We start from the raw sequence: 131,726 nt of genomic DNA on the forward strand, positions 1-131,726 counted from the left end.
TTGTGTTATGTCTGTAGATGGCCTTCCAAGTTTATTCATAGGCTGTTATCGCCACTCTGGCCTAAAATAATAAACATGATTTGTATTCAACGACTCACTTTAGATATCCTGAGTTCTATGCAGGTCAAGGGTTGTGTTGTGGCATTAAATGAGATGTTTGCATGCAGGTGCACGGTGGCCTTCACTAACAGACAGAAACATGCGGATGTGAACACACACACACACACACACACACACACACACACACACACACATATACACACACCATGACACAACTGTCAACTGCACAACTGACCCACTTTATGGAATCAGAAAAATGGAATAAGCATTTTAAATTTAGAAATAAGAAACCTTAGAGGCTAGGGACTGTGTGCAAAACAAAGTCCTTTCAAAATCAAGACCTTCTGCCTTCTGGCAGCTCACAGCATGAACTGTGTTTGTTGTTGGCCTTCTGCATCTGAATAACAAGAGAGAAAAAAAATCCTTCAAAATATTTTTGTGCATTAGTAGAATAAAAACAGTCCTTGAGGCCTGGACAACACCCAACTGTTGGCTCTGAAATGCTTCTTATCCACAGTGCTCTCTCCCTTCATCTCCAGACGCCAACCAGCACCCGACCGTCAGAGTTATCCATTATCCCTCTCAGTGATAACTCTTTGCAAACAGATTAATTATCACCTATGCACCATCTACACAAAGGACATCATAGTAAAAGGGTGATGTGAATGAAATATAGGGTATGCCAATGAAACCCAGCTTTTAAACAACAAACATCACACTATGTAACCACCTTGCCAGCCAATTTCAATGCAGCAATACACCCATAAGTTTGTGTGTCACAAGCCTCTAGCTCACGCTTGGCAATCTTGGCAGGTTTACTCCACTGGCCTCTCAAAACTCCTACTCCACTCAATTAAATTGTTCACTGCATGGGTTGGGTGGGTTAGGTGTTATGGCCGTGCTTGCCCCGGTGGATGTGGCTGGCCACCGCGCTCCAGACTGTCCATCTGTTCCTGCCCCAGATTCCTCTATAGGTTTAGTTTCCAAGCTTAGGTCTGTGAAAACTACAGTACTGACTCTTATTTACAGATTTCTTTGAAATACTTTGAGGGTCACTAGAAGTAACAGAAATATTATCCTGCTCATTGAACCCTTTCAGAGGGTAGCCATATATGACTTTTGCACCCCTGTGAGAGGTATAGCAGTGTGTCACTTAAACTGCGTCATCTCTAAACGAGTAACTGTGACTTTGAAACCAATAGGTGCTGCAAAGTAACAGGACTTGTTTACATCCTGGAGAGCACCTTCAGTGGGGGTCTCAGCAGGGGTGTCTATCTTGACGCGACCCTGCCCCCATATGGTCCAGGGGGACGACCTTTTTTTTTCAGTCATGCTGCAGCTGTGTTGTTAATGGCTGTCATATGAGCCCTATATACAGTGTGTACCAAGAGCGTAGTATATCAAGTTCACTATACTCTCAAAAACAGACATTGGGTCAGTTTAGATGATATGTTAGCAAAGATCATAGGTAGCAAAGATCATAGGTAGTCAGTTTAGATGATATGTTAGCAAAGATCATAGGTAGAAGACTAGAGTAATTTGCAGATGCAGTCACTTGCTTGGTGTTGGACGAGAAGCAAGAATTTTGTTGCTGTGTGATAGTGTCGGGGGTCCCCTGTATGAATAGCGGGTTGCTGAAAATGATTTGTTGACACCCTCATGACACCCTCTGAATTGTTGAAGTGTGAGTATGGGGGTAGAGGTGCAATTGAAAGCATGTGCCATGTTTACCATGGTGTCTCCTTCCCTCTACTTATATACACTGCATGTTGAGTATGTGGTGCTCTCTGCCAAATCTTTGTTTGTGGGCGAGACATCATCTCATACTCAAGTGCCTTGTGTATTTTTATACTTATATACACTGCATGTTGAGTATGTGGTGCTCTCTGCCAAATCTTTGTGTGTGGGCGAGACATCATCTCATACTCAAGTGCCTTGTATATTTTTATACTTATATACACTGCATGTTGAGTATGTGGTGCTCTCTGCCAAATCTTTGTTTGTGGGCGAGACATCATCTCATACTCAAGTGCCTTGTGTATTGTCGCTGGATTGTTATGTTAAAATTGATTTTATTTTTTGCTTAATTGATAGAATTTGGATAGGTATTGTCATTCAACTTCGTCGTGAAATTTCTACCTTCCTTTTCACAATTTCGTGATGTCATAACACTCAAAGGGCCTATTCCATGTTTAAAGTCAAGAAATAACAATAATTTTGATCAATTGTGATCACTTAAAAGTTTCCTAGATACTTGCTATACATCATATTGCAATGGCAATGTGCACAGCATGGGGGCGCTGTGGAGCTGATGACGCCTTTATTGAATTGTACATCAAATAAACAGTTGTCTAAAGACACAAGTTTTCAACCAACCAAAGTCCCTCAAAACACTGCATGGAAATCTCATTTAATCCAACACATTACAGCCAGACACAAGTGAACTTTGTCTGGTATGATTAGACCTTTATATCATACCAAATCTTGTGCAAATCTGAACAGATTATTCCAAACATTGCCTGCGTTCAGGTGTACTTTTTGACCACGTCCAAGTTCATGCACTAACATGATACATGTGTGAAATGTCTGAAGACATGCATGTGTCAAATGCCTTTAGTTTTAAGCACCACAAGAGCCTAAAAATGAAGTGAATGCGCTACAAAATATAACAAGGGGTCACAAGGTAATGTAGGACCCTTCCACTACTGTGCAAATCACAGGAGGGCAAACTCTGTAGTGGGGAATTGGGAAGCATGGCATCGTTAGTTTCAAGGGAAAGTGTAATGGGGGCTAGAGTGACACCGGGCCATGGTGAAACAGGAGCTGATGCTCTTCTCTCACTTCATTCTCTCTGTGAATGAAAACAAATCCCATGCTCAGGGTCTGTTGTTTACACATCAAACGTTTGTTTGCAAAAGCAGACATCTTTAATTTTACTTAATATTCAAAATAATATTGTATTATGCAATTTAGGTCATATCAATCAAACTAATCAAACTAATCAAACCTGGCTATAATCAAGAGAATCCAACTAGTTTTTCTGGTAAAATTAAATGTTGATATTATTGATATTACAATTAAGTTTCTTAAGTTAATTAAATTAATTTCCCCTTGGGGATCATTACAGTATCTATCTAAAAATTATAAAATCAATAAATAATACATTCACAATTAAACGATTTGTCAACACTTAATCCCTTTATTATTTATTAATACTACTACTACTACTACTACTACTACTACTACTACTACTAATAATAATAATAATAATAATTTCTATATTATATTCCCAACAATTAACACCAGGGTATTGCATAATGTGTTTGTTGTAAGGATTGGCAAGATAAGGCATGTTTATTTATATATTGCTTTTCTAGGACAGCATAGATCAGTGTTGTTGTCATAGCAGAACATAGCCAGTAACTTATTCTGTTCTGAAACATCCATTGACAATAAAAGTTTGAAGACAAATTTTTTTTTGACATTTTACATCTGTACTATCAAAATCTGCCAAATATATCAAAATTAATATTAAACTCCTGCAAAATCCAATTCTGGAACATAGTGCGCTAGACTATTACTTGACCCTCATCAAACAGGCTGGTCACATCTCAACTAGTGGTGGATATTACATGTAATCTGTATAAGCCTGCAGTGTGTAGCATTCTCACAATATCACCGGACATAGGACATAGCTATTAACCTTTTAGGACATAAGTGACACAGGCAATAGGCTACAATAGGTATTATGTATAACCTAGACTCAATACACAACTATAAGAAGGATGAATTAATGTGTATTAATATAGCTTACAGTTTTGCATTTGTACTCTAAACAACCCTTTCACGTTTAACCTTCAACAAATTCAAATTATTGGTGGGAAACAAGGGACACTAACTTTTGCCAATCTACACCTGTAGCTGTAGTGATAGTCTGATTCTTATTGCAGTGGCGCCCTCTGCTGTTCATATAAATAACTGCTCCTATAAACTCCACGGTAGCTTTGCTTGCAATGATGGGCATGGAGAAAATTAATTTTGGATTCATGTAAAAAATAAATAAATTAGAGACATTGTTGTACTGAGTAACAGTGTTGCTGTAGGCTATTATCAACATCTGACAACAAGGACATACTCTTTAAATAAAGAACCAACACGACTAAAACAAAGGCAGTCTTCGACTAGACTACTTTGTTTTCCAAACAAAGCTTGTAAAAGCCTCTTATAACCAACGTGTGCCCACGAGTTGCACTTGGCATAATTATAAAACGTTTTAAAGATATAGGCCTCCCGTTACACATTTTATCCAGGAAAAATGCCTGCATGGAAAATTGGGAAAATGTGTTGCAATCTTGTTCTAGTTAGTAAGGAATGTTTTATTCCTCAAATGTGTCATTTTTGCCATTCGTTTGTCACATGGCTAATGGCGTTTGAAGAGTTCATACCAATTTTGTGAATACAAAAATAGCCTATGGCAGAGTCACATTAATCGTGTGTTTTAATTAAGTAATTAGGCTAGCCTACTTAATTCACGCAATTTATTGAAGTTAATATGAACCAGCCATGCGACATTACAGAAACATAAGATTATTATACAGGTTTGGTTAACGAAGTGTAGGCCCTGCCACTGTTTACTAACTTGGCATGACACCTTCGTTATCAGTCCGAGAGTGACTAATCCTACTTTAAATGGGCGGACCGTCTCCTCGAGCTCTCGATATTTATTGGTTACAGAGTATGCTTGTTGATTGGATAATCCAAATGTCTGTTATACCATATACGTTTGATGAATGAGAAAGCGCCAGAGTTGGTGTTTTCTTCCACTCTCTTATCTTTTGCCTCTAAAGAAGTTTTTTTTTGTTTGTAAGAAGTTTTCTGGCGTCCAGAAGTTCAGCATCAGTCCAGCAAAGGTAGGTCAGATCACCGTTCTCCGCAACTCTACATTAGGTTATAAGAAAACGTTAACAGATTAACCAGGTCTGTCTGTAGCGACTGAAACTTAGCCTGCATTTACGATTTAAAAGACTTTGATCTGATTGGAACTTAATTTACCATTCTAAGAGTAGTGCATTGAATGTAACTGTCACCACTGACGCTAAACTTGTAACGCGACAGTATCACTTAGCCAGTTACATATAGCCTATCCATCTTGCGCTTTCTGAAATCAGTCTCAGACATATTGCCAGGGGGGCTTCACTTCGATTTTAGCTATCTGTCGTTACTACCGGACTATCATGCTTAATCACAATGAGAAAATGCTACAGAGTTAGAGTTACTATTTATTATTTTAGTCATTCAAGTAATAGTCCACTGTAAATCTGGTTATTACTTTGTCACGTAAGAAGGCGTGCCTGCTGAAAACTACTCGAAAAATGCGGGGTGACACTAATTTCATTTTATTTCAACCCCTAAAAAATACTTAAAATCACATCGAAAATGAGGAAAGAAATGTATGGGCTGACATCAATTGTTACTTTGATTGATCTTGGCCTATCTTGTTGTGTTTTGGAGAAGGATTAGCTGACTTTTCTACCGGGCAAGCTTCCAGAATACCGCCCTAAGGACATAAAATATGTTTTCAGTTTTTAAATCCTTTCATGACCGCTTTTTGCTGTTAATTTTTTTTTGGTTTTGCGAAGTAATCCACATGTGTTTATTGGAATTCTAGTCAGACTATCTTGGACACATTTCTGTTTGTCATTTTGAGATTTACTATGATGTGATAGCCTACATCCACGTAGCGCACATATTGCATCCTGCTAGAAAGTGAACACGGATTAGTCAATGTTCTGCTGGGAATAGTGTCTCTCCTATTTAAGACTCTATGTTATTTCCCTTACGCAAAATGCGCAATCTTTTGTCAAACGGTGATTTCATCATGAATAATGTAATTCAACGTGAAAACAAAAAGAGCTTCTGAGGCGACATCCACGCAAAAATAACAATAGTCTACCTGGTCAAGTATCACCTTCTCTAAGCCCCTCCCCCATTCCACGAGGAAGAATTGCCTTCAACCCTGATTATGATCAAGAGCAAAACTTTCTCAAAGAAATTATCATTTTACAGTAACAGTCAACTTCATTTGCAATAGGCAATGTGCAGTAGCGTTGTTCAATCAGGATTGCCTGACAGAATTACTGAAATTTGATTTGCCTTCAGGCTAATTCTATTATTCCTTTATGCACTCTCTTTCCCTTTTTTGTGATTTCCTGTGCTGAAATCATATCTTCAGAAAGTCCCCTTCACAAGAAACCACAAACAAACAAACAAACAAACGCCTCAAACGAACTTGGACTGGGGTGTTAAAAGCTCTCCCAGATTGACTGGCCTGCCCTGTTGTTTACACGTCTGGGCATAAGCATCTGGGCATCACCTTCACTCCCTCTCCAAACATTCACATGCTTCTTGTCTTGTGATTCTATTTATGGTCCATTAGCTCTTGAGCTTCTCCTCATTATCCACGACTCTTTGGCTTGTGTATCTCTGAAAACTGAGGGAAAAAAGAGTGCTCAACAAAGAATAGGTTTTTCACCACAGTGCCACACAAACAACAATGGGGGCATGTTAACATAATGAAATTTCCCCTAAACCAGAGGGTGGAATTTATGGGAATTTCTGTTGTTTATTGGAGTGTAGGGTAATTGTTGGGGCTCACAGATTATCACTGAGAGCTGCATTTTGAGACAACAGCTGAAGTGAGCCGAAGATGAGCGGACAGGATAGAGGTTATAATGCAGTTGGGCTCTTATATTGCTGAATGTAGTGTGCAGCGATTAGGATATGGAACATTAATACAACCTGTTGGCTAGAACAAAGAGCACATTACATTTGCCCACTATTAAGGCACAGCATGACACTGTTTAGTTAGGTCTCTGCAGCGGGTTGGAAGTTTACTGTAGATGCTGTTGTTTTTTTGTTGTTGCAGGGGGTGGATAATGGAAATCGTGTGATAGCATTCCTTGGTACTGGTCAAGTAACTGTGCATATGCATTTGCCCAGAAACAAAATTAAGTTAAGAAATGCAAATAAAAACAGGACTATAATTATTTGGCTTTGTCTTAACAGCTGTCTTGTGTGCCACTGTGCATTTAAGTATAGTAAGTATATATACTTTTTTGATCCCGTGAGGGAAATTTGGTCTCTGCATTTATCCCAATCCGTGAATTAGTGAAACACACTCGGCACACAGTGAGGTGAAGCACACACTAATCCCTGCGCAGTGAGCTGCCTGCAACAGCGGCGCTCGGGGAGCAGTTAGGGGTTAGGTGCCTTGTTCAAGGGCACTTCAGCCGTGCCTACTGTTCGGGGTTCGAACCGGCAACCCTCCGGTCCGAAGCACTAACCAGTAGGCCACGGCTGCCCATTTATGACTGCTTGTTGAGGATTAAAAAAAAATATTACGATGAGATGAAATCGTCACTGCATTACTATCTCTGCTGTCTGATTCTTACTTGGCACTTCTGGGGATTGCATCATCACACTTGAACTCTTGCCTCTCCATCTGGTTGTGGCCATGACCCCGGCCTCCAGCTCACAGCAGATCAGCATCAATGAGAGGTCAAAGACAAAAGAGTTGCCCCAAAGAAAAGTAAAAAAGCTTTGGGCCTAAAGAAGTCACAGAGATTACGCAACAAATGGACAGAATTCACCAGGAGGATGGGGTCAGCCACTGCAACTTTAGACATTGGTATGGCTACCCGTGTTGGGTAAATTCAAAAATAGATCTAACATATATTTAGAGAGAGAGAGAGACACACACACACACACACACACACACACACACACACACACACAAAAAAAACACATCAGGAAATAGGGGGCACAGGGGGAATAGGGGGCACGAAGACCAGACGCAGGTACCTTGCAGAGCCGTTGTCAACCCACTCAAAGTGGATCAGATGCGCTGGTATCAGCTCTCTCCCTATGCAAAGCGCAGATGTGGAGGTAACGGTTTTACAGTCCTCTCAGCTAGATAAGTCCTTGTGTTGGGTGATAAAACAATCTGCCTGTTTGACAAGTATATTTTTATAAGAGAGTGGTTGTAAAGGCTGTATATGTGGTGGTGGTGGGTGGGGGGAGAGGGGGAGATCTTTAGTGGCAGGATGCGTTTGATATAGAAACAGTCTCTGTCACTCTCTAATTTTACTCCATGGAATGACTGCTGTGTATATGAAACAGGAGGAGATAAATGCCTATGCTCAATGAGAGATGATAAACCCAAAAATACCCACACACCACTATGCCCAGCCAAACACATCTCACAAAGGAGTAGCTACTAATTGAATCCTCGCCTCGGGATGCTGTTTATGTACCCTTAAAGTGTAATCAGCTGGTTCTCACAGGAAGAAACAATCTTGTCGGGCTACTTTTAGAAACGCTCACTGCACTTTAATACTATCTCCCCCGAATTCCTTGGTATAAGCATGGAGCTCAGATGCTTTAGCTTCTCGGTAACCTTCAGTATTATTTTTTTAGCCATATTTGCCATTCAGTGTGCTGCTGTGTAACTGTTTGGATAGACTCTGACGGTATTTTTACCAGTTTGTCACTGTTTTTGTAAACCATATAAAGCTCTGCTGGTTGGCTTTTTAAAATAGCTCTTTTCTCCTTTTTGGTCTGCATATAAAAAACTGGATCAGGCGTAGAGTGCAGCTGACGGTCGAGAGGAAGAAAAAAAAAAAAGTCCCCAAGAATATTTCTATAATTCCAGAATTCATTGTTGGCATTTCTATTCTTTGTCTCGTCTCCCTTTGTGGACGGATCATGAATCAGAGTACTGTCTGACAGGAACGTTGTTCTGACTTAAAATTTTAGGAATTGGACAAAATGTTGGGAATTGGAGGTAAAGATGGCGGGCCACACAGCTGACACCTGGTTTCCTGACTGAGGGGCGGGCTAATCAAACATGAGCTGATCCTTGAGTTGATGTGTAACGTTTTAGTACACACACAGGACACAGGCGCTTGTTGTGTATATTTCATCTGGTATGCAGTTTGTTCCGCATTTGCTTGCTTGTCTTGATGGAGGCCTTTGTCACGAAAATGTGCAGTGCCTGCCCTGCTGCTTTTTGAAGTACATATCCAGATGTAAGGGGATCACTGGTTACTTTCAACAGAGGTATGCCAGCCATGTGGGCCATCCATGTGTTTAAATGGCTTAAACATCTGTTGGGTCCACCATCAGGTTGTTACGTTTCTTCATGTAACACACAAGGATGCATTCTGTACCTGGGTCTGTAATTTTTCTCATCACAGTTGACAGAGTTGTGACAAGTTAGGGCCCCATCATCATGAGAATTGGATGCCAATCAGAAGTCTGCTGGCTCGGTTACCATTCCATGTTGTCCTCAGGAAGCAGATTTGCTCTTGTTTTTTTTGTTTGTTTGGCTGGCCTCTGTAATGTTTAAACAAAAACAGCCCTGGTCCATGGTGATACCAATGAATAAATAAATACATTCTATTTTGTCATGTAGTAGCCTTTTGAGATTGTTCTCTCAAGTTCTTGACTTAACTAAAAGGACTTGACAAAGTAGTTCTCTTCATTTGGATGTTCTCGCCTGAGACAGAGTGGGAGGGCATTCATTCATCAGGCTCATTTCCATGTTCGTGCCCAGCGAGGGCTGCTGGGATTCCAGTCACTGCCTCTAGCTGCCTGGTAAGTCATATCAAAGAGCGTTTTGTAACCGTGTGCCTCTGACACCACTGAAGCATATGGCCCCCACCCCCCACTCCTCCTTTCATTCACTCTAAAGTGTCGCATGTTGAACTGGGGACAGAGGACGGGAGTGGGGAGGGAGTGGGGTGGGGGTGGGGGGTGGCAGGCCGAAACAAGGAGGCTCCAGAGGACTTGTGGACGGCGTAACCATAGATGTGGCATAAAGGCTCATTATAGGGCTCTCAATGTGTTTCATTGTTGTGACGAGACCCAGGGGAATTGCACAGACGCATGTGATCGTGACTGTCTTAAGTTGTCCTTAAAGTTGTTTTCAAGGATGTTTCTGGCGCATTCTTTTATTTGGTTGTTGGGCTTTTTTGCGTTTAGGAACAGATACTTCTTCAGTGGTGGCTGAGCAAATGTCCATAAAGTTGTTTGTATGAGTTTATGCTCTTACTTAGTGACACTTATTTAATGTCATGTTTTAAATAACTGTGTGTGTGTGCGTGTGTGTGTTGTGTGCATTTGTGGATGTTCTTGTGGCAGTAAGGTCATCAATAAATCTAGATGGCCTGCGTTTTTCCGGTGGTTTCTTCTCACCCACTTGGTGCCTTTGTGCTTGTGCATGAGTGTGTGTTGATGGGAGTGTTTATACGTGCGGGGGGTGGCGAGTGTGTTTGCTCAGCTCTTCGGCCGCTTGTGTTGCTTTTCCTGCGGGCCGCAGGAAGCAGCTTTGGCGGGGTGATGGCTTCTTCCTTCTGGAGTGGCCTGGGGCTTCCTAATGCAAGACAATGGGAGGTCTCCCTGGGGGAGCAGGGCTGTGCAAAGCCAGTTTCCCCTCAGGAAACAACAGATTTGTCCTTCCAGCTGATAGAATGTGCGTTGGTGGGGGGGGGGGGGGATCACACACACACACACACACACACACACACACACACACACACACATAAGCTGAACTCCTGAGTCCTAACATGTTCAAACTGGCTGTGTGTCTTCTGTTGGCTTAGGTGAAGGCATCTTTGCTTTCGTCCCCAAGTTTTTTTTTGCTGGTTTGCTAGTGGAGGACTTGTACAAACAACATGGCTCACGCCATGACTGCTTTTACAGCCATGCAAGGCAGGGGGAGGGGGGTGTTTGGGGAGATTTGCAATGGGTTGCAATTGCAGTGCAACTCTGTGCAGATTGACCCTCAGTAACCTGTGAGTGGGGTGTCGTCTGCGTTGTGAATCATGGACCCCCCCCCCATGTTTCCCTTGAAGGGAAATGGGAGGTGGAGGATGGAGGTCGTATTTCCAAAACATGGCTATCGCTCCAAGCCAGTGGCTGGACAGAACTGCCTCCTGACGACGGACAGAGCCGCTCGGCCAACCAAGTCCTCAGACTCCAGGCTTTTATTAAACAGGAGACTGCCGTGATCAGTCAATGAAAGAAAAAAGACGTTTAGTAGACTAATTGAATTTTGGGAAATAAATTGTCTTGTTAACAGAAATAAAGAAGCCCCCCCCCCCGTCCACTAGCCTCCTGGGACAACAAGAGCTTGTGATGCCGTGGCTGGACGACAGAGAGCTGTCTGTTTGTTTTTTTTCTGTGCTCCTCGCATCCCTGTGGCTCTGTTAAGTACAAGTAGAAGGGGCACAGAGGAATGTGCCCCCCCCCCCCCACCCCCACCCCCACACACACACACACTCCCACCCCACACACATCTCTCACTCCCTGCCTCCCTGTAATTTGGTGCTTGTCATCAGGTTCTGGAAAAAACATTGAGCCTATGTTTTCATTCTCTCCCCCAAAACCCCCACTCCTCTCCCCTCACACATCCCCACCTTCCTCTAGTCCGCGCCTCTGTGGTGTTAAAGAGGGAGAGGAGAGGGGATGTGTGACTTGCTGTTGCTGCTGCTGCTGCTGCTCTCCTCCTTCTCCTCTAATCAAAGGTGTGAGCTGTAAAAGGGGTGTTGGGAAACCGGAGGCTGGTTGAAGGGTATGCTGGGCCGGGTCCCAAAAACTTGTTGGCCCATGTGGTGAGCGACGTTTATCACCCGGAGCTGTGGCTGCGATCTAGGACCTCTTTTTATATTTAGCTCCCAAGGGGGTTAGCGACGGGAAGTGAGGCCTGCTGTTCACTCTTTGACAGGCCCTGACGCTTGCCAGGACCGCCACCCCCCCCCCCCCCCCCCCCCGATCACTCTGCCCGAGAACTCTGCATATCTGACCGCCAACGCAGGTCAGTGGTTTGCATCTGTCTGTGACAGGGGGAATGATGGTGAGCAATGCAGCCTGGACGCCTGGAGCAGTTGGGGTGGGAAGGTGGATGGGTTTATGCAACTGGGGAACTGGGGGGGGGGGAGAGAGTTGGGGTGGGAAGGTGGATGGGTTTATGCAACTGGGGAACTGGGGGGGGGGGAGAGAGTTGGGGAGGGAAGGTGGATGGGTTTATGATGGACATCTTCCTTTGGCAATGACAATCTGATCTGAGATCTGTCCAAATTCCTTCCAGTGTTTGTTTTTTCTTTCTCTTTTCCTTGACAGTCTGTGTATTCAACATATTGAGTACAGGACTGGCTGACAGGAGTTAGACATTGCTTTGTTAGACACTTCCACTGAATCATAAGCAAGTCCTTGCCTGGTCATGCTAGTAGGATATTTACGAGAGGAGAAAGATGGAATGTGCCCAAGGCTCTGTGAAAACAGATCTTCATAACTCCATATGTGTCTATTAATCTCTCTCTTTCATACTCTCTCTGTCTCTCTGTTTGCCCCTTTCATGGAATGTTTTCAGAAAAAAAAAATATAGGGTATGAACTGGCCTGATGACACAGAAACGGATATCTGTTTGGGACGGCTTTAGGATGGGGTCCATGTTATAGAGCGTTCTTGTTTTGATGCCTCATTTCCTTGTCTTGTTTTCCGTGGGGCTGCGGCTGCTCTTTATCCTCTGTGGAGCGTTCAAACACACACATGACACGTATGTGATGTCATGGTTAATCCCCTTGAATCCCATCCAAAAACAAGACGACCACCAAGGAAATGGATGCGCTCACTCGCACTCTGTCATCGGATCACTCCTCACATAAGGGCACAAAAATATACGTGTTGCTTACACATATAATCACAAATGTTGCAGCTTATTGCAGGCTTTGTGTTCTCGCTGAGCTCTGGGAATGTTGAAGGGAAAGTCCCATCTCACAAGTGCACGTTGTCTTGGACTTCTCTCCCCGTGTGCAGGTGGTGAGTTGACTCCTGAGGCTGCAGTGGAGGACATTGTCCGGCCAAGATGACTCAGTCTGTGCAGGTCAACTCAAAGCTGCCTGGTGAGTGTAACTAACTATCTTATAATAACTATGTCTTGTACATGTCAGGATTTCATTTAGTACAGTAAAGTCAAATTAATAATATGTTATCAAATTAATAATATGTGTAAATGTTGTAAAAGACAATCACTAGCACAATACTCATATGTGTTATGAAAAATGTCTGATTAAATATTTAGATTAAGCTCTGTTCTGATTCTAGTTCTGTTAATACATCCAGTTGGTGTGTCATAGCAGTTTCATACAGAGTTCCAGAGAGAACAGATTTTTCCACTCTCACTACATCTGGAAGCACAGAGAGCAGAGCTGGACTGAATTTGGCCCTGCTAGGTGGCCTTGGGGAGTGGGGTTAAGGCCCACTGTTATAGCTCTTTTTTTCATATTGGACCAAAGGGGATATTACTGGCATGTTGCTTATGAGTTCTGATGACCCCAACTCTTCTCCCCTGTAGATCTGGGTGCACCTTTTCTGTATGGGTCCCAGGAGGAGAGCGACCAGGCTGGCTCCTACTCCGTCCAGACGCCATATGGCTTCCAGCTGGACTTGGACTTCCTCAAGTATGTGGAGGAGATCGAGAGTGGCCACAGCTTTAGGCGTACACCCGTGAGTGGCCGCCGTGGAGGGACGCGCACTGGGAAGCTCTCCCAGCGCAGCCCCGGGGTCGGAGGCCGTGCCAGCGGCTGGACATCCACCGAGTCGCTGTCTTCCTCGGCCAGCGATGACTGCAGCGGGCGTGTGCCACCGCCTCCTCCGCCACGCAATCGCATCGGCTCGGCGCCCGGCGAGTCATCGCACATCCTCTCGCCCGTGTCGGTCCTCAGCCCGCCGCTGTCGGCTGGCGCCAAGGTGCCCCCGCCTCCCCCGACCCGCAACCCTCGCGTGGAGCGCACCCTCCTGGAGACCAGCCTGCGGCTCCAGCAGGAGCAGAGCCAGCTCCAGAACGGCACCAGGGTCCTCCAGCTCGCTGACCCTCCGAAAGGGGCCCTGAGAGAGGCGGGGTGGACAGGCTCCTCCAGCTCCCTGGGCTCCCAGACAGCAACACCAGCCTTACCACCGGCATCCTCATCAGCCCCATCATCGGACGGTGGTGTCCAGCAGAACCCCTTCTCCTCGGCCTCGCCGAGCCCCTGCCCTAGTGGCTGGCCGCGCGCCAGCCCTCACACCTCCGGCAGGAGCACCCCGGCCTCCGCAGCGGCCTCGGGCCCGGTGCCCCCTCTCCAGCTGCAGACGGTGCGGGAGCAGATGGCGGCGGCTCTGCGGCAGCTCAAGGAGATGGAGGAGCGCGTCAAGGGTGTCCCCGCGCTGGAGAGGGAGGTGGCCAAGCTGCGCGCCGAGAAGGACCAGCTGCTCCAGGCGCTCAAGAAGAAGAACGAGGCGCCGGCCGTCACAGCGGCCGACGCGCAGACGGCTCCCGCCGAGCCCGGTGCCGGGACGGACCAAGGACTCCCGCCGCTCTCGCCGACTCACGGGCGGCCCTCCAAGGTGTCCGAGCTCCGCAAAGCCATTGAGAAGGCAAGCAAGGAGGAGATGAGCCGGCAGCCGACGCCGGAGAAAGCGGCGCCTGTTCCCGTACAGATGGTGTCTGTCGCCGTGGGCAGTGATCTGCCCCTGAGTGAGGGGGTGTTTTATTACAGACAGGCCATGAAAGATGCAGCAGTGGACGCAAGGTGCGAGGTCACCGAGAAGGGTGTCGGGACGGCGCCACAGAGTACCACGCGCGACGAAGGTGTCCAGGCAGCACCATCCACTGAGGAGGCGTCCGTCTGGGTGATGGAGTCCCTACTGGGGCTGACCAGCGAGGCGGAGCGGGAGATCGACACCCTGCAGGACACCGTCAAACTCCAGCAGGAGTCGGTGCGTGTGCTGGAGGAGCGGCTGGGCCAGGCTGACCAGGACCTGGAGGTGCTGCGCGCCCGCGAAAACGAGCGCCTCTCGCGGGTCACGCTGGATCGAGGCGTCCAGGCGCAGGCGCAGACTGCCCACGCCGGCACTGACGCCCCACCCGCCGAGCCCCCGAAGACGCTGCTCAGTGTCGGGGTGAGCTGCCGTCCCGAGGTGGCCGAGGCAGGCGTGGGCAGGGAGGGAGCACCCGCACCGATTCACCAGAGCGTTCAGACTGAGGAGGTTAAGGTGGAGGTGGTGGAGGTCAAGGAGGTGAAAGAGGAGGTGGCTAAGGTGGAGATGGTGAGCACTGGGTGCCAGTGGGAGAGCCCAGAGGAGGAGAAGCGTAAGGAGGAACCCCAAAAGAGAAGACAGGTGGCCATCGCTGAGGGCCTGGGCGTCAGTGAGGCAGAGAGGAGAGTGGCAGAGGAAGTGGACGCTGCGCCGGCTACTCCCAGCCCTGTGGGTGAGTTTCTCTAGAGTGGAGTCACTTTGTCATGTGTACATCGAGAAAACTTAGCATGTCAGTCTTCCAGGATTCATCATAAAAGGTGACCACATAATGTGTGGAGTTCTCATCTGTGTCAAAATGGCACATACACTATTTGCGTGCAATTGAAGAATTAGCCATCTGTAGTTTGAATGCTTTTATCTGAGCAACCAAATATTACTCATTCATGGGTGGGTCCACACCCATGCTTTTACAACCTAGTCATTCTTTTCTTATATTCTAATTCAAGCTATTTAATTATCTGAGGTGTGTCTGCTCACATGTCGGGCTTAGAACTCAAATGCCATTCAAAGATTCTTATTTTGCATGAACAGCTGCACAAGTCTCTGCATCTTTATGGGATTGGTCATTAAAGTGTGTGTGTGTGTGTGTGTGTGTGTGAGTGTGACCTAATGTTACATTTTCCTTTTGTCATTGGTGGTCCCAGGCACTCTGAAATCTATCATGAAGAGGAAGGATGGGAGTAGCTCGAGTGAGACCCGCAGCACAGGCAAGAAGAGCCTGCAGTTTGTGGGCATTCTGAACGGAGGGTGAGAACCAGAATGGGCGCACACCACTCAGGATATGATGCCCTGAGCTGACTTTAGCGCACCTCAGCAGCGCTGTCAGTGGAGATTACTCTCAGTTAATAATAGACTAGACTGATGCACACAATCAAAACAGAGGTCTAGGCTAGCGCTGCTACAGCAATCTTAGAATTATATAACCGCTTTTCACTTGGCTTCCATTTTATTCCAATGTGACTGACAAATAATGTGATTCGTTTGACACCTCAACTGCTCTAAGACTGAACAGTACCGGTAGGTTGTAGGAACTGATAGTGTTTGGGGTCAAAATGGTCAAAACCGATGTCAAAACTTTCACTAGGTTGTTGTTTTCTTCACTAAGATAGTCAATAGAGTGACTCCAGAGATGAGATAACAGAATGTGACTACTACAAGTAGGAGAGGAGTGTTGTGGTGAGGGCTGTCTGCAGCTGTCAGTGGGGGAGAGAAAACCACAAAGTGAGAGTACAATGAGAGCAGCCGGAGCCAAGAGCAGCAGGAGTGGAGATCTTCACCGTAGGGCTGAAGGAATCTTTCATCATCTTTTTTGATGTGGCCAGCGAGATCAAACCTTCCCATCAAACACACAAGAATGGAGGATGAACAGCTGGCTTCGGCTGACAAACGCTTTCTGACACGCCACAGCTGTGAAAACTTTCAATGTAAACAAGTGTTACTTTTACACACCATTAGCAGCACACGAGTCTCATCTTGACTTCTGTGCAGTATCATCTTGACATGCTACGGATCATAGTTCATATTTTACCCTGTTGAATGGTTCATCAACTTTTGAGCAGGCTGAAGACAGTGTTCTCATCCTACTCTTCATGGACCATGTTATCACAGTGCTATTACTGAGTTTTAGACCAACAGCTATAAAAGTGTCTTGGCTACGAGGCTGTTTGAAATATTTGTGCTGATTAATTTAGCCAGCTTCAGACTCTTTGAGTCTTGAATGAATGAATCTTTTCATTATGCAATTCATGGCCTGAGAAGGGGAAAAATGCTTAGGTTAGCCAAACATAGGCTACTGTTCTCATCTAGCTTGATGAGACTTACCTCTCTGTTTTAACTGACATTGTGGGGGAAATAAGTCTGACATCATTGTTTCATGTGGATTAGATTTAATTAAATTAAGCATCAGAATGTTAAAAAAAGTAAATGTGCTCCCTTCAAAGATATGAGTCAACGTCAAGTGAGGAGGAGGATGAAGATGAGGATGATGAGGAAGGGAGCTCATCTGACGGGAGTGGAGAGGAGGATTGCTCCAGCAGCGGGGAAGAGGAGGCCGCGCTTCAGGAGACCTCGGACGAGGAGAGGAACATCAACCTGGATGAGAGCGACAGTGATGAGGAACCGACCGGGTCGGGGGGACAGCAGGAGACGGTCAAGGAGAAGTAAGGCTGACCGACGGGGCTGCTGATTCCACATGCTGACACAAGCCGAATGTCACTGCAGCCGTCACATTCTTATCCTCATGTGTCTGTCTGTTTGTTTATAGCAACGCTGTTTGTAATATGATGATCGTAATGTTTTTCTGTCAGGTTTGAACTGAGTATGAAGATGCGTGAAGCTTGTCTTATTCTGAAAAATCACCTCAATGATGATGCCAAAGCCATGAAAAGCAAAGAAGTGGTGAGAAGCTATACTTCATCCGACTTTACAACTGTGAACTATTCATCAGATATAGGCCTGCCAAGGAGCCACAGCAGGTCGACATGTTTATGGTTGACTGCACAGACTTTATAAAGTGAAGAACAAGATTCTTAGATGCCAGATTATTTTTCCTCTGTGTTCTATGCATTTTTCTCACATGTTCTTTATTTTAACAATCTTATTAACATCTTGCTCTTTTCGTCTCTGTTGCTCTCTATGCTTGTGTCCTGCAGCTGTCCAGCACTCACACAGTGCAGCTGGAGTGGTTCAGAGTGTCCAGTGCGAAGACGGCTCAGCCCACACGGGTCTCCAACTACCTCATGGCCTTCTCTGAGGTGTCTCCTGTCCTGCTGGAGCATGTGGTCAACATGACTGATGGCAACGGCAACACAGCCCTACACTACAGTGTCTCACACTCCAACTTCAGTGTGGTGGGCCTGTTGCTGGACACAGGTCAGTGTGGAGGGGTGACTTCCATTCCACATGGTGTACTCTTAAGTGTCTGAATAGAACATGTTATACATATGTAATAGTTACATCATGCATTTATTGTAATGATTCCATATTATCCTTGATAACACTTGACCTTGATTGGATTACGTACAGGATACCTCTTATTACCTGCAGTGTTAAACATTGCATGATTAGGCATATATTACAGTTATGGGAATATCTGGAGTGATTTGTTGAAACTATGTGTGCTCCTGATATTGTAATCATCTCCTATTACTGACAATGAAATTGGATTGTGTGTGCAGGTGTTTGCTGTGTAGATCAGCAGAACAAAGCGGGCTACACTGCCATCATGTTGGCCGCGCTGTCTGCTGTAAAGGAGGAGGATGACATGGAGGTGGTGAAGAAGCTCTTCAGCCAGGGCAACGTGAATGCCAAAGCCAGCCAGGTGAGGTGCCGTTCTAGCCTGACGAGCCAGACCCACATCTAGATGTAGGGTCTGGGAACTCACCATTGGCAGTGCTCAATCCGAGAATTCCTTCTGCACGCAATAGGATGGCGCTTCCACTCATGAGCCCCATGCGTTTTCCCACCAGCGGAGCTAGTTGGCTAGTTGATCAAACTTCTGCCAACTTAAGAAAAGCTTAAATTGAGTCGCGCTGTTCGCCAGCAGCAGCATCCATCTTCTTTGTTTTCAAGTAGCAGGGAATTCATGCAGAACCGTCGCAACTCTGTCGTCATTACGTTAAGCCCGCCCACTAACTCTATACAGGATGCGATTGGCCTGATCGAAGTTTGATTTTTCCAGCTCACAAGCCAACGGAGAGTTGCTAGACTACCCTGGCTGCAAATTACATTTGCTGCCGCTAGGATGCATCTAGATTTCTAGGCTAGTGCCGCTCCGCATTTCTCCAGATAAACCTTGTTGTGCAGCCATTTAAGAAATGGTGATTTTATAAGTACAAAACACGGTCAGTCAAAGGCATTTTTGGCCTGATGGAAGTGGCCATTGTGAAGCTCTAGTTGTCTTGGAAACACACACTGACTGGGTTTTATATTGAAATGACACAATTAACATAATAACAGTGAAAAAGATTGGATCCCAGATTGAATTTTATTTTAATGGTAAAAAAGGTAAAATGGGGACCATATTTGGGAAAGGAATGGGCTATTGTAACAAAATGCTCTGGGAAACCTTGATCAAGTCATTATTATCATTATAAAAGGCCTTGGACAATGAGTTTGTTGGATCAAATCATCTGCTGATTCACATCACATGCTTGTGTGTTGGATGTCATACAGAGATTTTAGGACAGATTACCTTTTCTGTCTTCATCCTCTTTGAACCAAAATGACCTTTTGTAAAAGAGGCTCTATTGAGTATTTTTTTTTATTCATCATGTGATTGTCAACAGGTTTTCCTGTAAAAGGGTCTTTATTCATCCCTTACCTTGTTAAGAATTACAGTTGAGTTTTTTTTCCCGGAGAGCACATTAGAGTTTGAAGGCCACAAGTTCACAAGCTAAATTGCAGTATGTAAAACACATTCACACATATCAACTCAAACAAAGAAGTGCGTTCATGCTAACTAGAGTCAGTTGTGTTTGTCAATGATAAATGAACATATGATTTTGATCAGAAACATGAGTACAAAACTGCCTAAATGGCTTATAGGTGACACATATGCTAATTAGTTCATGTGACTGCATCATGGGATCTCTTTCTGTAATCACTGTGGGTAATTTCAATGTACTCTTCTTGCTTTGGGGTGTATTTAGGCTGGTCAGACAGCGCTGATGCTGGCGGTCAGCCACGGGCGGCAGGAGATGGTGCGCGCCCTGCTCGAGTGTGGCGCGAGTGTGAACGTGCAGGACGACGAGGGATCCACTGCCCTCATGTGCGCCAGTGAACACGGCCGGGCCGAGATCGTCGCTCTGCTTCTGGACCAGGCAGACTGTGACATTTCTGTGGTGGATAACGTGAGTGCTGGTCCTCCACTCACACCATCTGCCCGTAAATAGCACAGAGCATGAAGCGTTTATATACATACCCCTATGTGCTAATTTTAGTTGAGCTAATTTAGTGGCGAGACTTCAAATGACATTAGAAACTAAGAACAAGCATAACGGGAACACAAGTTTTTTTACTGTGTCGTAAGAGTGGGAAGAGTATGGAAAAGGGCCACTTTTGGAGTGACCACCTACATTATGGAGGTGGCGTGGGTGGGGAATATATTTTCTAGAGTTTCTTACAAAAAAATCAGGAAAAAAATCTCAGAAAATCCCTCCCGCTGAGTATTTACTTTAATCCCAGAATTTATATCAGAATTTTTATTCTCAGAAACTTTGAAAAAAAAAAACATATTTTAAGTGACCCGAATGCTCTTCCATAGATTGCATGTTCAAGGGCCAGCTCTGCCACTGTAGATATTTTTTCAGATGAAATCCTATACGCAAGTAAAGAATCGGTGCAGTTTCCATTATATCACAGAACTTTGCACTGCACTACAGAATGAGTCCCTGGTTATTCCCCTCCCTACACTATAAATTACAAATGCTCTGATGTGTCACATGCTTGAATTTTTAGGGTCTGCAATAAAAATAAAAAACTGATTTTTATGCTGTGGCAGATTCTGGTAAGATTGTTGCAGCCGCTGCAGTAGAGTATAGTAAGAAAATAACTGAAACCACAGGATTTCTCATTACAGTGATTTGAAAAAGCATTAGTAGTCTAGGTCACTTTCTGCTGGACAGCCTTAACGTCTTCACTGTAGTGCATTGCTATGAGACTGGGATGGAACAGTGGCACTCCTTTTCCATCAACATTAATTTGCCAGGAGTCTGACTAACAATGACATCATCTTTGCACACCATGGTAAATATTTTCTGTTGGTGGTATTGCCTGCAACGGAAGTTCTGTATCAGGTTTGCTCCACTGTCTGTTTGGACTGTGGATAGAATAACAGCCACACTAAAATAAAATAAACAGAAAGATCTCATTTTGTATTTTTCCCCAGTGACATGATGGGGATTTACCGTCTGAAACTCACGCAAGATTCACCAAAGCCATTCAGAGTGGTTTTTATAGCAAACTCGGATTACAAACAGTATATGAAAAACGGATGTTCCTCTATACAACAAACCACTAAATGAACCAGCCACAGGGAAAGCCACTGAGCCACAATAGGTACTCTACTTTATGTTGAGTGAAGTTATGAAGGGCAAAGATCACAATCAGTCATATTTATTTTCATGACCGCCAAAGCCGCTCTCATGCTCACGTCTTCGACAACCACTCTTCTGCCATTTCACAGGGATTTGGCTTGACAGCACACAGCTGGTTCGAGCTGGTGTGCATGGGAAACTATGTGGGGAGACTCCCTCCCGACCTTCCCCCTTTCTGCCAGTACCAGTTGGTTACACCAGTCTCTGAAATCACTCTTTGCCGCCTGAATCTCCTGGTGATCCTAGTGGATGTGTGTTGTCGTGCAATGCCCATAATGGATATCTTCTCCTTTCATACTGTAATGTCTTTTTCCCCTCACTGTTTTCTTCTAACTTAATGAACCGATCCTCCCTTTTCTCACTCCCCCTCTGCAGGATGGCAGCAACGCGCTCTCCATCGCCCTGGAGGCATCCCATAATGACATAGCAGTGCTGCTCTACGCCCACATGAACTACTCCAAGACCCAAGCAGCTGTAAGTGATCTGGAGGCGGAAGCAACTGCTCGGATACGGCACTCGCCGGCTGCCAAAGTTGTGCGTCACTGATAGCGGCGTCCCATACAGCTTTCAGAACAGCCAATTTCCTGATCAGGAGAGTGTGTGCACTCAAATCCCCCCCACCAACCCCCAATGCTAGTGTTTGAAAGCTAGGGTGTGGTGCTTCTTTGCAGATGTTTGTCCAGAGCTCCTAGTGGACTCTCCACTTTGGACATAGTGACCTCTAGTGCACAGATGACTTATTGGGAGAAAATGATGAACTATGCTATTCACTCCATTTTAGGGAGGCAGAACAGTGTGAATGGTTACGAAGCTATTATGTTACATGTTTTATTGGGATGTAGTGTTTATGAACATTTATGAATACACTACAAGAACAAAGATAAAGGAATTATAAATACAAGTTTCTATTCTGTCCTCAGAATCATATTAGGGAATGTGTTGAGCTTATTTTTTTTATCTGACATGTATCTTCTCCTCAGGGGGTGAACAAAGCCAACAGAAGCCCAACTAGTCCACAGAAACCCTGGCCTGCAGAATAATGGCCTGTGATGCTGAAGACTGAAGATAACTGGACTCTGGCTTGTTTAGTACAGGCCTGCTCGACTGGAAAACTGTCACTGTCTATAAAATACATATAAATATATATTTATACTATGATGTGTATCTATGCACTACAACCTGAAAAGAATATCAGCTATTAACTGTTGTAAGAGTATTCACTACTAACCATAACTGTGTGCTGATACTAAAGTCATTCTCTTGTCCGATGTGGTCAATCTGATCAAGCTCGGATTTGCGTTTTGTTCTTGTTGTTACACTCCTGAATTTTTCATACCAAAAACAAAAGTAATGCAACTGCACTAACTTCTTATGCAATATATGGCATTGTCTTTATTTTATGTAAAAATAAACATTTATTTACGTATGAAAATTGTAATATGCATCAAAATACACTGCCATTCAAAAGGCTGGGGTGACTTCCATTCCTCTCCATTATAGACACAGTACCAGCTGACTGCCTCCTCCTCACATTCACTATCCAACTTTTGAGGGGACTCGAAAAGGGGACTTGGCCTGATCTGCATAGTCTTCGACATATCCCAAACACTTTCAATGGGGTTTATGTCAGAACTCTGTGGTGCCAAATTCCTCTCTTCCTTCCTGAACTACTCTTTCACAACTTGAGGCAAATGAATCCTGCCATCAGAGAAGGAAAGATGGAAGCAGCCACCCCAGATCATAACACTGGCTCCAGCTCACACAATGGGTACTATGCATGATGAGTGGGTTACAACACACTTACATTCACAATGTGCCCAGACCTTTTAGTATTGGAACTTTACAGCTGTTTAATTTACACATATTAATCAGGCTAATTAGAAAGGGTACAATTAGCTAAGGAACATAAAGATTAGACTTTGGAGTGATGGGGAAAGGTCATGTGGTCTGTCAACTCTAGATTTACTATTCCAGAGTGATGGGTATGTCAGGGTTTGGAAGGATGTGTACTCATGTATAGTAACTACTGTACAAGCCTCTTGATGTAGTTTCATAATAGAGGTTTTCCTGAGACCAGATGCCTTTCCATCTGCTACCCAACTGACAGTTTTTCGTCTGATGTCTGAGACATCCCTGTGTAATTCCGTAAACTTGACAGAGGTTGAGACCTGATGCATTTTCATCTGATGTCTGACACCTGATCTGTGCATGTCCTAATATGTACACCGTACAGGACGGCAATTTCAAGTCTCGTTTGCCTCAAATTATGAAAAAGATTGAGGGGGCATGAAGAATCATTTTCACACATAAATCACATTGAACCCATGGAAAGTGTTGAAAGTCTTGACTTTGAACCCATGGAAAGTGTTTTGAATTGTGCTGGAGAAGCCTTCGCACAGTAGTTTGACTTTCTTATTGTCATACAAAATATTAGCCAGAAATGAATGAAACTCAGTATGGAAATAAATGTGATAATGCATAAGGTTGTAAGAACATGGCAAAGCAAATGGGATATGTATGCATGTCAAGATAATGTATCCCCTGGAAATATTAATGCATGCCTTTTCTGGCCAGGCAGTGTAATTCTTGCAGTTTGGCATTGCTATGAGTCACTGTCCTTTCAGGAGGAAATTGGCTCCAATCAATTGCCACTCGAGGGTATGACATGCGTTTACATGCACTTCAGTATCCCGGTTGTGATCGGGATTTTGAAGTATCCCAGTTTTCTATTTGTGCACGCTAACACCATATCAAACCGGGATACTGTTCCATGTATACACCTTATCCTGGTTTCTAATGCAAACGCACAATGGTGCAGCCGTGGGCTACTGGTTAGCGCTTCGGAGGGTTGCCGGTTCGAATCCCGACCAGTAGGCACGGCTGAAGTGCCCTTGAACAAGGCACCTAACCCCTCATTGCTCCCCGAGCGCCACTTTTGTTGCAGGCAGCTCACTGCGCCGGGATTAGTGTGTGCTTCACCTTACTGTGTGCTGAGTGTGTTTCACTAATTCACAGATTGAGAAATGCAGACTAAATTTCCCTCACGGGATCAAAAGAGAACTGGAATACTAGTATTAATCATGTATACAAGGATATTAATATGATCCTGCATATGATCAATACCGGGATAAACCTAATAACTGGGATACTAGGGTGTGACATCACATAATTTTACGTAACTTCTTGTTTTTCGGTCATCTTACTACTCGTAACAGCCCTTTAGATAACTGGATCGCAGCATTAATCTGGGTAGATTTCCCAATTCACCACCATCAATGCATCCACAGGCCATAACATGGCCTCCACCATGCTTGACAGTTTGTCTATGCACAAGATATTGTTTCGGAATTAGGTAAGTATCTGAAACTATAGGATTCTAAACAACCTGTCTCTCCCATCATTGTCTGGTCACCAGTCTTGCTTTTGGATTAGTATTCCCATCACTAAATTAAGATTATTACATATGCATGCCTCACATATATCTCGAGTGTACACATACACATTTTGACCTGAACATTTTATATTTACTCAGTGGCTAAACAGAAAATGAACAGGTATAGTCAGAATTTCTTTTCAACAATTTATTCCCAAACTGTGCAGATCAGATGGTTTGTTGACATGGGAAGTCTTGTCGTTTCCACTGCAAGATCGCCTCCATACCAACAGGAGCTGAACAAAACAAATAAAAACTTGTTAATACTAAAAACCTCTGAACATCTAAATGGAATGACCTAATTTAAAGGTAAAGAGGCTTCTCTTACACTTCATAAAGTGGTTTAAGCTAATTTAGTCAACAATCAATCTTGCTGTCCAGAATTTGTAAATGTAATGTACAAGTGACTTTTTGGCCAAGCTTTTACCTTCTATCGTAGTCTCCTTGCTTCTCTCTCAGACTCAAGGAGGGTCAGCACATCACCCTCTCTGACTGGGCCCTTGACGTTACGGATGATTGATCGGTTGCTGTCATCCATGAACTCGACCCGCACCTACATAATCAATAGAAATGTATGTATTCTTTGGTGGTAGTAAAAACATTCCATACATTTTAACACACTTTCCAAGTCACCACAAACATTCTTATTAATCTGATCACAACTCTTACCTGGGTACACTGTCCCTGGGAACCAGTTCTTCCCAGAACCTTGGTTACCTAGGGAAATTGTAAACATGTCAATCAGGACATAAAATTTGCTCTGATTTAGTTTAAGTCCATGCTTCAACTTGAGGGCCTATTTCTTGGACTCTGCATGTTTTCCATCTTTCCTGAAGTTGCATGTTATTACATTACTTTAATCTGTTCACAATAAGCAGACCATACTCGATTCAGCCATTACAGAATTCATAGAAATAGAATACAATACATTGTGACATTTGAGCCCCAGGATCCGTAAGAAACCTTGCCCTGCGTCTACAGTGAGTATCGGTCCGTATAACTGAGGCCAAATAGAGATAAGCTTAGCTGGTCAACTAGCCTGTAGTAATGCTAACGTTACAGTTCTGTTTCAGAGAACTACCTTAAATAACCAGAGTTACATTACTTAAATGTGAAGACACTGAATACTAACATGCACGCCAGAACAGTCCTGTTATATTTCCTTCTTGAAAATGTTATAACATTACATTGAAATTTGTCGGACCCACGGCACAACGTGTTTTCTTGTCATACTGCATGGTTAACGTTAGCCCAGCTAAAGGCAACAGCCATTTCAAGAAAGTCTAAAAATATTCTTAGATTATCGTAGAAAGGTTACTTGGGAGTTCAATATTAGTCCACACTACGATATTACGCCGAAAATAAATCAAATTTACAATAAATACTTACTCTTGCGAGTTTTATCGGTTGCACGCGACTGGCATCCATGTTGGCGTAGTGAGAGAGAAAGAGGGTCACGTGATACGTCGCAAGGCTTATATAGCCTTAGTAAACCTGTGTTATAATTCTGTTTTAACAATTTTTTAATTAATAAAAATTTTATAAAACTGGTTTCCTTTGTATGTTTTCTTGATTTATTCTGTTGTTTTGATTTATATAGAATTTAAAATAATTTCCCATCATTCCAAAGGTCTATTTCCCTTTCCGTAAAAACACGCCTGCGCAGTTGTTTGCTCTTCCACAAGGAGGTTGACTGTTTACTGTCTGCGGTCTGTTCTGGGATCAGTCTTTGTGGTTGTCAATGTGCTCTTCAATCTATGATTGAAGCTTCATCCTGATCTTAGACCAGACCGTCGAATAATACTCGGTCCACTATACGCTGTCCTTCACAACAGCAATGGCGCAGGCCACTAAAATAATTCAGAGACTTAGGAACTGGTTGTCGGGGGTAAGTTGTCCTTACTGAATTTCTCACTACAGAAATGTCGTTGTGGGTTAGATGAATATATTTTCATAATTTAGTAGCAGCTAAGGTGTTCCCTAGCTTGCTATGATGGAAGCAAATTCACAGGAATGGCTACGTTACAGTGCTAATCAGCCAATGTGTTTCTCGTGTAGCAGCGATCTGTCACGGTTCTGGACTGTGCAACATAACTTATAGTACTTTTATTGCAACTATCTTTTATTGCAACTTAAAGAGATGACATTAGACGTTAAGTGTATCCTATCCTTTCAACAGCATGATCTCCAATCAAAGCTCCAGCTGCGTTACGGTGAAATTGCAAAGAGGTAGGTTCCTAAAGCGTCCTTGTGCAAAGACACAACAGTGAAAGACGAATTAAGTAATCAGTGTGCCTACCACTGACACACTGATTACTTAATTCGTCTTTCACTGTTAATCCATAACCTTAGATGAGTAGTAACGTTAGTGAAATATGTGTGTGTGAAGAAAGTCTTATTTGCCTACCACTGACACACTGATTACTTAATTCGTAATCATGAAGTATTAGTTGTGCAGGTTGCAAGCAACCAAGAGCTGACAGGCTCTGTAGACTGATGAGTTTATTCCATATGATGGAATCCAAAATTACAAATAAATACCATATTTTGCAGGACTCAACCACCACCCAAACTGCCAGTAGGCCCCAGCCATAAGTTTGCATTCAACTACTATTGTACCAGAGATGGACGCAGGGAGGCACTTCCTCCTACTATTGTGATGTCCCCACATAAAGCTCTGGCAGCTGGCACGTAAGTGTGTAACTATGCTAGCCTTTTGGCAAACGGTAATATACTGTGTGATGTCTGTAGTTCTCAGTGATTTGCATCAGCAGGTTGTTCCACTATGTGATTCAAATGAAAACCCAGTACCAAATGAATTTACATTGCCTCATGTCTTCTATACTCCCTGTATACTTCTTAGTTTTTAGTTTTAGTTAGTAATTAAGAGATTAACCTATAGCATCACAATAGTTGAAATATCTACATCCCTTGTTGAGAATGTTGAAAGTAGTGGTAAAAATGGTTGTTTTTCATACATTTACTTGGAGCATTCTATCAACTTTTTATAGATCTCAACTAGGAACATACTGGGGCTGTATTTTGGGTCACCAGCGCATGGCGTAAAGTTCGTTATTCACCCGCGCAAAGTTGAATTCGGTATTTTGCACGTTTATTTTTTAAGCATTGCGCCCAGGGGTGTGGCAATTAACAACCTAGGGAGGGGACTAGCGCATTGTCTAGAAATCGCTATCATACACCACCTAAACCTGGTCAGAAGTCAATGGCGAGTTGTTCATATGCTATTTGAAGAGCGCATGTCAACAGTCATATTGGTAGGTGCACACACCATCCTTCTATCATTGATGAATGCACACCAGCGCACGTCCATGCAAAGCATTACAAATTGCACGATTACAATGGGAAACATAATTAGAACAAAGATATTACGAAATACTGTACATCTCATGATGAGTAGTTATTCACCATCATTTGCAAATTGGTAATGACGGTTAAAAGTGATTAGGGGAGAGGCGAGAGACAGGTATGGAGCACAGCTGAAGACGCACTGTCACGAGATATAAGCAACTCCTCTGCAGGATAAATGTTGTTTTATTCAGTCATTTGAGCAATATTAGGGTAAGTGTTGCTTTTTCCAGCCTATGTTTTCGGTGGTAACCCATTGTCAGTCAATAGTGAAAGTGACTGCATATAACTGTCTTGTCGTTGACTGACTCCTTGGTGAAGTTAGTTTCACTTTGCCAATGAGTTCAAATAGACGAGTGCAAATGCGTGAAGGCTATGCTAGGTTTTAGTAAAGCATGGTTTAAGAATTACTATTCTATACGGTCTCGCAAGCAGCCTCCTTCAAATGCGCCTTTGAATGCCAAAATACCGATGCATTTATTTGACATATCGCGCGTTGCGCCGTTGAAGGGAATGACTGCAGCCATTGGGCAGCCATGGGCAGCAATGGCCAGCCATGGGCAGCAATGGCCCACTGGTTAGCACTCTGGACTTGTAACCGGAGGGTTGCCGGTTCGAGCCCCGACCAGTGGGCCGCGACTGAACTTCACCTCACTGTTTGTTCACTGTGTGCTGAGTGTGTTTCACTAATTCACGGATTGGGATAAATGCAGAGACCAAATTTCCCTCACGGGATCAAAAGAGAATATACTTATAATATACTTATACTTTGTAGGCTATACTCTGCTTGTCACACACATGTTTAGTAAAGCAAGCTTTAGTGGAATTTTGGTATCAGTCTTGGTATCCTTTTGAAGAGATGCACTCACTCATCCTCAAAATACCAACACGCTGTTTAATGTTGCGCTTCTTGCTCTTAAAGAGAATGACAGATATCATACCAAAACACACCCATGACTAATTAAGAAACATAAGAACAACCCTTTTGAACAATGCACATGGCACATAGACAGTTTTTACCATTGTCAAGATAGCATCGTTCGATTCAGATATACTGGAGTTACACAAATAGATGTGTTGGTATCGAGAGAATTAACAGACTTTTTTTTCCTAGAGGAGGTAAATACCACAGTATTCCAGCTAAAATTACCCCAGCTGGCTCCTCTTTCATAAATTGGCCTCAGTACAACTTGGTACCTCATTGTCAGTACTTCTTATTTTTAAAAAAGTGTCAAGTAGGGATGTGCCATATCGTATCGATATTGAAATATCAGTAGTTATTTCCCATGATGAGAACTTATTAACGTGATCTTTATGACCTAGTTTTACGTATGTGCTATAAGGTGGGCAGCTCACATGTAAGAACAAGAAAAAACATGTCTGACTGCGGAGTTCAAACTGTAGGTGGGGAAGAAGATTCATGGTCAAGATCTTTTTTATTTGTTTTATCTGTTGTGTGTTATGTGTCAGCACGGCCTACAACTGTAATCTGATGTGACTTGTGTCAGTATAAATATTGTCATTTATATCGTTCTCACCAAAAAATACCATGAAATATCGTAATATCGTTTGAAGTCTATCATCAGTCACTGCTCTTAAAGTAAATTAAGGAAACTTGAATTGTCCTTAAGTATTTTATTATCATGTTGAACTTATGTGACGGCTCTTATTTTCCTCTTTTTGCATTTTTGCAGGGAGGCCACTGCTGTGGCTACAAAGCAACCAGTAACACCTGGACCTCCACTGAAAGATTTGGAATTGTCAAAAGATCAGCCATATCTGTAATGGCCTGACCCTGCAGTTGTTTGTGTTCCTGTAAAGTTATCCTATTCCACTGTAAGATACCAATAAAGTCTATAAATGTGTTCAGTTATATTTTCCCATTCATTGCCAACCTTTTTGAATGTGATATAACACCAATTTAATATCACTACAAACAGTTGGAATCACCATTTTTTAACCCCCGGGAATGCGATGAATTACCTGGTGACAATTCTGCCAGGGGATTTGCCTCATCTCAGCAGAGATGAAACCAATGGTGAGGCACAAAGGAGTGTATTACATAAAAAAAATATTTAGTCAAATCAACAGCCATGTTATAGTCATCTGCAGCAAGCCACAGCAGGAGCATGAATGCATCCACTCCCAGTCAGATGGCAGCATTCACAACCCACTTCAAGTGGCCCTGGTCCCAATGACATAGGGTCATTCCACGTCAATTCAACCAGGGCCCACGCACTTAGGTCTCAAAAAATTCTGAAAAAATACCAGGTGTACATATGTTACCCAGGCGACACTGTAAAATGACTCTAATGTAAGATCAATACTTTTCAAGATACAGCCAGTTTTACAGGGGGAGGGGGGTGTCGATTTTGTTCGGCCTCTTTTTTTTGTCAAAGTTCACAAGCCCACAGCGCAAGAAAGATTACATAAGAGTAATTTTAGAGTAAGAGTAATTTTTGAGAGTAATTTTACAGTGTATCTCCTGGATAACATAGGTACACCTGGTAATTTTTTCAGAATTTTTTGAGACCTAAGTGCGTGGGCCCTGGTGGAATGACCCCATAGTTCATTCACCTGAACAATTTTCATCATGACTCAGCGAGTTAACCAAAGTTCACTGTTTAGTAGACCATCTACTGACTGGATCAGGCCAAAGAGCATCTATGCATTCACTCAAATTCAACGTTACGTCACATACACGCGCCGTCGCGAGTGCCAAACTTGTACAGTGAGTGAAGCATGGGACACCTTGGTGCTACAATCATCCTGATTCATATTTTATTTTGGACTGTTTGCAGTGGTAAGGAATCTACTACAGGGAAAGAGCTGCGCGTGTGTTTTACACTGTTTCCGCATGGGAAGGGAATATTTCGTTTCATAATTATTAATTCATCACGACCGCATAACAGTTAGTAGTAGTAGCCTGTTCTGCTCGAGCGTTAAAACTCACTGACCGCCTGAAAGAAACCGTTTGCATGTATAAAAACCTACTGCCCTGGTTGGTTTAATATTATGGTAAAATCAAGATAGTTAGTATCAGGTAGGGATGCACACTTAATGTAAACATTTAGCTGATAGCTAGCTCAATAGCATGTCCTTGAATGACGTGCTACCTCACACCCTGCTTGCATCTTACTTATTTAACGTTAATGGCGTGGCTTTTATTTAGTACATGGCAAATTCCGTCCTTTCCCTTTCCGTTGTTTTCCTTATATGTTTTATATTGCCTGTAATTTATCGCATCGACCTCCGAAATTACCGACGGGCGGCGATAAGTTGACAGTTGAATTCATACAGGTGCTGGCAGCCAAATGACTAGAGAACAAATTCTGTAAAATGATGCACGCCGTGCACGTGGTTGAAAAGCAAGACGCTTTTAATTAATATTTTCCTCTATTCCCGAGGTTCTGCTAAGTGCAAACTTTTGTGTGCAGTCGTAACTAACACGTGAACTGCTCACCGGTAGAGGGAGATAAAGCAAAACAATGGCTCAAAGTTAACGATTTAACATTTTCTATTTCACCTGATTGACGTTGAAAAATCAACCCTTTATGTATAATACAAGTTTTACGGTTTCTTGACGCATATTAATGACGTGTATTAATGTGTGGGTAGAAGAACTGAAGATGTAAACCCATAGGACAGATTGTCTTTGTGTTCACCATCATGTGTGTGCAAAAGACACTTAAACAGTGTGTGTTTTTCTTGAGCCTATGTGTCAAAGGGGTAAGGTACAGACACAGACATTTTCACTTGTTGTGGCAGACCATGCACAGGGTGTATTATAGGGCCTGCACCCTAAAGCACTGATGCCCTGAAGAACAATTATTGCAGAGTTTAGGGGCAGCCGTGGCCTACTGGTTAGCGCTTCGGACTTGTACCCGGAGGGTTGCCGGTTCGAACCCTGACCAGTAGGAATGGTTTAACTGCCCTTGAGCAAGGCACCTAACCCCGCACTGCTCCCCGAGCACCGCTGTTGTAGCAGGCAGCTCACTGCGCCAGGATTAGTGTGTGCTTCACCTCACTGTTAGCTGAGTGTGTTTCACTAATTCACAGATTGGGATAAAGACCAGAATTTCCCTCACGGGATCAAAAGAGTACTTCATTTAACCATGAATGTCATTACCTGAGTTGAAGAGTAGGAGTGTAATTGTAGTAGATAGGTGAAACTGATTATCAATGCATAATTTAATTTGCAATTATGGATAAAGACCTTCACAAATGATCGGTGTTGACACTACCCCCTTGAAAGAATTGCACTCACTTCCTTGAACTGCACAGGTTTGCCGAAGTGCAAGCGGGACGAGTATGCCTGCGCCAACCGGCGCTGTGTATCCTCTGTCTTCCTCTGTGACAAGGTGGATGATTGTGGCGATGGGAGCGACGAGGTCTCCTGTAAGCAAGACCGGCCGTACTTAATGGTCCCTAGAGCCCCCACTCCTTCTCCTCAAGCCCCCTGTGGCCCCTCGGAGTTCAGCTGTGGGGATGGAGAGTGCATCCCGCATGCCTTCCGCTGCGACCACTCGGAAGACTGTGCAGATAGGAGTGACGAGCAAGACTGTGGTAGGACATGAGCTTTACCTGTCTGTCCATGTCTATGTGCCTGCTTTACTTAACTACAAAGTCGGTCTTAAAGAGTTGTTTCTGATGGACGTGAGTAATTATAGTTAAAGGTGCGATATGTAAGAAGGACACGTAGTGTTTAAAACTGGCATTGCAGTCCAAAAATCAAAACATTTGAGAGCATTATAAGTAATTAATCTGGCAATGCAAAGGTCGAAATGCTACTAGCTGTGTGAAATTGGCGGAGAGTGGCGCAGCAGGCCAAAACACAAACTCAAAACATAAACAGTATTTGCAGGCTGCAAATTAAAGTCTGAATTGTGAATATCCTGGCTGTACCATTGTTGTCAGTGAAGCCAGTATTTGAAAATAATATGTTGCTTTAATCTCTGATGGTCATTTTATGATTTATTACAATAAATGTTTTACATATCGCACCTTTAACTGCTGATGTATGACTCTAAAGACAACCGAACCCCCCCCCAAAAAAACCCCCCCAAAAAAACCAGTTAAAACAGTCTTATACTAGTGATGACGTAATGACATCAAGTTGTAGGCCTTTGATTTTAATGATTGAAGAATTGACTGCTATTATGGTAATGTGACTGAAGACTGAGTACCGGTACTTGATTAGAAAGTCACTTGAAATGCTAACGCTCAGTGATCTGCATGAAATGCACCTCTCTGTCTGTCCTTCAGATAAGAATGAGTGTGAGGAAAACAACGGGGGCTGCTCTCACCTGTGCCTGGACCAGCCCATGGGTGTCTTGTGTGACTGCCCCCCAGGCATGATGCTAGTGGGGGATACCCAGTGTGAGGGTGAGGCCCCCTCTCCGCCACTTTTGTTCTCTTCGAGTAGAGAAACGGGCATGCTGTATTAGGAGTAAACATGTTCTAGTGTTAAACTCGTATGTATTTTAAGTGGAAGAGAATTATATGTGTGTCCAGGAGGTGGTAGCATTGCCCATTTGTATACAGTGTACACATAGGTCTCACTGAAGGAAGTAATCAACAAATCATGGGGAAACATCTACTACCATAGACTTTTTCAGTCTGTAGAATGGTATTCAAAGTAGTCTCTCTGGATAATTTTAGTGTACATAGATACTTGTCAGAGGAAAATGAAAGAATGACAATTAAGGTCTCTGCATTGTACTATTTATTACCTAAGATCTTGTCTAAATTGTAGCTTGAATATCATTTTGTAAGTCGCTTTGGATAAATATGTCTCCTTTAATAAATGTAAATTTAATGCAAATCCCTTTCCCCAGAAATTGATGAGTGCCTTAGCAACGATGTCTGCAGTCAGATTTGTATCCATGTGAATGGCACCTTGAGCTGCGATTGTCATAAAGGTTACATAATGGGTCCCCACACTGGAGAATGCACAGTCATAGGTAAGAGCTGCCATAAGGGAGGTGACTGATAAGTGACTGTTTGCATCTACTCAATGCAATTGGAAACAAATATTGGCAAAAACATATTTCCTTGTCTGTAGTTCCTGATCTACCAGGATTTAGGGAGTTTGACATGTTTAGGACTCCTCTCAGAATTGTTTGATTGTCTGTGTGTTTGCACAGGAGATAAGGCTGTCATTGCATTTAGCAGTTTGACCGGCCTGTGTTCCGTGGACACATTGGGTCAGGAGTACCGTCAGGTCACAGCATCCTCCACCGCTCCAGGCCCAGTGGCCATGCTTGTTGCAAACCGGACCATCTACTGGGCCAGTTCCGAGCAAGGCACCATTTACAGGTATGACATTGAGAAAGCTAAGAACTCTCAGAACCCATCCCCTCCTGCCCCTCCCACCCCATCTTCTTGTGTTGTCGTGCGTAAGAGTGGGCCCAACCTTGTAGGCTATGTTTGTACATCCGTGTACACACCATATCTTTTCCTTTGTTCTAATGAGTCTCTGTGCAGCGCCTTTGTATATGTATGTACTGCAAAAAAATTAAATCTAACCAAGTGTTATTAATCTTATATTAAGATCAAACAATCTATTTGGGATTGTTTTTAGTATGAAGAGACTTACCTAGCACTCTCTCGAAAAATCATTTTGACTTAATTTAGTAAGACTTATTTTAAGGAGCATTATCAAGACAAATTTATCTTATGCACTGGCAGACAAATTTGCTTGTTTTCAGGATGAGACGTCTTCAAAGGAGTCAAACTCCTCTTAAAATAAATCAAATTATTTTACGAGAAAGCGCTAGATAAGTCTCTTTATACTGAAAACAATATTAATTCGATTTTTAGATCTTGATATAAGATTAATAACACTTGGTTAGATTTTATTAGATAAGCACTTTTTGCACTGTGGGTAGGGGCGAAAGCCTGATCACCCACTCACACGTGGAGGCCAGGCCCTCTGTGGCTAATTAAAAATGGTGCACCCACGCATTACCCCTGGACTTGTATGTTTTGATTCCGTGCCTTGAGCTGAGGCGTAGGGATCTCCCGCTTTCTTTGCCCGTCTGGAAAAGCTCTTTTGGAAATATGCGTGATCCTGTGACATCTTTTTCAGCGATACTGTTCTGTGCGAATTTCCCAACCTCAAATTTTGTGGGTTAAATTTGGGCTGCCTTCCAGGCTATCTCATTTCCTCATCTGCATCCTTCTCTGGCTTCCATTTGGACCTATAAGTCCTAGAAGTTGGGCAGCCGTGGCCCACTGGTTAGCACTCTGGACTTGTAACCGGAGGGTTGCCGGTTCGAGCCCCGACCAGTGCCCTTGAGCAAGGCACCTAACCCCTCACTGCTCCCCGAGCGCCGCCGTTGTAGCAGCTCACTGCGCCGGGATTAGTGTGTTCTTCACCTCACTGTGTGTTCACTGTGTGCTGTTTGTGTTTCACTAATTCACCGATTGGGTTAAATGCAAAGACCAAATTTCCCTCACAGGATCAAAAAAGTGTATATATACTTATACTTATACTTATACTTATAAATATCCAGATATAGCAACAGTGAGCTACCTCTGTCAAAATGAATTTGTGGAAGTTTGTTTTAGCTTGTTGTCCTGGACCAAGTTTGTTGTAGTCTATGTTTGCGACCGCACTCAGCCTTTTTTTTCCAACCCCATTTTCTCTGTCGTATGCAAACCGGTACCACAGGTCAAATGTGAACAGAATTAGAAGCCAGATTGTCTCCTGAACATCATGCAGCACTGCTGTTTGTGTTTGCTAGGCTGCTGATCTGGGCCTTTTCTAGCGCCATTGTTCTGTGCGTATGACTTTGTTGGCCTTGGCCACTGTTTGTTGTTTATGGAGACCTCCTCAGGACCAGAATGCAAACAAAGCCCTCAGCACACCCGTGCTGGTCCGAGCTAATTCAAGCCAGCCGTTCAGAGGGAGGGAAGCATTCTCATCATTTACAATGCAAAACATCTACTTGAGAGATCCGTAGACAAATATGTTGAGATAGATATGTGACTTCAGCAGTGATGGGAATAACGGTGTTACTTTTTTTTTAGTAACGAGTAATCTAATTTATTACTCTTCCCATTTTAATAACGCTGTTACCGTTACTGGCAAAAAATCCGGCGTGTTACTATAATTAAAGCTGTTTTTATAATTGAAGCTGTTTTTTTCATCAGACCAACTAGATCTCTGAGCCGAGAGGCAAAGAGTTTTTCCTTAGTGGGCAATGCACGAGACACGTGCATAAATGCTGACGATTGGCTGAGGTTGAGTAAAATCTCATGGTAAGCCAATCAGAGGTGGAGTTGGGCGGGTGTTCAAAAGCACGCATAGTCGGACACAACGAACAACACAAGCATGGACGGATTATGAACTTTCGGGCCCCTGGGCCCAGATGTATTAAGGGCCCCCCACTAATTGTCGCATGTGTGTGTGTGTGTGTGTGTGTGTGTGTGGGGGGGGGGGGGGGTATTGGGGCTTCTAGCAACTGCCGCACAACCACAGACCCAGACCCCACTTTGTACACGCGCCTGTCCTAGTTGCTCTGTAGGCTAATATAGAGGGACAGCAGTAGGGAAAGGAGTCCAAAACGAGTGCGTGTGTCTGCGTCAACGAGTGCATCAGAGCAAATATAGCTAAGAAACTATAGGAAATGTTTCAACATTGTATTCACCACGCGCATCACACACAAGGGCCCCGAGGGACAGAGGGGGGTACCAAAATGTAGCCAGTATATAGCTTTACAGGATGTTCATGCACCAGCATCTAACTTGAAAGTTACTTGCTCTAATTAATGGGGAACGCATCTTGAGTGCGCACCAGAGAGAGAGAGAGAGAAAGATAGACTGGCAGGTTCCTGGTATCATTGTTGATATCCCCTTTTAATATATGAAACTTATAACTACTTGTAACAACTTAATATTATGCATAGTATTATTAATCAGTATTTCCCACATAATTGAATTCTATTTGTGGTGGTAGGTGACGGGGGGAGTTCACAGTTTTGAACAAATATGCGCAATGTTGTTATGATGCTAATGTACTGTATTTAATCACGATTTAGCCAGTCGTCTTCTACGCCAACAACAATCCTTGCAGGATTTTTAATGTTTTCTTTAAACGTGCATGCAGGTTTGTTGAGGGACAGAGACACAAGGAGAGGCTGTGCAAAGGTGCACATAGCTCTACAATGAAAGGATTTCATCCCATTTAAGTAGTACAACATAGAAAATCATTGTGTGGTGGTCAGTGTTGATATTGTGGTGGGCCGCCACAAATAAGTCAATGTATGGGAAACACTGTTAATATTGTGTTATGTATGTGGCGCAAACAAACAAGGCTAGAGTTTATGGATTAGCCTTATATCTTACAAGAGCTGGTGAAAGGGTTTTATGAGAAAGCTTAGACTCAGCGAACTGGTCAAACTGGTGGCCAGGTATGTAGTGGAGGATATGCTGCCATTTATCTACGGTCGAGTTAGACTCATTCTGGGCACTAGTTGCCAAAATACCGGTCAGAGGGAGAGGGTCAGAGGAGGGGTAGCCCTACCGTGTAGACGTTATCGAACTATATAGATGCCTAATATAGCCTACTTGAGGGGGAATAAATATCAAAAGTTCCAAAACATCTATTGTGTTATTTGTATCGATCCACTATATAGGGCCTAAACATAATATCTACATACATGGCATTTGATTGGAGGCTAGTCTCACTTTGTCCCATAGCAACATTAAAATAGTTTAGATTTGTGTACATTGTTTCTGTTAATAATATATTGTATTAAGTGTCCATTATATTATAATATTCAGATTTATCCTATTGAACATGCACATGTATTTTATGGTCTGTTAAAGAGGGGTGGAGGCGGGGTCACATTTGAGCATTTAAAAATGTACTTGAAAGTAACGCAATAGTTACTTTCTGAAGTAACTAGTTACTTTTATATTTTGTAACTGAGTAAATAATTTAGTTACTTTTTGGAAGAAGTAATTAGTAACTGTAACTAATTACTTTTTACTGGTCTTCAGTCCTCTTCAAATTGTAATTTGTACATTACATATTTTACCTGCTGCCTTGGGGTTAAATCACACAACTAAATAATGCAGTAGGTACAGTTTTTGCTTTGTGTGTGTGTAGTTTGTCAGTTTTCATTTAAAGGAACCGTATGTAGGATTTTGGCCAAAACTGGTACTACAATCACTTTCAAAATACTGTAGAGTGGTGTACACCGCAGATGTGGTAACTAGAGCAGAGCTGGCAACCCAGATGCCGAAACACTACTGACTTTGTGATTACTAGATAGGTGGAGGGTGGCGGATCAGGCTAAAACACAAATATGTAAACATCAACATCAGTTGAGGGCTGACGACGATATCCTGGCCGGACTACTGTTGTGAGTGATATAAGTATTTGAAATTAGCATGATTTCCTAATGTCTAGTGACATCAAGGCCATTTTATGATTAATTGAATTACATTTCTTACATACGGTTCCTTAAATGTTGTTTTGTTGTCGTCAATTGTCATACTTTAAAATTAAAATGCGGGTGCCGGGTGTGGTCTCTTCTAGGACGTCACTGGAGGGAAATACTCATGAGTCTGTGTTGCTGTTGCGGAGCCAGGGCACCATTCTGGGTTTGGCTGTGGACTGGATCCACCATCTGCTCTACTGGACCAACACTAACACACATTCTGTGAATGTGGCCACTCTGGATGGGTCCCAGCGGCGTCTTTTGGTGGAAGGCCTGTCCAAACCGACTGGGGTAGCAGTGGAGCCACTGGAGGGGTAGGTATGAGGCTGCCAGAGTGCTGTATAGATTGAAGTTTATATAGAGTTTGGGATTGTGTCGTAAAGCCGCTGAGAATTATGGGAATAGCGATATCGGCGGCTACTGTACATATAGAAATCCAATGGGGTAGGCAAGACTTACTTCAAATAGACCTCTTTTTTTCACTACTGACAGGCTCAACACGTAATCACAACTGCTGGCCAACATGGAAAGGATCTCTATGCTTATATAACTATGTCTGTTTTACCCAGTGGATCTAAAACAACTTAATACGACTGTTTGCACGGGCAGTAGTAAGTTGCAGCGTTCCGCTAAAATGGCCGTTGCTACACAAACGTGATATAGTCGCCCAAACCTTATATGAATAGAAGAGAGCAAGATTAGATGTCATTAGAACACTGCTATAAACCTCAGAAAGACTCCTTGTGATTTTGTGGTGAGGTTTCCCTGTTGTTTTGTCCCATTCTGAAATTATTGGCTTTTGATATCTCCTACTGAAGGGGTTGCTTTTCTTTGTGTTTTCCTCTCTGAATTCCACTCATTTCTAGCCTGACGTAGCCATACTAAAAATTCTTTTCAGAATTTGAGTCTGGAATCAGAGCATTGGGACGTGATTATGGAGCGTGTTTTAACCAATACAGGGGAAAAATGCCTCTGCACCCAATTGAAAAGACCTAACCAATGTCTAGTGACAAGCTTTTTGCTGTAAAGAAAATCATGCGAAGTGCACTCAGGTCACATGAATGAATAGGCACCGTTGCTCATCTCCATTGTATAAAGCCTGCCCGGACAATTGGATTGGTCCGCACAATTCTCAAGTTTTCATAGAGTCTTCTCAATAGAGCGAGTCCAGACCAGAATTTCACGACCTCAAATTTTGTGGGCGGGGTTACATTCGGACTGGCTTCCAGGCTAACTCATTTCCTGATCTCTGTCCTTCTCTGGCTTCCATTTGGACCTATAAGTCCTATAAATATCCAGATATAGCAACAGTGAGCTATTACCTCTGTCCAAATGAATTGGTGAAAGTTTGTTTTAGCTAGTCCATCCTGGACCAAGTTTGTTGTAGTCTATGTTTGCGACCGCACTCAGCCTTTTTTCTCCCACCCAATTTTCTCTGTCGTATGCAAACAGGTACCACAGGTCAAATGTAAACAGAATTAGAAGCCAGATTGTCTCCTGAACATCATGTCACTTTTGTCCTATCAATCTCTTGGTTATCTATCTCTGTATAGTTATACACTGTTGTTTGTGTTTGCTAGGCTGCTGTTCTGGGCCGATGCCGGTACCACTCCCAGGATTGAGCGTGCATCGCTAGATGGACGCGGGAGGACAACCCTGGTCACCTCTGTGTTACAAAGCCCAGTAGCCATTGCTTTAGGTCAGTGAAAACAATGTCTTCTTTCTGTGTGTTACTGCACATAATCATACATAGCAAAAACTGACATCTAGCCAAGTGTAAGTAAAATATAGATACTTAGTATAAGCAAAATAAAGATACTTATTTTAAGACAAATAATTTTATGAGAAAGCTCAAAGTAAGTCAAAATCTTCTTAAATTAAGAATGATCTGTCCATGGGATAAGTAAATTTATCTTAAATTAAGATACATTTATCTTAAATTAAGATAAATTTACTTATCCCATGGACAGATAAATTTACGTGTTTTATGTCTTAATTTAAGATTCTGACTTATTTTAAAGAGAAACTATGCAGTATTGGCAATTTCTTCGCTGTTTTCTCAGTTTTTGCTTCTTTTTTGCTGGCTCTGTCATGACGAATGTCTGAGAAACTCTATCGCTACCTTGTTCTAGCCGGTGCCTGGAGTGTATGTGTATTTAAATGCAGTAAAGCAATTTGTGACCGCCGCCGGCCCAAAGTTGTAAGGGTGGTTTTTCCACTCACAGGCGCTATGATTTTATTTTATTTTATTTGGATCCCCATTAGCTGATGCAGAAAACATCAGCTACTCTTCCTGGGGTTCACACACAACATATAACAAACAAGAAACCAACATACAAGACAACAGATATGAAAACAAACAAAAGAAAGACAGGAAAAGAATGAATAACTAAACCATCAACACACAAAAACAGACAACAACAACAACAAAAGATAAGATGACAAAAAGGGAAAAGAATAAATGAGTAAACAAAAGTAAAATTCAGTAGTACATACTAGGATTCAGTGCAATCAGCCATGAGGTGTCGCTTTACTTGTTTTTTGAACCTAGCTTTATTCAGAATTTTTGATATCTGATCTGGAAGGGAGTTCCATTCAACCATAGCTCTACATAGTACTGTGTGTTGCTTTGAGTTTGTTTTGATTGTTGGAATTATGTAGTTACCACTAGTGGCATGTCTGGTAGGATATGTGTGCACATTAGCGCTAAGTGTAAGCTGCCTAAACAAACAGTGGGGTTTGTTTAATGTATTAATGTTTTTTTATGAAAGAAAGAAGGGATGCTTTCAACCTTACATCAACTGTTAGCCAGGAGAGTTGGTCATGCATGTTATTGATGTTGGCTCTCTGAGTGCATTTAAGGTAGTGATGGGCAAATGAAGCTTTGGTGAACCACTGAACCACAGCAGTGTGAACCTGGCGACACTAGCTGAAAAGCAAAAAGATGGCCGCCACACATACATTTTTCAACATAAAAGTCCTTAGCAAACCAATATTTTTGGTTACATATACTGGTTTGGGTAAGGACTTTTATGTTGAAAAATCTACATGTGGCAGCCATATTGGATTTTTTCATTAGTGTTGCTAGCTTCACACTGCTGTGGTTTAGTGGTTCACCAAAGCTTCATTTGCCCATCACTAATTTAAGGGCAAGCCTAGCTGCTCTATTTTGTACCCATTGAAGCTTCCCTAGATTCATTTTTGTGGTACCTGACCAGACCACCGAGCAGTAGTCTAGGTGTGACAGTACAAGGGTCTGCAGGACCTGTATGGTCAGATGAGGTGTTAAAAGAAGAGCATCTTTTAACTACAGATATATTCCTCCACATCTTTTGCGCCAGTAAATCTAGTCTTGACCATGATAATTTACAGTCTAAAGTTACCCCCAGCAGCTTTGTTTCTTGTACTTGCTCAACAGCAACATTGTTCAGTACCAAATTCAGCTGGGGTTTAGAGCTTAATGAGTGTTTTGTTCCAAATGCAATGCTTTTGGTTTTCGATATGTTCAGGACAAGTTTGTTATCAGAGATCCATGTGAAAACCTCAACCCGAAAAAGTCATATAACCATTCCAATGACTCCGAAGCTGTAATGTTAAGGTAAATTAAGCTAAAAACATGCATATTAAGCTAAAAAACCAGCATAGTTCACCTTAAAGTCAAATAACTGTATGAGAAAGCTCAAAGGAAGTATCTTTACTCTAAAAACAATACCAACTAGATCTTTCTATCTTTTAATATAAGATTATAACACTTGGTTAGATATCAGTTTTTGCACAGGTTTGTAAGTTAATAACGTCACTCATCAGGATTGGCTAAGAATGTTGACTGTACTTTTACATGTTTGTTTTGCAATTATATTGTTGAATGCAGTTATTGTAATGTATAATTGACTGGTAAAACTGGTCAATAAAACTGGTCAATAATGGACATATTTGAAAAGTGTGTGTGTGTGTGTGTGTGTGTGTGTGTGTGTGTGTGTGTGTGTGTGTGTGTGTGTGTGTGTGTGTGTGTGTGTGTGTGTGTGTGTGTGTGTGTGTGTGTGTGTGTGTGTGTGTGTGTGTGTGTGTGTGTGTGTGTGTGTAGATCTCCCGCGCAAGCTCCTGTACTGGGCCGATGCTGGGAGACACTCATTATCACGGGTCAACTTCGACGGCAGGCAGCGTAAGACCGTGCTGGAGTCCAACGGGTACCTGGACCGACCGTTTGGACTGGCTGTGTTCGAGGTACTCGATGTCTCCACCCCCCCGCTGTACATGATGTAATCGTTAATATCATTGTAAATTCCTGTCTTCTGTCACTTGCTCTGTGGTAAGAGAATCACCCCTGGGTCATTCCACGTCAGTTCAACCAGGGCCCACGCACGTAGGTCTCAAAAAATTCTGAAAAAATTACCAGGTGTACCTATGTTACCCAGGAGACACACTGTAAAATTACTCTTATGTAAGATCAATACTTTCCAAGATACAGCCAGTTTTACAGGGGGAGGGGGGTGTCGATTTTGTTCGGCCTCTTTTTTTTGTCAAAGTTCACAAGCCCACAGCGCAAGAACTAAACCATGTAGGAGTCTCAAATTTTGCATGCTGGTACATAAATAGGAATAGTATGTAGCAAAATAGTCACGTTTGGTTTGGATAATCCTGCATGGTCATAGCTGTCCCTCAAAGTTGATACAAATTTTATTGGAGTTTTTGGCTGGGCTCTGTTTAAGCCTTCAGAAGACATATTTTTACTCAACATAGGCTCTTGATTTATTTTCCTTACTGAGATAAGTAGAAACACTCTCACAAAAAGCAATGAACAGAAAATAAATCCCTTCAGGGTCTGAACAGCAGACCTCACAAGTCTGAAAAATCATTTTGGTTATCATTTTCAGAGCACCCAAACACCTTGTGGGAATATACAAAAAATGTTTAAATATGTTTTTCTTTATTCTCCATGATCCTGTTGATCCACCTTCTTTTTGAAAACACCAATTTGACTTGTCTTATGCAAATCTTTCTTTTTTATTTTCCACCCTGAACATGGGCAAAATGCCCCATTGACATCAATATGTTTTATATATAGTCACCACACTGCCACCTGTGGTTGTATAGAGCATTGGTTCCCAAAGACTGGGTCGCGACCCACAGGTGGGTCGCAGGAGATTTTATTTGGGTCGCCAGCATAGTCACAATTTATGTTGTGTAGGCTAATAGCTTATAGCCTACCATTCATCCAGGGAAGCTAGCACCTTTCTTTTAGGATCTAGTTCGTTTACTACCACAGTCTAGTGGTGTCATGTTTTTTGTCATTCTTTTTTCACTAAAATGTGTCATTTAAAATCTCAAAGACCGCGCTGTCAACAACGAAGCAAACATCCATAGACCGGATTATGCTATTGATAGTTTTGATTGTAGATGCACTCTTTAGCAGCGTCCTCACATTCCTTCTTAGTTCTGATTTAAAATGCACAACAGTGCATCAGATTAGGGTACCTTTTAAATGGACATTTTAAACGCTGTTTTCCTGATGTTTTCCGTCTCACGAACTCCACTACAGTAAGGCGCATTATCGTTGATCTGTCTGTATTCTTCACCTATTGCGCAAAAGCCTCTTGTTCTGATATTGATTCATTTCACAGTCTTACAACATAGCCTATCACAACACCAATACAGCCTTAGCACAAACAATCACAATTTTAAAAATGCGGATTTAAATTCCAAATAAAGAAACGAGTTATTGCATATGTTTACATCGGAATCGACGTCCACGGTGTTATGGATCCAAATGTCTGCAACACAACGTAGACTAACATCTCTGTTTAGAAATTGAGGAACAACTTATTATGCTGAGAGTGACTCATGCGAGAATATCCCCAAACTCTCAGATGCGCATTAAAACTGATCTTTTCTGATCTTTACTGATCCATTGTAGAATGGTTTGAAGGGGCCCAACATAGAAAAGTTTGAGAAGCCAGCGCCTAAAACATCAACAATTTGGGCTGTATTGGGTGGTTGCATGTTAGATCTGAAGTGAATTGGGTCGCGATGGTCTGTCGTTTTTAAAAAGTGGGTCCCTAGAAAAAAAGTTTGGGAAACACTGGTATAGAGTAACCTGTGATGCTGTAACTTGATGTCAATGGTGTATTTTGCCCATGTTCAGGGTTCAGGACCTAAGGGCCCTGGTTGAATTGACGTGGAATGACCCCCCTGCAGTACTATAGCCTGGCACAACAGGCACAACAGGGCAAACAGGGCTTTCATTGTTTTTCTTGTCGCAAGCTAAATGTCAAGAACAGACGTCATCGTGCTAAAACTGACTGATCAACTAAAGGCCCTTGCACATATACATTAGTGTGCACACACTGCTTTCGGTGAGTACATTCTTTTCAATACAACCCTGCACACCCTTTCGCCACTGCTGTTATAGATTAAAGTCATATTTTTGGGAGTGACGCTCCATGAAATCCATTGTTTAGTGAGTGCTTATAAGTTAAATATATCAGCACTTGTGTGCCTGTGCAGGTGATAGTAAGTGTCAGCGCACTCATGTCGGCACCTAGGTGCGGTGCGCATAATGAAGGAGACCCTCACCCTTAGGTGCATGTACCTGAATGAATGTGCCTTTATAGCAGGGGTGGCAAACCTGCGGCTCTTTGCCGCCTCTTGTGCAGCTCGCAGCTGTTCAACTGATGTTCTCACTTCTCCTTGGATTTAGAGTTTTTTTTTTTTTTAAATAGCCTATATTTCTGGTAAATGAAAATGCTTTTCATAAGTTGATAGTACTGCCAATAGTTAGGGTGCAATGTTTAAATTAAAATAATTTTACCGTCATGGATAGGAATCTAGCCCAAAAAGAAGCACTTTGTTTCTTTAGCCAGGTGTAATAATACTGTTGCAATCAGGAAAACCCTGACGCTAAGGCATAAAAAAAAAAATGTCTTGGGTTCCGGTTTCCGACCGACCCTCTCAATTTATGTGCGACCCAAATTTATTTTATGAGCTTGGGGAAGAAATAACACTAAATGTATTAAATAAATCCACAAATAAAAGGCGAACTATTAATTACCCCTTGCGTTATGTATAGGGATGAGCATATTCTCTCTTTTACAAAGTAGCCTATGCACAGCTGTTCACGAAGACGATTGTTTTCGTCACTTACCAAGGCACTCGCAATTTTGTCCAAACACCGCAACTTTTTCGCAAATTTGACCATTCATCGTAGTTTCACCGTGAAATTTCACCTACCACAACAGTCCCTCGCGCAGAATATTGAGCCAGATGGCACACTTACTTCTGCACCTTTTGCATATGACACCAAAGACTGCCCTAACGTGTTCGTTCCTCTACAGTTTTGATGACAATAAATAGAAGGCTAACGTTAATGATCTGCTTACTTGCATCTCTCAACCTGGTGTTGCTAACCTACCTAGGCTATGAAAGTAAGTTAATTAAGGCCTACTTGGTTTACTGATTTTTGAGTAGGCTATGCAACCCATTGGCAAACGTTTACCTGGATATGTCCTTTTAGCTTATGTCATGTTTGCTAGCTTGTGGGCTTAGTTTGAGTAGTGCTACCAAAATCATAGAAATTAATAAAATTGCAAGACATTTACCTCTTCTATGATCCAATAATGATTTCATTCGAGTTGTTTTTTTTAACATTTATTTTAACTAATGACATAGAAGACATTCCCAATTGCATCCACATATCGTAATGCACTATGCAAAAAGTGATTTACACTAGTCTTGTAGCCGAACACGGTGAGATGCAAGCCTTCCAATTAGGGATGGGCATCGTTAAGAAATTATCGATATCGATGCCATTGTCGAGTCTGCTTATCGATGCGATTCCTTATCGATTCCCTTATCGATTCCTGTACCATTTTCTGAACACTTATAGGATGGCTTTGAGAATTGTTGGCTTTGAATGTCTAATTTAAAGTGGTTTTAGAGAATCAATACTAAGTGTGCAATAGCAATACAGAAGTTGAATGCTTTCTAAAAAAAACAAAAAACAACTAAATGTGATTACAATACAAAGCAACAAACAAACATTCAGGCTCTTAAAAACGGTCAACTTTTATTGTGTTCCCACAATGTTCATTTTACAGTTAAAAAGTACAATTGTATTCATCAAAAACTCATCAAACAATTCATGGAATTCAACAAACAATTAATAATCACTTCATCAATTAATCACAAAACTAATAAACATTTAAAAGTGTATTTGTATTACTTTAAAATTGTGAATACAGAAGCTAACATTTCTAGCAGTTCTTGTGCAGAAAAATAAGCATGTCTGCTTTTTCTGGGTGGATCCTGGATCTCTCCAGGCTGATGGTGTCTCCAGCTGTGGAGAACACCCGCTCTGAAGGAGTGGAAGATGCCTGAACACACAGATACTTCTCTGCTAAAGCAGACAGTAGGGGCAGATTGCCACTCTTTTCCCACCACCAGCGTACAGGGTCACCTGACATAGCCAAGCATGGCTGGAAGGCTGCTGTAGATTTGAACTTCCAAATCTACTTGCTCCCTGATGGTTCGGCGGGCCTGCTTCGGGACAGTCGAAAGCGACATTCGGTCCTCCTCTTCAAACAGCTCCTCCAATGCTGTCTTGCGGCGCTTTGCAGGTGGGGACTAAAATAAAAAAAATTACAAACCTGCTTTTAGAGAGGACGGTTAGTAGTACACTCTTTGTAATGAACTAACAGAGAACAGAGCTTACATAGTCTTCCTCTTCTACCTCTTCCTGGTCTTCTTCTTCCTCCAGTGTTTGAGCTTCTTGCTCCTGCTTAAAAACAAATTGTGAGTCCCATATATGAAATTGGTGTAAAATGATAACAATAGCAGACAGACAGTCAAATACCTCTTCCGTGATGGCCATAACCACTGCTGCTGTTCTTAGCCTTTCCCAGATGGCATCACTCTCAATTTTCGTTTTGAACCTTGGGTCCATTACTGTTGCCTCTTCCAAGAAGATCTGCACCTCTTCATCCTTGAATTTAGAAAAGAAAGATTCATGTTCAGTTCAACATAGACAAATGTGAAATTCCCGTCCATATCAGCATATCATTTTTCTTGAGCAGTCAATATTTGTCCTCCATGAATATGTCAGTCACAGAGTACCTGGTAGCGTGCAGAGAGGTCAGTCCAAATCTTCTCCTTTATATTCCTTGTGAAGGCGGAGTCCTGTGCTTGGATGGCATAGTGTTTCTCCAGCTTTTTTAAAATTGGCAGAATTTGACCACATGTTGGACTTCTTTCACTGGAGATGCAGAGGGTGGATGTGTATAGCACACCCATCAGATAAAGGAACTCCTCTGCCCTCCTCATGTCTGCAGTCTGTAAATTCTCCACCAATCTATAAAAGATAATGATTATTGTTCATAACAGGGAAATCAGTAATTTCCCCATACTGCCCTTCCGTTTTCAAGATGAACTGTAAAAATTCAAAATGTCAATTTACCCTACCATTGCATTTTACCCTTACATCTCGTAAAATACTCAATTATCAAGATATATAATCAGCCATAATTTAATAGGTCATAAAAGCTTACTTTTCCTTATCTGCTTGTTTCCTCAATCTGGGGTCCATAACTGCGGCCTGTATTGCGGGGAATTGTTCATAGAACCTTTTAATCATTAGATATGAAGAATTCCACCTTGTCTTCACATCCAAAATCATCATGTGCTGAGGCAGGTCTGTTAGAAAGGAACATATATTGTTAGCACATCACCTAATCCACATTATAGAACCATCAATTTGTTTGTTGCATATATTTATTAGTTATATATCTCACCAAAATGTTCTATTAGCATGCAATGGAAATATCAAAATTCTTACTCAGGAGTTTCTGCTTCTCTTTGAGGACGACCTTTGCCATGTTCACGCTCTTCATCCACACGATGACACTCCTCACTCTTGCTGCCCAGTTGGAGATGTTTTGGCATTTTATAATCTTCTGAGCAGCTAAATTCAGAGTATGGGCGAAGCAGCCAATTCTCACAATAGCGAGGGTCCTCAGAGCGACAGCCATGTTGGCAGCATTGTCAACCGTTGCTGCCACCACTTTCTCCCTAACCCTGTATTCTTGAAGAACTTCTTCAATCTCCTCAGCTACATGTATTCCTGTCTGTGCCTGATAAACTGCTTTTGTACAAAGCACTTTGCCTTCAATTTTCCCCTGCCATACGTAGTGCAAAGTGACTGTCAGGTAGTGGTCCTGACAGACACTTGTCCACCCATCTGCCGTAATGGCCATCTTGCTGATGCCAGTTAACATTGAAATTAAGTTTGCCTTTTCCACTTCATACCAGGTAGGTATGAGGTGGTTGGACAAGCTATCCCTTGAAGTTCCAATCCACTCAGAAATGTACTTAGGCTACTCTCACGTCCTTAAAGGGGCAGGCAGTCAATTAGACGTACACCACCAATGTAATGACATTAAACAGAAGTGTAGTCAAATAGTTTAAATCAATATGAAATTACTAGATACTTACTTGGCTATTAGTAATTATGCAGGCCACAGACTATGAATTATTAAAAAGATATGAACTTAATATGAATTACAAAATATATGAATGTATTGAAACATATGACATGATGCCATCTCTTTAGGTGACTGTCTTTTTTGGACAGTTCTACTATAATGCTTTGTGAATGACCTCAGTCAAAGCATTTTCACAAATAAAGTAGGCCTACTTTGATTTTCTGTAATCCTTACTGTTTACCTTTGATTATCCTTTTTAATAAGCATCAAGATTATCAGTGTGATTTTGGTCTTACTAACCTTAATTGCCCTAAATTTAAACTATTTTTGCAATTTTCACTTCCTCCCGCAATTTCTCCACAAGAAACAGCTAAAATCACCGCAACTTCCATCCAGGCATTTTAGGTCGCAACAGTCTCAAAAAACCTCGCGAAATCCTGGTGGGATTGATTTTCTACCTATCCCTTACTGCCACTGGGGAAAAAAAAAAAAAAAAAAAAATTCCCTACCGACCCATGGCCTCAACTGACAACCAACAGGAACCAAACCTTTTTTTTTTTTATGCCTAAGCGTAAATAGAAAGAGGAACACATACCGTAAAACTCCAAATAATAGCCCAGGCTTTTATTTTCCCAAATCGCCAAACTGCACGGGCTAGTATTAGAGACAGGCGTCTATATGAGACAGGCCTTTAATTCCCTTTACACAAAACTTTTCCTCTGCAAAGATGGAAAATATTATCGAATTAATTATTTCAAACACACTGAATGTCTACCTATATGACTAGGCTATCTGATGACAATTACGGATCATCATTCATTTAGTGTTGAGATGTTGTTCATTGAGTGAGATACAGTAAGATCCGCAGGGATAGCCAGATAAAACAGATGCAGAAAACAGAACAGATAAAACACGTTTTAATTACGTAATTTAAAAAGAGATCGTATCACACTGAAAGCTCATATTTTGTCACTCAAATAGCATATCGGTCCTTTGTCAAATACAGTTGCATTATCAGCCCTGACCAAAACCGTTCAGGAATTATTTATGCAAAAGTGGAACGTGCTTAATGTTTAATTCTCCCTCCTTTTCGGCACGAATGAAACAGCATGAGAGAGCATGAACCATATTGTTTCTCCCGTTTTGTATTTGCCAAATTTGACAACAGTCTACATTCAAATCAGAGCCTACTTCCAGGCACGTGGGAACATATTTTTGACCAGGGGTGCTGAATAACAAAATAATCATGGATGTCCGACGATTTCTCCCCCAGCATATGATTCGAATTTAGACAGCTAAATACACCATTTCACCGCCGTGTATGAGTAGGTCTAAGAGTGAGAAGTTTTATAATGCCGGGCAGCCACATTCCACTGCAACTACGCGCAGCACTTGCCACTCCGACTCATCAATAAAAACTGTGCGTGCACACTCCAGTCCCATAGAAGCGCACTTGACTTACATCATTAACCTATTTCAGTATATAGCCAGAGAATGTCCGTAGACGGGCTCTGATATAGCCTAGTCTAAGGTAAATTCCTTTTCTGACTTTTCTCTGTATCGCCATGGCATTTAGAATAAAGAATAACGTTCGCGAACCGTTCTGGTTTTGTTGCCAGCATGAAAACACGCTTACAATCGGCCTATCCGCAAATTTTAAACACAAGGGATGAATTGAACGATGACAAAGTCGGACATATAGGCATAGTTCATATTGAAAAAAAAGCTATACAATTTGGAACTCTAGCTTTTCACCGCAGTCTTTTAATGCCATAATCATAACGTGCGCAGTCTGCGCCATACTTAAGCCCAAATCACAACCAAGATTCGCGACGAGATGAGCAGCAACTTGATGCAACATTCTAAAACCTTGCAACTGTGACCAGACAAGGTGAATGCTTTGCGACGGCTTGCAACGACGTGCAACATCTAATTCACACTGCTGTAACTGCTGTATCCTCCACACTGTAGCCTCCTTTCGTGTCATTGCGAATCTTTAAACAGACGATCTGACGGGTTTTAGAAGATTAAATACAACCCGATACTAAAAAACAGACCAGGCCTCTACTGGAGACCGGCCTTTAACCCAAACCTGTAGCCACGCCAGACGTTTAAAAGAGACAGGCGTCTCTTAGGGACTCGGCGATTATTTGAAGTTTTACGGTACATTCAAAAGGAGGATTCATCTTTTTTGTAGGCTAGCATAGCCTTTCTGGTTGATATGTCAACGTAACCAAAATAACACTGTTAAAAAACGTGTTCTACAGGATCTGGGATATTCAGTAGCCATAGATGTAGGCTTACAACTCACAGTGTTTCCGTAATGTTTCAGAAGTGGATGCTTTGTTTATGCAAATCTTAACCGGCGCTTAACCTGAGCTTACCAGTGACAGAACAAAGGCAGAGTGCCAGTTATACATTCAATGAGTGCTAGTTATCTATTGAAAAATAATACATCACATTGTTAAAGGCTGCCATTGACAGTTACCTTTGGTGTTGACATAGCCTAGCTGCCTCTGTCACCAATGTCTATCTCGCAACATTTTCCAAAGTGAAACAAATGTTTGACGGTTAGAGTGAAGGGGGTCGTGAGACTTGGCCAATGTTTTTTGGGGGGTTGCCAGACATAATGTTTAAAAACCACTGATGTAGACAACATGTAAAGCCTCTGAGTCGAGTTCTGCTGCTGATGATGGAGACGTTTAAAAGAGACAGGCGTCTCTTAGGGACTCGGCGATTATTTGAAGTTTTACGGTACATTCAAAAGGAGGATTCATCTTTTTTGTAGGCTAGCATAGCCTTTCTGGTTGATATGTCAACGTAACCAAAATAACACTGTTAAAAAACGTGTTCTACAGGATCTGGGATATTCAGTAGCCATAGATGTAGGCTTACAACTCACAGTGTTTCCGTAATGTTTCAGAAGTGGATGCTTTGTTTATGCAAATCTTAACCGGCGCTTAACCTGAGCTTACCAGTGACAGAACAAAGGCAGAGTGCCAGTTATACATTCAATGAGTGCTAGTTATCTATTGAAAAATAATACATCACATTGTTAAAGGCTGCCATTGACAGTTACCTTTGGTGTTGACATAGCCTAGCTGCCTCTGTCACCAATGTCTATCTCGCAACATTTTCCAAAGTGAAACAAATGTTTGACGGTTAGAGTGAAGGGGGTCGTGAGACTTGGCCAATGTTTTTTGGGGGGTTGCCAGACATAAAGTTTAAAAACCACTGATGTAGACAACATGTAAAGCCTCTGAGTCGAGTTCTGCTGCTGATGATGGAGGTGCTGTTCTGTTCTGTCACAGGGGCATGTGTTCTGGTCTGACCAGGCCAGCGGCACCGTGAACCGTGCCAGCAAGCAAGATGGCAGCTCCACTCTGGTGCTCCTAGGCCAGACGTCCTCACCGGGGGGGTTAGCCGTGGTACACCCCGTCCTGCAGCCACATGGTGGGTGTTTTAGTCCTGTCCTTTGGCTGCTCTGTGTCTGTCTGTCTCGTGTGTGTGTGTGTGTGTGTGTGTGTGTGTGTGTGTGTGTGCGCGCGTGTGTGTGTGCGTGTGTGTGATATTGATTCTTTAAGCCAACGATTTGATTCTTTTCGATACTTAAAAATTTGCAGCGATTCGATTCAATACTGGGGTTTGTTGTTGATAGGAAATTATAGATTTTGGTTCATTTTCATGTATTACAAAATGACAAATATTATAGGCTAAATTATAGTTCAAATACTGAACATTGACTCTGGAATGAGGTAGGCTACAGTTTGTTCTTTTCCCCCTAAAACTTCCTGTCACTAGCTAGATGCATTCGAATTTAAGTAAGGGAAAATGTATAGAACGCTGGTCATTATCTAAAAAGTCCCGTCAGGGCGAACAGGACCAAGATGCGCCATTTTCAGATAATGACAGGTGTTCTATACATTATCCCGCTTATTATACGGCTACTTGCCAAAACGAAAAAATAAACTCGACGATATCTCTCTTTACATTTATTGTTACCGTTTCGTTGTGGCTGAGAAACAAATAAACACACGCTGATCTTAAATCAAACATTTTTTTAGAACACAGTTCTAAAAACACAACTGTCTGCTTTCACTTTTGAATGAAGTTCCAATGCAAGAAGTGACCAGACTATTTGCGGAGTGATATGAAAGACTTAAATCAGAAGCACAAAACCCGTTGCCATTGACAGCGGTAATTATATGTTTGCAGCGGTAATTACGTAAGGGATAATGTATTGTCCGCCGGTAATTATCAGAAAATAAGTCCCGACAGGGAGAACAGAACCCCGAAGCGCAGCGCAGGGGTTTTGCTTCGACCTGAAGGGACTTATTTTCTGATAATTACCGGCGGACAATACATTATCCCACTTATTACACGGCTACTTGCCAAAACGAGAAAAGAAACCTAACACAATGAATCTTTAAAAATGATTTTGCTACCGTTTCGTGTCTTCCGCTGACAAAATAAATAGTTCGCCACACAGATAGAACTTGACAGTTTCAGATGTTGCGTGGCAACGTCTTACTAGCTTACTTTCCCTTTCAATGAAATTCCATTGCAATAAGCGAATGGAATTCTTGCGGAGGGATATGAAAGACATTAATCAACCCGTTGCCATTGACAGCGGTGATTATATACTATGCCGGTGATTTATATAGATTTAACATAGGCCCGAACGTTGGGAAGGCCCATTCATGTGAATGGAACTTTCTGCAGCACTCTGATGAGCCGTGTAATAAATGAAAATAACTTACAACAAGCCTGCATACCGGCATCTACAGTTTAGGATGGCAAGAGAGAAAATTCATGTGGAGAAATGTTGGTGCGAAAATAAACATGCATCAATGCTTAATGAGTCGCATTGATGCAACTGCATCGTTTGCTATTAAGTCAATGCATCGATATGTGATAGGAGTTTAGAAATGCATCTATACCTATCTCTTTCTGTGTATGTGTTGTACTGCAGGTGTGTTGCGTGTGTGTTTGATCAGCAGTTTCCATCCATGTTTGTTGACTCGCGTTCATCCCTTTTTTCCCTTTTGATGATGGAATTCACATTTGTTTTGTCTGCCAGATTTACGTTGTGTGTGGTTCTGTGTTCTGCTTTGATAAACTTATAGGTGAGGCAGCGTGTGGCTTCCTAGGGAAGGTGTGTCCATCTGGGTGTGTGCTGGAATTCTTCTCTGAGAAGGCAATGCCCGGTTACACCTGTTTGTCTCCTACAGATCCTCCAAGTAAAAAGCATTCCTTCTCTTTTCTTTCTTTTATCTCTTGGAATGTGTGTACATATCTGTCCAACGCTGATATTTTTACCAGGAACCAGTTCTTAACAATTGACAAAAAGGCGAAAAACATGGGAGGGATAGGGAGAGAATAACAATCTAATTAAAAATAATATGGACATTACCAGCAACAACCACACCAACCTGTACATATTACAATGAATAATAGTTCTTCTGGATAGAGCTGCAGTAATATTTTTTGAACAACTAGAGATGTATTCAACTTAATGTTTTACACTTTACTCATGGGGAACATGTTTAATGTTGTAGAATAATATATGACAATCAGCAAGTGTCTGAATCAAGCTTTGTTCACAGGGTTGGAGTCAGTCCTCCAGTATGTTATCTAGAGAGCACTGTAATGCACTGCCATCCAGATCAGTGAGAGGCTGCTTTTGACTGTGTTACAGAGATTTCATCATACCAGCCTCGGCTGAAGTCGGACCTTTCTGAGGCCAGCTTCGCATGGATAGTGTCACTTATCGGTAAGTTTTACATACAGCCTGACTTCCAGCAGTTTGTTATGCTCCCCAGGTCAGGACCTTTCCTTATCTCCACCTCTCTCATGCATGTAGGGCCGTCAACATTATAGTCACTAACAGTAGGGACAGTGTGTACAGTGGGGAGGAGCATTGGTCATTGCAATAACTCTATATAAACAGGGTCTATCTCTTACCGTGAGTCTTCGTATCAGAATGCATCACAATGAAAGCACATGAGTGTGCTTATTGTGTTGGTATGATTATGAGAGTTTATGCTTCTTGTTATCTAAGCATAAACTAAGGTAAACATACTTGTAACCTATACAATCATAGGATGTACTGTTTCTAAAAGCCAACATGTTTGGCTTTAACTTATAGTGACCAGAAAACAATGTCACCAAGAGTAAAACTTTAGGTACACACCAAATCCGGATGTAATATTTGCACGAAATTACGCAGGCTATTTAACACATGTATTCTAATTAGTCATGCACATAGCTGTACATACTGTACATATCTATCTATATGGTTCATACTAAATATCCATATTTATTTTGTTTTTCTTATTATATATTCTGTTATTACCTGGCTCTTTACAATGCAAGTAGAACGCTCCATTGACTTGAATGGGATTTCCCAAAGTTCTAGCGGTCATTATATTCGACCTCTGAAAAAAAATAATGACCGCTGTCAAGTGCTAACTACCCTTTAAGTTTGCAGTGGCCAGATTGGACTTGACCCTTTGGGACTCCTGCATGTCTTCTTAGGAATAACAATCAGCTTTTTTCCCTGAACCTCCACCCTTCTCTCCTGTCACGTAGTGCTGCTCAGCCTGCTGCTGGTGTGGCTGCTGTGGTGGTGGAGCAGCTCCACCCAAAGAAGCCCCAGCCTCCATGCTGACGACTTCCTCGGAGAGTCCCGTGACCCCCTGATGCCTGCTGCCCCCCTTAATGGCCATCTCCTCAACGTGAGTCCCCCCCCTCCACCCCCGCGCGCACACACACACACACACACATACCACTACTGCATTTGCATCCTAGCAGGCAGGCCAGCGCATGGTCCTCTACCTGCCTTGACCTGCCTTGTCACCTCACCTGAGTTGACACCACAGTCTCTTAATCAGCCGGCTTAATAGGCAACTGAGATGGCTGCCGTGTGACCCCCCCCCCCCCCCCCCCCTCAGGAGACTGCTTAGGCCTGCGGAGGTGATGGGACGGAAGGTGCTTGCTTGAAGACGAGGGGTCGGGTGATTTGAGAAGAGTCAGCGTCATCCAGTCATCCTCTCCTGCCATGTCCTCTCCTGTCTTAACTATTAAAGGCTACCAAGTCCCTGTGCTGCTGCGGGACCAGTGAGCAGCACTGGGTGATGGTGCTGGTGCCAGCCCCTTGCACAATCTGTAATTCGTGAGAGATGAGTTCTGGCGGGAGGGGAGGGAAGGGAAGGTGGGAGGGTAAGGGTGAAGTGAAAGATTAAATGGGGATTTAGAACAGGTTATTTAACTCAATGTCACAGAGTTTTATCAGCAGATTATTTGGACTAAGGATTTATGTTTGTTTAATTGCCTTTCTCTGTGTGTGTGTGTGAGAGGTTTAACTTCCTTCTTCCTTTTCTGAAAACTTTCCAGGAAGAAATTCCAATGTTGGGCCACCATTTGGTACAAATAGTTGGCCTAATCATTCGTGAATAATTACTTGACAAAGAATCTGTGTTGAGTCACCCTATACTGTAAGCACATGCTTGAGTGACTTCCTGATTTAAGGATTAATCAAACTTGAACCAAGCTGCCCATTACTGTAACATGGCCATGAAGTTAAGTTATTATGCTTTAACCTAATTAGTTGGCGAAGTGGTTCTCTGTTTTTCCAGTATTTGCAACACACTTTTTTCTGGCCTTAACTACTCTAATTTGTTTATCTCTGGCACTGTTAAGTTGATGGCTATACAAGTTTTCCTATTCAGATATCCTGAATGGCTGGAATTAGCTGGTTTATTGAAAGTAAAGGAAAAGGTTATGAGCAATGATTGTACATTGAGTAGAGCTATAATTTTTTTGCACTTTCTTTTTTTCTGTTGGTGATTTCTACTTTTCTTGTTTGGCTGGTTATTAATACTCAAATACAAAAAAATCTGTTGTATTGTAATTCTCAGTTGTACAATCGGGAATGATTGTTTTAAGGCTACAACAAATGGAATAGAATGGAAATTGTGAGATGTCAGATTGTTTCCCTTCAGACTGGAGAGGATTGCAGCATGTGATTGTTTCATTTGAAAACAAAGTGTTATATTTATTGTTATAGTATTATTTAATGGTTTTGATCAAAGATTTTGTAGTATATGAGTATTTTTCAGGATGTGAGATAAAGCAATTGTGCTGTAGTTGTTGAATGAAATAAACTGCTGAAAAATTCCCATTGTTGATGTATTAACAAAGCTGCAAACAGATTTCAACGAAAGGCTTCGTTTATTTTTTTTCTTCTTTTTTCTCTTTTCTTAAAATCGTGCAAATATTTACAGTGGCAAACATGCATGAAAAATATGCAAAACAAAACTGTACCAAAACGAAAATAAATAGGCATAAGTAGCCAGGCTAAGTCCTCAGACCCTGAACCACTATCAACCGCAATCAATTGACAGACATGTTCCCTTCACCACCATCACTGACATACTGAGGCTCTGGGGCCTAATACAGAGCATTGCTATCCGTAGCCCTGCCCCCTGGATAACCCCACTGTCAAAAATAATCAATTAACTAAATAACAACACTAACTAGAAAATGTAATTTCGAGGAAATTACCAGTGCATGAAAATATAAACATACTGTATATTAACATAAAATGCCAAACAAACTTTTATTTGGAAACAGTTGGCAGGAGTCATAGTTGATAACAACTGACAGTTGAAATGGCTGAACAGTTAAATAGTTGAGTAGTTTAAATAGTTAAATTATTTAATAGTGAATTATTGTAGTGAGGACATTTATTTTGAAACAGTTGTGGGCAGAGGAAATAGTAGTCTTAAGAGAGCCAGATTGTATGCTTAAAGCCTGAGACAGAGTATATAGTTTTAAAGTTGAATGTAGATAGTGTAATGGATGTTGATAGACAGAAAGTTGAATGGATGTTGATAGGCAGATTGTTTAATGGATGTTGATGGATAGTTTAATGGGTGGATGAGTGAATGGTTTGAAGAGGATGAATGGATAGAAAGTTGGATGGAATGTGCCTTATATCCTTGTAGAATAGAGTCCCGAAGTGTGACGTAGAGTTTCCATGACGGCAGAATCACTGGATCTAAACAAACTTTCGAAGTGCCATAAATAGCATTGAATGTAGACATGTGGCATCATTTCTAGCTAATAAAAATAAATATATCCATTTAAACGTGTTTTACCTGCTAGGCAGCAGCTTAGCCACATAACACGGATTCCCTGGCAGGTGTAATAGAAAGAAACAAAATTCCAGTGGATATTTCACGTCTTCTCTAAGACTGGTGGCTGTTAAGAGCGACGTTTTTTGCCAAAAAAATAAAGCCAAAACACGTCCTTGAATTTAAGGATTTTAACCATGCTGTGAAGTTACATGCAGGTCTCCCATGATATTCTGGGGATAGGCTACAACATAGCCAATGTACGACTTTAGCCTTTTAATATATTTGCTGCATTGGATCAGTCTTCCTAGAACAGGCAAGGGCTTTCTAGCCTCACGTCAGCAGCGCTGCATCACCCATATAGCCTACATTAAAACAACCAGCGGATGGTGGGCAGGTGCAGTTTTGAAAATTGGTCAACAAACTTTGGTGCTGATGGATGGCTGATGGATGATAAGTTTTGCTATGCAGTTATGGTTGAAATAATAGCCCATCAGCGCATCTCTAGTGTGTGTGCCTCTCTCGCTCAGAGGGGAGGGAGAGGCTGAGGGTCGATCCAGCATGGATTCTAAACTCTGTGGTGGATAGGATCTACAATTAGGTGTTAATAATATTACCACGCTAGGTCGAAGTACTCCCAAGTGCTATTGCGCCACACATTGTAGTTCTCATGTTTATTCGCTTGGAAAATCGTCACGTTTCATGTTGTGTGCCCTAACATTTTTCATCAACTACTCGTGCAACTGTATTTAAGTAGGTAAAACGTGGAGGTGTTTGAATACTGCTATGTGCCTCTCTCTACGGCCACGGCAGAGCCCGCTAGCATAGCAACATGCTAACACATTCGCGCCGCGCGACAGAGCGTTTGAGTGCACCTACCGACGCGGGAGAGGTACGACTCAACTCGTGAAAGTTACGGTAAGAACATATATCACTACTGATTTTGGGTGGCGTGTTCCTTTAAAAATGCTGATGTGGTACATGAAAATTTAGCTAAAAATGTGGAGAATGCAATGCAATCAAGCATTTTGGACGATATATTGTCACAAGCTGCATGGCAGAATAGGCAACAGGCCGATGTGCGTTTTTATTTGGAGACTGTTTTGCGCGACAGAGACTGAGTTTGCTGCTGATATTCTGGGGATAGGCCTAGCCAATGTACGACTTCAGCCTTTTAATATATTTGCTGCATAGATCAGTCTTTCTAGAACAGGTAAGGGCTTTCTAGCCTCACGTCAGCAGCGCTCCATCACCCATATAGCCTACATTAAAACAACCAACGGATGGTGGGCGGGTGCAGTTTTGAAAATTGGTCAACAAACTTTGGGGCTGATGGATGATAAGTTTTGCTATGCAGTTATGGTTGAAATAATAGCCCATCAGCGCATCTCTAGTGTGTGTGCCTCTCTCTCGCTCAGAGGGGAGGGAGAGGCTGAGGGTCGATCCAGCATGGATTCTAAACTCTGTGGTGGATAGGATCTACAATTAGGTGTTAATAATATTACCACGCTAGGTCGAAGTACTCCCAAGTGCTATTGCGCCACACATTGTAGTTCTCCTGTTTATTCGCTTGGAAAATCGCCACGTTTCATGTTGTGTGACGTACACATTTTTATCAACTACTCGTGCAACTGTATTTAAGTAGGGAAAAAATGGAGGTGTTTGATTACTGCTATGTTCCTCTCTCTACGGCCACGGCAGCGCCCGCTAGCATAGCAACATGCTAACACATTCGCGCCGCGCGACAGAGCGTTTGAGTGCACCTACCGGCGCGGGAGAGGTATGACTCAACTCGTGAAAGTTAAGGTAAGAACATGTATTACTACTGATTTTGGGTGGCGTGTTCCTTTAAGCCCCCTAAGCCACCCCCTAGCTCCGCCACTGAAAGCACCATGGAAGCAAAATCCAGCAGTTAAACTCCTAAAAAGAGAGTGTAGGAAGACTGAAAGAAAAAACAGCTGTTGTAAAGCCACTTCTCAAGAAAAATAACCTGGACACCTTCATGCTAAACAATTACAGGCCATATCAAATATACCTTTTTTTGGCAAAATTATTGAAAAAGTAGTCTTTAATGAACTAACCACCTTCCTAACATCAAATGGGTATTTTGATTACTTTCAGTCGGGTTTTCGGGCAAATCACAGCACTGAAACAGGTTTTCAATTACATACGCATACAGATTAAGGTAAGACATCAGTCCTAGTGCTACAGGACCTTAGTGCAGCATTTGACACTGTTGATCACAATATTTGATTACACAGACGAGAACACTGGGTTGGACTTAAAGGCATAGTTATCAACTGGCTGAAATCATATCCACAAGAAAGGTGTTTCTTTGTTGCCATTGGAAACTGTATCTCAACACCAACATCCTTGACCTGTGGTGTTCCCCAGGGGTCGATCTTGGGGCCACTATTATTCAACCTCTATATGCTCCCACTTGGACAAATCATCCAAAATAATTTGATTTCATATCATAGCTATGGAGATGACCCACAAATTTACTTAGCTCTGTCACCATACGACTGGTCCCCATGAATCTCTGTGTCAGTGTATAGAACAAGTCAACACTTGGATGTCAGCTGAACAAAGACAAAACTGAAGTAATTATATTTAGTAAAAAGGAGGACAGACTTAGGGTTGCCACTGTCCTTGACACAAAAGGGTTGAAAGCAAAGGATACTGTTAAAAGTATTGGTGTATTAATTTACAGTGATCTTAATTTCAGCTAAATCAGCTTTTTACCACCTCAAAAATATTGCCAAACTTAGAGGGCTGATGTCAAAAGATGATTTAGAAAAACTCATTCATGCATTTATCTCCAGCAGGGTTGATTACTGCAATGGACCTTTCACAGGCCTTCCTAAAAAGACTATCAAACAGCTTCAGGTGATACAAAATGCAGCAGCTAGGGTTCTCACAAAAAACTAAAGGAACTGACCACATTGCTCCAATTATTAAGTCCCTGCACTGGCTTTCCAGTAAGTCACAAAATTGACTTTAAAGCACTACTGCTAGTTTATAAATCACTAAATGGAGCAGGACCTAAATACCTCTTAAACATGCTTCAGCAGTACACACCCTCCAGACCTCTCAGGTCTCAGGAAAAAAAGCTGTTAGTACAACCTGCCGTTAGAACTAAACATGGTGACTTGACTTGACTTGTCTAAACATTGGGTACTAAACATGTTTTTCATTTACCTTTGTAAATAAAAAAAAACATGTTTTAGAAGGACTGAAATGTTATTGCATATTATTTCAATGTAATAAATTACAAAAAAAAAACAGACAAACAAAAAAAAACAATTCAAAATACAAGCCCAAAAATTAAACAGTAGCCTATTCTCTAAACAATGCAAGCATCTTGAATAAAACTAATGTATAAGAAGAAAATAAAACTAAATAAACTAGAAATGCAATTCCAAGGAATTTACAAATTGTAAAGATTTATTTTTTTTATTTCAGCAGGGACAGTGCACAAAAATACATTTACCTTGTACAAAACTAGGAGAGATCCATGGTGCCACGCTGTAGCAAATATTGCTCATTGCCAAGTAGGTGGAACAATAAAATACTGACAAAGACTGGTGAGAAAATAAAGGGTACAGGTGCACCAAGTCATAACATTTTACAAGCATTAACATTCCCATATCCCACCCCATCTAAAACTATAAACTGGATTGCCCCACTCCTGGCTATTACAGATTGTGCAAATATCGTATGATGTACTGGTATTGTAGGCACATGAAATTCTGAATAAACATTATATTTGTTTGAGGGTTAACCCGGCACATCATGGCGCCAAGTGTGATGCATGTCTTGTTCCTATCTTACACCATCATTTTACTGCCAAGGGTTCAAGTAAGTTTACAAGTTGTCAAATGAACAATGCGCTCGCACAGGCGTGTCAATGAAAAAATAGGTATGTTATTATTTTATTTTAAGGTCACTCAAAATGATAACGCCACTGACCAAAAAAAACCTGGTCTAAAGTAAAGGCTCATGTAATACAGCTATCATTAAGGGCACACTGTCACGAAATGTAACAATGACTGCAATGAGTCCCAGGCTACACGACTGGTCTGCGTGGATGTGCTTAGGATTTGTATTTGGATTTGTCAGTCATTCAAATATTATTGGGGTAAGGATTGCTACCCCTTGTAACCCCTTGTCAATAATGAAAGTAAATAATAAGAGTAATGCATTTTGTCTGTTTTGTTGTTGCCTATGAGTTTAAGGTTCAATTACAGACAAGTACATTGGATGTTACACCCAAAATACACCCATAACTAATTAAGAAACATAAGACCAACAGTAAACAGTTTTTACCATTCTCAAGATAGCATATTTTGACAAACCTTAAATGAACATGCACATCAGATCTGAATTCCACCTACTTAAGATTCTGATGTCCAGGATGTTGCTAGGGGACTGTGTCCAGGATCAGTGTTGGGCAAGTTACTTTTAAAAAGTAATTAGTTACAGTTACTTGTTACTTCTTCCAAAAAGTAACTAAATTAGTTGCTCAGTTACAAATTATAAAAGTAACTACTTACTTCAGAAAGTAACTTTCAAGTACTGTAAATTTTTAAATGTTCAAATGTGACCCCATGCACCTCCACCCCTCTTTAAATACATGTGCATGTTATGATAAATCTGAATATTATAATGAAATGGACACGTACAATACATTATTAACAGAAACAATGTGCACAAATCTAAACTATTGTTGTTAACAAGTTAGTCTACTAAACAAAGTGAGACTAGCCTCCAATCAAATGCCATGTATGTAGATATTATGTTTAGGCCCTATATAGTGGATTGATACAAATAACACAATATATGTTTTGATATTTATTGCCCCTCAAGTATATTGGCTGTCTATATACCTCGAAAACATTAGGGCTACCCCTCCTCTGACCCTCTCCCTCTGAACGGTATTTTGGCAATTTATAGTGCCCTGAATGAGTCCAACTCACCGTAGATAAAAACAAGCAAAATTTTCTGCCAGTGCGTTGAGTAAATTTGTCTTGATAAGACTCCTTAAAATAAGTCAAAGTCTTCTTAAATTAAGTCAAAATGATTTTTCGAGAGAGCGCTAAGTCTCTTCATACTAAAAACAATACCAAATAGATTTTAATATAAGATTAATAACACTTGGTTAGATTTAATTTTTTGCAGCGTACCCTGTTTGTGTATTGTGTGTGTGGTGACCGCTACCCTTGTGTGTGCTTTGTAATGGTATCAAATGATGGTCTGTGTTCCCCACTTCTGCTAAGCTAATAAAACCTTTGATTGGACAAAGGGTCTCATCAATCTTTACAATATTATTAAACTCTTTGCATGATGAGCTACTGAGGAAAACGTGAGCAAATTTGTTTTGTTTTTTCAGTAGACTGCAATAGAATGCACTGAGTCAAGTAACAGTCCCTGTATGAGCATTTGTATGAGAACTGGATTAGGGCAGAACAGTCTTGGTCCAGTATATGATTAGCATGTAATTAATATTTTTTATATATATCATTTGTATTTCTTTGTACATGTAAGCTGAATGAACTAGGCTTACGATAATGCAGTTGGTAGGATAAGCTTAAAAACAACATCAAAGGTGAGTTAGCTAGAGTGGAGACAATATAAAGAAATGTTTTGTTTGCCTTCTTAGTAAATAATGTTGGCTGGGATGGGCTGAGATGGTAGTTTGCTGCCCTGACACTGAGGCAGTAACCAGTGTCACTGCTGGCCATTTGGGTGCCCTAAGCAGAACTGCGTCGTGGTCAGGGTTGGGTCACTTTGAAATGTAATCCATTACTGACTACAAATTACATGGCAATTTTTGTAATCAGTAACGTAATCAGTTGGATTATCAGTTGGAACGTAATCTGGTTACCTTAGGATTACTTTTAGATTACTTCAATAAATATGTCCCTTAAGTAAAAGACACCACCAATGAATTGATGAAAGAATTCTCATTCTATTTTTCTCTTTATTATTTCATTATATCTAAGAAATCTCTTTGCTCTGAGTAAAACATTCCTGTGTGAATCAACTGATCCTGTTAATTCCCTTGTTACATTACAGGGGACCTGGTGACTTTCTCAAAGTAAACGGTAACACTAAAACAAGAGGCTACATTAAGATTAGGAGGAAAAGATCAGGCAGTGTGCCGAGAGACCTGCCCCAATAGTAAATAAGTTAGTAGGTAAGTATAGATACTCTTTTGATCCTGTGAGGGAAATTTGGTCTCCCAATCCGTGAATTAGTGAGATGAAGCACACAATGAGCACACAGTGAGGTGAAGCACACACTAACCCGGAGCAGTGAGCTGTCTGCTACAGCGGCGCTCGGGGATCAGTGAGGGGTTAGGTGCCTTACTCAAGGGCACTTCAGCTGTGGATGTGGGCATGGGAGAGCCCACATTTTTTCTACTGGTCGGGGATCGAACCGGCAAGCCCGAAGCTTGTCAAATAAAAAGATAGCTAGTTGCATTGTTTGCATGATAAAATGTAATCAGGTAATCCCCAACAATGTAACTGTAATCTGATTACACATTTTTTTTATTGTAATCTGGGCTGATTATAGTTACTTGATTTTTGCAATTACGTAATAGATTACATGTAATCCGTTACTACCCAACCCTGGTCGTGGTGCACTGGCACTTTAAGGGCATTGAGTCTACATAATGACCTTTTTGCCAGCTCCATTCAAATATAGACTATGGCTGATTTAAACAAACTCTAGTATTGTTTGTGCCACATTTATAGCACAATATTAACAATGATATGCATAATATTAAGTTGGTTTAAACAGCCTTCATTGCTTTGGAAATGGAAGCATGTCATGACATGACATCTAGACATTTTCTGTTTGCAATTAAAAGTGAATTATGAGCCTGGTATCCACCTAGCGGCTGTGTCGTGGAAAAATCCACCTCCGAATCCTGTTAGCCAATTAGCACTCTGGAACCAAGCATCCGAAGGACAATGCAGTCCGACAATGCAGACAAAAGATTCCGAAGACTGTTGATCTTGTGTAATTCCAGTAGCCTACTATTCCAATCCGATGTGGAATTTTATCCCCAGTCTCATTCTGACCATTTCGCAAGAGATGGTCTCCACCTGCTCATTCCAGCAATTCCCGTACCGGCTAGTGTCATACCATTTCGCAAGAGATGCTCTAGCAGGTGTTTGAAAAAGTGATGCCCACAGCTATTTAGTTCAATGTACTCTGTTTATCTGAGTGATGCTTCAGACCGGTGGTTTTGTGCCTAATCAGAGGTCAGCATCTCCACCGTGGGTTATGGCGACGTGGTGCCCATGTCAGTACTGGGCCGGCTGGTGGCATTCGCCGGCATCATCCGCCGGCACTATGCCAAGCTGAAGACGCAAGAGTACACAGGGGCGAATGTGCAGCGCGGCCTGCAGCTGAAAGCTCGGTTGCGCTGTCGGCTCGACATATGCTTCCACCCCGAGCCAGACATGAGCGGTGGCACCAGCTGAGTTTGGATTGGCTTCTTTTCTGTCCACTGTGTGTTTTTTCCTTTGTCACAATACCATTCTTTTACCCTTCTTTCCTATCTGTTTCTTTCTCTCCTCTCCTGCCGTGTCTTAATCTTTACCTTCTATTTTTTTTCCTGTCAACCTTCGTTCTGTCTCTGTTCTTTCACTGTGGCACAAGCCTTGAAGCAGGGTATCTAATAATAACAGACAGTTCAAAGCAAAGATCTTCTATATGACTGAAAAGGAGAACACAAACAGGAAACCCTTAGTAAACTTTAATAGTATTCTCCTCTCTGAACAGTAGAATGACACGCCCACTCCGGTTCACAGAAAAAACAACTTTTTTCTGGTCCAAGCTCCAAACCAAAGTGCCACGCTTTTTTTAGCTCGAAATGTTCTGAACGGATTAAACCGGTTCTCGGTGGAAAAAGGCTACCACAAGAGAACCAAAAGAATTGAAAAGATATACCCTAGCACACTGGCCTACTTTTAATATTATTCATCATGACTTTCATCATCAAACTTCACAAGAATATTCACCTGTGTCCAACCAACCTCATCTTAATAAAGATGTAATGATACAAGAAGCTCTGAATAAAAACCAGAACGCTTAGCCCATCCAGAAGACCTGAAAACCTGTTAGTTTGAATGAGGCATATTCTCCCAAAGTATGCTATAATGTCACATGATATTTTGCTTCCCTAATAAGTGTCTTTATACTGTATCTGTGCATTTACACAATACCTAAATGTACAGTAGGTACAGTACATTGTCAGCTTTACACAGCATTACAAAGTAACAGTTGTCTTAATATCCTTGCAATATTGTTCATATATTTTAATCCTTATCCCTTTTAATATCAGTAAGATGTATAGTTTATCCTGATATTTACAAATGTAATTACACTTATACATAGCCTTATTCTACTGCTCTTCATACTCATAACAGATTCATTAATACAATTAATAACTCATTAATACACTGCATATATCTATATTATTCTTACCACTATTATATTGTTACTGCTACTACATTGCACATATCTGGAACACTGGAACATGAACGAAAAAATAATGTGTTTGCTCAGAACGAACTGAAATGAAAATCATTAGGGCCCGAGCACCGAGCAACCACCTTTTTTGAGGTGGTTCCCATGGTCGAAAACTCATGAAATTTGGTACACACGTCAGTCGTAGCGCTCGCTACTCAGGGACAAAGGTTTGGCCCCTGGCATGACCCAGGGACTCATTAGCGCCCCCTTATGTGATTCAGAAAGAGAGAAAGCCATCATGACAATGACGAGTGACATTGGAATGAGTTGACGGCCATATTTAAAAGTAAGAGACCACTGCAAATTTGAATATGACCGTCATTGCAGCACCATGCCAATACCAGTACTAACACTTGTGTTTAATTTGTGGTAAGGTGGGTAAAACAGGTTTTGTTCCTTTCCTTTCATTCTTCATTGTTCTTTGTTCTCTTCCTGATCTCACTGAACCATAATAATCAGCCCACACATAGGCCTACCGAAAAGGGCACAATTACAAGAAAGCACAGCAAGTAAGCAAATTAAATACTAAAAAATACAACTTGCTAAACTTTGGCTCCAAAATCTGACTTATTTTTCATGTGATAGGAAGATAATATTTTTTTGTTCATATCATTATAGTTATAGTCAGTTATTATTCATCCCTAATCAATGCCATCAGATAGAATAACACAAAAAAGGAAGAACAGGGCTATGTATTAGACAATATTTCAGAAAAGAAAACATATATAAACACATCACTACATTTGTTCATTAATTTGTATGGGACATTTGGTCTTTGTGTTCTCATGCCCAGCTTCTCTCAAAATAATCTATACCTCTTCCATCATTAGCCATTTTCAGTTCTTTCTCTTTTTTAAGAATGCTAAGAACTATTACCTGTGACATGACTGGAATTTTCATCTCACTGCTATAAAATTCACACAGTTCTCCATACCAATATTAAATCAAACCAAGAGAAGCTAGCAAGCCAGCAAGAAACCTTAACAACCAAATAGAGGGATAACACAATTAGATTAATCTGAATGACTTACAATGATCAACTAAATATTGTAGTAATAACTTACTGATACTTTACTTATACCATTGAAGTTACAATATTAAATAGAAATAAAAATAGATTAAAATGGGCAGGATGCCACTATAGTGTTCATCATCTTTTGCATTTGAGCTCTGACCCATTAGATATCATAGTACTTGCACTATCATTATGTTGTATATCTAGACACATCATATTCTGTCTGGCCAAGAGATAAGAAAGACAGAAACTGGAGCTGGCAGGGAAGTGTCGTCAGATGTGGGGATGGGGATAATGGCACAAAATCATTTATCCATCCAAACAAGGTGCTTAGTGAAAGTCTGGTGAAAACATCTTGCTGTACATCCTATTCAGGATTAAATTGTTGACTGTATGTCTGTCTACAGAATCTTGAGTCTTTCTGGTAGAACATTTATTTTCGTTGCTTTGAGGTTTTAAGGCTCCTAATAAAAACCACAGTAAAGACACCCAACCCTGAATGATTTCCTTTTCATTTGCATGGGCCACCTGATTCATGTCTTGCATGACTTGTGTGGCTTGCTCTGCCAGTTAGCATGAGCTGATTTTGCTATTGGAACTAGCAACTCGAACCAGGTAAAACCGGAAATGTTTTTTTTTTTCGTACCAACAGTATTCAGTGACAGATTTCTTCTTTAAGTACTGTACTTAAGTATTTCTACTTAGTTACTTCACATCTCTGTGAATGAATGAATGCATACTGTTTTCTAAATACCTGAAGTGCTCTGCATACATGGAAGGGGATTCACCTTCCCCTACACCAGCATGTACCTTACCAAATTATGCAATGGCAGATATTTTCTCAAACTGTTGTCAGCCACATTGCTGGTGTGGTGAGAGACTAAAGGATAGAGAAAGAGATCTGTTAATGGATGATCCACACTGAGCATGGCATTTAGGTCTTGGATATTTCAAGCATCAATTTCACTGGGTAGACTAGGTTGACCCTGGTCGGGGTTAATGGCCTAGCCCCTCCTCCATGGCATACAAAGACATAAATTAGGCTGAGTTCAGTGTGGGTATGAGACTGTAGACTATAGGTCTTTGCACAATTGCATGTGCTTTTAGATTTTGTGAATAAGTAATTGTGAGCTTGTGTGTGTTAAGTCTCCTCTGATAAATGTATGCTATACTGTGTAAACTCATAACTGTTTCAAACTTTCAATTAATACATGCATATTAAAGATGGGGATATGAATATAGGGTATATATGGGTATATTAATTCAGGGTATTTATCTGTCAATGGATTAAGTAAAATTACCTTAAATTCCTTAATCTTGTCTTAAATTAAGATAAAATTACTTAATCCATTGGCAGATAAATTTACTTGTTTTTATGTCTTTTTATGTCTTAAGACGATTTTTTATTATTTTAAAGAAGCCCTATGCAGGTCTGGTTATTCCTTCGCTGTTTCTGGGTTTTCGCTAGCCTGACGAGCCAGACCCACATTAAAATGTAGGGTCTGGGCACTCACCGTTCGCAGTGCTCAGTCCGAGGGGCGGGATAATTGGTTGTCTTTCAAATTCCCTCTGCATGCAATTGGACAGCGCTGAGTCCTATGCGTTTTCCCACCAGTGGAGCTAGTTGGCTAGTTCAATCTTTTGCCATCTTAAAACAAGCTTAACTCGTGTCACACTGTTTGCCAACAGCAACATCCATCTTCTTTGTTTTCAAGTAGCAGGGAATTCAAGCCAAACCTTTGCAACACTGCCATCAATCATTATGTTAAGCCCGCCTAACCAGACCTCTCAGAGACACACGCATTTCAATGACTTCACACGCCACACATGGCATTTGAGAAATTATTAACTTGCTCGCACAGAAATTTCTAAGGACTATATTTTACAAACGTGTCACACAACGTTGCTGTCTGCGCTCTCATCAGCTCAGAGAGCTGCTGTTCAGTTACTAACCTATCGCCAATCAGAAAATAGGATTTCTCAACCAATCAGGAAAGAGTCGTGGAGTGAAATTAGGCCCGGTGCCTGGTCTGATAATTTGCTGCGCAGTTGACCAAGATACTACGGTGGCGCATTGCATTCACATCACAAAAAAAAATAAAAAATCAGTTTATCTCGTAATTATGAGATAATCATGATTTATGACACATTTCCAATTCTGCCCCCACTTGTGAGGCAATGACATGGGTTGAGTTGCGCCGGGTGTAGGCCTAATATAGCCTTCAGGGCATCACGATGGTTGCTTCCAGGTATCGATCAACCATCATCGTCCATTGCCCCAATCCTATTTTCAGCCCTGAGTTTTGTTGTCTTCACACTACACAACATTAAGAGAACGTTAGCCGAACGTTAACCTTCAGTGAATCTTCCCTTAATGTTGCATGTTTGTTGAGGCAGTCTGGTGTTAACCAGGCTAAATTAGAACTTGTTTGGCCTAGCCTACAACATCGCCTCTGTGATAAACTAAATAGCCTACTATACACTGTGTAAATACTTATGCGGCATCGTCTGCAATTCAGGGAAAGTGGAAGTGTTCAGAATGTCACCCGAGCTTGTTACTCACGAGGCACATAGACATAGCACGCAATGGCTCCCGCCCCTGAGCGTGTTAGGAGTTTGTGCGCCTGTAGGCGTTGCACTGCGTAACAACGCGCACTTGGGGATTGGGGTTGGCGACCACGAACATGACAACTTCGTTGGCAACGGGGATTAGGCTACAGGGATGGTACTAAAGATTATGGTTGGACGCGGGTAGCCTATATGAAGAATCAAACCAAGTCATTTTTTAAAACACAGATTTAATGGACAACGGATTATTTTAAACAGGGAATTATTTCTGGCGGAACTGCTTGGAGGTGGTCTCACCATCGACAAAACAGGTAGGCTAGTCAGTCATGACATGTCGGAAATCAATCAGACATTAAGATAGTTGTCGTCTGTTTTTAACGAATGAATTGATATTTTTACTTAAGTCATATTCGGTTAACTGTTTATCAGTCAGTGGCAGTGCACATAGATTAGTCACATCAATGCATTATGTAAACAGTTTCCATAAAAAAATCCGTCGGAGAAAAAACCCCCAGAAAAGTAGGCTACTGGATAGGATAAGATATACTATTGTTGTGTGTTAATCTTAATCGTTAGTGAAGTGCAAGCGAAGAGGCATAGACTATTTCTAAGAGGTTTCCAGTGCCTGTTGGCTTTCCTTAGATAATCGGACCTGTGAATGACCTCTATTGTTGGCCTGCATGATTTAAATGAAGATGTTTCTGACGATTTCAAGTAGATTCACTAAATGAAAGCGCAAACAAAATATCCAAGTCATATAAAAGTAATTTCTGAAAAAAATAGTTTCTGAATTAGTTGACAGGAAAATAACCTAAGCCGTAGCCTAATCGTAACTGCTGTAGAGTTGTAAAGACAATACATGTAATAAAGAAATAAGGAATATAAGGAAATGTAATGAGGAAATAGAGCACATACGAGGACCCCTAACATTTCCTGTGCCTTGATGAGTCACCGACACGCTTGGGGATGTATAGGCTAGACTTCGGCCAATTTAATGAATTGCTTGGTCGTTTGCCGGTTAAAGGTTTAGACATATGCCTAAATTCACTCCTTTTCTTTAAAGTTTGATGTTGGGCAGCGCACAGCTGTATTCGTGTGCCCTCCAGCTGCAGCCAGACATTACTCCATCTGGTATAAGGCTAGAGAAATGGAATAACTTTCCATTCGTCACATTTCTGATCCAATCCAGCGCCTCTACTGTCTCAAACTAATGTTATACTAAAGCGTGTGTTGAACACAATCATAGGCTACATATATAGACATTTATCACCACACCTTCACCCTCCTGTTGTGTTCGCGGTCAAAACCGATTGACAATTCTATTCTCTCAAAAATATTGTTAACTTATTCTGACTACCACGAGGCTCAGTGACTTTGTTAGAACAGGGCATCTGAATACACAAAACAAATGTTGATCATTTTTATAACAATTTGAGTGTTTTATTTGGCAAATGGAAGTTTAAAAACTGGTTATATCCAAAAGAACATAAGTTGATACAAAGGTCTATAACACCATTAGATGATAATATATGTGTTAGGCCTACTACTGATTTATAACCAGCTATAATGCAGCGGTCATTTCTTATACACAACAAAAATATATTTGAAATATCACACAATATATATACAGTAGGCCTATGTTACCTCTTTAGCCCTTTTTACTGACTTCTCTGTGGCATGTTGCCGTACCAGTTTGCCCACACTACTTGGCATCCTGTTACTAGGCTACAGGAAGTAGATGTAGTGGTAGACCTAGACATACAGAAAAAAAATATTGAAATATATTTTTAAGTGTCAAAAAATATTTAAAAAATATATTGTGAAAATATATTTCAAATATATGTTTGTTGTGTATGGGCCCATACACAAAAAATATTTGAAATATATGTTTTATATGAATACATAGCCTTATGGCTAATGCTATTTTAGGGTACACAAGAAATAATAAATTGAGTTGTTGCACCCAATGTGTCATAGTCTCTCTCTCTTTCTCTCTCTAGTATGTCATGTTCTAGAATGTAGATGATGAAATTTTAAGTTAGTAGGCTGTAGATGATTATGCCAAGAACTTCCTTTACAGATTTAAGTGTAAGTGCTTTGTTGACATCTTTGTTTGCCTTGGTTTGAGCTGCTGTTTGGTGTAACCTTGCTTATGATTTGTACTTTTTTATTATATGATTTTTTCGTATAGGCCTAGTTATGATCTTGTTTGTGCGCTAGAATGGCACTGACGCTTTGGCCCTTGTGATTTTTGTTAAAGCCATTTGGATCTACCCTGATACATTAGCAATAGTGATTTAGCAGTGATGTAAAGGCCAAGTTATCTTTAATAATGCCCAAATGTGGGAATGCACTCCATTCTCAGAGCAGTGAGCCATTACGAGCATGGGCATGGTTTCTGTCTTGAGAGTCAGAGAGTTGTCTCACTTTTTAAACATCAAAACTTATTTATATATGTAAAGCCTGCTGCTTGGCCCCTTTTTTATAAGGGCCATTCATCATTCTCTGAATTGTTTGTACCAGTAACAAATAATCTTAAGTGGAAATACATTGGAACCCTAGAGTTTACCATTAAAGACTGATAGTATAACCTGCAGACCTTTTGAGTATATGCTCGCCATGCATGTAACTCACAGTAGTCTGATGAGGTGTAACTGTACCCTTGGGCTGGATGTCTGGATGATAGTCTGGACTCATTGCTCATACCAGTTCTGATCATTGTTTCAGGCTAAAATTGTTATGTCATTGTGTGCAATATATGTGATTGCTACTTGAGCATTAATTTGCCAATTAAAGACTCCTTGGGTCTGATTCTTATTAATCTAAGATTGACTTTGCAGCCTTACTTTACTGCCAATATGAGGGAGTGCAGCATGTAGAAACATTAATTTATTATCTAAGCTGTGTTACCTAGAGAAGCCCCCCTTTCACTTACTTAAAGAGAGAGAGAGAGAGACAGACAGACTTGGCATAACAAGTGTTTGACTTAACTTGTTTATTTTCTTTTTTACAGAGCAATGAGGATATCTTTGCGCAACTTTGTTGCTGCGACTTTAGTGGTTACCACCCTTTGCCTGGTCGTAATTTTGAACAGGGACAACTCCTCCTATGACCTCAGTACAGGCATCTCCCAGAGACAGCTCCCTAGTGTACTCAAGGCAGACATGAGTCATTCCCCTGATGATGACGCCCAGAACCCTGCCCCGACTGAGGTCCCACCGCAGCCATACTGCGAGCGTAATCACTCCATGGTCAATGTTTCGGACTTTGACACGCTGCCGCAACACATTCAGGACTTCCTGTTCTACCGCCACTGCCGCCACTTTCCCATGTTGCTGGACGCCCCGGACAAGTGCGGTGGGCCGGAGGCCTCGTCCGACGTGTTCCTGCTGCTGGTCATCAAGAGTTCGCCGCCCAACTACGACCGGCGGGAGGTACTGCGCAAGACATGGGCACAGGAGCGGCAGCACCACGGCAAATGGATCCGCCGCGTCTTCATCTCGGGTGTGTCAGACACAGGTTTCGAGCAGCAGCGGCTCAATCAAATGCTGCGGCTGGAGAGCCGCGAGTACGGTGATGTGATCCAGTGGGACTTCGCCGACACCTTCTTCAACCTGACACTCAAGCAGATGCTCTTCCTGGAGTGGATGGAGCACCGCTGCCCCAGCGTCCGCTTCTTGCTCAACGGTGACGACGACATCTTCGCCAACACCGACAACATGGTGGACTATCTGAGTGGCCTGCCAGATGGCAACGACGGCAGCAAGCACCTGTACGTGGGCCACCTGATCCACTGGGTGGGCCCCATCCGCGAGAAGTGGAGCAAGTACTATGTGCCTGTGCAGGTGCAGGAGTCCGAGTCCTACCCGCCGTACTGCGGAGGGGGGGGCTTCCTTCTCTCCGGCTCTACGGGGCGCATTATATACAAGATGTCTCACTCCATCACCCTGCTCCCCATCGACGACGTCTACATGGGCATGTGTCTGGAGAAGGCCGGACTGGAGCCTGTGTCTCATTTTGGGGTCAGAACGGCAGGGCTCCCTGTGCCCTCGTCCAAGGTGGACTCCTACCACCCCTGCTACTACCGGGAGATTCTTCTGGTCCATAGATTCCTGCCCTACCAAATATACCTCATGTGGAACAGGATAAATGAACCCAATTTGAAATGTGACGGTTCGCAGGTCTCCAAACTTTAGCAAAAACCCAAATTTAATTTATTTTATCTCTGTTTCTATCTCTTTGGGAGCACAATGATGTTTGTTTTGTGTTTGTTATGTTAAAAGGAAGCTCAGGTTAACAATTAGTCATCCATTTTCTCTCTGCTATTCTCTTGGCAATTGAGGGATCAGATATTTAGTGTCTGGCGCAGGTAGTGTGGTGGATATGCAAACTTGATGAGGCCTCTTCTTTCATGTCCTTCATGTAAGGGATAACGGTCGCCGAGGTGTCCTGTTATACGGAATTAATGGATGAGGGGTAAAGAAATCCCCTACGTGCCTCCGCCCGAGTCCATTAATGGACTGGACACACCTCAAAGGCCGTAATCCCACTTACAGTATCACCCGGTTGCCACTGTAAAGCCATGCCTTTATAACACGCAAAGGAAACTCAACCGTCATCCTACTATGGTTGTTATAATTACCATTCATAAGCATTGATATGGAACGGCGATTAAACTTTTTTTTACCAGATCTACTTCATAGGTGTCCCGTTATTTAGAATTAAAAGCCACCCCGCCAGCCAATCAGAAAAGAGTATTTCTTCTCTCCGGGTGATAAATCAAAATAATGTATTGACAATATATCATATTATAAATGACAGGGTGGTAAGACTGGAAGGGTGTTTTTTGAAGATTTGTTTTGTTTTTTCTATTCCAAAATTAAAATTATATTTATCTAAAATTAAATGTATATACGAAATAATGGGTTCTTGCCTCTCGTTTCTTAAGTTACCAGAGGTATACATTGACGATTGAATGTTGAAACTGCAGTGATACAATGCACTATCCTCTCCCATCCTTGGTGGGATGCTGTTTTCCTTTGAACATTTAACTGCAGAGGTTATACTAGTTGTAGATGCTTTTTTTTGTTAAAGCCATCTTACGCAAGTTTTTTACCTAAATAACACAACTTCAAAGTTATTTTGATGTAAACTATCTTATAGGGAGAATGGCACGCCTTCCTAACCCTAGCCTATCCATCTACAGAGAACCAGCCTTACAACTTCGCTCTCCCTTGTCCCAAAGAATCATGAATTACTTAACAGCAATACTACAATAGCCTACTATTTTTATGAAAATGTGAAATATTATAATAATTTAATATCAGTAGACATGGGTCTTTGGAGAGTATCTTTGACATGTTCTGTGTCCAGGGGTAAGGGTGCAAATGAATGATGAGTGGTATTTAGACAGTTGTGTAAAATAAAATATAACTATAGGGGGAGTAGCAAAAAAAGAAACAGAAACTTCATTGGATAGCTTTAATGCTCTATACAGCGGAGATATCCATAATCATCATGATAAATAGCCATACTCTTATAGCTATTTATTATGATGAATAAATAAATAAATAAATAACATTCATTTGATCATATCATTTGAAATTAATCAGTCTTGTCTGGACTTTTCTGTGCTTGGAAATGTCCCTCCTTTAAATAAAATGTTTTTTCCCTCCAAAGCTTTTACGTGTAGACTCTTCTTTTGTTGTCAGACAGGTGGGATAGGCAGGCAGGTGACAATTGTTGGATTTACAGGGACCTGTGCACTCACATCTAGGTGATAAGGTTATCAGATGTGGTGACAGGCTTTAAACCAACTCCATTGTATTGCATTTTATGGCAGCAAAAGCTGTTTTCGCTAGTTTTGAAGAGGTTAGGTCACATGTTTGCTGTTGCTCCATTGTAGGCCTAAAGATGTGCACACTTGAGTGTAACACATGCAATGTGTTTCTGCTTTTCACAATTTCACATAGGAAACCTCACAGATCTCACAGTGTCCTCCTTACTGGTTCTTTGTATGGGTAGGCCAATGTTTATTATTCCCATTCATTTTCAGGTTTTAATATAAAATATCACTGTATGTGAAGAACTCAGATATGATACTACTTCTCATTCAGGCTAACTATAATTCTCAGCAAATCTTAGATATAAACTAGAAAATGAAATTCCAGGGAATTACAAGTGCATGAAAATGCAAAAATGGCTGCTGAATGAAATATTGTTGAATATTGTCTAAAATATAATCTAAGTAAAAAGATGGAGGTCAGATAGAGAAAAAAGCTGGCGGGGAGCCATAATTGATGACAGCTGACAGCTGGAATGGCTGAACAGAGTAGAGTAGTTTAAATAGTTAAATTATTTAATAGGGAATTATTGTAGTGAGTACTTTTATTTTGAAACAGTTGTGGGCAGAGGAAACAGTTGGCGGGAGTCATAGTTGATGACAACTGACAGTTTGAAAGGCTGAACAGTTAAATAGTTGGATAGTTAAAATGGTTAAATAATTTAAAATGGAATTATTGTAGTGAGGAGTTTTATTTTTAAACAGTTGTGGGCAGAGGAAACAGTTGACGGGAGTCAAAGTTGATGACAACTGACTGTTGCTAGAGTAGTTATGGTGGTTGCTATGCTGGTTGCTAGGTTAATGATGTTGGTTGCTAGGTTTTAACTGTGAATATGGTTGCTAGGCTGTTGCTAGGGTACTTGAAGTAGTTGCTAGGTTGTTGCTAGGGTGTCCATGGTGGCTACTATCAGAAATAAAGGAGTTACTACAGTGGTTTGCTAGTATAATCGTGTTGGTTGCTATGGAAACTAACATAGATGCTTAATTTTAATGGTTGCTAAATTGGTTGCTAGGTAGGTGGTGGTTTAATATAGTAGGCTAGAGGCATAGTTGATGATAACTGACAGTTGGAATAGTTGAAAAGTTAAATAGTTGGATAGTTTAAATGGTTAAATTATTTAATAGGGAATTATTGTAGTGGAGACTTTTATTTTGAAACAGTTGTGGGCAGAGGAAGCAGTTGAACAGGATCTGTAATGTAGGTGGTGGTTTAATATAGTAGGCTAGAGGCATAGTTGATGATAACTGACAGTTGGAATAGTTGAAAAGTTAAATAGTTGGACAGTGAAAATGGTTAGGTTATTTAATAGGATATTATTGTACTGAGTACTTTTATTTTGAAACAGTTGTAGGGAGAGGAAACAGTTGGCAGGAGTCATAGTTGATGGCAACTGACAGTTTGAAAGGCTGAACAGTTAAATAGTTGGATAGTTAAAATGGTTAAATTATTTAAAATGGAATTATTGTAGTGAGGAGTTTTATTTTGAAACAGTTGTGGGCAGAGGAAGCAGTTGAATAGGATCTGTAGTCTTAATAGAGCCAGATTGTATGCTTAAAGCCTGAGACAGACAGTTGCTGGAGGTGGCCGGAACACTTGGCATAGGATTCTAAGTGCCGTACTGTGATGTCATAATCGCCAATGTTAAGTCTATGGGGAAATTTTTAGTAGTTTTTAATTAATAGTTCAAAAAGTATAAAAGTTACAAAGTTGAAAAATACATAGCTGAAGTCACCTAAGTAAGACCTAAGCAATGCAGTTTGAACGAAGTTTCTACGTCAAACGGTTGAAGCTGAATTAAATGCACAAATACGTAGAAGAAAAATAAGAATAAATCGGATAACAGTTGAGTGCATTTTCATGCCCTCTAATTATATATTTTTAATGAGTACAGAAGACATGGGAGGAAGCCCCAAAGCCAGACAGATAGACTAGCATCCGACCACGTCTGTGCAGTGTGGGAGGGACAGTCACTTCCGCACTGGCCTGTCAAGCCACACTCCACGCTGCAGCACAATCCCCATCCAGAGTGCAACTTCATAGTCTATCGAGACTGATGGATGACTACAGGCATTTTACACAGGAATTGATTTTTTAGTAACTATGAATGGCAGAGATTGCTATTAATTATATTGTTTTCTAATGTGTATGTTTTTATGTCTGTTTTGTGTTTGTTTTATGTTTTTATGTCTGTTCATTCTTTCACTGGTTGATCAAGAACAGTGTTTTTTTGGTAGGGCCACTGGCCACACAATCAATGTGGAAAATGTTTGCTGTGACTAATAACATATTTTTGACAACTGCAGTCAGATGAGGTTGAGCATCTAGAATTACTGAGCATCTAGAATTACTCATTCTAATCAACGATAGTGATTCATTCAAGGTTGCTTGTAATACACTTGTGGGAGGAGAGTACATACATTAAATCATAGCACCCGCAAAGCCTGAGGATTTGTCTTCCTTTGTTTGTGGATTCGGCTATGCTTTTTAGCTTGTATGTTCTAAGGTTGAATTTGTCCTTCCAGTCTATTATGTGTTTGCCCAGTACAAATAAAGCATTCTTATCTCCCCATGGGACTTATCAACCAGCATGGTCTAGCGTAATGTATACCAATGTGAGTGTGTGTTACACGGTTGCTGTGGAAATCTTAACACATAATGTGGACACAGTGTCATCATCAATAAAATTAGGACTATCGTGGGTTTGTATGTCTCTGTTGATTTTGTCTTCGTCCTTATGGATTTATGTATACTACATAAATGTGTCTGTATTCTAAGTAACATCTTGTGTTGCTGAAGATACTGAGAAGCATTGGGAGTAACTTCAGAATTAATTCACTGAGGTTTTCTGCTAATAAATCATGTAGGAGTAACACACACACACACACACACAACACAGTTCACATTCCACACTTTATTGCAAATGCTTTTCTCTTTTACAATTCCACCCATGTAAAAATCAGTGATATATTCTACAGAAGACCAGCTGATGTGTATGCGTGACGTGGCAGTCCGCCATGTGTAAATGCACTAGCACTGTTCAGTCAGTTTCGGACAATGCAGATACAGAGGCAAGTTCTGTAAAGGTCTGAACACTTTTTCATGTCAATACTCTATAACATCTCTGCATTTGGAAGGCAGGTATTAAAAGATTTGCTAAAAGTCAGTCAGTTGGACAGAAAAATACAAAAATGTATATTCTATGTGATTCTTGTGCGTAAAGATTTTTTTCTGTCACAGAATTTTAAACTTGAAAACGACATCCATTTGACTGCATTAGCATGAATGTACAGGTGATGGAATTTACCACCAACACTAAAGGCAATGGCACTCCAAAGGACTATTAACCTTTGAGGCCTTCTCTGTCCTCCTGCAGGGTGACCTCGACCAGCTCCGCTAGACTGGAGAATGCTGGCCTCTCCTCTGACTCCCAAGCCCAGCATTTCATCATTATGCTGTAAACCTGGGGGGGAAATAGCTTATTAAAATGCAATGGATTCAGCATGGCTTGACTTCAGCCATTAAACCATCCAATATTCTTACTTTCCCAATGCAATAGAAACTCATTAAACTAAAATGGGAAACTTTGGCCGATGGTTAAACATTAGAGCACTACATCTTGTTGTTAATAATTGACCGAATTTGGAAAGTGGATTACATGCAGTGTTGCTGTGATAAAATGATGGATTACTGATAATAATTAACCTAAATAAAAAGTGAGTGTCCCCTTCAATCTTCAAGTATCACCTTCCTACATTTGGCAGACATGAATACCATTTAAGAACACATTCAACTGGTGCAATACATTTACTCTAAACTATGATACAGATGAAGTGCTTGTCATGTAGTTGGTCGTGTCATGCAGACACACATGTGTGTGAGAGTATTTACTCACTTTTGGTGGGCAAAATGGTGGAGCTGGCAGCCTCCAGTTGTCTTTGAGTATGTTGAAAAGATGCATCGAGGTGCAATGCCCTTGTATGTCACTGCCAATTCCCTGCATGCAAAGCTTTACAACACATGAGAAATGACTAGTAAGTCTCTGCGCCAATCTATGCCGCATCATTCTTTAGGGACTTGGCCATTGAGGAAACAATTGTATTAAAGATAAAAATGAGTTTAGAGACCTTGCAGTACCTTTTTGGGATTCAAACTGAGCTCGCAGTAGGAGAACAGCTCATGTAGAACGATCCCAAAGCTCCACACGTCTGATTTGTGTGAAAACTTGGACTCGCTAATGGATTCAGGTGCATACCTGCATTTTTGCAGAGGATAGGTGATATGCCCCATGAAACTATCTCCAGTGTCATGTCATTTCAGTACTACTATCTATTACCTGCAAAGTACTGTACTTCAAACCCTCAGGTCTTAGTCAGCTCTTTCACTGACATTTTGCAACCCTTTAGTTTTTCATGATAACGAAGTTTTTAAAATATTTCACTGGAAGCACTGTATTTGAAACTATAGTCTACCAGCTAGAACTAGTGAAACAGATACATGATATGGCATTTAATGGTATGGCATTTAATTATTGAAAGATATTTACCAGAAAATAGGACTCTCGCCAGGTTGGGACACTTTGTAGTACTCCTTGTCATAAGGTATGATCTTGGTCAGGCCAAAATCAGCGATTTTTACAAGCATGTCGCTGGCCACCAGGACATTCCTAGCAGCCAAATCCCGGTGTATCAGACGCATACTCTGAAGGTACTCCATTCCCTGTGAAACCAGAGATAGTGTAATTTAATTGTTTTCAAAGGCATCAGTTTTTAAACAACTAAAGCTTACAAGATTGTGAGGATGTGTATGGATGTATGAGGTACTTTGCAGATCTGTGATGCAAATAGTAGGAGTCTCCTGTGGTTGACATGCGAGGGTCTCTTCTCAAGATAACCTATCAGACTTCCATGAGGCAGATACTCCATCACCAGACTCACGCTGCAACGCCCTGAGAGGATCAAGCAGATGTAGGGATATATGTTATATTATATGATATATGCATGCATTTCCATTATTTGCAAATGTTAATTTTCGAAGAATGGTTGTATTGTCTTCTTAGGTGAAGAATTATGAATTAATGTGTAGATCCGAAGTTGAAACGGTAGGCCTAGCTGTGACGTGCAGTCACCTGACATCACCATCAAATATGGATAGAGGATATTTCAGAACTATTGACGTGGACAGCTCCCCTTAAGAGCGTCTTAAGAGCAGTGCACGCACGTTCACGATGTCGAGCATGTTCGGGAAACGGTTGGAATAACCAAACGAACGATTGTAAGATGAATCGTAGAAAACCCTCGTGAGTGCGTGTCTCCATCGTTATCGGGAAATGGGGCCCAGGGCTGGTTTTAGCCTAGGCTACATTTGGGTGGGCTGGTAGTTTTGGGTGGGCATTCTGGGCAACATAGCAAAGCGGTCAAATTGGATCAAAATTGACATAACAAAACACAAAAAATTGTGCTTCCTAGGTCGAGTCAGTGGGCAGCCAGTATTTCTGATTCAAAATAATTATTTCAAATACAAAATAGTATTTTGTCATTTGTATTTTATTTTTGTTGAAGAAAATGGCTTTGTATTTTGTGTCAAAATACTTTAAAGGTGTATATTTTTGTAGTTTAAAAATACTGCCAAATATTTTTGGTAAAACCAATAGCAGAGGTGAACGAAGTAGCCCGCAATTCCTTTACTTAAGTGAAAGTACAGATACACCTTGTGAAATATTACTCCAATTGAAGTGAAAGATGAAGGTGAAACAAAATGCTAATTGAGTTGAAGTAGAGAACTATTTGCTTTTTAAACATAAGTATTCAAAAATACTTATGTTTAAACTTATATTTCCTTTTTAATGTAATATTTTTCATACACAAAAATAATATGTAAATCCTTTGGTTAGTCACTAGCACTGTGTATTTATTCACATGCGTGCATTCACACTGATAATTATGACAACAAAGTGCGCTGCAAGTACACGGATGGTGCACTCATAATGGTAAAAAAGTTTGCCCTCAATGATCGCCATGACCATGATGAAAGAACACTAACCGATTTTGTTTAATTACAGTTATTATATTGGTATAACATATGACTGGACATTTTTATATATTGTAAAAGGGGGAGGGGGGGGGGGGGCGGCATTTACGTTCAGTTGTGAAGACCAATACCCTATTTTGAATGACAAAACAGTTTTGGGGTGTGTAACAGCTTAGAATGGTTTACAATGCAGTGTAACCATCAACATATTTGGGCACTATGGCTCCAGGCATCCCAAATTGCTTGGAGGAGAATGCACTGAAGTTCTTGAATTGTCAAGGACCTGTTGGGGCAGTTTCATGTCTCTGTTGCTCAGATAGTTTCGATCGTCAAATGGTCAGAATTGCCAATAATCTTGTAGGGGCTGTTATTAAAGAGTAGAGATTGTCTGTGCTGTGGGGGGTGAGACAAGGTACTCGTGTTTTGCATGATATATCAGCACCCAAAGTTGTTATAAATCCATAGTAGCACATATATTATCACCTAATGTTGTGATAGACATTTGTATGAACGTGTGTTCTATAGATATAACCTATTGAACTTCCATTTGCTATTTATGGCCTGTAGGCCTCATTGACCTGAGCTCATGCAAGTCAGAAAGGGGAAGATTCTATTGGGGAAAGGTTCCAGTGGGGGCTGGCATAGAAGCAAAGAGGGGGAGTGAGGGTGTTTTAGTGTACCGAAGCACACATATAGTCCATCTAATCAATAAGTATGTGTCTGGATTCAATTTTATACACTGACCATTTTCTCAACCATTAATTTCTAATGGCCGGTGTGTTAAATAAAACACTCAAATTGTCATGAAAATTATCAAAAATTCTTTTGTGTATTCAGATGCCCTGTATTAAGTCATGGCGCCTCATGGTAGTCAGAATAAGGTAACAATATTTTTGAGAGAAAATGCCTGAGCTGAAAATGCCTGAGCTGAAAATGGATCACAATTTGCATAAGCTCAAATGCCAAACAGCTGAAAACACTTTTAAAGAAGTTTGTAGGCAGAGCGTCAAGACAGCAGGTACTGTAGATGAACTAAGTAGCAGCACAGTTTTTTCAAGGGTTTGGCCATCATAGCAGTAAATTCAGATAAGGAGGCTACATTTTGTCTAGGCCTGTGGTGAACTCTAATATTTTCAATTTTGTGATGAAAAAAAGAACCAAAGTTTTGTTGACTTGAAATCTTGAGGTAGCTCTGTTGGGGAATTTGTTAACGTATCAACAATGGCAAAAAGAGCACGGGAGTTATTAATGTATTAATAATGTTACAATTATTGAAGAATGCCTGGCCCTATACATAACTCAGAGTTATAAATGTGGAGTCTCTTTTTGAAGATGTCATATAGTTAATCTGAAGCTTAGTGTTTCTCCATTTACGTTCAGCTTTCCTACATTCTCTCTTCTGATTTGCTACTGTTGTGATATTCCTCCATGGTGTTTTAGGTTTACTGAAGTCTTTGTAACCTTGGCAGGTGCTATTATACTATATAGAGTCAAGGACCCTGAGAATATTAGAGCTAAATTGAGTAAGATGGTCTTCCTGCACACATAGTGTCATAGCTACATAGCTAAGGCTTCCATAAAAAGAGTGCTGCTATTCTCATTAATTTATTTGTGGTAGGCTAAGTTGACTATGATAGTTCATAGTAACACTGTCAACTTATGGATCTTTTACAGTTCAACCATGAAGTATTTATTAACAGTTCTACCATGACCGCTTTTGATGTGTTCATGATAAGTGATAATGGATGACACTGTGTTCTTTAATCAAAAGTTTGTTTTTCTGTCCTGTTGTTAAACTTTAGTCGATACAAGTAGCCTAACATGTGAGTAAACTAGATGTACCGCAGAACGGTACAAAATATGACCGCCGCCCAGTCCAGCACATTTTTTCCACAAAAAGAAATCACGCTGAAAGGCCTATATGATTCTAACTGTCTCACTAAATTGCATTATCCACACTCAATTCTCATTAGTATCTGCTAGACAACAAGTACCAAAACATGATTAGTTCATAGATTTCACATGTAAAATTCATTTTATACAACCCCACCTCCATCTTGCCTGTTCATAATTCTGAGAAATTCTTGATTGTTTGTGTTATGTTTATGTTATGTGTGTGGGTGTGTGTGTGTGTGAGTGTGTGTGTGTGTGTGTGTGTGCGTGCTTGTGTGTGTGCCTGCCTATGTGCCTGTGCATGCAAGCGTACATATGTATACTGTGTGAGTATGTGTCATACGTATGATTACTGTGAATGTATGTGTGTGTGTGTGTATCTGTTTGTGCACATGTGTGAACATGAAATGGGTTAACATGACCCCTGGAGGCAAACATACGGAAAAAAATGGTCATCCTAGGCCCTACAGTTCTAAGATATTCACAGAGATCTGTGTCTGCCCTACCCTCCTTTCGGGGGGTCCAGTCCAGCGGGGGGGGCTACAGATCAAAACGAAAAATGATGGTTCCATGCTATCCATGTGGGGGTACATGCCCACCAAGTTTTGTGTACCCCGGTCTTTCAGTGTCCCGGGAATCCTTGTTGGTGTACGTCACTAAATGTACACATAAATTATTTTATTGTAAGGCCCCCCATGAACGAAAGTACACAAAACTTGGCATGCATTCGGAGGGTGTCATAATGATCCTACACGTTTAATTTCGTGCAGTTTTGACCTTGTCAGCCAGAGATATTGTGATGAAAACACCTAATTTTTTGCTTTTTAATTTTTAACTAGGTGGCGCTATACATGAAATAAGTGGTAATGGGATGGGTTGACATGCCCCCTCAAGACCAACATACAAAAAAAAGGTGGACCTAGGCCCTACGGTTCTCGAGATATTCACAGAAAACTGTCTCCGGCCACCTACAGGCCAGTTGGTGTATAGTAACATAAATTAATTTATTGTGTGGCCCCCTATGAAAGGAATTCCACGAAACTTGGCGTGCATTCAGAGGGTGTCATAATGATCCTACACTTCCAATTTCGTGCAGTTTTGACTATGTTAGGTCACAGATACCTGTGATTTCAACACCTCATTTTTACTTTTTTGTGTTTAACTAGGTGGCGCTATACATGAAATGAGTGGTTATGGAATGGGTTGACATGGCCCCTTGAGATCAACATACAAAAAAAAAATAGTCCTCCTAAACCTTACGGTTCTCGAGATATTCACAGAAAACTGTGTCTGCCCTACCCTCCTTTCGGGGGGTGCAGTCCAGCGGGGGGGCTACAGATCAAAACGAAAAACGATGGTTCCATGCTATCCATGTGGGGTTACATGCCCACCAAGTTTCGTGTACCCCGGTCTTTCAGTGTCCCGGGAATCTTTGACGGAAATTTGGGCATGCGAAAAAGAAAAAAAAAAAAAATTCTGACTAAACCTATATGACCGCCGCTTCGCTGCGCGGCGGTCATAATAAACATAGCCTATTTGATGACCACATGGTTCCAGTTTGTCGCTTTGTCAAAGTAAATCGCTGTCCTTTTTTATACCCTTTCTTTACACTTAAAAAGGGTAAATATTGTTCAGTTGGCAGATACCTCCTCCATTATAGCATAGATGCATAAGCATTTTTGAGCTTAGTTAATGGCTTAAAAGAGTGATTTACTTTGACATAGTGAAGCTGCCCCCAAAGGCTATGCTATATGCTATTTATCTGAAAATGCTTATTTTGGTCTTACTCTTACACTGCACTGATTAACGTTGTTTTAGTCCCCAATGAAAGTTTACACTTGTTATCATCCAAAAATAGACAAAAAAGGAAAAATAGAGTTGTCCTGTTGTTTAATCACATAAAGATAAAGATAAAGCTTATTTTTCTACTCAAATACACAAATGTGCATATATTTTTTTAAATTAGAAATCAAAACACTACATAAAGTCAGGTTCCATCAAATGTGGGTGAAACTCACTAAAGGAGTCTGATCAGATTTAGAATCATAGGATTTGGCCCGTGGAGGCCATGGCGGGCATTTTAAAAAATGGCCGACAAATATGGGTTTTGTTAGGTGAAAAGATATTGAAATCAACTAACAACTTATACATATTTTACCATAAATCTATGTCATTCTTCACACATACACATAAACATAGGTCTCAAACGACACATGGCACTGGGTTGGACAGCACCTGACCATAGATAATAGTGTGCAACTATGGTGACGTGTAGACGTAGGCATTTCTTTTAACTAATGTTGAGACCACATCATTTTGCTTTTACAGGTTTATGTAACTATTTTACTAGGGCTGTCAAAATAACTGATTAATTTCGATTAATTAATTTGAGAAAAAATAACTGATTAAAAAAATTAGTGCAGATTAATCGATTCCGTATGACCTTTGACCCCGAGCCATTCTAGCCAGTAAAAATTAGACTGTAAAATGAAGGAGAGAGAAGAAAACATGCTGCCTGGATCATTGATTGGAACATTTACTTTTAAAAAATGGCCTGATGGTGTTGATAAAAATAAAGTGTTGAAAATAAAGTCCTCTGCAATGTCTGCAGCAAGGAATTTGCATATCACCGGAGTTCATCAACTCTATAGTCGCACATCAATGCAAAGAAATAAGTGTTGACATTGAGGGGAGTGTTAATTTATTTTCATTGTGTCCCCTAGGTTATATCTGTGGCCTGAAATGCCTTGTATGTGAAAAAAAAACTTCCCGAAGCACTGTTGAATTTATTTCCTCAGCATATTAGGTCATATCATAGATTATTATGGCCATTATTTGAACAGTGAAAATAATAATAAAAGAGTTTTTGAACTTTAATGTCACTAATGCTGATTATTCAATGATTCATTTGAATTTAAATATTTAAAATACTTTCACAGCAAAAATTATATATGCGATTAATTTAGATTAATTAATCACAGAGTATGTAATTAATTAGATTAATTTTTTTAATCGATTGACAGCCCTATATTTTACATTATTAAATTTGTATTGATAAGCACATCTGTTATTCTCACGTTATCCATTGAGAGTGTGAGAGTTACTGAATGCTAGTCTGGGTTTAGGCACACAAACTTTTTCTGTTGTTTGTGTGTATCTGTAGCCAGGGAGAACCCAGACAGACTTTTAGCCAATTTAAATTTGCAAGGTCCGTCTAGCAGAGGCCATTCTCCCATTTCCGATGTTCCTAAAACCCGGGCACCAATCACAACCGTTGAGGCCAGTTTTTGAAAAAAGCTTGTTTGTTGAGAATTTTTTTTCCATTGCTCTGCATATGTCATCGCCTTCATTACTCTGATTGGTTTTAGGTCTATCCAATTGCATCCAGAGACATTTGATTGCCATCCGTTGGTGACGGCCCTCGGAAGTGGGAGATAAATGAACCTTGTCCAGACCTAATCTCAATTTAGATAGGGATAAGATAAAGTCTGGTGCTAATTAGGCTACCACATCTGAGTCTATCCTAATAAAATATGTGTGTGCGTGAGAAGTTGAGTATAAGTTACTGAGAAACGTCCCACCAGTTCCTAACAAGTCTTTAGAGAATCAAGTTTCGTTTCTTCAATACATGGGTGTGAACAACTGAAAGGGAGGCTGAGACCCTTGTACTGTTCACTGACGGGAAATATTATTAATTATAGCTCTGGTGCACAGTCCTTGCCTTTCACACACTGACAATGAGTTTTTTTTTGGTCAAAGCAGAATGTACTACATATACTGCATGGTGGTGAGTAATATGACCACCACATCAAATGTGAGACTGAATAAGAAACAAGTATAATAATGAGATTTTTATCCAATGGTAAATTCTTTGTTCTACAGGTGGGTGACTTCCCATAACAGTCAATGTACGATACCAAACGACCTGCTGTAAGTTATAACAAAACAGGGAGTGCTATCATGATGCCATACAAAGGCACAGTTGTACCGTCCGGACCACCACAGTGATAAAGATTTTTATAAACCACAAATCCTGTTTAGTGTCATGAGTTCTGTACAGCCCACATCAAAGTACCATACAAATAGACATGCCAACCAATCCAACGAATGCCATACTGCATTGTACACCAACGGCTCCTTCTGTGTTCACAAAATTTGACATGTGTCCTAAAGCTACATACAAATAACAATAATACAAAGTTAAATTTAACAGTAAACTATTTAAAAAGTTGGTAAGACTACATTAAGGAGAATAGTAATAAGGGTTCTCCCCCTGAACATTTTTGAAATTCTGGCTGTTACAGTTTTTTCCAATTGCTAACACACTAAAATGACACGCATAGCACAATTATTTAAACTGACACACAGAGAGCAAAACCTCTTCTCAAGTCTCCAAAAGTCTAAACACATTTTCTGCTTTAGCATACACACATTTTGCAATTCAAAATAGCACTTGTATTGCCCTGAACAGGGTTCTCTGCATAAGACACAACAATCTGACATAAAGTCACGTTTGCCATTTCAAAACACTGCCATTCAAAATGACACTACATGAGTTAATTGGCCTATGTGTGCCACCAGGCCAAACACCTCAATGATTAATTGTTACCACTTCAGGGCCTGTCCACACGGAGACGCTTTTTAGGTTAAGCAGAGGTTTTGCTTCGTCTTGGCCGAGCGTCCAAAACGAATAAACGCACTGCCCGAAACCGCACTTTTTTGAAACCTGGTCCCAGAGTGGAAAAATCTGAAACCGTAGCCCGTTTGAATTCGTTTAGACAGCGAAACCGCACATCCTGCTTGCGTACCACACCTCAGCTGCCCTGGACTTGCACTTATATTGCCTAACAATACTAGTTTTCATACATGACATTACCTACGATTACACTCCGTAAGATAAATATCACAACTGGTGCTGCGCAGCGCCGATAGCTTATGACTTGGTGGACTGAACACTGTTTTTCCCTGTGTTTTTTTATGCATTCTAGCTACTGTCAGTGACGCGAGAGAACTTAAGTTATTAGGAAAGTGCGGTGTAAGTTTAGGCTACATTAATTTGTGCGTAGTGCCAGTGTCATTCATTTATTTTACATGTACAACATATACATGCATTCACAGTCGAGTGAAATCAGATATAAGCATACTTAAAGGAACCATATGTAAGAAATGTATTTCAATTAATCATAAAATGGCCCCGATATGTCACTAGACATTAAGAAATCATGTTCATTTCAAATACTTATATCACTGACAACAGTAGTCCGGCCAGGATATTGTCATTTAAAAAGTGAAGTTGCAGCCCTCAACTGATGTTGATGTTGTGTTTTGTCATGTCATGTTGTGTTTTGGCCTGATGCACCACCCTCCACCTATCTACTAATCACAAAGTCAGTAGTGTTTCGGCATCCGGGTTGGTAACCTCAAGTCAGAGGGGAGGGGGAGGGGATACACCGTTCTACAGTAATTTGAAAGTGATTGCAGTACCAGTTTTGGCCACAATCTTACATATGGTTCCTTTAAAGACGCTTAGAACTCACGTTAAGCCGATGGTAGCACACTGAATGCAAATGCGCGAAAGTGCAGGCAAAAGTGCAGGCAAAAGTATTGACTGTTACTAACGAAGGTTTTATAGCAATATTATAAATGTGGCGACAGAATAGCCTAGAACTTGGGTAAGCCTTGCGTTTAGTAGCCTAATTGCGGTGATAGCCAAAACTAATGTGAATCACGGACTATCCTACAACCAAAGAAAGTAAAGGTGATTAGTAGGCCTACCTGCGTTAGCCAAATAGAGGACAGGACTGCACCCTTCACAAACCGTAAAATAAAGTTTATTAGTTTTACAGTTGACTACAGTTGACAGTTCACCATCAGTCACTATGAAAAGACCACAGGTTAGCACCTTTAGCAACAACAATGGAAGACGTTGCAGAGAGAGGAAGAGGGAGGGTGAGAACAAGAGGGGGAGAAAGTGAGAGCTGGTAGAGGTGTTCATGGCCAAAGAAGACAACAACATTTTTCTGCAATTTTATTTTTCAGTTAACTGTTTTTTGTGAGCATATTTTTGTTCACTCCAATGTAAATATATCTGCTGTGCATATGCTGCACTGATTTGTTTGGTGAAAAATAAAACAAATAAATGTTTTAACAGCATGTGTGTGTATATGCAAATATTTCTGTGCATGTGAACAATCTGAATCATTTTCTACAATTTTAACTTTTTTAGTATTATGGCAAAACATACTAAAGATGAGAGTGCTTTTTATTATGCTCAACAGTGTGTAGTTGGTTAGACAAAAATCTGGAAATATGAATGAAGTGTGTGCCATGTGGTGCAAAAGTTTGATTCTGACCATGCTATATGTAGTTTTGGTTGCAGTGGTTCATTTTGCAGGACATATGAGGTATTTTACAGTTTGGGTGTGTGGTTTTGTGAATTGTGTGTGAATTTTGATAAAACATGAAATGCCATGAATAAAGTTGACATATCATGTCGACTTTAATCTCGACATATCATCTTGACATAGCCATCAAAACAGAAAGGGCGGCCGCTCCAAAGTAGATATGTCAACTATTCTCGAAATTTCGAGTGTAATGTCGACATGGCGAGTTTATGGCAAAAATATTTCTTTTCTTCATGTGTGGCCCTAATACTCCGTCGTAAAACGCTATGCTGTTTTTTATGGATAGTTACAGGAATCCACTTCATTCGTTGTTTTAAATAGGTCGTAAATAGGTCACTTCTAGCCTACCCACAAGTGGTTTAGTTTCACTTGCACAGACGTGCACATTGAATGGACACTCATACCACTAGGCCACCGCCTAAATATGCCTCTATATCTTATATCCATGGACCAGCAATCTATTAGTGGAGGAGGATCACAGTTTGAGAAACGGTGCAGATGATAGACAGAGAAAGCCTATGCTCTGGGAACTGAAAGCAGTTGCGTATCCAGTTATTTAGCCTATAGCGAGGGGGGAGTGGCCACCACCACCAAGTTTCATGTCCCCTAGTGTTTCAGTAACCTGGAAGTCATTGACCAAAATTGATGACGGTAAAAGAAAAAATAAATAAAAAAATATTTTTTACATTTTAAATTACTTGTAGTCCTGATTCTTCCTGTGCATCTTAGTGGGCACTGAGGATGCAATAATTTCATATCAAAATGTACTACTTAAGTATATGTTTTATGTAGTTTGTGGAGGACTGGTTCAGACACGTCACATCCATAACGTGAAAACGCCACATCCATAATGCCCAGGCAATTTTTTCCTACATAATGCATTACAAAAATGAGGCATAGTTTCAAAAACACGCTTTTTGTGTTCATTCAAGTCTCCTTCATGCTGCGTATATCATGGTTTCGTCAGTTTCCTTCAAAAGTCACAGTTTGTAGAAAACCCGTAATCGCTCATAAAAGTGTGTCTATTTCATGTCACATCCATAACACTTACAAAATGCCTGTTAGGATGTAAATGGTTATATGAAATTTGAGGATTTGTCAGTATTTAGAGGACAGAGTTTATATTAAAAGTTATGCAAATTAATTCACTGATACTAATTTTGTCCATGCATTTTGTTTACCAATATGAGTCCAACTGTCACATCTATAACTTCATTGTTTCTGTAATCTCGGCTTCATTGAAAATGAGGGCTTCCCTCAATGACCCTCCAAGAATAAATAGGTTGAATGAATGAATGAATAACGCTGGAACTGCCCTATCATATCTTTGAGAGGGGAAGCTTCAACTCCAGTCAACTCCACACCCTGCCTCTGGAGCATCTGTGTTCTGTGAAACCCCCGGACCTTGCTCTGTGTTTGAGGCTTACCTCAGCTTCTGCCAGATTATGAATAACAAATCCAATAGCGACCACGTCTTTATTTTCAAGTGTACAGGTTTCAAAAAAATATGAACCCATCACCAGCAGTGCTGAAGTAAGTGAATGGGGAGGTGTCTCCTTACCCATGCCGTAGCAGACTCCCCGGTACTTGACGATGAAGTCGCAGTGCAGGGAACTGATGGTCTCGATCTCTCTGCGGAAGTCTGCCAGGTTGCCCTGCTTGTTGGGCTGCAGCCTCTTGATCGCGATGAGCTCTCCAGTGTTGTCTCCCAGTGGATCGTAGCGGCACAACTCCACGCTACCGAAATTTCCCTGTAGGAACGCAGGTCACTTAGCCTGGGAATACCCATATGAAAATTTGGCAAATTGAGATTTGCTCTGCAGGTCAGTTTGGCGAAAAGGATAGAGTCTACTAGTCCTTATTGACTATTAGGCCTACCTGTTTCACTAGTATCACTTTGTACTCATTCTTCTATGTTGTTTTTTATGTCTTTTAATTATTACTTTTTAAACTATTGCCCTTAATTGAGGTACTATTACCTTGTGTGTGTTTTTTTTGTAAACTATTCTTTGACTATTGCCCTTCTATGCTTTTGTTAGCTATTACTGTTTGCTTTTGTTTATGTAAAGCACATTGAATTACCTCTCTGTATGAAATGTGTTATATAAATAAACTTGACTTGCCTACATAGAACTATCTTCCCACAAGATAAGTATAAATACTCTTTTGATCCCGTGAGGGAAACTTGGTCTCTGCATTTATCCCAATCCGTGAACCACACAGTGAACAGAAGCACACACTAATCCCAGCGGTGCTCGGGGAGCAGTGAGGGTCTGGTTAAGTGCCTTGCTCAAGGGCACTGCAGTCGTTCCTACTGGTCGGGGTCGAACCGGCAACCCTCCGGTTACAGGTCCAGAGTGCTAACCAGTGGGCCACGGCTTCCCCTGAGATAGTTCCCAGTCAAAATTACTTGACTCCATAGATATGTCATTTTTGTCTCCCTTTCTATATCTTTGATACATTAATGTCCTATTGTGTGCATCCTTGTTCTCCCAAATAATATCTCCTCCCATGTGTTATTCCAACCCATCTTCCCCTCTCGCTCATTGTAGGCTACTCTTACAACTGGTCATGGGAGGCAACAAGTGTTGCTGGACAAACAGAAGCATAGTACCATCTGCTGGTGAGGACCTGTAGTTGTCTCACTGTCTTCAGTGTGTTTATTTAAAAGCACAGGTGCTTCCTCTTAGGAGCACAGTTCCCTTCCATATTTTCCTCCTGTTTCCTGTTTCCTCCATTCTTTTCTTCTTTAAAGCAACACCAAAGAGTTTTTTGTACCTTAAAATGGTGTTTCCAAAAATGTTTCAGTGGTTTATCAACTCTTAACAGGGTGAACGGCACTTCTGCATTCGCTTCGCAGCCCTCCATCATCGGCTATAACCGCACTATGTGGGTTAAGTTTGTCAGATTGTGTAGCGGATCTGTAGTTCGAAGGAATGAGAGATAAGAAACTACAAATTGACTTGCTTCTGATGTCGCAATACATCATACTTTCATAAAATCATGCAAAATAGTCTAGATCTACCTTGTCTGTGTAAATCGTTTTTCCAAAGCCGGTGCTGGATAAACAAATAGTGTGCGTGCGACAGAGGAAAAGTGCTTTGGTGTTGCTTTAAAGAACATCGAATGGCTTTTGTGTATGAAATAAATAAACCTTGCATTCATGGTATCGTATTTGTATCCTTCTCTGTTATTTTGCTTTCATCTTCTTTGGACTGGCCAGTCTGACCAATTTATCTGTAGATTTTGACTGGTAGAGATACCATCCTCTAGCCCAGTGTTTTTCAACCTTTTTTGTGCCACGGCACACTTTTGACACTTAAAAAGTCCCACGGCACACTAACAGCCTGTGTGAAGAAAAAATAAACATACCATAGCCTAAAATTTCAAATAATACACAGATATGGCCTTATTATGGCTTCTATGCAAGACCTGCTCAATAAAACAAGCGCCCTCTGTTTCACTTGTAGGTGACTATATCTAATTTAATTGTTGTTATGAACTGGATATGTGATGATTCTGTGAATACTGGATATGGGCCCCCCGTTGTACAATGCCTGCATACCACAAATAGTGCAATCATACAATCAATGAGAGCATGTGGTTATAAATTCTTTGATGCAACAGTTGCTTTTCTGGACCAGTGAGTGACATTTGGGTAATTTTCTGCGGCACACCTGATGATCTCTCACGGCAGACTAATGGTTGAAAAACGGCACAGTGGTTGAAAAACACTGCTCTAGCCTACACTGTAGGCTACTTTGTTCTGAATAAAATAGAGTTCTACATAAAAGACTGTTTAATTAATGATTAATACCTTAATAGCCTGCTCTCATATAATCTCATCTCATAGCCCCTCCAGCCTCTCAGCCCTCTCCCTCCCCTCCTTCCCTTACCTTTCCCAGGGCAGAGATGTAGCGCAGGTGCCTCTCCTCATACACCGTCTGCTCCGGGTGGTACGACTGCAGGCTCAGATCTCTCCAGAAGGTGTCGCTGTTGTTGGTTGTGCCAGCTGCATGCAGAATCTCATAATCTACAGAGGAAATTGAGCAGTGGAGGACCTAGTCAGACATGAAACTTCACACAGGAGGTGTTATGTTTCTTCCTGATTTTAAAACATCTTCTTGTTACTGATGGTGTCTTCCTTTAGCATGTCACAAGTCTGGTTGTCTGGGATACCTGACGTTATGAGACTGTTGAGGTGGCGGATGATGCTTCGACTGGATGGTCGTAGAGTGGGCTGGTAGTTCATGCAGTGGGTGATAAGGTCAGCTAGCTCTGTCCACTCCGGGGATGGTAGCCGGTGGTTGTTCTCATAGAAGTGCAGTTTCTGGAAATCACATTAAACTCCAGATTTAGTAATATAATTTAGTGAACTGGTAATGCAGGACCCAAAATGAAATTCTACATAGGGAAGTTGCTGTGTATCCGTGATTGATTTCTACTGCTCTACCTGGTGGGGGTCAAAGCCTTGTAGGGGCACCTTTCCTCCGTTGAAGACTTCCCAGAGAGTCGTCCCAAAGCTCCACTTGTCACTCTCCAGCTCTAGTGACTCCAACTCAGCAAGCAGCTCAGGTGCCACCCAAGGGATTCTGTCCAGTTTTACTGAGTTTTACACACACACACACACACACACACACACACACACACATAAATACACATATTCTCTCTCTCTCTTACACACAAACAAACACACGTGCACGCACACACACATGCATGCATGCACGCACACACACACACACACACCGCTGTTTTCAACCCCCTCACCATCTGTCCCCAGCGTTGTCACACTGATCCCTGGGTCACTCAGTTTAATGAATGGGGTGGGCTCTCCCCTGGCCAGCAGTACATTTTTGGCGCAGATATTCCCATGGACAAGGTTTTTCTCCTCCTACATACAGGGCAGGACATGACAGGAGACGCATCAAAACACTCACGGCATGAACATGGCATACACCTTGCACCCTTTCACATGATTGAACACCACTCTATTTACACCACTCACTACTTCCAGCACCTTTAGGCACAATTTACCTTTCACTTTACACAGAACAATATCAAAGTGCACAAACTTCGCTGTGCAGATGTCTCACCAGAAAATTTAGGGCACAGGCGAGTTGCTTGGCCACCTCTAGTTTCCAGCTCACGGACACAGACGGAGTTCTCCTCAGGTACAGGTCAAGGGCACCACACTTCACAAACTCCTGTACCATGATATCTGCAGGGTGACGTGAGGACAGACACAGACACTTAGAGGCCTTGAGATAACAAGCCACGAGGCATTCAGTCGAGTCAGCAGCACTTACAGCTGAAGGTTAGCTTGAAAACACATTTGCGCTCAGGGAGGTTGTCAGCTGGCTCGGCTGCGGTTCATCTGTAGTGTGTTTACCTTAGTGGTGCTCAGCTGAGAGTTATCATGTGTTGCTTGGTCAGGTTGCATTGCATGCATGACAAGATGCAGGGGTGCATGCATATGTCTGTTTGTCTGTACATTGCTGTGGGTGTGTGCGTGCGTGAGAGTGTGTGTCTGTTTGTGTGTGTGTGTGTGTGTGTGTGTGTGTGTGTGTGTCTGTCTGTGTGTGTATGTGTGTGCATCATTTGCGTCAAACCGCCAACTCCCTGAGGTGTAGCGGTCACTCACTGCTGCTCTGGTACACGCTGATGCCGTACACATGGAGGAGGTGCTTATGGGAGACCTGGCTCATCATGCTGGCGGCTTCAAAGAAAGACTGCAGCCGGGATAAGAGAAGACACAAAGCATGCAGTGAGAATGACCACCACCAGCCTTCCAGTTGCCTTGAGTTTGTGGGTGTATTCATTGTGATTTATTATTTATATTTAGGATTTTTTCAGTGTTTGTGTGTCGTATGTGGGTGTGTGTGTCTCGGCACCTTGACCACCTGAATTTCCCTTCTTGGGATAATAAAGTTGACTTTGACTTTGAATAGTGGGGAAATGTGGCTTACCTCCCAGCAGGTTTTGGGGTTGGCATCAAGGATTTTAAGTAAAATATCTGTGACGTATTTCTCCCCATCCCGGGTGCCTGTCTTGCGGCCCTTATGAATCCTTGTGAAAGAGCCTCGACCTAAACTTTCACCCTGCCAGTGACACAAAAACAAACAAGTTGAGTAGGTAAAGCCTTTGAAATGATATCTCTGTATTAGGGGTGGGCGATATGGACAAAAAATTATATCTCAATATTTTTTGTGATTTTGACGATAACGATAATTAGTCGATATCCTTTAAAAATTTTAAAAAGTCTGAGTTACTTTACAGCTCATTATGAATAGCATCAATACAATAATAACCAATAACCTAACCTGTGACTTTTTAACCAAATCAACCAATGCACTGTCACTCTATGACACATTTCCAATTTTGCCCCCCACTTGTGTGTGTGGCAATGACATGGTCTAGCCAGCTACATTAGAGAAGATGACTAGGCCTAACAGTTTCCCAAGAGAAAGTCAAAAACCTTTACTTAGGATTCACTGTAAAACTAAGCAGACCAACAGAGTACATCTCAGTTATTTCCTTCAATGTTTTGTTTAAGAGAAATCATGTAGGCTAGCATTCCTAGTTACAGAATAGAAACTAATGTGTTAGCTTATGGCTAATGTATATGAGAAATCCCATAGAGATGCTAACGGTTAGCATAATCGATACACATAGATGTTTAGAGCGAACTTCAGTCCATTTACAAAAGGGTTACATGAGAAGAGTTCTTTGTTTACAATTACAAGTTTCAATGCGTGATTTCGAGAGTTTTTTTCCCCATAAGTAATTTAAATACTCGATAATGTAAATTTGCACATCATTAAAACAACAATCACGATATTATCGCAGACGATATATCGCCCACCCCTACTCTGCATTATACACTATTGTAACAATGATTAAGAGGCCGTTTATACGAGAACGATTGCGATGGAAGACGACAAAATATTTTATCATATCTTTCGTTTACACGGCGACCCCGCCATCGGGGCTTGAAGACGCAAAAATCTGAAGACTCCTTCCAGAGTGTAGAGTTTTGAAGACGACCCGGGTTGTATGGAGGACCACAGGTGTCACTTAAATGGCAAATGAAGTTGGTTAATTTACCATTATAAACAGTATTAAAAAATATAATTTACAAAAAGTATTTTGTAAATCAATTATTAAATTATCAATAAATGCTCTAATTTTAAAAAGGGATTTGCAAATATAATTGCAAAATCTTTTTGCTTTTCCATTTGCCAAATCATTTGCCAAATCCATTTGGCAAATCATTTGGAAAAGAATGCCTTAAAAGAACTTTAATGAAACATTGTAACCAGAGCCCTGATGTTAATGTTCCATTGTTTTCCAACAATGGAGGCTCATTCCCGGAAGTTACAATCTGCAGAGTGGTAAAGTAATAATAGCCTAATTATAATAATAAACTATTTATGTACCGACTATGACAGCTTTGCAGCTCTGCTGCTCAGTTATTTTTTATCAGTTCCTTATCAAATCAATTAAAAGAGGCTTAAAGCCCAAAAAATGTGCCACACATAGTAATCAAGGATCTTTGCCATAATAGCCTAATATAAGATAAACCTTGCGCTATCCCCATTTTGCATTCAATTAGGCAGCACTAGCTACACCACGAACGCTGTCATTACGTTTTTGCGTTTGTACAACTTATGACATGAAGTTTCTTGGCCATTAGCTTTAAGCTACTATCAAATGTCAACATAGCTGTATGCACAATGCTCATAGGCTGTGGCTTTTAGTGTTGTTTCACTTCGGGTAGCAGTCTGCTTCCTCAAAACAATTCCTCCATAAGTGTGGATTAATCGTTTGTTATGTGGATAACTTTCAGCGGACTAAACAAATAAAAGGTATGTGTTACTTCAAAGCTAGCTGGTTCGTTGAATGGCGAAGCAGGCTATAACCTACATCCAAGTTTGTAGGCTACTTGCAGCAGTGAAGCTTACTTCGTGTTAACATTGTTTGTTGTTAACGTAAACGTTTCTTCAGTTAGAGCAGGGGCCTGTACTACGAAGCGGGGTTTCTGGCTTATCTGGGTAACTTCGAGAGTAACTTGATCACGTGTGGCGTAACTTCCCGATTAACCCGTACTACGAAAGGTGGATAGGTTTTAACCGAGGTATGCTGCCATGGCAATTTACGCTGCATCTCAAACCTGCTCCGACCAGGTTATGTTCTTGGTTAACCCGAGGTTTCCGTTAACCACACCCTTTATAAGTACCACCCCTCCACTAACAATTTCTCCCGAGACATGTCGGCGTACCTGGATGATCCATACGACATTGGAGCGCAAATCGTGAGGGACTCTCTTCGCAGGGCGAGGGGTTTTAGAGACCGCCAGAAAATATATATAGCCTACCCGGACGATATTCTCTATGAAGATATAGATTGTCAGCCGAGGGAATTCGTTATCTTTGTCAGATGATCTAGGAAGACGTCTCATAGCAATGCCCGTACGTGGACATTCATGTATTCAATCGGTGATGCAAGAATACTGTATGTCCTAAAATAAATCGGACATAGGCCTACAGTATGCTGAACATCTGAGCAAGAATAGCCTAAAATAAATCGGACATAGCCTACAGTAGGCCTAATAAATAAAAATCACCATTTTAACAAACTTGTTGAATTGAATGTCATATTACTGTACCCTGCACATAAAGGCTACACATTTCCACAGCACCAGAATCCGACCGAATGCCTCCCTCAACCCCCTCCATAATCGGCCTTCCACTATTATTTGCGATGGCCAACTCCTCTGCTACTGTAAAACACTCTGGTGCCTTATAGTGTTCAAAGACACCTTTTTCTTGTTAGCTGTAAAACAGAGGCCAAGTGAAGGCTATAAGCATAGGCCTACATGTTTTCATAATTAAGAAATATTAATGCAAGCTATGACTATATAAACCACTATTCTGAATAATGTGTTTGTGTTTCATTTTCACCTGCTGCCATGTGCGTTTGGCAATGGTGTTGCATCTGAAATGTTCACAGGATTAGGCATAGCCTACACTAAATCAGTCAATGGGGCTACTTAAATATTCAATTATCCTTATTACTGTAATCTATATGCCCACTTCTAAATTGTGTTGCATCTGTAGGCATTTCTATGAACTCAAAATAAGTAATTTAATTATTTCAACTCATTAAATACATTCCGCAAGCTATTAATCCTCCGTATTTGAAGAACATGTGGAAATAAAACTTTACTTTTAGGCATTTAGGATCTGCAATACGTTGCCAACAGCCTTGCCAGCTTGCTTTGTTCACTGCCGACGTATTTGATTTTTGTCGTAGAGTGGGTTTTAATTCCTCATAACTTGTCATAAATAATTGTGCATTCCTCATCCGTAAAATTAGGTGAACGCGTCATCACTGAAAGTGGTGATTTGCGCTGCAACCCGCCCCTTTTATGTGAACGCGCACAAACTCCAATGAGGTTTACCCCGGCTCAACAAATCAACTTCATAATCAGCGTCGTAGTACCGATTAACACCACTAAAGATAACCAGGTTTTGTCAACCCCGGTTTAACAAAGTAACCCTGGGTTACATCTTGGTAGGTTAAGCTCCCTTCGTAGTACAGGCCCCAGGACTTCTTATGTTGTATTCATTTGCATTTGCTAAACCTAGCCTAATATGCATGAGAACCCTATAGATTTGAGGGAGCTGCAGCTGATAGCATCAGCACGGTCATAACACAGTAGGGCACACTACTAGCCCAGTGATGAAGGATCGTCTAAAATCCCCATCCCCAGAAAGTCTCAGACCAAGCTTGCGCTGATGCATGATCACTAAAATTGCTATATTCTGACACGATGAACACAACCATTCCCAGGTGCTATCTGTCTGAATCTCATGAGCTCTTTAGCCTCATCGTTGCCGTATTCACAGAACGGTAAATTACGACGATGACAAAATGCTGTTCATGTTTATGAGTTCATAAACCTAGTTATTTATTGAAGGACTTAGGCTACATGTCACGTTTTATATTTTCTCGTGATCACGTTACTGTGTAGCCTAATGTTAACCTAACATGCCCACCATGAGTTAGGCTGGAGAGATGCTAGAAAACGTTTGAACTTTTTTTTTTATTCTCCTGCGAGCCTACTCACTAGGTAATTCGCTCATTAGCTCAGATCAGTGAAGAATTAGTAGCCTAGGCTTTCAGAAAACGTTGGGGAGAAAACTGTGCTTCTAGGTTCGCTTCCGGCTAGCTCACTTCGGATTTCAACCAGTTTTATGCCTCCACCGAAGCGCTAGTCATCGGCCAGTAAAAGTACAGCAACCCAAGTGCTCCTTTATAGCAAAACTCCTGTATAAACCCAAATATATTTTTATCAACCGTTTCCTTTGAGTTCAGAAGAAGGTGCTCGTGACAGAGCTGGATTCTAAAAGCTTTTCATGGTTCAGAGCTTGGTTCGTTACAATGTTTCATTAAAGTTCTTTTAAGGCATTCTTTTCCAAATGGTTTGCCAAATGATTTGGCAAATGGAAAAGCAAAAAGATTTTGCAATTATATTTGCAAATCCCTTTTTAAAATTAGAGCATTTATTGATGATTTAATAATTGATTTACAAAATACTTTTTGTATCTTTTTAAATACTGTTTATATTGGTAAATTAACCAACTTCATTTGCCATTTAAGTGACACCTGTGGTCCTCCATAGGGTTGCGTCTCCGTCTAAACGGCTAAACCAAAGATCCTTGATTACCTCTCTGGCTAAACTGTCAAATTAGAATGTCTGCGCGTGACGTACCGGGGTTCTATCACACCACCACCCCGTGGTCTGGAATGCATATCCAATCGAATATCACATACTCTTGCGTCTTCATATAAACAAAGATTTCCCCCTGAGAATGCTCGTCTAAAAGCGAATAAAAAAATGACGAGATGCCACTTCTGCGTCTTCTCTTTTCATCGTCACCGTATAAACGTAGGCTTCTTTGTCAACGGTCACCAAGGTTGATTTATCTGGTCAACATTGCCTCTAGCACGTGTAAGCAAAGTGTAAGCAATGTTTACTCTGTGGCATGAGGGTGCTTTTCATGACAAAGGAATGTTAGTACTGTGGCACAGAGTAGACGTCCTATGACTTAGACTAGAGTAGACTTGGTCCAGGGGGCCAATAATATTTGGCTTTTGGTGTGTCCTACAGGGAGGACCGTGCTACAGCTGTTAAAGATCTGGAATGCAAGACACGGTTTGATCCCTGAGTGTGTCTGGACACACACACACACACACACACACACACACACACACACACACACACCAGCTCCAGCTCCTCATAGCGGATCATCTGGAACTGGATGTGACTGGGCTTGTGGTGCTGTAGAGTCGGGGACCCCTGCAGCTCCACAGAGGTGCTCTGACGAACGATGATCAGGTTGGTTAGTTCTAGAAACATCAAGGAAACAACACATAATGATTGGTTGGTTAGCAGAAACAATTGAATGTAATGTTGCCTAGGCTACAGTTGTCCATGTAATGATCATCTACTGTGGGGGCAGCGTAATAATGTGGCAACTGAAAAATGCATGTGTTCAATCTCATCCCTACTTTTCTAATTACCATGAACAGAATTACAAGTGTTATACACGACAGAATAACAAAATGGCATTTAGAAGCACACAGACACACTGTACCTTTGGGGCGAGGAGGACATACTGTCTCGAGCTTGATGGCATCGTCTCCCAGGTAAAACTTATTCTTCTGGTAGAACTCAACAAGAGACCTCAGGTTTACAAAGGAATTGTGGACACCAGACAGTGTGACGTGTTCATTGCTCACAATGAGGCAGTCTTTGTAGTCCTTTCCCAGAGATGTCTGAAAAGAGGGGCATGTTCACCACGGGTATATGATTTCAGAATTACACAGGTTACATACTCAATTCCTTATGCTATAGAGAGGGGATTTCCCACAGTGGCCGATCAACAACCAAGCCTTTTTGACATTGCGCATGATGTAGAATACAACAGCAATGCATAATTATCTAGGCAGCAGTTGCAAACACACTGCATGTTGTACCTGGGATCTGTAAAAGCCCTCCTTCATTTTACTACATGAAATGCCAGTAGCCTGAATGGCCAACCAAAGAGCCAAAGCAGCCAAAACCACCAACAAAGCAGCCTTTGTGACCATACATATGCATTATATTTATGATGCCCCACCTGAACACACACAGTGAGGAAGTACTTGTTGAATTCCCGAGTGCTGTGTCTCAGCAAAAATGAGCCATGTTTTGCTCCAGCCTTCTTTAGCTTGTGCACCGCAAACTCAGGCCTATGAAAACAGACAACAGGTTCATGTCATCACACACATGCCTGCTGCAGGACTCTGCTTCCGTAGAAAAAGCCACATCCTGCTGCTTATGGGCGCACTGTTCCAGAGAACAATGAACCACCAATACCGTTGCATAAGCATGACCTGATTTTAATATATAATACATAATCTTTGTTATATATGATCTGGCCATGGATGTTTCAACAAGGGGCGGTAGAGTGATTATCTTGTCCAGCATCAATGGGCAGAAGGGGAGTTCAAGGATGACACTTCTACATCTACTCACGTGATTGGGCCATGGCAGTAGTTTTGAAGGTCCTCCAGCAGGCTAGGGGGTGCCACTTCCTGACAGAAGTAATGACTGGAGTCGGTGGTGAGTCTGAAGTAGCCGTCAACAAGTGAAACGAAGGACAGGGCTTCTGTCAGACTGGGGAACTCAACTTCCTGGAGTGAAAAGAACATAAATCTCCCTTAACTATACCAACCATACCAAACCAAAAGACATATTATGAGGATGTTGCCATGCACACACTTGCTCAAATGAGACTTCTTAGGATTTTGTTTCACATTTCCACATAGAATGATAAATCAACATAAAATGCTCATGATAACCCACATAACGTGTATTAAAGGTACAGTCTATGATTCTGGTGACAGCTTGTTTTTAAGCTCAACAGCCAATCAAAAGGCATCCTTCCCCTATGTGCTTCTGAAGCAATCTGTTGATTGGCAAGAATTGTTTTTGTTTGTGTCAGACTGTGTACGAACATCAGAGGTTTTTTCAGCGCACACACACTGAATGGATGATTAGAGGACTGTAAGGAGTATTTCACCCAATTTGACAAAAAGAGTACTGGACTAGAACCACATACTGAACATTTAAAATGGAAGTGTTAATCCGTCACGTGGGAATGCCCTGCTCTACTCACCACAGACCTGTCATCCTGCCGTGTGAGAGTAACCACACGGCCCTCCTGTGGCACCTGCTCGTGGCAAACCTGCTTGATGCTGATGTCCGTGATCTTTGGGAAGTCACAAAATGTATGCCACTCCTAAGGAGCGCAATGGGCATTTAATTACTTATGTTTAAAGAAACACACAGTTCAGAGCTCCTGCAGATTTTACGCACAATGTCAGTGAATTTCAACCAATTTCTACTGTGTGAAATGTGCCCCAGTTGTGTTTGGCTTTGGGAGAGTACTATACTGTAATCTCATCTCTCAACTTGAATATAATTTATTGAATCCAATCACTCCTGTAGGTAAAGTAAAACATTCACATACCGCAGCCTCATCTGTCCTGGTCTGGATACCTGTCTCCCCGGACACGCGGATCAGCCTGGTGGTGGCCTGCTGGCCCTGTCTGTAGCCGGCGTCCTGGCCCTGGAACGTCTCGGTGCCAAGCATGGGCTCGATGGCCGCCAGCTCCATCAGGTACTTTAGCTTTAGGTTGCATTCGCTGGCTTGGCAGTGGCCCAGCCTCTTGAGGAAGCGCTTGACCGTCTTGCGGATCTGATAGCGGGCCAGGCGGCTCAGGCCCTGGATCTCCTGCCGATGGACCTCCGGCAGGCAAGACTTATACCTGAGGTAGAAGGCAAGAGTGTTGTGCCACATTCTATACAAATATCGAAATATATCTAAACAATTTAACAGGTTGTCTGTCATGCTCATATGAAAGTTCTGGAAATGCCCCAGTTTCGACATCACAATCATCCAGCATGCAGGTTACTTTGTTGTATATAATTTCTTCTTAATTCCTGCTTGGGGACCTTGGAGAATCACATGAAATTCTCCAAGGTCCCCTGAGAGAATGAAGGGCCTTGGCTTTGGTTTTTCTATCCCTTGAGATACTGTTTATAGTGTAACATAAATACATACTCCTGAAACTGAACAGATGATTCAGCTATTTCTTTTGTATTTTTGTATCTTTTCTATTGTCTAAACAAGGTTTCACAACATACCCAACTCTTTTACAGATGTCCTTCAAGCTCAGGCCTTGCTCTTTAGCATGACACCAAAGGTCAAGTACAGCTAAACCCAGGCACTCTTCTTGGACGCTGAGGGAGGGGCTCACTCCAGCCTGACCATTCACAAAGTCACTGCGTGACTGCAGTCCATACGGAAAACCAACCAAGGAATGCAAAGAAGACAAGCACAACAAAAGCAGAGTTACCTCTAGATTCAGACTGCAACTGAAATGAGAGGTGTGGAAAGTTTGAATAAAATAACAGCAGAACTCTTTGTAACAATCCTAACAACACCCCTAAGCTGTTCTAAAATCACTGGGAACTACGGCCCTAGGTCTTATTCTATTTTATACAGTCTATGGTCTTACTGCAGAAATTGTCTGATCCTCTCACATCAGTGGAATTGCAGATGACCTACAACAAGCCACTGTTTAAAAATAAATAAAACTTTAGAAATAAATTGGAATACACATATTTTAAATTGCAATAAATTGTATGCTTAGGTTGCACATTTTATCACTACTGTCTAGAGTTTAGATTTTCTGCCCGAGCCCGAACTTGACCCGGGCCGATATTTCCCGCCACTATCCTCGGGCTGGGCGACCGGGCCAGGCCCTTAATTAAGCATTTGTGTGTTTTTTTTTTTAAATCATTACTTTATTAGCCTAACTGGGTGGGAAGAAAACTATGCCATAATCAGAAATATTATATATATTTTTAGCAAAGTAGGCCTAAGTAACAAATGTGTACAAAGTTGCACAAGTTGCAAAATGTGTCATGCGCAGCGTCTCCTCCACTCACACGCATCACACTGCTCTGCTGTATACAGTAGCCTACATGGTGTAGCCTAGCTTAAGTGCAACATGGAGCTTGAAGATATAAAGAACAAAATTAAATCAGGAGAATTAACTTTGAGCAAGTCTGGAGGAAAGTCAGAGGTATGGAATCATTTCAAACAAGTCGTGGGCAGTGACAACATTTGTGTTGGCTTTGTCGAATGCATTAAGTGCGGCATGGGGCTGCTCGCCTATGACAGAAAAAAAACGGGGACTTTGTCGATGAACCGACACGTGAAACAGGCTTGCCATGGCATAAGGGATGATAGTCAGCCTTCAATGTCGTTGTTTGTTACTTCGCCAAGCATACCCGAGGGCGAGGCAAGCCCTCACGGAGAAATGCGTTAAGTTTTGCCGCAAAGACATAAGGCCGTTTTACTTTGTAAGTGGCCAGGCCAGGGCTTCCAGGGGCTAGCTCAAGAGTTGATCAATGTTGCTGCATATGGTGAAAAATGGTCATGTCCATCCTGCCTCACCATAGCACCGTTTCCAAGGCTTGCCTAGAAAAGGCCGATGAGAGGAGGGAAGTTCTGGCACAGACGCTCAAAGATGCTCTGAAGAATGGAGACGTAGGGATGAGCACGGATATGTGGACTGATGACTACAAAAAGCTAAGTTACATCGCAATAACGTGCCATTATATCACCGACGACTTTACATTAGTTGGTAAAACTCTCACCACAGCAATGTTTCCCTGCCCTGGAAACTCCTTGATATAGGTGGGCCAGAGGCGAGCTATACAGATGACAGTCGTAGTGTTATCCAATTGCATCGAAGTTCGGAATCAGTCATTACATTATTCGTGGCCAAATCCTTAATCTTTCTAGATTACCAGGGTCTGGAATCTTCAGGCTAATGTTTTCCGTGGAGGATGCCAAAACGGGGAAAAATATCAGATGCGAGACAGTGCGCCTGCTGGTCAACAAATTTGGCGCTCGACCCTAGCTCCCTCAGCCGAATAGTGTGGGCAACAGATCAAGGCAGCAACATAATAAAAGCCCTGGAACCATATAGGAGGCTTTCTTGTCTTGATCACCTTATTAATACTGTCCATTGCCACGGTCTGCATGCCAATGCACTGGCCGACAAAGCGCCGGATATAGGAGAGACCATCTCTGCTGCTAAAGGACTCGTGAGATATCTGAAACAATCTGGCCTGGTTGCACACTTATCAAAGACAGTGCTACAGATGGGGGAGACACGATTTGGCACAGTGTACCTCGCACTCAAGTCAGTGCAGGACATACCCAGAGCTATGGGAGAAGCTGGAGACCCGCGGTGAGCTTGAGCGCATCTGGTCACTTTTTTGGAGCCATTCTATAAAGCCCAGAAAGAGTTGGAGGGCGACAAATATGCAACCATAAACCTGGTCTGCCTCTGGCTTGAGAGGCTGAAGAGACATTGCCAGCCCTCTCCCAACGACTCTCCGCAGCAAGCCTTTGTGCGCCAGAGACATGCCGAGTTCATAGTGGAAAAAATCCAGGAACATGCTGCACATAGTTGCTCTTTTCCTCTGGCCCACATTCAACAAATTGAGGATGATGTCTACTGAAGAGATATCTGTAGTACATGCCCACATTCACACCCTACTCTTGCCTGTGGAAGAAGATGCTGCAGCGGCTGACAGTGAAATGAGCAGTACTGGCTTTACACCATCAACAGCCAGGCCCAGGAGAGACTCCGACTTTGCCGAGTGGGAGAACCAAGACAATGTTAACGAACCGCTGAGGATGAAGTGGACATGTACATTTCACAGAGGCATGCCATGGATGACGACGGGGACCTACTGAAATGGTGGAAAGTCAACGGATTGGTATACCCAAAACTAGCCAGGCTGGCAAGATCCGTCCTCTGCTTCCCAGCAAGCAACAGCAGCAGCGAGCGGGTATTCAGCGCAGCTGGCCGAACAATAGAGCAGAGGAGGACCGCTCTGAAACCAGCAACTGTGGACGCAATCTTATTCTTGCATGCCAACATGTAGAAGGTTCATACACACTACTGTCTAACTGCCCATTTAGTTTTATGGTTGCTCCAGCACCTGCACAGATTGAGAATGATCATATAATTGTACAATTATTGTGGAGGACCCTTTATTGTCAACTTTTATTGTGTTGTTATCTTTTACCTGGGCAAAGAGATAATCGATGACACAGTAGTCCAGTACTGCACTGACTTTTCCCCTTGAGAGGCTATAGCGATACGATGTTTTTGAGCCTTGGCCAAACCAGTTTGAGAAAAAAAACCTAAAGAACCAAGAATAACAGAACAATATTGGCAGATAAATGTCTGCAATGTCTACACAGTAACAGATGCCAACTGATATGAAAATACATAATCCTGTCTGAAGAGAATTTTACACTAGACTTTGATAAACATACAGTATTTAATCAGTGTTTAGATTTTCATGCAATAGCTAAAAGAGCAAACCATGCACATTCAGACTTGTAAAAAATGACAAATGATGGCAAATATATTCTTCATAGCCTCATTAGTGCATCTGCACTTCGAATCAATAATCTATTCAATAAGATAACTTGTAGTCATTGTTAGTTGTTTTGTTAACATGTATTCAAATTTGCTGTTATTTTAACAAAAACCATCATGTATCTGATGAATGATGGGTATGTCTAATTGAAATTGACTTTACCTTACTCTATAGTTCACCACGGTGCCCTCTTCAGCATTAAAGACATGTGTAGGTGGGTACCAGAAAGAGAGATCCTCAGAGGCCAAGCCAAAAAGACTGTGAAACACAGGGAGAATGCCTAGTACGGACAAAGACACAGATGCACATTTAGTGACAAACACTAACTGGCAACTCATAAATTCACCAATGCAAGCAAAATGGCAAAATGTAACAAAGTATTGTATAGATATTAGGTGAAATCAGAAATCTCCCACCTAATAACATTCTATTAATGTTATGTAAACCCATCAGGCCAAATACTGCCTGACCACTGCAAACACATGTTGCAGTCATGGATACAATTCTAGCTCCTAATGTAGCACTTCCATAACTCTGTTACCAGCAGGAGAGTCCTCACAGGCTTCCCTTCCTCCCAACTATTTGTTTAGGTTTCTATTGGTTTGCATTGAGTGCGCTCAGCAATGAAGAGACAGAGCCCAGCATAAACGAGCAGGAGTGGACAAGGCAGACATGTCTCACCGCATGTCTTTGCTGCCTGAATGCACACGTTCTCAGCTGAGATCTGCCCGCCGGGGATGCAGAAGGTTGACTCTGTTTTGGTGATCGGCAGGAAGTGGAGGTTGACCTGCAGGCCGGACCTGCAGCTGGACCTGTGGCTGCCGTCCCTGTCCCTGTACACTAGTGGGGTCGTTTCCTCCTCACTCAAATCCATGGCTGAGGCGCTGGCCTAAGTCAATGAACAGGACAATAACAGGAAAAAGTCTGTAACAAAGAGACTAGAACTTCCTATTCCTGTCATGTCAACAATAACATGCCATCATCTTGTTTATGTAAATATAGGCTATGGTGGTCAGCAAAAAAAAACAGATTCTCAATTGCAGGGCTGTACAGTGCAGACATATATGTCGCACATGCTACAAAAAAAATAGTTTGTGCGATGGATGATTTACCAACGTAGCACTGGTGCGATACAGTTTTGCTTATGGCAATACAATGCATGCGTGTGAGACTGACAGGGAGGCTACAGCAATTACCTTCTACTGTGATCAGTGCAACTGGCTACACCAGATGTGATAGTGGCGCATAGGCTACGTTAAAAAAATAGACCCGTCTTCTGTTTTTGCGCGTTACGAACGGAGCGCTTCAGTTACGCAACCGTGTAGTAGGCTCCCTGTGAAACGCTTGTTTGTTTGTTTGAAGTGCGTATGTAGGCTATAGGCTGTGAGAGGGGAATCGATGTAGGCTACGTTGATTTCAACTTGGTAGTTGCCGTCTACGCGATTAAAAAGCATGTCTACTTGTTTGTAGGCCTAGTATCCAAACAATCCAACTCCAAATCAAACGACACCTTGCAAATTATCCTTGCGAATCTAACAAGTGATTCTATATGAGGCTATGTTTAGCCTAAAGCGAAAGTATCTTCCGACCGGGCTGAGGTGAATTCAGATTAGGCAAGCAGAGGTAGAAGTTTGTGGCAATCGCCTTGTTGCTTTGCACTTTTTAGTTCAGTTTAAAACGAAAAACTTAGTATCCAAACAACACCATTCAGATCTAAAACTTCGAAGAAAAAAGTCCTCCGGGACGTTCGCTTCTATCTATGAGCCACTTAATGCTTTATGCGCAACATAGTCTCGCTTAGTAGTGCTCAATAACAAGAACATGATCGGTTAAATGACACTTTAAATACGACTGCGTTAGCCACAGACCTTCAGCTATCTTTAGTAGGCTATCCACTGTAGCCTATGTGTATGGAACAGTCTAGGGATGCATTTCATGGGTGCACTGTTTGACATGTCAGTTAGCCTACTCATTTGCACCACTGGTTAGATGTAAAACGGTATTTCACTCATGGATTGACAATAAGGTTGAATGTAGGCCTACTCTAATCTAAAAACTTAGAAATATGAACTAAACGTGAATTAAATGTTAGTGGAATAATAAAATATTCAGTATATATTCTACTTATTCAAAAATAAATGAACTGACTTCTAATGCATACGTAGGCCTATAAGAAAAATTAACAAAAAATCCATGGCATGACCTGTCTTCCTGATACCCGTTGAAAAAAGTCGAACTGCATGGAACTGTCAGGGATTGTTTTTTGTTTGTTTTTTTACAAAGACACAACAACCAAATAACATATCATGCTGATAGCTTTTCTTCATCTCAAACACAATGTAGCCAGGGGAGATGTTTGCAACTACATGACCTTTTATCAATCCAGTTGCAGTAGGCCTAGATCCCAAACACAATTGATGAATTGTGTTGAACTGCCCTACTTGTGATTGTTTTTAGAGATTTTATATTGATGCTACAGAATTTGTGGCTGGTGCTACAAAACTTTTAACCTCGTAGCACCAAAGTTAACGTACAGCCCTGAATTGGCATAAATGTATATGACATCGTGACACTTTTTTCGCTTAGGTCTACAGCATGAGATTAATCCTTCATTGTTATAAAAGTTGCAGTTGTAACGCTACTGATGGCAAGTACGTCACAAGCTTAATACTTCCTGCTCAGGGACTTTCCAAGGCATACTGTCATTCTAGACAATACATCAAATAAGTATTTGTAATTTATAAAGGATTTATCAAAATATGCTGGAAAACATGGTCAGGGAACAACGTGCTCATGTACACACACACACACACACAATAATTTGAATAATATGTCCAGAATTTGTTTTATTGTGTTATATTTTATTTTAATATATTTTCTGCATTAAAGTGTAACGCGTGATTTAACTTGTGATCTAACAAAGTAGTTTATTCTTCATACAAACACACCACATTATGCCATAAACAAGTTTTGGCCATATTTTACAATGAAATCATTGTGGTGTAACAGTTATATTTGATATGTTTGATATTTTACTTCGCTGTTGTTTAAATGGTAATGTCTTACCGTCATGTGCTCATGTTTGTCTCTGTAGATCCTGTGTCTGTGTGTATTTGTGTGTGCATGTGTCTGTGAAGAACATTTGACACCAAGCTTCCTGTATCTAAGATACCCCTTGTCCTCTTCGCTTTACTTTGACGTCATCAGTTATCATTTCCCTTTCTTCTATAAGTGATGGTAAAAGGTTCACTGGTTTGCTCTGCACACATTCACACACACATATATACTCCCCTCCCCAAACACACACACTGACATACTCTAAATACACAGATATATAGAGGTAGTAATAGATCTGTGAAACTACTGCAGGTCATGGCTCTGTGCTGAAATTGTGGTTTCTTGATAGCGTGGCATGTTGCATTCTGTGGTTTAACACAAGTTCCTGTGTAGAACAACGGGTAAAACTGTCACTCTGCAACTTGAGAACCCTGTAATGAAGACAAAAATAAAATATCAGACAAAAAAATTCTGAAAATGATTTGCTCTAAAAAAATAGAGAATAGACATGAAACTTTCAAAATAATGGTACAATCAGAAAGGTAATGCAAGAAGGCAAAAGTCTCTAACTTTGTCTGCCTCTCTTTTTTGTGAAAGGCGTGAGATTTTTTTGCACGAAGAAAGCTTATTTTGAGCAGGTTTAGGGCAATACTGTGGGACCAGAAGCCCAGTGATGGATATGCAATTCTATTTTCTTTCACTGGCCTGATGGTAGAAACACGGCTATTGACTGATGTTCGGCTATTGACTGAAAGAACTGATGTGCTTTATTGGCGTTTTGATATATTTTATACACCGTATGAGAGCTGGTAACATTTTCATTCTTTCTGGTCATGTATTTTATATCTGGAATGTCATGCCAATTCAATAAATGGGAATATGCAAAGGGAGAATAGATCAGACATACCGTGTGCTCCCTCCTCTGGTGGGTTTTGATATTACATCTAGATAGATAGATAGATAGAAAGATAGATAGAGAGATAGATAGATAGATAGATACTTTATTGATCCCCAGGTGGAAAAAAAAATCTCAATTGTTTCCAAATAAGCCTCTCGGTCACATGCATATTATATTATAGGATCATATTCCATTTGTCCTCATTACATAAGACAATGTCCTTAATCATTTTTGCAATCAACACCAACAACTGTAACATTACTACATCTCGTGCACTTGTGGCACCTCCATTTACTGCATGATGATGTCATAATCAGTGTAATGGCTCAAAGCAAAAACTAGAAAATGTAATTCCAGGGAATTACGAGTGCATGAAAATGCAAAAATGGCTGCTGAATGAAATATTGTTGAATATTGTCTAAAATATAATCTAAGTAAAAAGATGGAGGTCAGATAGAGAAAAAAAGCTGGCGGGGAGTCATAATTGATGACAACTGACAGTTGGAATGGCCGAACAGTTAAATAGTTGAGTAGTTTAAATAGTTTTATTTATTATTTTATAGCGAATTATTGCATTGAGGACTTATTTTGAAGTTGAAGTTGAGGACAGAGGAAACAGTTAGTGGGAGTTGTAGTTGATGACGACTGACAGTTGGAATGGCTGAACAGTTAAATAGTTGGACAGTGAAAATGGTTAGGTTATTTAATAGGATATTATTGTACTGAGTACTTTTATTTTGAAACAGTTGTAGGGAGAGGAAACAGTTGGCAGGAGTCATAGTTGATGGCAACTGACAGTTTGAAAGGCTGAACAGTTAAATAGTTGGATAATTAAAATGGTTAAATTATTTAAAATGGAATTATTGTAGTGAGGAGTTTTATTTTGAAACAGTTGTGGGCAGAGGAAGCAGTTGAACAGGATCTGTAGTCTTAATAGAGCCAGATTGTATGCTTAAGGCCTGAGACAGACATTTGCTGGAGGTGGCCGGAACACTTGGCATAGGATTCTAAGTGCCCTACTGTGATGTCATAATCGCCAATGTTAAAGGAACACGCCACCCAAAACAACCAGCGGATGGTGGGCAGGTGCAGTTTTGAAAATTGGTCAACAAACTTTGGTGCTGATGGATGGCTGATGGATGATAAGTTTTGCTATGCAGTTATGGTTGAAATAATAGCCCATCAGCGCATCTCTAGTGTGTGTGTGCCTCTCTCGCTCAGAGGGGAGGGAGAGGCTGAGGGTCGATCCAGCATGGATTCTAAACTCTGTGGTGGATAGGATCTACAATTAGGTGTTAATAATATTACCACGCTAGGTTGAAGTACTCCCAAGTGCTATTGCGCCACACATTGTAGTTCTCATGTTTATTTGCTTGGAAAATCGTCACGTTTCATGTTGTGTGCCCTAACATTTTTCATCAACTACTCGTGCAACTGTATTTAAGTAGGTAAAACGTGGAGGTGTTTGAATACTGCTATGTGCCTCTCTCTACGGCCACGGCAGAGCCCGCTAGCATAGCAACATGCTAACACATTCGCGCCGCGCGACAGAGCGTTTGAGTGCACCTACCGACGCGGGAGAGGTACGACTCAACTCGTGAAAGTTACGGTAAGAACATATATCACTACTGATTTTGGGTGGCGTGTTCCTTTAAGTCTATGGGGACATTTTTAGTAGTTTTTAATTAATAGTTCAAAAAGTATAAAAGTTACAAAGTTGAAAAATACATAGCTGAAGTCACCTAAGTAAGACCTAAGCAATGCAGTTTGAACGAAGTTTCTACGTCAAACGGTTGAAGCTGAATTAAACGCACAAATACGTAGAAGAAAAATAAGAATAAATCGGATAACAGTTGAGTGCATTTTCATGCCCTCTAATTATATATTTTTAATGAGTACAGAAGACATGGGAGGAAGCCCCCAAGCCAGACAGATAGACTAGCATCCGACCACGTCTGTGCAGTGTGGGAGGGACAGTCACTTCCGCACTGGCCTGTCAAGCCACACTCCACGCTGCAGCACAATCCCCATCCAGAGTGCAACTTCATAGTCTATCGAGACTGATGGATGACTACAGGCATTTTACACAGGAATTGATTTTTTAGTAGTTTTTAGAAGTTACAAACTTGAAAAATACATAGCTGAAGTCACCTAAGAAAGACCTACGCAACACCGTTTAAACAAAGTTTCTACGTCAAACATTTGAAGCTGAAATGTAAACGCACAAATACGTAGAAGAAAAATAACTAGAAAAGCATTTCCTGAAGGAAATACAGTGCATGCAAAGTTGTTGCTGGGTTGGTTGCTAGGGTAATTATAGCGGTTGCTATGCTATAAAGTGGTTGCTAGGCTGTTTCTAGGGTAATTATAGTGGTTGCTTTGCTATAAAAGTGGTTGCTAGGTGGTTGCTAGGTTGTTGCTAGGGTACTTAAGGCGGTTGCTAGGTTGTTGCTAGGGTACTTAAGTGGTTGCTATGCTGTTGCTAGGGTAATTATAGTGGTTGCTATGATATAAAAGTGGTTGCTAGGCTGTTGCTAGGGTAATTTTAGTGGTTGCTATGCTATAAAAGTGGTTGCTAGGTTGTTGCTAGGATATTTAAGGTGGTTGCTAGGCTGTTGCTAGGATAATGATAGTGGTTGCTATGCTATAAAAGTGGTTGCTAGGTTGTTGCTAGGGTCATTATAGTGGTTACCATGCTTTAAAATGTGTAAATAGTAAAATAAAGTAAGAATAGTTCAAAGTTATTGAAATTGGGAGAAATAGAGAGAGGGATAGATAAAATGAGGGAAAGTGAAGAAAAGGATGTGAAAGAAAGTTGGGATGAGAAGTGAACTATTCAGTTGAATGGAGAGGGACACAGAGAAGAGGTTCCATTTAAGTTGCTGCAGGCAGTCAGTGAGAGAGCACAGGTGCAGTTGATTGCATTCTATTTCCTTAATAGCCTATTATGATGTCATAAAGCCAATGTTAAGTCTATGGAGAATTTTAAGTTTAGTTTCTTTAATATCTCAAAAAGTAAAAGTCGTAGAAATATGAAAAGTCATTGAACGAAAATTTGGTTCAAGAGCTACGTGTCAGAATTGAACCAAGTTTCTACGATAAGCGGTTCGAGTCAAATTAGGGCCTGGAAGAATAATAACTAGAAAAGCATTTCCTGAAGGAAATACAGTGCATGCAAAGTTGTTGCTGGGTTGGTTGCTAGGGTAATTATAGTGGTTGCTATGCTATAAAGTGGTTGCTAGGCTGTTGCTAGGGTAATTATAGTGGTTGCTTTGCTATAAAAGTGGTTGCTAGGTGGTTTCTAGGTTGTTGCTAGGGTACTTAAGGCGGTTGCTAGGTTGTTGCTAGGGTACTTAAGTGGTTGCTATGCTGTTGCTAGGGTAATTATAGTGGTTGCTATGATATAAAAGTGGTTGCTAGGTTGTTGCTAGGGTATTTAAGGTGGTTGCTAGGCTGTTGCTAGGGTAATTTTAGTGGTTGCTATGCTATAAAAGTGGTTGCTAGGTGGTTGCTAGGTTGTTGCTAGGGTACTTAAGGCGGTTGCTAGGTTGTTGCTAGGGTACTTAAGTGGTTGCTATGCTGTTGCTAGGGTAATTATAGTGGTTGCTATGATATAAAAGTGGTTGCTAGGCTGTTGCTAGGGTAATTTTAGTGGTTGCTATGCTATAAAAGTGGTTGCTAGGTTGTTGCTAGGATATTTAAGGTGGTTGCTAGGCTGTTGCTAGGATAATGATAGTGGTTGCTATGCTATAAAAGTGGTTGCTAGGTTGTTGCTAGGGTCATTATAGTGGTTACCATGCTTTAAAATGTGTAAATAGTAAAATAAAGTAAGAATAGTTCAAAGTTATTGAAATTGGGAGAAATAGAGAGAGGGATAGATAAAATGAGGGAAAGTGAAGAAAAGGATGTGAAAGAAAGTTGGGATGAGAAGTGAACTATTCAGTTGAATGGAGAGGGACACAGAGAAGAGGTTCCATTTAAGTTGCTGCAGGCAGTCAGTGAGAGAGCACAGGTGCAGTTGATTGCATTCTATTTCCTTAATAGCCTATTATGATGTCATAAAGCCAATGTTAAGTCTATGGAGAATTTTAAGTTTAGTTTCTTTAATATCTCAAAAAGTAAAAGTCGTAGAAATATGAAAAGTCATTGAACGAAAATTTGGTTCAAGAGCTACGTGTCAGAATTGAACCAAGTTTCTACGATAAGCGGTTCGAGTCAAATTAGGGCCTGGAAGAATAATAACTAGAAAAGCATTTCCTGAAGGAAATACAGTGCATGCAAAGTTGTTGCTGGGTTGGTTGCTAGGGTAATTATAGTGGTTGCTATGCTATAAAGTGGTTGCTAGGCTGTTGCTAGGGTAATTATAGTGGTTGCTTTGCTATAAAAGTGGTTGCTAGGTGGTTTCTAGGTTGTTGCTAGGGTACTTAAGGCGGTTGCTAGGTTGTTGCTAGGGTACTTAAGTGGTTGCTATGCTGTTGCTAGGGTAATTATAGTGGTTGCTATGATATAAAAGTGGTTGCTAGGTTGTTGCTAGGGTATTTAAGGTGGTTGCTAGGCTGTTGCTAGGGTAATTTTAGTGGTTGCTATGCTATAAAAGTGGTTGCTAGGCTGTTGCTAGGGTAATTATAGTGGTTGCTATGCTATAAAAGTGGTTGCTAGGTGGTTGCTAGGTTGTTGCTAGGGTACTTAAGGTGGTTGCTAGGTTGTTGCTAGGGTACTTAAGTGGTTGCTATGCTGTTGCTAGGGTAATTATAGTGGTTGCTATGATATAAAAGTGGTTGCTAGGTTGTTGCTAGGGTATTTAAGGTGGTTGCTAGGCTGTTGCTAGGGTAATTTTAGTGGTTGCTATGCTATAAAAGTGGTTGCTAGGCTGTTGCTAGGGTAATTATAGTGGTTGCTATGCTATAAAAGTGGTTGCTAGGTGGTTGCTAGGTTGTTGCTAGGGTACTTAAGGTGGTTGCTAGGTTGTTGCTAGGGTACTTAAGTGGTTGCTCTGCTGTTGCTAGGGTAATTATAGTGGTTGCTATGCTATAAAAGTGGTTGCTAGGTTGTTGCTATGGTATTTAAGGTGGTTGCTAGGCGGTTGCTAGGATAATGATAGTGGTTGCTATGCTATAAAAGTGGTTGCTAGGTTGTTGATAGGGTACTTAACCCTTAGAACCCTAAGCTGTTTTTAGGGCATTTTCACTACCTTTATTCATAAGGATTTATTCTGGTCATTGTAAGTGCCACACACATATATTATATATTGTTTTTTTCAGGAGAGTCTAGGCTATTCAGATCTGCAATCATTTCATGTATTAATACTAGCATTGATTTTATTTAGATTTTTAAAGAATTAAAATATAAAAAGTGTATTATAAAAATTCTTATATTTCGACATGTATCTCACCACAGCAAGCTCACAGCTCTACATGCATTTCATGTGTGTGTAGGGCAGACTGTCCTGAATCGGGCAATATAATTGCCATGTTGGAGGGATACTCTGGGGCTGAGCAATTTACAGAAATATTTGCTGTGTGATTTACGGAAATAAATGCCATTTTTTATTTAGTGATGAAAAATGACCTTTCTGCGATCCATATCTGTGACACGAACTGATCTGACCTGACCTGACCCGAGGTTGCGTGTTAGCCTGCGTGCCTGTGTGTATGCAGTCATAATAATTCTCAACTTTTTACTGCATTGCCATGAACAAAGTAAAGGCAAAAAAGGTGTTTATTTGTTGAACAAATTGGGATGCAATGTGAGCCTTGAATTGGATTCCATGCAGGAATTTGCTAGGATCTCAAAACCGGAATATGAACATGCTTTGCCATAGAGAAACACATGATAGCATTGGATTATAAACATGCTTTGCCACAAGAACAGACAAAAACGTGGGGTAAGTCCAGCTATATGAAGTTATTATTTTGCTGTCACTTCGTCTGTTTTATAACCCAGAAGGATGTACTTGGTATCAAATGATAGCTCCGAGTCTCCTCTTTCAGCTGACATGCGTGGCATATCTATGCGATCACGGGTCCGCGAGTAATTCAAACGAGAGTAATGAGTGTGCAGCGTTGGTTTGTGTACATGACGTTATTATTTTGCAGTTACTTCGTCTGGTTTTATAAGCCAGAAGGGTCGATAAACATGGTACCAATGGATAGCCCTATGCCCCCTCTTTCATCTGATATGCTTGCCATATCGATGCGATCACGGGTTCGCGAGTAATTCAAACTAGAGTAATGTGTGTGCAGGTGAACGCAGAGAAGTATAGACTGTAAATATGATGCAATTTGATTTAATTTCATGATTTCTTTTAATTTTCATACTTGATCGTACAGACAAGTGTGTAGTCTCGTTAAGCCCCACTTCTGCTCTGTCGTGCAATAAAGGTTTCATCTCGCTGCGATGAACCGTTCCGGAGCAATGTAACAGAGAAGAAAGGGTGTGTTTTTTGACGCACTTTGCATCAATCGGGTTCTAAGGGTTAAGGTGGTTGCTAGGCTGTTGCTAGGGTAATTTTAGTGGTTGCTATGCTATAAAAGTGGTTGCTAGGTTGTTGCTATATGTAAGGTGGTTGCTAGGTTGTTGCTATATGTAAGGTGGTTGCTAGGCTGTTGCTAGGATAATGATAGTGGTTGCTATGCTATAAAAGAGGTTGCTAGGTTGTTGCTAGGGTCATTATAGGTGTTACCATGCTTTAAAATGTGTAAATAGCAGAGGTGGAAAGTAAGAAATACATTTACTCACGTTACTGTATTGAGTAGTTTTTCTGTGTATTTTGTATTTTTTAAGTAGTTTATAAAATCGGTATTTTAAATTTTACTTGATTACATTTTGAGTGAAGTATTGTACTTCGCTACATCAAAAATCCCATCCGATCAGCATGTAGCTAACAGGACATGAATCAAGCTGGCGCCATGCAGTCTTTCTGAAAGTAATGGAGACTGGATCACGAAATGCATCAGATTAGCCTAACCTATGAAAGTGTATTTTCCGCTATTCCAATCGGTTGTCTCAGTTCGTTTTAGCACTAATGATTGCGGAGATATTTAAGCAAACACCATGGGATTTCGTGTTTTGACGTTTGTGCTCACCTTTCTTTGGAAAGAAGTTTATTAGCAGTTGTTTCCCCTCATTTTGATGTCTCTCTTTTTCCTGTTTTGGCCTTTGTTTTTAGTAACCTGACTTGGCTTTCTTGGAGAAAGACATTGCACCAGCACCAAAACAATTAGCGGTCCACTACTAGCGATGCTCAACTAAACTAGATGTACCACGTAGCGGTACAAAATATGACCGCCGCTCAGTCCTGCACATCCATTCCGCGAAAATAAATCATATTAATGAATTTGTCTCCATCTTCTACTCCATCCCCCACTCTTGAAACTTTTGTGTATGCTTGTTTGGAATGTGTGTTTGCACACATTCCGCACACAAAGTAGCCTACTGGCGCTGCAAAGGTGAATAGATTTGTTTCTGGGCCAAAAAATCTGTAACATTGTTATAAAACCTTTAAAATCTCTAAACAATCACAAGTAGGGCAGTTCATCATAGTCCATCCATTGCAACTGGACTGATGAAAGGTACACCTGTAGGCTACATTGTATTTGGGAAAAGCAGAAGGTAGCAGCATAATGTATTTATTTATTTATTATTAAACTAAAACAATCCCTGTCAGTTCCATGCAGTTTTCAACAGCTATCAAGAAGAGAGGTCATGTCATGGATTTTTGTGAATGTTTCTTCTTCTACATATGCATAGGTTTAGTCATCTAGTTCAAATTATATTCAGCTTTATTGTCAATGCACAAATTAAATACCAGTAGTCTAAAACAAAATGCCGTTTTACCCAGTGGTGCAAATAACTGACATGTCCAAAAGGGCCTTCATGAAATGCGTTGCGAGACTGTTCATACACATTTTAACGGGCAAAGTTGAAGAGCTACTCTCCGTTATTGTTTGTGCAAATAATATGCTGATTCATGTTCCCTTGCATTTTGCAACCATGAGGTCCATGGTTAAGCTCAATCTTTTGACGCAATCTTTTGATTTTCACCCAGCCTAGTCCATGGTAGGCGCCCGATAGAAATATTGTTTAATTTTGCGATTGAGATATCCACGCACTGGCGCCCCCCCTGCGACGTGTTCGCCCCCCGGTTTTAGAGCTATTCTAAATGCAAAAATGCATAGACATTGCATGACAAAACCGTGACTGTTAACAAACTATAAGCTATATAAGGTAGGCCCTATGCTAGGCCTATTACACAACACAAATTGTCACCAGGCTATGCTGGCGACCCAAATAAAATATCCGTTGGAACCAATGGCTTACACCTTACAGTATCAAGCTGCCACCTCTTGGCGAAAAGTTAATAGTTTTGCATATCAGTAGTAATACATTTCACGTAGCTGTGAATCACGGAAAGGGCGAATGAAGTGGACACTTCTAAATGGAACCCAACCCACTGTACAGTAACTCAAGGTCTGTGGCTAAAGCAGCCATAATGAAAGCGTTATCATTGTTTGGATACTTCACACACACGTGTTTTTTAATCGCATAGACTACAACTACCAAGCTGGAATCAAAGCACATCGACTCCCCTCTCACACCCTAAACACGCACTTCGAACAAACAAAAAGCGCCTCAGTCTCACGGAATAGCCATAGGCAAAACTGTATCTGACCGGTGTAACGTTGGTATTAAATCATCCATCGCAAAGAATGATTTTTGTAGCACGTGCAACAAATATGTGTAGGTACAGCCCTGCCCTGAATACATCTCAACGTGCGCTCTAAAACATCTGGTTTAAATGGAGATGTAGATCATCACGGGATCATAGACAGGTTATCTTTCAGGTAGCCTAGGCCTATATATTTTCCATTAAAAAACCATCACGTAGCGAACGTGTTGTGGCTAACTCACTTAGCTCCTGTTAGTAGCCTAGGTTATGGTCATAAGCAAATGAGATGACAGTCGAAAGATACAATTAGTGCTGTTATCGATTTGCTTGGTAGCCTATAAACGCATTTATGGTTTTCTACAAATACATCAATAATCAAATTGGCCTCCATCACTCAACCATGCTAACGGTAACATTATTATGACCGCCGCTAGCGAAGCTAGCGAAGCGGTCATATAGGGATTGTCAAAGTTTTTTTTTTTTTTTTTTTTTTTTTTTTTTTTCCGTCATCTACTTCCTGAAATTTTGGTCAACGATACCCGGGGCACCGAAACACCAGGGCACATGAAATTTGGTGGGTATGTAGCCCCACTAGACTTTTACGGAAAAATTTCGTTTGGTCCCCGGGGGCCACTCCCCCTCCGCGCTGGGCCCCCCGAAACCCAAAAAATGCAGTTTTTCCTCAATAACTACCTGAACCGTGGCACCGAGGATGAAGAAATTTTTATGGTATGTTGGTCTCAAGGGCCCACATCAACTTAGCCCATAATCACTCATTTGTGATTTGCACCCCCCCGGTAAAAAATGAAAATGCAATATCATTCTGCTTTAATCGCCCCTCTCTTCAGTAAAGACGTTCAGAACTGCACCAAATTTTATGTGTATGATTAACCTGACATTCTCTGGGGGTAAGTTTCGTAGAATTTCATCCATGGGGGGGTCTAAAAAATTAAGTTATGTGTACATTTAGTGACTCTACACTCATTGGCCTGTAGATGGTGGTGCACACATATACACATGCACACACACACACAGGCACCCACATACTATCGGTATTAGAACGGCCGATACATAATTACAAATTCAGTAGGATTAAAAGAAAGCCAAAATAAATATTCATCATCATCATCATGGCTGCATTTCCAGTATTGGCGATAAGTAGTCGTTTGTCCACTAGATGGCGCATCGTTGCAGTGAGACGTAATTTTGTTGGAAGTTAATCTTAAATGGGTTGGAAAGACACTATGCTTCCTACAAGGACAAGACTGTAGGCTACAGTAGTTTACCGCAGAGAACGTCTAAGGGTAGGATGATTTCTGCATGACATGTAATTCCCATTTCCTATTGAAGCCGAAATAAATCTGAGAATGTTTATCGGACTTGCTTGTTTTTTACTGCAGGTAGGCTACGTTAATCCTATCAATAGCAGAACGTAGGTAAAATAATGTTACCGTTAGCATGGTTGAGTGATGGAGGCCAATTTGATTATTGATGTATTTGTAGAAAACCATAAATGCGTTTATAAGCTACCAAGCAAATCGATAACAGCACTAATTGTATCTTTCGACTGTCATCTCATTTGCTTATGACCATAACCTAGGCTACTAACAGGAGCTAAGTGAGTTAGCCACAACACGTTCGCTATGTGATGGTTTTTTAATGGAAAATATATAGGCTACCTGAAAGATAACCTGTCTATGATCCCGTGATGATCTACAATCTCCATTTAAACCAGATGTTTTAGAGCGCACGTTGAGATGTATTCAGGGCAGGGCTGTACCTACACATATTTGTTGCACGTGCTACAAAAATCATTCTTTGCGATGAATGATTTAGTACCAACGTTACAAGGGTCAGATACAGTTTTGCCTATGGCTATTCCGTGAGACTGAGGCGCTTTTTGTTTGTTCGAAGTGCGTGTTTAGGGTGTGAGAGGGGAGTCGATGTGCTTTGATTCCAGCTTGGTAGTTGTAGTCTATGCGATTAAAAAACACGTGTGTGTGAAGTATCCAAACAATGATAACGCTTTCATTATGGCTGCTTTAGCCACAGACCTTGAGCTACTGTACAGTGGGTTGGGTTCCGTTTAGAAGTGTCCACTTCATTCGCCCTTTCCGTGATTCACAGCTACGTGAAATGTATTACTACTGATATGCAAAACTATTAACTTTTTCGCCAAGAGGTGGCAGCTTGATACTGTAAGGTGTAAGCCATTGGTTCCAACGGAGATTTTATTTGGGTCGCCAGCATAGCCTAGCGACAATTTGTGTTGTGTAATAGGCCTAGCATAGGGCCTACCTTATATAGCTTATAGTTTGTTAACAGTCACGGTTTTGTCATAACTCCCTCTATGCATTTTTGCATTTAGAATAGCTCTAAAACCGGGGGGCGAACACGTCGCAGGGGGGGCGCCAGTGCGTGGATATCTCAATCGCAAAATTAAACAATATTTCTATCGGGCGCCTACCATGGACTAGGCTGGGTGAAAATCAAAAGATTGCGTCAAAAGATTGAGCTTAACCATTGACCTCATGGTTGCAAAATGCAAGGGAACATGAATCAGCATATTATTTGCACAAACAATAACGGAGAGTAGCTCTTCAACTTTGCCCGTTAAAATGTGTATGAACAGTCTCGCAACGCATTTCATGAAGGCCCTTTGGACATGTCAGCTAGTTATTTGCACCACTGGGAAAAACGGCATTTTGTTTTAGACTACTGGTATTTCATTTGTGCATTGACAATAAAGCTGAATATCATTTGAACTAGATGACTAAACTTATGCATATGTAGAAGAAGAAACATTCACAAAAATCCATGACATGACCTCTCTTCTTGATAGCTGTTGAAAACTGCATGGAACTGACAGGGATTGTTTTGTTTAATAATAAATAAATAAATACATTATGCTGCTACCTTCTGCTTTTCCCAAATACAATGTAGCCTACAGGTGTACCTTTCATCAGTCCAGTTGCAATGGATGGACTGTGATGAACTGCCCTAATTGTGATTGTTTAGAGATTTTAAAGGTTTTATAACAATGTTACAGATTTTTTGGCCCAGAAACAAATCTATTCACCTTTGCAGCGCCAGTAGGCTACTTTGTGTGCGGAATGTGTGCAAACACACATTTCAAACAAGCATACACAAAAGTTTCAAGAGTGGGGAATGGAGTAGAAGATGGAGACAAATTCATTAATATGATTTATTTTCGCGGAATGGATGTGCAGGACTGAGCGGCGGTCATATTTTGTACCGCTACGCGGTACATCTAGTTTTACCTACGTTCTGCTATTGATAGGATTAACGTAGCCTACCTGCAGTAAAAAACAAGCATGTCCGATAAACATTCTCAGATTTATTTCGGCTTCAAGAGGAAATGGGAATTACATTTCATGCAGAAATCATCCTACCCTTAGACGTTCTCTGCGGTAAACTACTGTAGCCTACAGTCTTGTCCTTATAGGAAGCATAGTGTCTTTCTAACCCACTTTAGATTAACTTCCAACAAAATTACGTCTCACTGCAACGATGCGCCATCTAGTGGACAAACGACTACTTATCGCCAATACTGGAAATGCAGCCATGATGATGATGATGAATATTTATTTTGGCTTTCTTTTAATCCTACTGAATTTGTAATTATGTATTAGCCGTTCTAATACCGATAGTATGTGGGTGCCTGTGTGTGTGTGTGCATGTGTATATGTGTGCACCACCATCTACAGGCCAATGAGTGTAGAGTCACTAAATGTACACATAACTTAATTTTTTAGACCCCCCCATGGATGAAATTCTACGAAACTTGGCATACCCCCAGAGAATGTCAGGTTAATCATACACATAAAATTTGGTGCAGTTCTGAATGTCTTTACTGAAGAGAGGGGCGATTAAAGCAGAATGATATTGCATTTTCATTTTTTACCGGGGGGGTGCAAATCACAAATGAGTGATTATGGGCTAAGTTGATGTGGGCCCTTGAGACCAACATACCATAAAAATTTCTTCATCCTCGGTGCCACGGTTCAGGTAGTTATTTAGGAAAAACTGCATTTTTTGGGTTTCGGGGGGCCCAGCGCGGAGGGGGAGTGGCCCCCGGGGACCAAACGAAATTTTTCCGTAAAAGTCTAGTGGGGCTACATACCCACCAAATTTCATGTGCCCCGGTGTTTCGGTGCCCCAGGTATCGTTGACCAAAATTTCAGGAAGTAGATGACGAAAAAAAAAAAAAAAAAAAAAAAAAAAAAAAAAAAAAAAAACTTTGACAATCCCTATATGACCGCTTCGCTAGCTTCGCTAGCGGCGGTCATAATAAACAAAGGATAGAGCGGTCCCCAACCACCGGGCCGTAGCCTACTACCACATGAGTTTAAAAAAAAATGCATGCAAACTAAACTCAATTTAATTCGCAATAATGTCAAATTTTTACATGATATAGGCCTATATGCAGTTGTTTGATTGCACGCATGTTTGCATTTTGCAAGGTCTATTTTCTTACGTCTGTCTGTCCCGCCTTCAACACTTTGCCTTCAGCGCTGCGCAGCCTCAGGTCAGCTCACTTCACTTGATCAGTTCTTGGCGAACGTTAGTGTCACACGAAGTTAGCTAAATTGCTAGAATGAGCAACAAAAAACAAGCATCTTTAGCAGGTCACTGGCCAGAGTGTTTGAGTTGCGAGAGCCGCTGCAGAGATTTCTTACAGAAAAAAAGTCACCGTTAGCTGCACATTTTAGTGATGAGGACTGGGTGTCAAAACTCGCTTGCCTGTGTGACATATTCGGGTTGCTTAAACTGGCAGATAAAGTCGCTGCATTTAAAGCATACCTGTCAACACTCCCGTTGTTCCCGGGTTTCTCCCGTATTTCAAGGTCATCTCCCAGCACCCTCCCGTTTTGTTATTTATCCTGGAAAACGAAACGATTAGTGCCATTCTCAATTTCACAACGTAACTCATTTAAACCAGACCACCGTCTCAGATAGGCTATCCTCAGTGTCAAACACAATAATGCATGTAGTGTAACTTATACACAGGGGAAAAAGCACTAACTGGCAGAAATGAATAAAGCCAGCCAAACTATGTTCTAGTAGGCTAATGTGTTGAACCGTGGACAATTAATAGACGAACAATTTTGGAGTTTGCACTGAGATATTGTCGGGTAGCCATTGAATATTCCGACATCAGAGATTGCTAACAGGTGTTTCAAAATAGCTGGGAACTTTCCGGAGCTCTGAATGGCAGAGGATAGCTAGATCATCAGACAACACAATCATTGTAGGCTGCATTATGGGCCATAATTTATGGCTTTGTCAATTAACATAGAATAGGTGAAGCGCAAGTTCAACAGCAAACTTTTCAGCACGTATCAAACCACGTAGGCTAGCCCAATGAACGCCTAAGCAAATTGACAAAACACTCACATCAAAGCAGGGTGACTTCTTCAGATTTGTGAGTGCTGTCAAATCGATACGGTTTGCTCATATAGTCTAGTGGTGTGGTGGTGAAGTGTCATGCTGCGTTCAAGAGCGTAGGCTAGTGTAGGTCGACGTCCCGTAGTAGCCTATATTTTAATTTTACGTCTTTAATGGTAAGAGATCGCACAGGGATGGATAATGAGCGGTTGGTTGAGATTAAATTACAATGCCAGACACCTTCAGATATGAGAGACCCCCTCAGGTTTTTGACTTTGTTGCTTTCATGGGAGCCAGTCCTCACTCTATGGGAGCTCGGCTCCCTCTGGCTCCCACGTAATTCGAGCCCTGCCATCAAACTTTATTTTAAAACCATTGATCCATTCAGGTTGCCAGATTGTGTATGAATCCGATCCGGTATAAACACTGACCCCCCCTCGAAAAAAAATCTCCCGTTTTTGGAAAGCTAAATGTTGACAGGTATGATTTAAAGCCAAGCTTGATTTGTGGGGACGACGAATGGAACGGGGTGTATTTGATATGTTCCAAACAGTAGTGGGGGTTTTGGGAGAGACTGAGGCAGGGCCCTTTCTCTAGCAGCTGGTGCGCGATCACTTTGTTGCGCTTTCAAATGAGTTTGAGCGTTACTTTCCATCCTCCAAAGATCCACGGCAAACCAATGAGTGGGTCCGCAACCCATTTGTCAATATCCCGAACTTGTCAGGAGAAAGAGCAATTGATCGAAATTGCAAATGACGGTGGTCTTAAGAGTGTGTATGAGGAACAGTGTTGGGCAAGTTACTTCAAAAGCATAATGCATTATTTATTACTTATTACTGTCATCTCAAAGTAATGTGTTACATTACAATATTACTGTCTTTGAATTGTAAGGCATTACACTATGTTTACATTACTTTCACCAAAATAACAGGAAATATGGATTTGGTGTTCTCAATAGATATTTTGGAGGTGATGTGGTATGGCATAATGACTAAGCTAGGCTTAAGGCATAAAAAAAATTGTTCTTGGGTTCCGGTTTCCGACCGACCCTGTCAATTTATGTGCGACCCAAATTTATTTTATGAGCTTGGGGAAGAAATAACACTAAATAGTCTAGGCTACATTAAATAAATCCACAAATAAAAGGCGAACTATAATTACATTAATTACCCCTTGCGTTATGTATAGGGATGAGCGTATTCTCTCTGTTACAAAGTAGCCTATGCACAGCTGTTCACGAAGACGATTGTTTTCGTCACTTACCAAGGCACTCGCAATTTTGTCCAAACACCGCAACTTTTTCGCAAATTTGACCAATCATCGTAGTTTCACTGTGAAATGTCACCTACCGCAACAGTCCCTCGCGCAGAATATTGAGCCAGATGGCACACTTACTTCTGCACCTTCTGCATATGACGCCAAAGACTGCCCTAAGTGTTCGTTCCTCTGCAGTTTTGATGACAATAAATAGAAGGCTAACATTAACGATCTGCTTACTTGCATCTCTCAACCTGGTGTTGCTAACCTACCTAGGCTATGAAAGTAAGTTAATTAAGGCCTATGGTTTACTGACATTTGAGTAGGCTATGCAACCCATTGGCAAACGTTTACCTGGATATGTCCTTTTAGCTTATGTCATGTTTATGTCAAGCTTATGTTTGCTAGCTTGTGGGCTTAGTTTGAGTAGTGCTACCAAAATCATAGAAATTAATAAAATTGCAAGACATTTACCTCTTCTATGATCCAAGAATAATTTCATTCGAGTTGTTTTTTTTAACATTTATTTTAACTAATGACATGGAAGACATTCCCAATTGCATCCACAAATGCACTATGCAAAAGTGATTTACACTTGTAGCCGAACACAGTGAGATGCAAGCCTTCCAATCCACTGAGAAATGTAATTAGGCTACTCGCACGTCCTTAAAGGGGCAGGCAGTCAATTAGACGTAGGCCTACACCACCAATGTAATGACATTAAACAGAAGTGTAGTCAAATAGTTTAAATCAATATGAAATTACTAGATACTTACTTGGATATTAGTAATTATGCAGGCCACAGACTATGAATTATTAAAAAGATATGAACTTAATATGAATTACAAAATATATGAATGTATTGAAACATATGACATGATACCATCTCTTTAGGTGACTGTCTTTTTTGGACAGTTCTACTATACTGCTTTGTGAATTACCTCAGTCAAAGCATTTTCACAAATAAAGTAGGCCTACTTTGATTTTCTGTAATCCTTACTGTTTACCTTTGATTATCCTATTTAATAAGCATCAAGATTATCAGTGTGATTTTGGTCTTACTAACCTTAATTGCCCTAAATTTAAACTATTTTTGCAATTTTCACTTCCTCCCGCAATTTCTCCACAAGAAACAGCTAAAATCACCGCAACTTCCATCCAGGCATTTTAGGTCGCAACAGTCTCAAAAAACCTCGCGAAATCCTGGAGGGATTGATTTTCTACCTATCCCTTACTGCCACTGGAAAAAAAAAAAAAAAAAAAAAAAAAAAAAAAAATTCCCTACCGACCCATGGCCTCAACTGACAACCAACAGGAACCAAACCTTTTTTTTTTTTATGCCTAAGGTTAACAAAAGAACAATATAATGGTTGCAGTTATGGCTCATGGGACAATGTAGGCCCCAAAGGCCAAAGGTCACTCACAACTTAATATAGTAAAATATAGCCATAGGCTAGTAACCTGACTCCGCCAGATGGATTTCATCTGGGAACTTTTCATAGACCTCTCCAGAATATATCCCGCCTCCTAGCTTCCGTATCCATCCAACTTCCGGGCGTGGATTGTCTATGGGAAATAACATGGCGTTTTGAAAGATCGTACCTGTCAAACTCTGTAGGTGACAAAGTAGAAAAAGCTGCTGGGCAGATTGGCCTACACACGTAACTTCCGTATCCATCCAACTTCCGGGCGTGGATTGTCTATGAGAAATAACATGGCGTTTCGAAATATCATACCGGTAAAACATCTGTAGGTAGCGAAGTTGAAAAAGCTGGTGGGCAGATTGGCCTACACACTTCTGCCATCTAGTTTCCACTGGATTTTTTGATTTTCGGTGCCGTTTAAGTAGTATAGTCTATAGTATACTACTTAAACGGCACCGACAATCAAAAAATCCAGTGGAAACTATATGGCAGAAGTGTGTAGGCCAATCTGCCCACCAGCTTTTTCAACTTCGCTACCTACAGATGTTTTACCGGTATGATATTTCGAAACGCCATGTTATTTCTCATAGACAATCCACGCCCGGAAGTTGGATGGATACGGAAGTTACGGAGGCGGGACTTATTCTGGAGAGGTCAATTGAAGAACTTTTGGGAAGGGGCGGACATACTGGTTAGCTGATTGGATAAACCATCTGTCTATCACCACCTTTGTTGGTTATCGACGGGCCAAATCAACCAATTAGATGAACAAAGTATTCTTCTAATGCCGTTTAACATACAATTAAGTTAGGTAACGTGCAAACGTTAAGATGTTTTAACTTACCATTTATGAACCTAATCAACGACAATTCCCATCAAGTTTTCACGGTAGGCCCTACACTTCTGAAGAAAGTATATTCCTCCATTATGAACTGGAATCACCCGTGGAGGATGTCTGTGTCGTTCATTCCTCCCAGCTGCATGGCTGAGACTCATAGCTTCACAGTTTACCCAGGAATACTTTCTAATTTGAATAAAACTTCTCTGTGGATGCCGTCATGTTGTTCATTGTGTCACACCTCAACCCGCCTCAAAGCCAACGCTGATTGGACGTTCGTTTGGTGAACTGCTCCAAATTTTCTTTAATGGAAAGTATCCAGACTGATCTGCGAGTGAAACCCTGCGATCTTTGTCTGTAAAAGCAACATTTTAGTTATTCTCACTGCTTGCAATGAGAAGTATAGCCTAACCATGTTAGATCTGTTGCATGAATGGCAGAGATAACTCAAATTCCCTTTCTACAGTCATCTAAACAAGGCAATCAAATTCCAGGACCAGCATAGATGACTTTTTTTAATTCTTGGATAATCTTCTCTGGTGCCAATTGAGCATTTCTCAATTTTGGATTAAAAAAGCAAAGTAACTTCAGTTACTGAGAATTGTACCGAGTAAAATATTACTGAAATTGTATTGGTAATGCCTTACATTACTGCATTACAGCAAAAAGCAATGCATTACTGTAATTACATTACTTTTTTAATGCATTACTCCCAACACTGATGAGGAAACCTCTCTGGCGGGTTTTTGGATCAAAACCAAAGCAGAATATCCCGAGATAGCCGTAAAAGCGCTGAAAACGTTGCTACCATTTCCCACCACGTAGGCCTATCTATGCGAGGCCGGGTTTTCGGCAATGACTGCAACTAAGACCAAATTGCGCAATCGACTGGACATTTCAAACACACTGAGGGTGTCATATCTTCCATCACCCCCAGATGGAACCTTCTTGTTGCCGGGAGAACAACCACAGGGCTCCCACTGATTATATTCATAATGCACGTTTAGTTCCCATGTTTTGTTCCCATATTTTGTTAAACATGTTCACACTTGATAGATGTAGCTTCAAGTTGTTCAATATTCATAGTTCATATTGTTCAATTTTCACTTCTTTAAGTTCACGTTTTTCACATGTTTAAGAGTTCGTTACCTTCACTGTTCATACATAACTGGAGCTAGTTCTTTTCAAGTAATGCATGCACAACACATATGGAACATTGAACCCCCGAACCCCCCCCCCCCCCCCCCCCGCCGGTCCGTGAAAAAAAAATGGGAATCAAACTGGTCCAGTTGGGGACCAGTTGGGGACCCCTGAGATAGACTACCTTATGAACCGTGCAGGTGGACTAAACCATTTAGCTCTTTAGCAAGGGAGAGTGAGTGACCTTTCACAGTTTTCTCTATGTTTTGTATACAAAATCCAGTCAGTCAAACTTTAAATTTCGTCTGACATTCATTTTGACATTTAATTTGGAAGTTAAAATATTCAGGTAAAATAAATATATGGTGGAAATAAGTATTGAACGCTTAATTTTTTTTTCAGTAATTAGCCTAAACTTCCAGTGAGTCTATTCGAAATTTTCACCACACATTATATCAACACACATATAAAAAATCCAAACATAAGAGTTTTGTGTAAGTGGAATGACACAGGAAAAAAGTATTGAACGTGCCTACTGAAATTTCTTCAATACTTTGTGGAAAAGCCTTTATTTGTAAAGACAGCTTCAAGACATTTCCTGTATGACAAAACTTATTGGTCGCAGTATCAGGTCTGATTTTGGCCCATTGTACTAAACAGATTCCAGGGGTCCCTCTTGTGAATCCTGATCTTTAGTTACTTCCAGAACTATTTAATTGAATTGGCTGCCTTCAAGTCTTTCTGGAGCTTTCTCCGAGTGGTCCTTGGCTCTTGGAATTGACTATCCTTCTGACTCCCTGGTCAGAAATATTACGAGGAGATCCATTGCATGGCCGGTTGATGATGCAGTGATGTTTCTTCCACTTGCAGATAATGGATCCCATGCTGTTTACTGCAAGATTCTGATGTTTTGAAATGCATCTGTAACCAGTTTCATTGATATGTTTTGCAACAATAAGGTTGCAAAGGTCTTGGGAGAGCTTTTTGCTTTTTTCCATCATG

The 131,726-nt window shown here is 41.2% G+C and overlaps 7 protein-coding genes across 7 annotated transcripts; 4 read left to right on the forward strand and 3 right to left on the reverse strand.

Annotated features, from left to right (window-relative positions):
• Window positions 1-4,851: 4,851 nt before the first annotated feature.
• On the forward strand, window positions 4,852-22,725 carry kank3 (KN motif and ankyrin repeat domains 3). Its single transcript, XM_076278387.1, has 11 exons — window positions 4,852-4,970; window positions 12,937-13,022; window positions 13,475-15,370; window positions 15,843-15,945; window positions 17,139-17,357; window positions 17,505-17,595; window positions 17,850-18,069; window positions 18,375-18,517; window positions 19,848-20,048; window positions 21,669-21,767; window positions 22,274-22,725. Exons 2-11 carry the CDS (start codon window positions 12,986-12,988, stop codon window positions 22,331-22,333), a joined length of 3,069 nt encoding a protein of 1,022 aa, XP_076134502.1. The 5' UTR covers window positions 4,852-4,970; window positions 12,937-12,985; the 3' UTR covers window positions 22,334-22,725.
• Window positions 22,726-24,859: 2,134 nt separating this feature from the next.
• On the reverse strand, window positions 24,860-26,190 carry LOC143116972 (small ribosomal subunit protein eS28). The gene is made up of 4 exons (XM_076278388.1): window positions 26,116-26,190; window positions 25,396-25,443; window positions 25,154-25,279; window positions 24,860-24,962 (listed from the first exon to the last, which is right to left on the reverse strand). Exons 1-3 carry the CDS (start codon window positions 26,152-26,154, stop codon window positions 25,157-25,159), a joined length of 210 nt encoding a protein of 69 aa, XP_076134503.1. The 5' UTR covers window positions 26,155-26,190; the 3' UTR covers window positions 24,860-24,962; window positions 25,154-25,156.
• A 222-nt stretch (window positions 26,191-26,412) lies between these two features.
• On the forward strand, window positions 26,413-29,957 carry ndufa7 (NADH:ubiquinone oxidoreductase subunit A7). The gene is made up of 4 exons (XM_076278389.1): window positions 26,413-26,614; window positions 26,906-26,955; window positions 27,280-27,417; window positions 29,787-29,957. Exons 1-4 carry the CDS (start codon window positions 26,564-26,566, stop codon window positions 29,875-29,877), a joined length of 330 nt encoding a protein of 109 aa, XP_076134504.1. The 5' UTR covers window positions 26,413-26,563; the 3' UTR covers window positions 29,878-29,957.
• Window positions 29,958-30,808: 851 nt separating this feature from the next.
• On the forward strand, window positions 30,809-57,193 carry LOC143116974 (low-density lipoprotein receptor-related protein 8-like). Its single transcript, XM_076278390.1, has 13 exons — window positions 30,809-30,895; window positions 32,377-32,658; window positions 33,358-33,477; window positions 33,930-34,055; window positions 34,239-34,410; window positions 38,642-38,857; window positions 40,124-40,242; window positions 42,628-42,767; window positions 52,327-52,468; window positions 54,142-54,255; window positions 54,714-54,788; window positions 55,607-55,752; window positions 55,969-57,193. The coding sequence occupies exons 1-13, from the start codon at window positions 30,835-30,837 to the stop codon at window positions 55,978-55,980; spliced, it is 1,725 nt and encodes a 574-aa protein (XP_076134505.1). The 5' UTR covers window positions 30,809-30,834; the 3' UTR covers window positions 55,981-57,193.
• LOC143116975 (E3 SUMO-protein ligase ZBED1-like) lies at window positions 46,130-49,078 on the reverse strand. The gene is made up of 6 exons (XM_076278392.1): window positions 48,370-49,078; window positions 48,083-48,227; window positions 47,652-47,886; window positions 47,392-47,520; window positions 47,251-47,316; window positions 46,130-47,162 (listed from the first exon to the last, which is right to left on the reverse strand). The coding sequence occupies exons 1-6, from the start codon at window positions 48,806-48,808 to the stop codon at window positions 46,992-46,994; spliced, it is 1,185 nt and encodes a 394-aa protein (XP_076134507.1). The 5' UTR covers window positions 48,809-49,078; the 3' UTR covers window positions 46,130-46,991.
• Window positions 57,194-70,351: 13,158 nt separating the features above from the next.
• On the forward strand, window positions 70,352-75,960 carry LOC143116977 (N-acetyllactosaminide beta-1,3-N-acetylglucosaminyltransferase 3-like). Its single transcript, XM_076278394.1, has 2 exons — window positions 70,352-70,593; window positions 73,296-75,960. The coding sequence occupies exon 2, from the start codon at window positions 73,300-73,302 to the stop codon at window positions 74,476-74,478; it is 1,179 nt and encodes a 392-aa protein (XP_076134509.1). The 5' UTR covers window positions 70,352-70,593; window positions 73,296-73,299; the 3' UTR covers window positions 74,479-75,960.
• Window positions 75,961-79,021: 3,061 nt separating this feature from the next.
• On the reverse strand, window positions 79,022-111,196 carry jak3 (Janus kinase 3 (a protein tyrosine kinase, leukocyte)). The gene is made up of 24 exons (XM_076278393.1): window positions 111,100-111,196; window positions 108,715-108,922; window positions 108,196-108,313; window positions 107,674-107,791; window positions 104,707-104,852; window positions 104,030-104,327; window positions 103,676-103,798; window positions 103,033-103,190; window positions 102,635-102,746; window positions 102,110-102,290; window positions 101,737-101,861; window positions 96,416-96,547; window positions 96,091-96,178; window positions 95,543-95,667; window positions 95,217-95,340; window positions 94,903-95,054; window positions 94,629-94,779; window positions 94,346-94,482; window positions 92,011-92,200; window positions 80,946-81,070; window positions 80,669-80,841; window positions 80,260-80,377; window positions 80,018-80,131; window positions 79,022-79,585 (listed from the first exon to the last, which is right to left on the reverse strand). The coding sequence occupies exons 1-24, from the start codon at window positions 111,103-111,105 to the stop codon at window positions 79,466-79,468; spliced, it is 3,342 nt and encodes a 1,113-aa protein (XP_076134508.1). The 5' UTR covers window positions 111,106-111,196; the 3' UTR covers window positions 79,022-79,465.
• Between the last annotated feature and the right edge of the window lie 20,530 nt (window positions 111,197-131,726).

The sequence above is a fragment of the Alosa pseudoharengus genome, unplaced genomic scaffold (assembly GCF_046254945.1).
Source record: "Alosa pseudoharengus isolate Yale_2024_CS ecotype anadromous, Long Island Sound unplaced genomic scaffold, YU_APseudo_1.1 YU_APseudo_1.1_scf_11, whole genome shotgun sequence".
In the NCBI taxonomy this organism is placed as follows: domain Eukaryota; kingdom Metazoa; phylum Chordata; class Actinopteri; order Clupeiformes; family Clupeidae; genus Alosa; species Alosa pseudoharengus.

Bases quoted from the DNA above. Each gene is read 5' to 3' on its own strand.
- LOC143116975 (XM_076278392.1), bottom strand. From the start codon at position 48,808: ATGTTAACTGGCATCAGCAAGATGGCCATTACGGCAGATGGGTGGACA. The intron at 48,228-48,369 runs GTAAGAATTTTG...CCTTTCTAACAG, and splicing joins AGAGAAGCAGAAACTCCTGA to ACCTGCCTCAGCACATGATG. The intron at 47,887-48,082 runs GTAAGCTTTTAT...TATCTTTTATAG, and splicing joins AAACAAGCAGATAAGGAAAA to ATTGGTGGAGAATTTACAGA.
- LOC143116972 (XM_076278388.1), bottom strand. From the start codon at position 26,154: ATGGATGCCAGTCGCGTGCAACCGATAAAACTCGCAAGA. The intron at 25,444-26,115 runs GTAAGTATTTAT...CAATTTCCCTAG, and splicing joins AACCGATAAAACTCGCAAGA to GTAACCAAGGTTCTGGGAAG. The intron at 25,280-25,395 runs GTAAGAGTTGTG...TTGATTATGTAG, and splicing joins CCCAGGGACAGTGTACCCAG to GTGCGGGTCGAGTTCATGGA.
- jak3 (XM_076278393.1), bottom strand. The intron at 96,179-96,415 runs GTAAGCCACATT...TCCCGGCTGCAG, and splicing joins ACCCCAAAACCTGCTGGGAG to TCTTTCTTTGAAGCCGCCAG. The intron at 94,780-94,902 runs GTAGAGCAGTAG...TGTGATTTCCAG, and splicing joins AAGGCTTTGACCCCCACCAG to AAACTGCACTTCTATGAGAA.
- kank3 (XM_076278387.1), top strand. From the start codon at position 12,986: ATGACTCAGTCTGTGCAGGTCAACTCAAAGCTGCCTG. The intron at 15,371-15,842 runs GTGAGTTTCTCT...TGGTGGTCCCAG, and splicing joins GGCTACTCCCAGCCCTGTGG to GCACTCTGAAATCTATCATG. The intron at 20,049-21,668 runs GTGAGTGCTGGT...CCCCCTCTGCAG, and splicing joins ACATTTCTGTGGTGGATAAC to GATGGCAGCAACGCGCTCTC.
- LOC143116974 (XM_076278390.1), top strand. From the start codon at position 30,835: ATGGGACACCTTGGTGCTACAATCATCCTGATTCATATTTTATTTTGG. The intron at 34,411-38,641 runs GTATGACATTGA...GGTCTCTTCTAG, and splicing joins GAGCAAGGCACCATTTACAG to GACGTCACTGGAGGGAAATA. The intron at 52,469-54,141 runs GTGGGTGTTTTA...ATAAACTTATAG, and splicing joins CCCCGTCCTGCAGCCACATG to GTGAGGCAGCGTGTGGCTTC.
- LOC143116977 (XM_076278394.1), top strand. From the start codon at position 73,300: ATGAGGATATCTTTGCGCAACTTTGTTGCTGCGACTTTAGTGGTTACC.
- ndufa7 (XM_076278389.1), top strand. From the start codon at position 26,564: ATGGCGCAGGCCACTAAAATAATTCAGAGACTTAGGAACTGGTTGTCG. The intron at 26,615-26,905 runs GTAAGTTGTCCT...TCCTTTCAACAG, and splicing joins TTAGGAACTGGTTGTCGGGG to CATGATCTCCAATCAAAGCT. The intron at 26,956-27,279 runs GTAGGTTCCTAA...CATATTTTGCAG, and splicing joins TACGGTGAAATTGCAAAGAG to GACTCAACCACCACCCAAAC.